General features: G+C 32.4%; 7 protein-coding genes across 11 annotated transcripts in view; 1 reads left to right on the top strand and 6 right to left on the bottom strand.

The window, feature by feature from the left end:
• Positions 1 to 5,059, bottom strand: part of LOC139489023 (uncharacterized) — an 8,297-nt gene extending 3,238 nt beyond the window's left edge. The window contains exons 1-5 of the mRNA XM_071275063.1: positions 4,901 to 5,059; positions 3,969 to 4,028; positions 1,984 to 2,167; positions 1,217 to 1,302; positions 481 to 570 (exon numbers count right to left, since the gene is read on the bottom strand). Of these exons, the coding sequence (XP_071131164.1) occupies positions 481 to 570; positions 1,217 to 1,302; positions 1,984 to 2,167; positions 3,969 to 4,028; positions 4,901 to 4,958 (478 nt within the window). The 5' untranslated portion in view covers positions 4,959 to 5,059. The remainder of the gene's footprint in view (positions 1 to 480; positions 571 to 1,216; positions 1,303 to 1,983; positions 2,168 to 3,968; positions 4,029 to 4,900) is intronic.
• Positions 5,060 to 23,331: 18,272 nt separating this feature from the next.
• On the bottom strand, positions 23,332 to 37,413 carry LOC139489018 (uncharacterized). Of its 3 annotated transcripts, none has more exons than XM_071275057.1 (4): positions 37,317 to 37,413; positions 25,782 to 30,237; positions 25,124 to 25,207; positions 23,332 to 24,253 (listed from the first exon to the last, which is right to left on the bottom strand). In XM_071275057.1, exons 2-4 carry the CDS (start codon positions 30,117 to 30,119, stop codon positions 24,077 to 24,079), a joined length of 4,599 nt encoding a protein of 1,532 aa, XP_071131158.1. In that variant the 5' UTR covers positions 30,120 to 30,237; positions 37,317 to 37,413; the 3' UTR covers positions 23,332 to 24,076. The 3 variants fall into 3 exon arrangements, with proteins under 3 accessions (XP_071131158.1, XP_071131159.1, XP_071131160.1); XM_071275058.1 differs by lacking the exon at positions 37,317 to 37,413 and adding an exon at positions 31,201 to 31,858 and having other exon boundaries at positions 25,782 to 30,379; XM_071275059.1 differs by lacking the exon at positions 25,124 to 25,207.
• A 20,938-nt stretch (positions 37,414 to 58,351) lies between these two features.
• Positions 58,352 to 63,587, bottom strand: LOC139489008 (tektin-4-like). The gene is made up of 6 exons (XM_071275032.1): positions 62,915 to 63,587; positions 62,391 to 62,461; positions 61,597 to 61,740; positions 60,327 to 60,549; positions 59,391 to 59,545; positions 58,352 to 58,955 (listed from the first exon to the last, which is right to left on the bottom strand). Exons 1-6 carry the CDS (start codon positions 63,452 to 63,454, stop codon positions 58,739 to 58,741), a joined length of 1,350 nt encoding a protein of 449 aa, XP_071131133.1. The 5' UTR covers positions 63,455 to 63,587; the 3' UTR covers positions 58,352 to 58,738.
• Positions 63,588 to 64,725: 1,138 nt separating this feature from the next.
• Positions 64,726 to 66,050, bottom strand: LOC139490181 (piggyBac transposable element-derived protein 4-like). Its single transcript, XM_071277029.1, has one exon. The coding sequence runs from the start codon at positions 65,956 to 65,958 to the stop codon at positions 64,726 to 64,728; it is 1,233 nt and encodes a 410-aa protein (XP_071133130.1). The 5' UTR covers positions 65,959 to 66,050.
• A 5,248-nt stretch (positions 66,051 to 71,298) lies between these two features.
• On the bottom strand, positions 71,299 to 85,286 carry LOC139489017 (forkhead box protein K2-like). 2 transcript variants are annotated; one of them, XM_071275055.1, is made up of 8 exons: positions 84,850 to 85,286; positions 83,045 to 83,254; positions 81,911 to 82,274; positions 80,247 to 80,440; positions 78,927 to 79,138; positions 76,928 to 77,155; positions 76,243 to 76,547; positions 71,299 to 75,406 (listed from the first exon to the last, which is right to left on the bottom strand). In XM_071275055.1, the coding sequence occupies exons 1-8, from the start codon at positions 85,209 to 85,211 to the stop codon at positions 75,269 to 75,271; spliced, it is 2,013 nt and encodes a 670-aa protein (XP_071131156.1). In that variant the 5' UTR covers positions 85,212 to 85,286; the 3' UTR covers positions 71,299 to 75,268. The 2 variants fall into 2 exon arrangements, with proteins under 2 accessions (XP_071131156.1, XP_071131157.1); XM_071275056.1 differs by having other exon boundaries at positions 76,928 to 77,128; positions 84,850 to 85,281.
• A 4,741-nt stretch (positions 85,287 to 90,027) lies between these two features.
• LOC139490180 (uncharacterized) lies at positions 90,028 to 92,130 on the top strand. The gene is made up of 2 exons (XM_071277028.1): positions 90,028 to 90,572; positions 91,822 to 92,130. Exons 1-2 carry the CDS (start codon positions 90,126 to 90,128, stop codon positions 92,116 to 92,118), a joined length of 744 nt encoding a protein of 247 aa, XP_071133129.1. The 5' UTR covers positions 90,028 to 90,125; the 3' UTR covers positions 92,119 to 92,130.
• Positions 92,131 to 98,797: 6,667 nt separating this feature from the next.
• On the bottom strand, positions 98,798 to 138,552 carry LOC139489016 (phosphatidylinositol 3,4,5-trisphosphate 3-phosphatase and dual-specificity protein phosphatase PTEN-like). Of its 2 annotated transcripts, XM_071275052.1 has the most exons (10): positions 138,085 to 138,402; positions 131,678 to 131,762; positions 131,048 to 131,092; positions 117,166 to 117,340; positions 116,291 to 116,398; positions 114,702 to 114,843; positions 111,232 to 111,398; positions 108,689 to 108,724; positions 104,860 to 105,051; positions 98,798 to 103,790 (listed from the first exon to the last, which is right to left on the bottom strand). In XM_071275052.1, exons 1-10 carry the CDS (start codon positions 138,158 to 138,160, stop codon positions 103,386 to 103,388), a joined length of 1,431 nt encoding a protein of 476 aa, XP_071131153.1. In that variant the 5' UTR covers positions 138,161 to 138,402; the 3' UTR covers positions 98,798 to 103,385. The 2 variants fall into 2 exon arrangements, with proteins under 2 accessions (XP_071131153.1, XP_071131155.1); XM_071275054.1 differs by lacking the exon at positions 108,689 to 108,724 and having other exon boundaries at positions 138,085 to 138,552.
• Between the last annotated feature and the right edge of the window lie 5,627 nt (positions 138,553 to 144,179).

Raw genomic sequence — 144,179 nt, 5'->3', positions numbered from 1 at the left:
GAACAGTCAATCTCATAAGGTTGCTTAAATTTTAACCTAAAAGAGGTGACAAGATTGTGGTGTATTGAAACAGAATATGAATTCGTTTGCAGTGTGTAAAACAAATAATTTGTCTTTTCTAAATTGAACATGCAAAATGCAGACTGAAAAAAAAGAAAACTAATATCTGATAGTAGAGAAAAGTTGAAAAATACCAAAGGGACAACCAAACTCATTAGTCGAAAATAAACTGACACATGTGACATCATTATGGCTAAAGCACAAACCAACAGATAAACAACAGTACAAAAAACTCAACATCGAAAACTAAGGACAGAGCAATCCTATCATGTGATGATCTCAGGTGCTCTAGAAGGGGAAGTAATCTTGATCCATATTTTTTTTATTGAATATTAACCTTTTTGATTTCATTTTAACATATACCCTTTGTCTGAGTGTTTATAAATCGAAGATAACTGTCCATATAAATGTAATACGTACCAACAAAAACTATATTCACAGGTTTTGGATTACTACAAACTTCACATATATCGGTGAATTTACCCATTTTATTCTCTACCACGAGATCATCTAAATATAAAATAAAGACGTCGATGATGTTTTAACACATTTACCTAGTAGTTATATCTATATGAACAATCGTTAATTTTTTTTTATCACATTTTACTTTTTTTTTAACCAGAAGGACTGTCTGTATAGTTTGCTTTCTATTTAGATACGGAGACATTTCTAGATAACAAGAAGATTCCTAGATGGATTACAAATACACCAGAAACAAATAATTATTTCAAAAAATAAACTGTTTGGAATTTACTGAACTTGTGTAACTGATCAAGTGTCACTTGGGTAGCAGGTACTACTGACACTTCCGGATTTCATGACATCACATTCTGTTTTTGACAGTTCTTGTTCTGTAGTTTTAATTTTTTAGGTCATTCGTGTCATATAGTCTGTCCTTGTCTTTTTCGTTTTTCGTATTTCGTTTATATCATTGGGTAAAATGTCGAATGATGATCATAGTTTTTGTCTTCGTTTTCTTTTCAATTTTTTGGCTCTTTTTTACTTTTTTATTTGGTTAGCAGTTATCTGTTTCTTTTGATTCATGAACTGTTCGTATATTTTGCTCAATACACTTTCAGTAATTGTAACCTACTAGTACTTTATTGTTAAACTTCTATTGTTGTATATATATAAGAATACTTTTGTGGAAACATACCACCATCGTTCATACTGAATATAACCGGATCTTTACTCCCATCATAGAAAACTGACGTACAAACAAACATATCAGTGCCAACTTGCCTGGTGTAAATGAAATAAACTTTATGCAACATGTTCAGTGTTGCAAAAAAATATTAACGCAGAAAATCAACGAATAACATGTGGCTACGCAGCCAAAACATGCATTCAAAGTCGAAACAAAATCATTCACATAAAACATATAAAAATTAAATTACGAATGTTTAACGAAAGTTTTAATTCATTATTCTCACTTTTAGAATTTTGTATATCATCAGTGCCTTAGAAAAAATCGGATTTAATAACTTTTTTTTTAAAGGAAGAGAGAGGAAAACGAGTTTTACTCGTTAAAGATTTTAACACAATTTTACCATTGTAAAATAAAAATACGACGAGCGCTAGATATTAAACACAAAGGCAAACACATAGAAAGTGAGTTATCAACAAAATCTTAAATAGTTTTTGCTTTTCATTTTGCGAGTATTTTCAATAGTAAGCTCCTCAATTTTTGTTCATGTTCTTTTTGAGTATCTTTTTGTTTATCTTCTAGGACATCCACAACCATAATGTGTCCATTTGCGTATTGATAGACACAACAGAAATGTTTTCTTTGTTTCTTTTCCCGTTTCTCGCGAGAAATATGAACAATTCGGTCAGGCGTTATGGTACGCTGTGGCCTATGTATATTATACAGTTATTGTCATAAAAATATGTAACATTCTAAACATTATTTTTTCAAACTACCTGAATATAAGAAATCTATCAGTTATTTGATAACATTCTATTACATTTCCATTTGAGAAGGCACCTGATTTTCCAGAAGCATCAACAGTCCAATTTAGTAGTGGCCTAAGACTATTAATGGCATAGAGGGTAAAAGTTTTATTTCTCCATGGACATGGAAATCTACAAGGAAATTCAGTATTTCCTGAAAAGTAAAGATCAAAACATGTTTTACACTTACATTTTTTAACCTCCAAATTTTAAAAAATTCGTATTATTAACTCATTTATGACAATAGTACTATCTTAATTTCATGTGTAATATTATGAATCAATTGTATCAGATTATAACGTTGCATTTTTCATATTTTTATATGTATTAGCATCCCAAGCATCAATATGCAGAAAAATAAAAGTTTGATATATTGATCCTTTCAAGTAGTTCTCAAGTAGATAAAGTTTGCGGACGTCGGACGCAAAATATCAAACATCCGATATGAAAGCTTTCTCAGCATATGCCTCAACAGAGGGATAAACATCAGTATAATATATTTTGATATAGACGATAAAAACACAAACAAAACGTTTGGTAAGGTCCACATGTGTACAGTTACGATATAAATTAAGGTGGAAACTGCATTTAATGTATGGATTTTAATATAACATTGAGGTGCATTTTCCAGAAATTGTCTTGTAGCTTCTGTAACGTCGGAATACCATGTAATAACGTTACGGAAAGGCATGTGATAATAGCTAGAAGCATGTGATAAATATTTCATATCAGCCCGCAAAGAACAAATTCGGAAAATGTGGAATTCACGTAAGTTTAATGCTATTATCATACTGTAAACAATTTAGGTTATTTAGATATTTAATAAAGTATGTGATTGGTCAATTGTCTTTAACATCCAGACAATCAGAAAATGGAAGAAAAATTGGCATATCAGTTATCAATAGTAGATATATATAAAAAAAATCAACATACTAAATAAGTAGAAAAGGAAAACAAAAACTAAAACAAACGAAAAAAAAAACCACAACGTAACTGACATTCAAAGGAAAAGTGATCATTCGAACTTATTTTTATATTAAAAGAGACGCCTATTAACTCTTACCTAAACATTACATATAACTTACATAAAATTCGAAGAAAAGAGAATATAATCACTATCACCTTCATATGAGGAAAGACATTATCACTAATTACTCTTTGATAGGGATTTACATTACAAAATATCATAATTGAAAAGTGATGACAGTTGATCTTAAAAACAACCTGGTGGATATTCGTGTTTGTCTCCGAAAATCTAAACATAAATCCCAAATAGCATGAATAGATCGTTATCTAATTGTAAGGTTTGCACAAATTAGTGTTACACGGAAAATATTTTGTTTTTAATCTAGTTGAATTAAACTGAATTATGAAAAATGTGTGACCCATGACCTCCAACGATGAGGCAGAGATAATCGTTTCTTACTGAAATTGGGTCTGTCTAAAACTATCTATTAGGAGTAAACCATTAATGCATGGTCCCATTGCTCTCTATGTTAAATTCCCCAATTTCAAGCAGACAAAGCTCTTTTGTTTTAAGTTCAAATAAAATTAGAGTCATTACTGTCTAATCAACACTTTATGGTGTCTTGTACTGAAAAAAAAACGTACCTCTAATGGCATATACGAAAAAACTGGTTACCGGAACTTCAGATGTATCAAAACGGGTACTTATGATCTGACAAACAGGCAAAATATATTCCATTTTTTTAATTTCATGCAATACTTTTATTTAAACAAAATTAGTCAAAATCTGTAGTACAATGATCACCAGTCACCAAGCTTTCATTTGATACAAACATTACATAAAATTGTACATACTAGAATTTTAAAGTTACACGTCGGAACTGCTTTGTGCTAAATATGTACTACTTTCTTGTATCTGCTTTTTACCGGTGCCTAATTAGCGGTTGAATACCTATAGTCTGTAGAATCAAAAATAAAAGATAACATACGGTAATTTTTGGATCCAGGATATTCTGACTTTGAGTATGAGGAATGTCTTGAAGTGTTAGCTGAAATCATAAAAATGAAATTGTTGAATATTATTTTTGTTTATGTTTTGCGCATGTTATCTTTAAAACTTCTTGGCAATCGGCCGTGGTGTAAGAAGGATATTTATAGATCGAAAACAAAACCCGAGATATGATCAGATTAATTCCAAAAGAAAGCTTGTTTTTAATGTTTTTACTTCCACTAGGTCGAAACCTCTGCGGTGAGCTGTTTATTCTCAAGGGTATCACCATTCTGAGAGTAATTAAGTACATGTACATGTACTTCAGTACTGGTATTAACATACTTGTATTTTTATATTAACAATATCAAAGTTATTTTAAATTAAGGAAAATGTCTCCCTAATGCATACCTTTGGTTTATTACGCGGGTTAACGTTTGTTCCTTTTTTGGTAACATCAGCTTTTCGGAGTTTGTACAAGTTTCGGACTTTAAATAATTTGTCCTGAATAGACAATACTATTACTAATTGTCAATATTTCATCTAGTACAGTAAAAGAGAGGCAAAAGATACAAAAGGGACAGTCAAACTCCTAGATTGAAAATAAACTGACAACGGCCATGATTAAAAAATAAAAAGACAAACAGACAAATAAAAGTACAGAAGACACAACATAGAAAACAAAAGACTAAACAACAGGAACCCCAATAAAAACTGGGGATGATCTTATGTGCTCCGGAAGGGTTAACATATCCTGCTCCACATGTGGCACCCGTCGTGTTGCTTATGTTATTATAAATCCGATAAATATTCTAATTCGGTAAGTCACATTCGTGAAAAGGGAAGGGTATTGTAGTTACGACATGAGGAATTTATTGTAAAATTGGTATTGTTGAATGTTTTAATTCTATAACAAATGTCTGTATTACTTACCAAATGCTCCGATCAGAACGAACAAAATTAATATCAATACAACTACGTTGCTACCCATTGCTTTGGTATTAGGAACTTCGAAAAGAGCTGTAGTAAATAAACATTCTTTCTTTTCTTTTACAACTTATTTTCAAATAAAAATCATTAAAAAGATCCAAGCACGACTTTTGCAAAAAAAATTAATTTTGTCATGAAACAGATGGTGAATAGGTAGGCGGAAGGTTCTGAAGTACTTTAAAAGGTAAATAACTTCTATTAAGTATTCATTAAATTGTATTGAATGACATATTTATTTGTGTTTTGGATTATTCTAACAATCACTTTGCTGTATCCATTTTTCAACGATTAAACGAAAATAATTGTTTTGATAAACAAATGTTTTCTTTCCTAAAGCTATAAGGACAATAATGAGACCTTCCCAATAAAAATCGAAATTAATAAATAATATCAGACGTGGGACACTTGGCGGCAATAGCAACACTAAACATGCTAAAAGTCATTAAAAAGTATTAAATCTAAACTTAATCGATTAAAGTATTGACAACATCTGAATGTATGAAAAAAGAAAATATTTGCAAACAGCATTTCAATCAAAAACAAAATGCATGCATTATTGCACTGACGAAATTCTTAGCCCTTAATAGGGATTGACAGTGTTTGGCTAGTATACAGGATACCGAGAATATTTCATTTACTGCGGATATATTTATATTCGTAAGTACCAAATTTCGTGTAGTGAGGAAAATTTGTATTTGCATGACTACTTGATTTCAAGTGTATTTACAAACCTAACGGGAATTTTTATTTCGTTAAACATTTCAATTCGTGGTTTACCATAACCCATATCATCGACAAAAATTGGTATTCAACGAATAACGAATCCACAGTTCAAACTATTTAATTTATTTGGTCCTACAAAGACGTACATAAACTTAAATGAATGTACGGAACATGTAATATATATGGCTACTTGAAATTAAAGAGTTATGTAAATATCAGACGCATTTGGAACGTTTTCCCGTAAATAATCAATCCAATGATGTGATATCAGAACATAATATGCAATGATGTCACACAACAATGCAGTAACGTCAAGTCTGTATGTCCATCCATGTTGTTCACGCATTTACTTATGTAGAAAATGGTAGATTAAACCTGGTTTTACAGTTTGCTAATTATCTCACTTTTAATGCAGTCGAATAACATTTCAAGAATAGAAACAGTACAACAACAGTATGCCGTGATTAAAAGGTGCCATGTAACACCAAACGGACACTACCAAAAAATAGACTAAACAGTAAACGTAATAATTTACAAAGACAAATAAAAAAAATACTATAAATAAAAGCAACAGTAGTATACCGCTGTTCAAAACTCATAAATCCATGGACAAAAAACAAAATCGGGGGAACAAACTAAAACTGAGGGAAACGCATAAAATATAAGAGGAGAACAACGACACAACATTAAAATGTAACACACACAGAAACGGACTAAGCATTAGACAAAATCCTATGAGAATAACAAATATAACATCAAAACCAAATACATGAATTTGGGATAGATAAGTACCGCGACACGTCTTATAGTAATGTGAATTCACACTCAAAAATAAGAGAAAACAAACTACCACGCTATGAAGATGATAAACAACGCCAGTACCTTGAATCTATACTTCAAACCTGATTATACTTTACATAGTCTGAGTAGCAGCTGTCAACTCTTGGATACCGAATTAGTTGGGGTATGTATCTCCCATAACCGACTGACTATCCAAGTCATTTAGCAATAAAATGCAACTACATGTTACCCTTATTACAACCGATTTACTAACCACGTCATTTATCAAGGATATATACCAACTTGTCACCATTATTACAACTGATTGACTATCCAGTTCAATTATCCATGAAATTTACCATCAAGTAACCATTAATACAACCAATTCACTATCGTTAGATGTATGATCCTAAAGAGGGTGTTTAAATATTTCATGTAATTTCATATTTTATGCCACTATAAACGTTTAGACGAATTGCCGATGATAAGCCATTCATTTATTCACGATCTTTTTTTTTATACAGACTTCTTCAATACGAAAACTAATCTATTTTTGGTTGATCTATTATTATTATTCAATTTCATGCTGGTGAACGTCCAGATATCCGTATTTGATTTATGTCAACTGTGTAAGCCATGGCATTAGGAAAAAAAGGAAGAAAAAGTCTTCTACAGTTTTATTTGTGATTGATCGAAGATTATTCAATATTAAACCATCAACCAGATTGAAAGCATGTATAAACTTGTTCACAAAAAATTCAATGACATTCAAGAATTTAACGAGAAACCACGACAAATGAACATATCAACTTTGACAATTCGATGTCGGAGGATAGACTTAGACGCACAACATAAATCCACGTATACCATGTGACTTTTAATCTGAACTGCATGATTTTTATATATGAATTTTTTTTTTTCTACAATAATTAATATTGATACATTCAAATATTTGCAAACATTGTAACCAAAGTGCATTCAGATATGTTCATGAGAAACATGTAAGATAAGCGACTTATTTTTACAAAATGTAATAAGGAATTTACATCAGTTTATGGTTGATTCAGATGTGTATGTTAACAAAAGTGCAACCATAGAATCAATTTGCTTTGAATAAATTCATGTCTCTAGAAAGTGTTGGTTTAATAATCTACAAATAGAAACTATTAACGTAATTTTGTAACTTCCTTGTCAAACACAAAAAAAATTCAAAAACAAAAATCAATATTAGAAATGTGTTGTAGTGTTAACAGAAAAACTAAATAACGATGATTAAATCAAATTGAACAACATGGAAAATAATATGCATACTGCTTTAATCTGATTGCGAAATACAGATAAAACTTTCTTATATCTAGTTTGTAGTTGAAATGATATATAATAGCATTTCAAAACCGTCATTGCCATTATAATTATTGAGATAGGTTTTGTGTAAAAAAAATCCTTGTGTGTGTTTGTGTTGGATTTCTGTCATGAAGTGTTAACATTTTAGTGATGCTTTTTTGTAACATTATCATATTAGTGGGAGGTTTGGCTAGCCATAAAACCAGGTTCAGACACACATATTTTTTTTCAAATGTCCTGAATCAAGTCATAAATATGGCAGTTTTTATCAAATAGTTCGTTTGTATACATGTATATTGGTATTTGTTTTTGTTACGCTTCAATGTTCTTATTGTTCCTTTGTTTTACTCTAATAGATGAAGTGTTTCTATTAGTTTTAGTTTGTTATCCGGATATCCTTTCTTTCGTTTGAGTTATGACTTTTGAATAACAGTTTACTACCGTTGTCCTTATGTATCTATCTACTACACACATATATATCATTAAACATATGATTTGTTTGAAATATTTCACCAGTTTTTTTGTTTTTATTATTTTTTAAGTTATTATGATTTCATTTCAATACTTCCGAAGCGTCCTCCTTCACAGTTTTTCTTCCTTTTTTCCATTTTGAATCCATACTTTAAGATCATCGTGTTTTATTTTTGAAGTTGATACGAAATATGTATCAACAAGGTCTTGTTATATTCGGACTAACATTCATAGGCGAAACGTTCTTTGCCATACCCCTGGTTCATCAAATTTCATCTTAGACACTGGTGATACTTTACAAAGTCTGAGTAGCAGCTGTTAACTCTTGGATACTGAATTAGTTGGGAAATGTATATCCCATAACCGATTGACTATCCAAGTCATTTAGCAATAAAATACACCTGCGAATCTGGTGCAAGAAAATTGGTACAGTTAATTTTACTACATTACCATTTTAAAAATCGATTTACTAACCCCGTCGTTTATCAAGGAAGTATACCAACTGGTCACATAATTACAACCGATTGTCTATCCAGTTCATTTATCCATGAAATTCACCTTCAGGTTTTCATCAATACGACCGATTCACTACCGTAAGATGTATGATCCTAAAGAGGGTGTTAAACTATTTCATGTAATTTCATATTTTACGCAACTACAAACTTTTAGATGAATTGCCGATAAAACATTCATTTATTCATGATCTATTTTTTGATACTGACTTCACCAATACGAATATTAATCTATTTTTGATTGATCTAGAATTATTCGATTTCATGCTGGTGAACGTCCAGATATCTGTATTTTTTTTTATGTCAATTGTGTTAGCCGTGGCATTAGGAAAAAGAAGAAGAAACAGTCATCTACACTTTTGTTCTTAACCGATCGAAGAGAACTCAATATTAAACCATCAACCAGATTTGTTCACACAAAATTCGATGACATTCAAGAATTTAACAAGAAATGACGACAATATGGATATATCAATCTTCACAATTCGATGTCAGATGAAAGATTTGGATGCATAAATTAAATACATGTATACCCTGTGACTTTTAATCAAAACTGCTTGCTTTTTATATGTGAAAAAATGATTTTTTTTATCTACAATAATGAATATCTATACATCCAAATATTTGCAGACATTGTAACTAAAGTGCATTCAGATATGTACGTAAGAAAAATGTACGATAAGCGAATTATTTTAACATAATGCAAAAGGAAATATACATTAGTTTTGGTACTTTACCAATGATTGACGTAGATGTGTATGTTACAAAAGTGCAAACATATAATCAATGTCCTTTGAATAAAGTTATGTTGCTAAAAAGTATTGGTTTAATGTTTAACTAATAGAAAGAAATGACATTTGTAACTTCCTTGTCAAAAACAAAAAAATGTAAATAAGTTGTATTTAAAAACAATTAACAAAAATCAATTCGGAAATGTGTTGCAGTGATAACAGTAGAACCATCTTATGATAAAATCAAGTTTAACAACATGGAAATTTTTTATCTTGTTTCGACCTACAGATAACACTTTCTTATCGTTTGTATTGCAAATATCATAAATTAGCCTTTCAAAACCGTCATTGTCATGCTAATTGTATGGACTCGTCTTTTGAAAATAACTGTATGAAGTTAAGGATTATATATTTTTCACATAAATTATATTGTTTTTGGTTGTCCTGTGCTCTCCGTTGATAATGAATGATGGTCGTGATGGTTCTGCGGTTTGCATGTTGTGTCGACTATTATATTATTATTTTTTTTACGTTAGTCTGTGATAAGGGTCCTTGCGTTTGTTTGTGTTGTATATCTGTCACGTAGTGTTGTCATTTCAGCGATGTGTTTTGTTTAACATTGTCATATAAGCGGAAGGTTTGGTTAGCCAGAAAACCATGTTCAACCCATATATTTTTCTACAAATTCCCTGTACCAAGTCAGGAATATGGCGTTTTTTTTATCAAAAAGTTAGTAAGTTTGTATGTATGTTGGCGTTTGTTTTTGCTACACTTCCTATTGCTGTTGTGTTTTTCCTCATATACTGTATATTCATTTATATTCGTTGGATATCAGGTTCCGTAAATTTCGTGGGAACAGGGGAACCATGAATTTAAATGTTCAACGAAATACATATTTTCTAATTGATTGAAGCAGACTTTGCCAAAACCACGAAATTAAATTTCCACGAATATACAAGTTTTTTCTCAATCCACGAAAATTGGTATCCACGAAATAAATGAATCCACAGTAGTTGATTTGTTTCCCTCTGTAATAGTTGGTAACCCGTGTTTCTTTTCTCTCATTCCAGTTCTGACTTTTGAATAGCGGTATACTACTGTTGTCCTTATGTATTTATTGCTTTGTTACTGTGTTCTGGTTTTATTTCTAAGTTAGAATTCCATTTTCAAAATTTCCGATCCGTCCTCCTTTACAGTTTTTTTTTTTTTGTGTTTACTTTTCCTTTTACTATATATATATATATTCATTCGTTATTTAATTACTTAAACACAAATAGTAATATTAAATCAATGTTGTAACTTTAATTGTTTGGCTGATTCCGTAATCGGTCCAAATTTTCTATTAAGGTGTAATACCACCAAATCATGGTACGTCATATCCAGTTGCATACGAAAGTAGGCCTAAAAAAATATTCCCTTGAATTTGACAGTTGTAGAAAATTAACCCTGCATTTCAATGCACTTAAATTTTTCTGAGTCGTAAATATGTATGTTGGGTGTCTGAAAGCATCATTCTTTTTTTATTTGATGGTCTTATAAAAATATTTTGGAACGTTAAGGTTACATAGTTACCAAAGCAGGTAACCAGTAAATAACAGTGTAAAAATTGGGTTGTCTACCCTCGGCGGTGGTTACTTTCTTATATGCAATGAAATGTGGTGTGAAATTTTCACTGTATCACTGGAAAGGATTGAACTTTACACATGCAAAGTATTTCTTTGGTTGAAATAAAGGTAAATACTGTACGATTTTTTTAAAAGTGCCAATTTAACAAAGACTAATAGGGAAAAATCAATGGTGGTATATTACACCTTAATGCATTTACAAATTGATGCTTGAATCAAAAAAGTTATAGGGTCAAATAAAATACTGTATTTTGAAGTTCAGACGATTCTATACCCGAGGATAACATCAGTCTTGTAACTTGAAAACATTTCATGACGCAGATAAACAATACTAGTAAACATTTGATTGCAAAATTAGGGACATAATAACTACGATGAATAAAAGACTTCCTTAGTCATGTTAGTATTATCAACATATCATGAATATGACCTGATTTGTTTTGTCTAGATTTCTATTGAAATAAAAACAAATTCAGACATTTTATATTCGACTTGACAATGTTCAATTTTCGTTTCTATTACATTTAACATGTTTAAAAGACATGTTTCAGGATTGTTCATTTCAACATTAACGTTTTAAAGACCATGAAAAGTATAAACTGAGTTGTACAGTCATAACTGATACTTGTTTTCAAAGTAAATTGACCAACACATCATAATGGACTTAACCTTAACGATCTGAATGTTGTATATCTACAACTGTGTATAGTAATACATGTACTAATTAGGGACTGTTCTACGTGAGTGAGACACGGACATTCGATCCTAACTATTACACGTGTTTAATGCATTTATCAATAGTAAATGCAATATTTCAATGGAACCAAACTCTTCTGCTTAAAATAATATTCAATTTGATATAAATTTTGCAAACTGCAAGCTAGACAACTATGTCAAAGAGGACGTAAAACGCTTTTATAAGTTAAGATGATTCCCGAGGGTTTGATTGCTATTATTATGAGCAATATTGTCCTTAAAATCTTTATTAAAAAAAATATCCGATTGCTTCAAAGGTAAAATTCATTTGATATTCTTATAAGAGCATACAATAACGAACCAGCCGCTTACGGTCAATAATGCTCTTCAACTTCGTACTTTGTTTGGCCTTTTTAACTTTTTTGGATTCGAGCGTCACTGATAAGTCTTTTGTAGACGAAACGCTCGTCTGGCGTATATACAAAATTTAGTCCTGGTATCTATGATGAGTTTATTCACATGCATATTAAAAACGGGAAAATGTCGAATTCCGCTGTTGAATTATATTAAACTTAGATTGTGCGATTTTTGGAACGTTTGATTCTCATACAGATTTTTAGTTTTTAGACATATCATCAAAATTGGTTGCATGAAAAAAAAGTGGATGCTTTCTTGATTGGCTGCTAAAAGTGGCTGACAGCTTGAGTCTAGTTTTATTACAGGGCATATATTATATCTGCATAATTCTGTATAATATATGCCCTGTAATAAAACTAGACTAGCGTGTGGCCTTCCATCTAACTAAAGTTCAAATTAAAGCTCGGGTTACTGTTTGTGTTAAACTTTGAGTTAGTTTTCGAATGCAAGTCATGCTTAGAATTAAAGTTCTAGTTAGCATTGAGTTTCGAGTTGGACTTCGAGTTTGAGTCACATTTAAGGTTACAAGAGCGCAATTATTTGTTTACATTTTACCGGCAAGTTTTTTACCCAAAGATGGTACTCACAATAGAATCCTATAATACGGCTTCTGATTGGATGATACAGGATTGGAATTACATTTAATCGAAAGCTTTTCCAATTAGGTTTATAAATTGCAGACAATCATATTCTCATTTTACGAAGTATAGAAAATATCTTCCATTTCTGCACGTCCGAGCCATAAAAAATATGCCTTTTTCATTAAGCGAAAAAAAATAGACGATCTTTTTCAACTGCATTTTAAGTCAATTTTTGCCACATGACCCTATATATTTTTTTGGTTGTAATGCAACACTGGCATTTCTGGTAACAGGACTGCTACCCGTTTTTCCCTAGTTTGAATAGTCTACGAGAGAAAAAAAAAACGCATCACCAGTGGTACCCTATGGAAAATGCATTACGAATAATTGCGCTCTTGTAACCTATAGAAAAATGATTTTTTTTTAATAAGGCTTTGAAAAATATCAAAAATAGTTATTTTGCTCGGAAAAAATTTGAAACAGTCAGAAAAGGGGTCAAATTGACTGTTCATCAACGTGAATTCCAGCTATAGTCTGTTTCCTATTTGTATTCATTTCTATATCTAAATCTAGGGTGGGCTCGAATGTCGACAAAGTATGAAGAGAATAAAACGTTTTTGTGATATCTACTGTTTTTATTGGGAAAAGCATGTATTTATCTTGAATCTGAAGATAAATTTTGGTTTTTAACCATAATGACCGTGACTCAGTTGCTGTTCTAGCAAAAAGCTAATTTAGTGAAAATTGGCCAAAAGGGTGCCTAAGCAAACACCAACGACTTAGCTAAATTGCAAAGTAGAAAAATTAATCTTGGCATTGAATATTGTAGTCGAAGAATAGTTTCTCTTGCCAAAGTAGTAATATTATCATATTTTCAAATTTGGAAAAACTATAGTCTGTTTCAAAAACGTGTTTTTTCAAGAGATTGTTTCATTTAAAGCCATTCTTCAAAATTCGATGTAGCTTTTCCGTATCAGAACGATTGTGCCGACAATATGATCATTGCTAGTTAGCATTGAGTTTCGAGTTGGACTTTGAGTTTGAGTCACATTTAAAGAGCAGAGTCACTTCTTGAAGTAGAGTTTTAGTAAGATTCGAATTTAAGTCTCATTTAGATTAATTAAGATTTCGAGTTAAAATTCGAGGTATTTTATATGTTAGTTCGTTATTAAATTTTCTATCGCGGAACAAGGGCTTTTGCTCGGGTTTCCGAAAAGAGGGCTCCGGGAAATAAACAATGTTCGGGTATACAAAACGCAACATAGGAGTTGAAATAAAGTTAGATGTGGTGTGATTGCCAATGAGACAACTATCCACCAGAGTTTAAATGCAGTGGGTGTAAGAGATCATATATAGGCAATCGTACAGCCTTCAACACTCCGTATAGTCAGCTACAAAAGGCCACCATGCACTATGTGAAAAAAAAAATCAAACGAAAAAACTAACGGTCTATTTTACAAAAAAACAAATATGACACATACGTATACAACGATAACAATTGAACATCATGCTCCTAACTTGGGGCAGGTACATAAAGAAAGTGCACGTGGCTGAGTTTAACATGTATGTGAGCGAACATCGGACTGTTACAGAAGTGTAACAGCACAACACGAGAAAAAAATATAAGCTAGACAAAGTGATGCCCCCGCAATCCACTCATTTAACCGCTTAGACCCCAATAAGGACAAAGTTCAATTTTTCTCCCAAAAGAGGAAAATAATAAATAGAAAAAACCCTGACCACATGCACACCTTCAATACATGTACAAACAGCTAGCAGAGTGATAAATTCCTAGCATTCAAACTGTAGGAGGAGTTATCTGGAAACGCCCTACTTATGCAAGTAAATTTCCCAAAAATGACAAAGTTCAACTTTCTCCCAAAAGATCACATATTAATAAGAATTAAACCCTGACCACATGCAGCACACCTTCAATATATGTACAAACAGACAGTAAAGAGAAAAACTTCCTAGGATTCAAACTGTTGGAGGAGTTATGCGGAATAACCATATTAATAAGTAAAGACAAAATATCCTTAAGTAATATCAGAGTTACGCATAGGACAGCTGTGGCGTTCCATATAAACCTATATCTTTTGCAATTGTTGAAAACATATTTCACTTGTTAATATGTTTTGTTTAAAACCTATAAATCATTTTGTTTTATGCTTTTTGTTGATATTTTAGTGCATTATTCCATACGGCGCAGATACAAAAACAATATTAAAATCAGCATTGGTCTGTCAGAACAAATCGCGGAAAGACTCCGTTAGCGCTCCGAATTTAAAACGCCGCTTCGTTTTAAAACGTTTATTTAAGTCCTTACCCAAACAAGTAAGGCAAATGGGTTTGTAACACAATAGCTTAGCATTAAAACTTAAACTGTCTTGCTCTTTCATATAAGAGTACTTAAAATGTATGGAACCGTTAATAACATCGTATAAATTATAAGTGTATAACTTTGCATTCTATCATATATGGTATTATTATCTTTATGCAATAATTCAATTTTTGATTGTAGTTAAATTTAAACGATTCATGTATCTTACAAAAAAATAAGGCGGATATACGTTCTGCAAACATAATGATGATGTAAAGGATTCAGTAACCTGTAAAATTACAGCATCAGGTTAATCGTCAGATAAATGATAAATAATTACATTTTGATCGCAAACGCACAGTGTCGCCACCCACATGAAAATCAATTTGACCCTTTATCTCTTTGACAAAGAAATGAATTTGACCAACTGCTCATGTTTGGCATAATCTAAATCATGAGTTCTATCCGAATGGAAGAATGGTTAAAAAAAAATTTACTGTACGTTTGTTCAAAATGTAAGCATAGAATAGCTTAAAAATAAAAGTATAGTTCGATTTTACCTGAAATAGCTAAAATGAAATCACTCCAGTCCAGAATTATCCATAAAACAAAAAACAAAATCACATATAATTTTGAACAAATTGTTTGATAAGAATCACAAGTTAACACATCATATGCTGATGATAGAAGGAATTAAGTGACCACAATACACTTACGTGAACTCGTATTGACCCGCAAGATCATTGACCAATAAGAAAGATGATATCCAATCATGCATTGGTCATAAGTGAAATTTCTCTGCACGTGAAACCATGTTATCTAATTTCAACAATTTATCGTTTAATTAAGTAGGACACTCTGACCCTTTGACCAGACTAGAGACATCATACATTTAGAGTATTAATAGCTCACTCTTTTATTTAAGTCGGTTAGTAATAACCAATTAAAACAGAATTATCTTCTCTGCTGTCTTAAATTATTTTATTCCGCTTAATTTTCAATTAGCAAATAAAATTGGTTATCTATAACAATATTCAAGATAATAACCAAAAACAGCAAAATTTCCTTAAAATTTCCATTTCAGGGGCAGCCACCCAACAACGGAATGTCCGATTCATCTGAAAATTTCAGGGCAGATAGATCTTGACCTGATGAACAATATTACCCCTGTCAGATTTGCTCTAAATGCTTTGGGTTTTGAGTTATAAGCAAAAAACTGCATTTTACCCCTATGTTATATTTTTAGCCATGGCGGCCATCTTGGTTGGTTGGCCGGGTCACCGGAAACATTTTTTAAACTAGATATCCCAATGATGATTATGGCCAAGTTTGGTTAAATTTGGCCCAGTAGTTTCAGAGGAGAAGATTTTCTAAAAGATTACTAAGATTTACGAAAAATGGTTGATTTTGATTGATTGATTGATTGTTGGTTGCTTAACGTCCAGTGGCAAATATTTCATGCATATTCAGGACGAGAACAAGTTCACAATAAATACAATAGGTAGGTTGTTGTAATAGAGGCCATCTAAGATGATGGTCGGGGAAATTTGGACTGCCACTGGAAAATGAGGGTATATTGGATAGGGACAGAAATTTTGCCTTGCAACAGGCCACCTACGGAACCCTCAAAGAGTTGTTGCAAGGGTTCTTAACGTGCAAAGAGCGTGGCACTCTCTTTACACGAGGCATCGGATTTAACGTCCCCTTCTGATGGACGTGACTGCGAACTTGATACATCCCGCACAGCCAAACGGACGCCCCACTTCGGCAAGCGTTTTACTGCCGGTCGGGAGAAGACCAAGTGACCATATTTCTATACCCCAGTCACCCTTGGGGATTTCGAAAAATGGTTAAAATTGACTATAAAGGGCAATAACTCCTAAAGTGGTCAACTGACCATTTTGGTCATGCTGACTTATTTGTAGATCTTACTTTGCTGAACATTATTGCTGTTTACAGTTTATCTCTATCTATAATTGTATTCAAGATAATAACCAAAAACAGCAAAATTTCCTTAAAATTACCATTTCAGGGGCAGCAACCCAACAACGGAATGTCCGATTCATCTGAAAATTTCAGGGCAGATAGAACTTGACCTGATGAACAATATAAATCTGTCAGATTTGCTCTAAATGCTCAAGTTTTTGAGTTATAAGCCAAAAACTGCATTTTACCCCTATGTTCTATTTTTAGCCATGGCGGCCATCTTGGTTGGTTGGCCGGGTCACCGGACACATTTTTTTAACTAGATACCCCAATGATGATTGTGGCCGAGTTTGTTTAAATTTGGCCCAGTAGTTTCAGAGGAGAAGATTTTTGTAAAAGTTAACGCAGGACGACGACGGCTACGGACGCCGGACGCCAAGAAATAAGAAAAGCTCACTTGGCCTTTCGGCCAGGTGAGCTAAAAAGGAAAACGAGGAACTATTATGAACCTCATAACCATGATATCAAACGACAACCACTAAACAACAGCTTCTTGATTTAGGACAGGTGCAAACAAATGAAGCGGATTAAAACGATTTAAAATGCGCCAATGTGTTTATTTTATTCGTATTGATCACATTTATTTATTCATATTCTTGAGATAACAGACATTGCTAATAGCAATGAAAAGCTTACAATTTAGATATATAGACTTAAAAGGAGAAAAGAAGTTGACCCAGTATATTTTATTTATTAGTATTATCTCCCTTACTCCATGGTTCACGTATATATTTGGAATTTCGGATCCTCAATGCTCTTCAACTTTGTACTTGTTTGGCTTCATAAATATTTATGAGCGTCACTGATGAGTCTTATGTAGACGAAACCCGCGTCTGGCGTACTAAATTATAATCCTGGTACCTTTGATAACTATATATGTATTGTTGCTGCATATTGAAGCTTTTCAAGACATAAAGATGCCATTGCCTAACACAAATTCTTGAAACAGATTCACTTCTTACAACACCTCTGTCTCGAATTTTTCGGTTTCCCCCATTTCAGTTATCCCTTAAAAAATAAATTCAAATGATGCTTCATTATTTGTCCTTTCCTTTACATAATTCGGTGAATGAATTATTTGACAAACACTGAATTTCGGTGATATACATTGTACTCCAGCAGAGACGACACAGGGACTATGATTTGGAAACACACGCTCCTTTATAAATGCAACATTATATTGACTTTCTACAATACTCCTTTTAAAATGCTTTCCGAATGTCGCTAGCATTCGTAGTAATAGAATCATTTTCCTCTTCTTTGCATTGGTTTGTTTAAGGAGGTAGACCTAGGTTAAGGGAAATAACTCTTAAAATCATCAGTACGTTTGTGTCAACCATTTTTTTAAATATATTCTAAGCTTCTATGTTACATAGATTATTTTCAATCTGTTTCAGGTAAATGCTTAAAATACATTGATGAACTTGACTTTTACAAACGTACTGATGATTTAAAGAGTTATCTCCCTGAACCAAGGTCTACCCCCTTAAACAAAGTCCAATAAGTATAGTATTTCACATTATTTTCACGACGTTTTGTTTGACGGAGAAGCCCACACCTCACAGTGTCATGAAACATTGGAGAGATGTCAGAAATCTTGTAAACTATACTGTAGGTGATCATAAAGTATAACAAAAGACAGACGAACATATTGAAGTTTTGATATTCCTAGGTATAGACTATTACACATGTACACTTAGTGCAAAAAACAGAATTCTATCAGAATTCTATCATACTGAAATAAATCAAAATACCGCTCTGTGTATCATAATTACTAAATTAGTATGTTCAATTGTGTATATCCAGGCTTGATTCGTTTGACGTCGATTCCCTCGCAATAACAGAAACTGTACCAATTTTCTGCACAAGATTTCGCATTTCGACAATCAATTCTCTTCAGTGATGCTCGAGGCCAAACTATTTTATAATTCACAGCTTATTTAAAGGATGCAAAGATATAAACCAAAAAGGACAAAAACGTATGCAAAGCCGGATAATAAATCAGAGCATTGCATGACAGAGATACATTCCTTAATTAAAAACGATTTCAAAAATTTATTAACGGTAAATTTGAATAACACAAAATCCGTATATTCATGCCAGTACCAAAGTACTCGATACTGGGTTGGTGATACCCGCGAGGGACTGTCACTCCACCAGCATATGCAGCGATACAGTGCCGTAACAGTGGTAGTAATAACGTCTGGCTTATATAAAAAATTTAGTCCTGGTATCTATGATGAGTTTATTTATTATTAACGGTACACATTTTTCTGCACCATTTTGCGCGTCATATAACAGAACCAGAGGTACATGAGATATAAAAGAAGACATGATATCCGATTTTTTACTGGCGAAATGCAACCGTTACGGTTTAACTGTAATTTCTGACAAGTTCTGAGCACCGTATTCTGATTTCAAATTGTTCAATGACCTTGCAAGTTGTATCGAAAACAGTTTTTGAGATTGATCTATAAACATAGGCGTGTCGGCCTTGCAAGTAGGTACTTTTAACTAGGTACTATAGCTAGAAGATTTAATTCACTTAGATTCAAGGCGTGGTTTCTATAATTATTAATCGTCCAATCCTCTGGTGAGGAAGTTTTTTGACATGCTTGGAATTTGCCATATTCAACCAAGCATATCCCAGGTCATTAGAATCCTCCAGCTGACACCCTTTCTCGTTAGTTGTGAGTTCCAGAAACGATGCATCACGACAATCAGACACGTTCATTTGTCCAATTCAACAACATTATTCTTACTCGTGCATGTGTCAAATAAACTGTTAAGATAATTGTAAGGCAATATCTTAACAAAATATCACTTTTATTCTCTACATCAAAAACGTTTGGGCTTTTGTAATATTTTCTTTTCCTTTTCTTTCCACTTTTCGAGAATAGGAAGAGCTACAGATATGGTAAAATATTGAGTTGAAGATAACATTATCGGTCAGTGCAGTCGATGGTCATCCGTTTCATTTTTACGTTTTATTCGTATTTAGACCTTTTGTCTATGATAGGTTACGAACACATGTTTTTCGTTTTATAAGATAATCCATATGACTCAATTTAAATTCAAGAGGAATTGGTTCTTCTGATTATCAATCGTTTACTAGGGTAAGATAAACGCAAAATAAAGATATGGTACCCATTCCGTGACCAGAGTATCCTACATCTGCTGGTTTTAAAAAGAGTTATTTATTGAATCACCCAAATATTCAACTGCTTGTTTCTACCCAGGTCATGAAAATCATTGAAGTGGGTTCCAACTACTTTGAGTAAAATGCAAACCATTGATTTAATTCAAAGCATTGATACGAATCCGATGTGTCCACAGTTATAATCTGACAAGATTCGCTCTTTTCCTGAGGTTTCAATATTAGTCATTACCTCCCAAACTTTGGGGTGTCTTTCTCATTGGTGTGTTAAGACTCACATGAGTGATTTGTCAAGATTAAAGGGTACACTCTTTTTCCTGTATTCTACGTCGGATCAAATTAGAATTCTCTTGTCTGCGTTCTCGCAGAAAGTTCTGTTGGTAGCTTCTTTTGTTTGTTTTATGAACTAGTATTTATTAATGTTCATTTTCTTGAACAACTTAATGTTGAGGTGATATGAATAATGTGAGTCGGTGCTTTTCCTATTTAGGAACTTGAGCTTCGGTTTTTCGACAATGGTGCACAGACTAGTCATTTAAATCAATTACGTTATTCTGCTTTAATCATGTCAGATCTTTTCTTTCCTCGTGAATTATGACTGCTATTCCCGACATAACTTTTTTGTTTGTTGCCTTCAACTTTATTTTTTTATTCATACGATCTACTAGTATCGTATTTGTTTTATATTTACAATTTTCTTCATAAAGAAATGTCTGTTCAAAGTCAGGAATAAAACGGTTGTTTCCATTAGTCTTTTGGGTTTGAGCTTTTGATTTTGCCATTTTGATAAAGAACATTCCCTTTTGAATTTTCCTTGGAGTTTTTTACTTATTTTTGTATGTACATGTATATATATATATATATATATATATATATAAGATGTACGAATTTGATAATATAGAGATGTGATACATTCTTAAATATTTTGTCCCGTGACACGTTACACATGCATTGATTTGACTACCCTTGTAGGTTAAGTGGATTTTTCAAAATTTCTCCCTCCCGTCCTGGCAACTCAGTATATTTCTTTTTCAGCTGCTCTTTATGTATTTTGTTAGGTCAATAAGGAAAGCTGGTATCAATATGACATTTGAAATCACTTATTGAAAGAACTAAGCCGATAAATTAACTTGCTCGAATTTTACTAATGAATATATAGGAATATATCACTCCTGAACATTTAACCATTTTTGTGATTTTACTTTTTTTTTTAACCATGGGGTGATACAAATATGAGTTGACGTATCAACAGATCGAAGCCCTCCAGATGCGGATTTAGGGGGCAGGGGAAAAAAATTTGGTTGCTTATATAGGGAATCACTGAAGCGTGACTGGAGCGGGGCCCCCTCTTAGGTCAGTCATTGGGCCCCCACTTATGAAAATTACTGGATCCGCCACTGCCCTCGTTCTCTCTATGATTAACTTCGAGGGATTTGAGCATACATTGTCACCAATGGTGCGCATACTTGTCCATTATATCAAATGACATTGCAGTCATCACCGGGTTTGTACTTAATGAGGAACATTCTTATCCTTATTGGGCACATGCAATTACCCCAGGTTTTGGTGAGGATCGTCTTACTTATTCTTAAATTTTCTTTGTTGTATTTAGTATACCTTTGTCTTATCGGTTTTTTTTCTTTATTTTTTCGACGGTGGCATTGTACTTTCGCCTTCGACCTTAAAGATCGCATGTCCATTTGAGATCTTTCGCCTTTTTACCATACACAATATTACAGGAATAGATTGCCATATAGGCTAGCTGTATTTGGAAAACATTCACAAGTTTGAGTCCTACATGCTCCTCAATTTTCGTACTCTTTTGGGTTTATAATTGTTTTTTATTTGCGCGTCACTGATTCGTCTTTTGTAAACCAAAAAACTCAACTAGCGTACAAAATGTTAATACTGGTATCTTTATTTGTTTAGAAGCAGCACGATTCAACTAATCAGTTTCTGACCGAATATAAACAAACGTGGTTAAATGTTTTAAAGTACAATGTCAGAGGAACAAACAATGACTTTGTAAGATACAAAATAATAAGTTTGCACGATCTGTATACAAACTCCACTTTGATACTATACAAAACATGAAAAAAAAAACGCTACGTGAAGTTTCGGGACTAATTGAATATAAAAGAGAAGTATAAAAAACGTTCTATTTACGGAATTGATATGTTTGCTCTCTATGACTCATTAGAATCAGTATGTATATTGAAACATGAAGAATTCATGAGAAGGTAAAAGAAAAACTTGTTTACTTATTTTCTGGTCTCTTACCTAAAGTAGCCAATCTTGATTCCGCTACGGAACCAGTCTCATTAGGACAGAAGTGTTTATTACGGGAGAACAATGATCTATTTCTATTCAGGAGAAATCGTAACATAAAGTTAATTTGATTTTCCTGGTAGATGTTGGTATTTATTCATGTATGAAGAAGTTGATATATATAGTCAGTACTGTGCATGCTTATTATAATACCACCTTATAGACTTGTGATATCTTTGGCAATAAATATGGTTGCAATATATGGGAATCATTTTATACATAAACTATAAACATGTAAAGATCTTATATGGAAATAAATGGCATTAAAAAGAATGGCAATAATGAGGGCGGGGCAAATAATAATAATTAGGGGAAGTATAGATTTACATTATGGGAGCAGAAATGTGATCCCTCATTTACATATTGATAAAAATCATCTTTTGGACCTACAGTATCTTTGGCAATATAGACAGTCATACATGATATAGCTGTTTGGGGACTTTGTATGAAATCAGTACATTGTATAATAAAATGGAGAATGTGTGACACAGTGTCAAAGAGACAACAACCTGACCGAAGCAGAAAACAGCCATACATGTAAATGGGGTATTGAAATTTATTTCATTTAAACCCATCTTGAACCTCATATAACCTAAGTTCAAGATGGTTGTGAACCCACATTTTTGTGATAACATGTTGCTATAACCTTTTGTTTGATTGTGGGATTATAAGTTCAATTTTGGTCGTGCCAAATGACATTTCATTATTAGTAATGTGACATTATCCTGTATAATCAGTTCAATGAAGTTTAATGAATAAAAGAAGTGCACACAAGTATATACATTTGTACAAATGGGACTTATAACTGCCAACTGCTAGTGTGCCCATTAACATAAAAAGAAAACAGCAATAATAACATTAATAATAATGAATAAATCAATAATTAAACAAGGTTAAAAACAATTAGGTCAAACAATCAAACTTATCAAAATTCTAATGAATTGACATAAATAGATTATATTATTCACCATACATTTGGCAGAAATAATTTTGAAGGTTTTTTTTGACCGGACCAGGGAAAAAACATGATACCGTTCTTGTACGTGACGCTATCAAATGCCTTAATATAATTGACACAATAAACTTCGTGTGTCCGATACGGTTTTCTTGATTTCATCAGAATGATCTTGGAGGTATTTTAGATTGTTGGCGGATGTTTTGCGTACAGTGGTCAAGAACAAATGTTATTCAAAATTACAAAATCTTAATATGAAAAGCTTACAGCAGAGAAGTAGCTCGATACCCTCAGCAAAATGCTCGGTGGTCTATAATTCCCAAGTAAAGTCTAACTAGAGCTTTCAAAATTTTCAATGCTATTCCATAAACATTGGTACCTCCCTGACTTTCAAAGTTTTGGGTTTGGACGTTCTGATAAAGGTTTATCCAGAAATGCCTTTGATTGGAATGTATGCAAGTTTTATGTTAATTTTGCATCTTTCTAATCAACTTCAATATACGTCAACGTTTATAGAATTCTCTAGGTCCCTACTGTTCAACAAACTGTTTAATATGTTATCAAAGTCTGGTGGACAACATTTCTGAGATGCCTCAGACAGTGGAGGAGCGGGTTCTTCTAATTGTTTTTTTAGTTTATCCTCTTCTTCCTGTGATGATGGTACATATGTCTGCAACAAGAAAATAAAGAAACATTATACATTCTGTTAATTGCCATCACTAAGAACAATGCATTTTGCTTAAAAAAAGATCATAGCTTTCACTAACATGAATGTACACATTTTCTTGGTCTGTAGACAGTAGTAAGTGGAAACGGAAAGTGAGAAAAGATAATGCATAATTTTAATCAATTTAATAGCAATTCATCCGTTTATTATCCATTCATACATATAAATTATTGTGATAACTTCAGATGTTACCTTTCTAATCTTTAAGACTTTATATTAGCTTTTTTTTTATCATTCCTTCTTATCATATGGTTACATTACCCATTACTATGAATTTGAGTCAAACGTGTTCCTGAAAATGTTTTTGCGTGATAATTTTCCGACCGACAGCTTTTGACCAAAGTGATTTTGAGTGTCTTTGTGAACTATCTTTATTACAACGAGAAATACATCTCAGACCTTTAATCTGCTGACATTATTCATAACTAGTTTTCATCAGTCAAGTAACGTTAAAGTGGAGAGATATTTCATGACAACGTTTTCGTTAGTGATTTGGCCAATTTAATTTCGAATATCAAAACTTGTTCAAAACTTGTTCAAATATTATCAGTTAATCTCGCTCGATAGTCTGCTTAATGTAAAACATTCTATTGATAAATCGCACTAAGTCTATTAAGTGTATAAATAAATTTCAAACAAAAACAATCAACGATCTGTTATAACTACTAAATACAACAAATAACATCACAATTTTATGAATGACACAAGAAATGGCTATCGAGCAATGATTGAATAATAACAATCGCGATTTGACACCTTTAACCCCCCCCCCTTTCCCCTCCCCCCCCCCCCGACTTAAAACTAAATACATACCTCAGATAAACTGCTGTTCATTTTTTGCTTCTTCGTTATTTCATGTTCTTCTCGATTAAACTTAGCCGTATTTAACTTTCTCTTCTAAAAAAAAGACAAGTTACTTATATGAGTCACTTAAAACATTTTGTGTTTGCCATACGTTATATTGCATAGCGTAATACAGTCAAACCTGCTTAAGAGACCACACACATGTAATAGGCAAAAGCCTGTGTTGAAAAAACACCAAATTTATATCCCTCTGTAATACATTGCATACAGATTGAACCGGTGTTAAAAGATCGATCTGTCTAAAGAGACCACTTTTTTGCTCTCCCTTAAGTGGTCTCTTAAAACAGGTTTGAATTTATATAAGTGTGCATAGTCATATGAATATTTTATTTAGAAAATTCCGGATTTTTGTATTGCTCTATGATTCATAATATATAAATAACATCATCGAATGCTTTATCAGACACTTCATTTTTCTTATAAGTTAAATCTATGCTTTTAGTCAAAATGAAAATACCACTGTAAAATTTATTTGAAATCTAAAATACTTTTTCTAAATATCATCAGACCAGCTAGATATCTTTTACAAGTTGATATTATTATTTCGTGAAACATTAATGAGACTTTATATTAAGTTTCGTATTGTTCATCATGTATCTAAATATACCTGACTATTAAATTCTTCTGATTCAGTAAGCTTGAGTGGTTTTTTTCTCGTGTAAGTTGACTCTGGACAAATTGAATCAGCATCAACAGATGTTTTGTCAGTAGTTGATAACAGTGTATTTCGGGAATCTTCTATTGTCTTTTTGGAAACATTTAGCTTCTGAAACTGTCTATTGCCTCTATCGCATGAACTCAATTTTTTGACTGCAGTGTCCACTGATGTTATTGGATTTACTAACAACTTATGGGATCGTTTTCTGCTTGCAATTTGATTTCCATCTGTCTTCACGTCATCCAGTCTCCATGTATCAGTATCCAAAGTTAATCCTGCTTTCTCAAGAAAATCTAAAATATCGGGTTTTGACAAAATTCCCTCAATCTGAAGTATCTTTAATGAATGTTCTAACTTTACAATATTTGCATAAATAGTATGAATGTTAATCAACTCATCCATATGCCTTTCCTTCCAAGCACTAACCATGTCCTGGTATTGTGGTGGTATCACTACTAAGTTTGATTTACAGTATTTGATTAGGTTATCCACAAGTTCTTTATCTTGACAGATTCCTTGTCTTTTCTTTTCATTGTGTGGACTGTAGAACGGTTCATCTGAAGGCCATTTTGATGGAGGTGTTTTCCAAATTCCATCACATTTGTCAGTAATAGTTAGCCCTTTTATAATCTTACATAACATAACTGCTAAATCACGTCTTGTACGGGTTATAATTTCTCCCTTTCTCTTGGTCACCATAAACTTCTGTGATGTTTGCGTTATTTCAAAGTTGAGAGTTAAGCCACAGTTCTTCGTTTCTTGGTTGATTTTTTCACGGTCTTTGCACATCAACAGATTTGATAGAGCCTCGCAAAGATTGTGTTTTTCTTTTCGAAATATATATGTTTCAAATAGAAGGGGTTTGTTATTATTTGAAAATAAGTTAATTTCATAACGGTATCCTTCCGGAATACAAATTTTCTTTTCGTCGCAACATCTCATTAGACATTTTAAAAGTCTTTCATCGGATAATAAATCATCATTCTGAACTTTTGATTTGTTGTACGGATCAAAAAAAGGTTCATCTGTAGGCCAATCGGTGGGTTTCTCTTTCCATAATGCTTTTGGTTTTGATGTTTCAGGTAATTCCTTTAGAAGCTTGACTAACACTGAACACACTTCACTTATCCATTTTCGCTCTTTCTCAGAAGCGTGCATTGGTCGTATTTTCGAAAAAGTGGGTCCAGGATTTATTTCAACGTCACCAGAACACCATAAAAGATAGAGTGCAAGATCGTCATATGCATACTTCAATGACAAGTACTTCTTCAGTTTTGCTGACTTGTGATGATCATCTGATGTTATGCTTGTATGCAAAAGTAACAAAACCAACAAAAGTATTGTCTGTCTAATGATCCTCTGTCGTTGTTCCTCTTGATCTATCATTTCTATAAAATCAAAGTAGCTCATATACTCTTCGAGATTTATCTCCTGAACTCGGTATGTTTTCTTTGTTTGTCTCACAATACAAAAACATTTGTAAATAACCATATTCTCTTCAGTAGTAATATTTTGAGGGGCTAATGTTTTCCACTTTAATATCTTACCTGCTTCAACCGTTACTTTCTTTACTAATTTTGAGTGACATTTGTGGTTTAAATGAAGTAAAAAGGTAGCCAACTTTGTTTGATCAACTTCATGTTTTAGAACCAGAAAGCTGTAAACCACGTCAAACATCAAAGATGACATTTCAGATTTTATGTAATCATAATATCTCTTTCCAATTGGTGCATCACCTACAAAGGCAATAAGTCCAATAAGTCCCTTCTCTTGGTGTGCCGTGGTTAAATTCTGCAGGTAATAAGTAAATATTTTAAATACATAATCTTTAATCTCACTATGATCACGATAATTGTCAATTACGGCTCGTACGTATTCATGTAATTCTAGATTACCATTTAGCACTTCGTCTATTGTGTATAATCTCGAAACATTTGATCTAAAAACTCTTCGTTCTTCCTCAGCTATTTCTTTAGGTTTTGATTTCAGAGAATCCCCAAACTCATTTAACATATTGCGTTTTTGATCGTTAATTGCGCTTAATGCCAGATTCATATCCCTATTGTTATTTGACATAATGCATTCACGAAGAAGGTGGAAAAGTAAAACACAGTATTCTGTCTTATATTTAAAACCATAGTCCAGTGCTGCATTTTTCATTGATAAAATAAAATTCTTGTTATCAACAATGAAATCTTTGAACTGATCTGTACAGCCTGATTCCAATATTTTCTTCCAGAATATAACTAAGCATTGAAGCTTTTCGTGTGAATAACGCATTCCTTTCCAAATGTACTGTAATGACAATGACGTACTGATGAACTGATCCTTACTGTGGGTGGACATATAATCGCTGAATATATATTCCATACTATGTTTACAGTAAAACAAAACCTTTGATCTCAATCTCTTCATTTTTGTACATTGATCGAAAATTGTATAATGCTGCAGAAGGTTTAAACAGGTCACAAAACAAATCTGATTTGAGTATATATTTGTCAACATAAAACGATTATATCGTTTAGGTAATTCAAATATCAATAAACTCTGATAACGTATTACCAGCCATTTGTACCTTTCAAAACAGTCCCTTTTGAAAAGCTCTGTTCCGTAAATTAGAATTGCATGGACAAGCAAAATTTTGTCAGACTCACATATGATTCCTACTTTTTCTATGGTATCTGGTACACATAGAATCTGGGTTTCATCACAAAGTGTTACATATTTTCTGAATGACGAAAGAAATTTTGTTTCATTCATTTTTATATTGAAGCTAGTCATTTCACTTAAATTCGAAATATAATGAATAACAAACAAAATATTCTCGTCCCACTCTAGATTTGAACCATATTGAGAAAGACCTAAACATGATGTAGATTTGCATTGAAAATGATATTGCACAAAATTTCCGTGCAATTCCAAACATTTTGATTTCCGCAAATATGCAATGTAAGCAAGCATCACTGCCAACTTCAAATCCATTCTTTTCTCCCATAGCTGTAATAAGACTTCTGTAAATATTAGTGAATGTTGATTATTTCTATCAGTTGAGTGTGTTATGAGCGAAAAGAAGAAATCTATAGATCCGGTCCTATAGTCTGTAACATGATTTGCTATGGCCAAGATTTCAGATAAAGCACATAATTCCTTTTCATGTTGGTTTGTTGTTATACAAAAATACAACAAATGCAGTAATAAGGTAGAATATGCATGTTTTGATTTTGGGTCAATTGAAGAAGGTAAAATTCTAATCATTCTGCAATTATCTGACAGAAAAAACTGTTGAAAATTAATAATTGTTGCCTTAAACCCTTCATAGTGTTTAAGCGCAAACAATTTACTTAAGTATGAAAACAATAACCATTGTTTCTGTTGAGGACAAGTCATTAAAATGTCATCTAGATTAAGTATCAACATTTGGAAGGATAGTAACTTCGCTGTATTACAGTTTAACTTGTAAATCGTCAATGCTTCAACTAGCTCTTTGCAGTCCATATGTGTCGCTATGATTGATTTGATAAACTTCACATCCTCTATCTGTTCAGACGTGACAGCATGATAAAGTAGTGACAATACTAGTAACGGGTCCTTTCTGTTGCCGTTATCTGTCTTCCACAGATACGCTAGATTCTTTATATTAGCACAAAGAAACCGCTCATTTCCAGGTCTTTCAGATTCTATTATTATTTTACATAAACTGTATTTCAAAGCATTTTCTATATCCAAATACAAATGCCAGATACGACTTATAAGGTCAAAACAACGTTCTGGATCTAAATTCCGAAAGAACAAATCGAGAAAGTTGGCATTCATAGCATCGGTAGTGTTCGGACCAATGTATTCTGGGAGATTGTTTAGTATATTGCTTATGTTCAGCTTTTCTGTGTATGAAAGAGATGACACATGGTGAAAACACATTGCGGCGAATAATTGAGGGGACGAAACTTCCTCTGCACCATTGTTGAATGCATTAAGAATGTCTTTGAAATCTTTTTCAACTATTGCAGCAAGAACAGTTTTACATTGGTGCACACTTTCCCTAATTGACCTTACTCTTACAGAGTGCGATTTTAATTTCGAAGAATATGTGTTTTTACTGTGCAATTCTAAGCCTTGGATATGCTCCTCTTTATTTTCTATATATGGTTTTATTAATTTCCTTTCCAATCCGTTAGCATACAAGTGGTAATAATCAGTAGCATGCTTTTCATCATATGAATCAGAATCGCTCAAATCAAAGAGATAAGAGTCTTCATCCAAATAATATGAACTGTATATATCCATCATTTAAATGTTAATGGAATATAAAGTTTTGAAGTGCTGTATTCCTACGTCCCAACAGCAATCATAAGACGTATTTATCTATGGTGGTTTAAATGAGATTAACGAAAGTTCCATTCTGGTTCTGAAATAAGAAAACAATTATAGTTTTCATATTTCTATTCAATAGTGCTATATTATCGTTACTTACGTTATCAATTTGGCAACAGCAGTTTACCAATATTTCAACATCGATTGAGAAAAAAATATCAAAGCTACAAAAAACTCTAAAGAGCCTGTGTCGCTCACCTTGGTCAACAAAGGACACAAATGGATTCATGACAAAATTGTGTTTTGGTGATGGTGATGTGTTTTTAGATCTTACTTTACTTAACATGCTTGCTGCTTACAATTATCTATATCTATAATGAACCAACCCAGTAGTTTCAGTGGAAAATGTTAGTGAAAATCTACAAATTTTATGAAAATTGTTAAAAATTGACTATGAAGGGCAATAACCCCTTAGGGGGTCAATTGACCATTTTGGTCGTGTTGACTTATTTTTAGGTCATACTTTGCTGTACATTATTGCTGTTTACAGTTTATCTCTATTCATTATAGTATTCAAGGAAATAACCAAAAACAGCAAAATTTCCTTAAAATTACCAATGCAGGAGCATCAACCTAACAATTGGTTATCCGATTCATCTGAAAATTCCAGGGCAGATAGATCTTTACCTAATAAACAATTTCACTCTCCGTCAGATTTGCTCTAAATGCTTTAGTTTTGGAGTTATAAGCCAAAAACTGCATTTTACCCCTATATTCTATTTTTAGCCATGGCAGCCATCTGGGTTGGTTGGCCGAGTTACCGGACACATTTTTTAAACAAGATACCCCAATGATGAGTGTGGCTAAGTTTGGTTAAATTTGGCCCAGTAGTTTTAGAGAAGATTTTTGTAAAAGTTAACGACGACGGACGCCGGACGACGACGACGGACGACGGACGACGACGGACGACGGATGACGACGGACGACGACGGACGACGACGGACGCTAAGTGATGAGAAAAGCTCACTTGGCCCTTTGGGACAGGTGAGCGAAAAACTGATTAAATAACATGACCTCTAAAGAAGCAATATCGAGTGCTTAAATGTTTCCCGCTATACATTCATAAGCCCGACATGCAAACCCACACTCAGTCAAATGTCACTATCAAGAATAGGATACATTAGGAAAAACTAATGAAAAAATACTGAAATTCATTATCACTGAACTAGTATACATATATTTTTAGGGGCCCGCTGAAGGATGCCTCCGGGTGGGGGAATGTCTTGATGCATTGAAGACCAATGGGAGACCTTCTGCTGTTGTCTGTTATAAGGTCGGGTTGTTTTCTCTTTGACACATTCCCCATTTCCATTCTCAATTTTTTTTAAATATCTAAACTTGCGCTAGTGATTTGAAACAAATTTATCGTATCAGTCAACCAAGTTGTGATGGTGGATCTTAAAACTTTTGTAGTGCTGTTTCTTTTTCTCTTTTATTTCCGAAAAAAAACCGATTTTGCTTAACGTCACTTTTCGACTTTTATAATTACACCAGAAACGATATGAATGTCGGATGAACATTGCCAGACAGATCTATAAAATGACAGTCATCAAATATAGTTTACTTTTTCATAAGGTATCTTTTAAACCATCCAGGAAAACTTAACATTGACCAATGAACCATGAAAATGAGAATGTCAAACACTTAATGTAGAAAAACGATTGGAAAAAAGGAAAATAAGCATGATTGGTAAAATCACTATCATCAAAACACTTGTTATACCCAACATAACATATATTGCAACACTAATAAATCTGTGCAAATAAACTATATTTAAGTTTGAGAAAATAATATATATTTTTTATGGGAGGGTTGTAGTAAGAAAGTTAAACGCTCAGTGCTAAGAAAAGATTATTTAGAAGGGGGGTTGAAATGACAGATCTTGATTCTTACATTGAAGCAATGAAAATAAAAAGACTAACAGATGAAACTTCAGCTAACTGGAAAATTATTCCAACCTATTATTTCCGTGAGTTTGGGGGTAATAGCTTAATATTTAAAATGAATCTGGGTTCTCATTAATCATTAGAAAACATAAAAAAAAAATACCCAGAATTCTTAAAATGCTCAATTAAAAATGATGGCGGGGAAGAAAAACAAAACCTAAAAATTATAGATATATAAGGAAACAAGTTATATGGAGTTATCAATAATTGTTTAAACATTGGGTAGAAGAAGATATCTTTTTTATTAACGACATAAATGACGATAAAGGAAAAAATTATCAAAAAAACATAGATAAACTAAAAAGCAAACATCATTGGATAGCAGAGACATGTACTTTACGGAGAATTTTACCCAAATCGCGGAAAGAAAAATTAAAGGGAAAAACGTCAATAAATACTAAAATTCATTTACAACAAGTATAAAGATGAACTAACATGGATTGTATTACAATCTAGACAAAATTTCATTTAAAGAAATATATAATATTATAAGTAAATCTAATAAAGAGCTCCCAGTAGGATTCTATGTATGGGAAAATCATTTCACTTTTGAAAACGTTATTTATTTTATAAAATAGAAACTTACTTTTACATACCATTTTTTAAAAGATGATAGAATGAAAATATTTGGATTGAAATTACTGCATAACAATTAATCATGTGTACCGTTGGAAAATATCTGCTAATCCATATTGTGTGATTTGTTCCAAATTTGATAAAAATATGATCATTTTTCCTTTAAATGTAAATGGGTAAAAAAATATTGGTCAATAATTTATGACATATTTATGTATTTGAATATTGATCAACATGTCTTCCGTCTTAAAAATCTTGTACTTGGATATAAAATGGAAGATATTGAATATAGATATAATCCACTTAATAGTGTTATAACAATAATTTGTTTTGTGATTTGTAACTGTTTTTATTTATCAGAAAAGAGAACTAAATTTGTGAATATGTTGTCAGTTCTAAACTAGAGACTCTAAAGAGCCTGTGTCGCTCACCTTGGTCTATGTGAATATTAAACAATGGACACAGATGGATTCATGACAAAATTGTGTTTTGGTGATGGTGATGTGTTTGTAGATCTTACTTTACTAAACATTCTTGCTGCTTACAATTATCTCTATCTATAACAGTACTTTCTGTGGAATATGTTATTGAAAATCTTCAAATTTTAAGAAAATTGTTAAAAATTGACTATGAAGGGCAATAACTCCTAAAGTGGTCAACTGACCATTTTGGTCATGTTGACTTATTTGTAGATCTTACTTTGCTGAACATTATTGCTGTTTACAGTTTATCTCTATCTGTAATAATATTCAAGATAATAACCAAAAACAGCAAAGTTTCCTTAAAATTACCATTTCAGGGGCAGCAACCCAACAATGGAATGTCCGATTCATCTGAAAATTTCAGGGCAGATAGATCTTGATCTGATGAACAATTTTACCTCTGTCAGATTTGCTCTAAATGCTTTGGTTTTTGAGTTATAAGCCAAAAACTGCATTTTACCCCTATGTTCTATTTTTAGCCATGGCGGCCATCTTGGTTGGTTGGGCCGGGCATCGGACACATTTTTTAAACTAGATACCCAATGATGATTATGGCCAAGATTGGTTAAATTTGGCCCAGTAGTTTTAGAGGAGAAGATTTTTGTAAAAGTTAACGCAGGACGACGACGGACGCCGGACGCCGGACGCCAAGTGATGAGAAAAGCTCACTTGGCCTTTCGGCCAGGTGAGCTAAAACTGAAATTGAAACAAATGTTTTATCATCCAGATAGTCTATTTTTGAGAAAATTTCAGAGAAAAATATCAGAACTTTGATTATATGTATTGTTTTATGAGAATTATACTTTAAAAATAAATACTAAAGTATTTCAATAACAAAGAATCAATCAATCAATAATTTAACAAATCAATCAAATTCTGGGGTCAATAGCCCCTTTCTTGATCTCTTTTATATACTTGATTTTTTACTTACCTGAAATATTCGATTATTCTAAGTTAAAAAAATTACACATTTGATGACTTGATCACTGTAGTAAACTACTCACCATTCCAGATTCAACTTTCAGTTTCGACTAGATATTTTTATATATATATCAAAACAAATGACGGACAAAATCCGGATTTTTTTAATTCTTTCTGATATGATTGTTTATCTAGGTTTAGAATAATGTATATGTATTGTGTGCTAGCATGAATATTTTGTAAAATGCCACTAACACAGAATATAAATATAAGATCTATTTTGATAATCAAACCCCCTGGTTTCATTCGCAATTAAAGTTGAAAAAAAATTAGTTCAACATCAGACAGACAAATACACCATTCAATCATTTCTTCAACCAAATTACTTGACCTATGGTTTAGAGTAAGGAAAAACGACCAAAAACGCCAAAAAACATAACCTTGAGCAATGAACTGTAAAAGTGAGGTCAAGGTCAATAAAGTCTGCCAGATGTAGCATCCAAGTCTTCTATTTTCTGAAGTATTAAATTTTAACGTAGTTAGTTAACGCCGACTCCGCCAAAGGATCACTATCCCTTTGTCTTACTTTCTGCAAAAGAAGTTGCAGTCTCGACAAAAATGAAAGGTATACACTCACTCTGGTGATGTTAACTGTGATAAGGTTGTTGTGAAAATGACGTGAAACACTTGGTAATAGCATTCGGCAAATCATGTTTTGCATATACATGAAACATGTAGAACTACTTGGGTTCTACGTATTGATTTCATTTAGGTTTAACCTAAATTTGTCAAGTTAAAATATGCGTTGTAATGGTAATCTTTTGTTTTATTTACATTTGAAATGAAGTTAATATACAATTTTAGTTATGTCGGCTAACGACGACAAACGACGGACGTCGGGCGACAGACATTAGACAACGGACAGTGTACAAATAAACTTATCATAGATACCAGGACTAAATTTGTATATACGCCAGACGCGCGTTTCGTCTACAAAAGACTCATCAGTGACGCTCGAATCCAAACAAGTTAAAAAGGCCAAATAAAGTACGAAGTTGAAGAGCATTGAGGACCAAAATTCCAAATAGTTTTGCCAAATACAGCTAAGGTAATCTATGCCTGAGGTAGAAAAGCCTTAGTATTTCAAAAATTTCAAACATTTTGTTAACAGTTAATTTATAAATATAACCATATCAATGATAATTCATGTCAGCACAAAAAGTGCTGACTACTGGGCTTGTGATACCCTCGTGGAAATAAATCTCCGCCAGCAGTGGTACGACCCAGTGGTTGTAAATAAACTCATCATAGATACCAAGACTAAATTTTGTATATACGCCAGACGCGCTTTTCGTCTACAAAAGACACATCAGTGACGCTCGAAGTTGAAGAGCAACGGACAGACAACAGATGACCGACAAAGGCTAGGTGACTTTTAAAGAAAAGATTTTGTTCATACTGATACATTTTTTGTCTTGTTAGTTATTTTTGCTGTTTGAAATTTCCTAGTGTATCTATCAAAGTAAGATGATAGGCAAATAAGCAACAATTGGGGAAAATAGTCGTAATGGGGCAATTTTTATGTCAGAAGGCATTATGTAGATCTCATTATTTCAAACATTTTCACGAATGTGACCTACCGAATTACACTTATTACCGGGTTTGTACTACATGTACCTACATGAACAACACAACGGGTGCCCCATTTGAAGCAAGATCTGCTTATTATTCCGGAGAACATGAGAAACCCATCCACCACTCCCATCCAGCTCTTGACGGGGTCAGTCTTTAGTTGCTTTTGTTATGTTTCGTGTAATATTGCTCGTCTGTTTGTCTTTTTCTTTTTTGATAATGGCGTTGTCAGTTCTTTTTCGACTTATGAGTTTGAATGTCTCTTTTGGTATCTTTCGCTTCTCTTTGAAACTAGAAACCGAATCAATGATTGTAGCCAGGTTTGGTTAATCAGGGTGGTGATCTTTTTAAATGTTAACGGACAACGATGAACGAGACGACGACGGAAGAGGACAGACGGCAACGACGAACGAGGACTTGGGATAACGACGGACGAGGAAGGACGACAACAACGGAGGATGGTCGGATGACAACGACTGATGATGACGAACGACAACGATGACCGATGACGGACGACAACGATGACGGACGTCAAATTGTTCAAAAGCTAACACTGGTTCAGAACTTTCAAATCAGCGTAATTTCCTAAAATGATTTATTTACATTTTACACATTATCTGTGAATTTTTTACGCACTATACTCATACATTAAATGAAGATCATAATTATAACCGACATTCAAAAAAATATTGTTTACTTCTATAATTGCTAGATGTATTATCGATTTCAATAGTTAAATTGATAATGGAAATGGGGAATGTGTCAAAGAGACAACAACCCGACCATAGAACAGACAACAGCGGAAGGTAACCAATAGGTCTTTAATGCAGCGAGAATCTCCCCCACCCGGATAGTGCTCTACTATAAAAATGGTGATATCAAAACAAACAGCTGTATTACTCTTTCGATGCACCCAGTCTCGCTGCCTTCTGAGTTCAAGTGATTCCCTCAACATGGTTGTTAAGCGTCTGAAGCTATGGTTTGTTTCTTTTTTGCACATTATAGACATTATACTACTAGATTTAAAACATCTAAATACTACCGTCGGGCTCACCTTCATGTCTTTTCAAGGAAAGATAGTTTAAACTATCATATCTTTCCTACTTAACGTATCCATAAGTGGACCATAACTGATTTTAATCTTTTATAACATAAACAATGAATTCACCATACAACATAAAACATGAGAAATGAGAGGCAGCGACTGAACTAGTGACTCGTCTCATCAAAGTAAATGTGTATAATGTAAAGGTAAAAAATCCATGGCAAATTTACAAAATTTTAATGCACCTTTAACATGTTTAAAAGTTGAACATGCTACTTTCAAATATCAATATTTAAAAACGATGGATAGTGATGGACAAGATGATTGCAAGAAATATGTAGAAATTTTCAAAAGCCTTCTATAATAATTTTTTATCCTTATTGGAGCTTAAAATATTGTACAATTGTCTTATTCGAACATGTCGAACTTAATACTTCGAATGTAAAATTGATTTTTTATTAAAACTGAAAATTATCAACTATTACATATGAAATTAAAACGAAAGACTCACTTTGTTGGTGTACACTCTTCAAAGTTTGTTGTTGAAATGGCGACAGATCTTATATATTATCAATTACGTCATATGGGGTAACACAAGGTTTGAAAAACTTCATACGGATATGAAATTAAAAAGAAAATATGACAATGATTAGAAAATAAATATAGTTACATTTGACAGACAAAATAAGGATTTTGTACAAATATGTTATTTGAAATTGGTTATGGTTTATGATTTTAATCTTAAAGAAAGTATATGATTGATTACCCGTATGATCAAATTTGTGTTAACCAACGATTGTATTTCAGATCTGTCCTAGTTGTGTTAACCAACCTGCTAAAAATAAATCTTATTTGTTCAAGGAACAGTTATCGTCCTTTGGCTTTCGTTGTATAAGACTATTGTCCCTGCTGTGGAAAGTATTTAATTTGCAAATATTTGCATTTACCTTCCAAAATATTCTTTTATTATTATGAACAAAATTAAATAAAATAGGTCACGAATTTTAAGGTGAAATGGCGTAACGGTTATGTGGTAATGTTGAAAAGGGTAAATATAAACATGATCCAATAATCGCTTAAAATTTTAACGTCGGACGCACGTTTCGTCTCTACACATTTGCTAATGATCAGTGACGGCTCCAATAAAAAATGTTTTATAAAAGCCATATAAAGTTAAGTTGAAGAGCATTTTAAAATCAAAATTAAGAGTAATAGCTGTAACATTTTTATATAATTTAGATACAATGTACCTCACGAGTAGAAGACGATCCAAACTTGTGTACACTAAGAAGCCTGACACAAGTTAATCAAGAGACACAATTGCTACAGCTGATTGTGTCGATCATAACAATGCTTGATTTTTTTATTAACAACATTTCTGTCATATGTTATATAATTTCCAGTCATTCAACATGCATATGTCCTACCAAAAGAGACAACAACGATCAAAAATAGAAGTAATGTAGATTTATAATCATTCGTGGGGTAGCATTTTTTTTTGGGGGGGGGGGGTTTTCGTGGATATAATTATGCAGACTTTGACACAACTACGAAATCATGCATCAATGGATATGAATCTTTTTAATCCATGAAAATTGGTACCCACGATATTAATAAATCTAATAGAAAACAACAGTACACAACAGTACATATACCATATACAGAATAAGAAAAAAATAAAGGTATGTTTTTTTCCTTTTTCGTCGTATTGCACTTGGCAACAACATTGTAAGTGACAGTTTGTGTGATGTTTGTGTTAAGTCGCATGCGTTGATTAAACAATTTTAGATATACAGGACAGGATCGCTGGTTAATGTGTAACATAAAAGAGATCATCTGCTATACATATATTTCAAAGACCTACCAATTCACAATAACTTTCGTAAATTTTTTGCAGGGATTACCTTTATCTATGCAGTTAGGAATCATTGGTAAAATCACGTCATTGATTGCTCAACTTCGTACAGTTTTGAACAGATTAAATAAATCGTCAACATTCCATTTGCACTCTTCCTAATTCATTGATTAACACAGCAAGGATTTAGCATCCTGCTTGTTTGTTGGTCCTTACCTTACCTATGTACGTAAGACGGTGTATCATGACAGGTGCAACTGGTAGCAGAGTAGCTGATCATCCCCCTGTAGCACCAAATTTCACCTACATTCATCATGATGACGTTCGTTCTTCTTTGGTGTTGGTGATCTGGTAGTTCCATAGGGTTTCATCAGCTCTGAAGCCAATGCTTTGGTATTGGTATGATTTTAAACATATACTAGCACTGATTTAAAAGTCCCCGTTCATATTTATGTAATAGTAAGAAAATAAAATGCCATTTACCCCAGTCAAAGAGTAAGTCATGTTTATCTTACGGAACCTAAGGATCCGTCGTTTTTAAGCATTCTTGACTGATTTTAATAACCCATCCCCTATTAGAGGGAAACGTGTTTTGTTTGTTCTGTAATGTTGCTCATTTTTACAAATTCTGTATCTGCCACTGAAATTAGGCTAAAACTTATGGTAGAACGGTGTGATATAATGAACTAGTCATCCTTCACCATTAAAATTATTGTCAAAACACAATTTCCATCCCCCAACGGAATATTTCAATATATATTTTTATCATATACTTTTTTCATGTAATTAAGCAACTTATGGGTGTTGAGGAGCAGGGATGGGGTAATTGAAAATGTAATGGTAATTAAGTGTAATGCATTACAATTTTCCATGTAATTGAATGTAATGTGTAATTGAGCATTTTTTTAATTACTTGTAATGGTAATTTAATTAATTACAATGAAAAAAGCATGTAATGCTCAATTACTTTTGAATTACATTTCAATTACATGTACTTTTATGGTGTTAATGATAAGGATTTATGTTTAATAATATAAATTGTAAAAGTATATTTATTTTTCAAATATTGATATCACATACTTTCTGTAATTTATTCTATAGTTTTTATATTACTTATTTGACCAACAAATTTTTTTTCTGAATAGTCTTATGATCTGAAAAAAAAACATATGTTTTTAAGAAAAATCTTTAACTAAATAGATTGAAAAGTAATAAATCACCATGTTAAACAAAAACAAAAAAATGTGTGAAAAATCTTTATGTGAGTTCATTTAGAATTTAAATTTACTGCACACAATCATTTTGTCAAATCAGTATACACAAAAGGATTATAGAGATAAAAATTAACAGCTGTAAAAACAAACAGCAATTAATCAGATTAAAATGTCCAGGGGCAATGCCACTATTGCATGTATTTTATCTAATTAGCAAAATATTGGTAAGATATAGACATTATATACATTGTTTGTACTAAAAATTATTTTCAATGTTGTGACAAGCATACCTTTTAATAATTATTAAGTGATTTTTTTTTAGTTTATTTATAATTTCTTTATGCATGCTATGTTTTATTTAAATAACTTCATTTCTGAGATGTCAAAATACCCCTTAATGTATTGGTAAGTTAATAGGAACTAATTTCCTCTTCTATCAACATATCTACTGATTATGGAAGTATATATACCTCCATGTTCTAATCAAGCGATATATGCCACATTAGCTCCTATAGAAATACTTTTGAGAATGGCTGCCAAAGTGTACAGACCAGAGAGATGCAGACTGAATGACAAAACATTAAAATTACTCATGATTATCAAATGCAACGCTTATACTATGTTTACATGAATATTTTACACATACATTATACATACATGTAAAATATTGGTTAACAAATATTATGATGAAATGTAATGTGTAATTTAATTAATTACTTTAGTAAAGTAATTGTAATTTAATTAATTACATTTCAAAAACTGTGTAATGTGTAATTAGTGTAATTGACCATTTTTGCAATGTAATGTGTAATTTAATTAATTACATTCCAATGTAATTGACCCCAAGTCTGTTGAGGAGGACGATTGTTAATCTTTTTGCAAAAGCGTGATTAATTCTCAAAAATGAATTAAAAAAAATCGGAAGATCAAAATTCAATTTGAATTAAATCAGTTATTTCAATTCGAGTCTAGAAGTTCAGTATCAACATTATTGTATGAAGCAAAATGTAGGGCGAAATAACATTTTGAAGTTATTGAGTGTGTTGAGGACAGTTATTAATCGTTCTGGTAATCCGAATACAATATATACTCCTAGGTCATTAATTTCAATAAATTTTAGTCGGCTTTCCATTTTAACCATTTTAGTGCTTGTCATACTAGTATAGAAAATGGACCTTTTTATATTCTTTTTTTTCAACCCAATATTCCCTGTTCTTCATATATCTGCACATAATTATTCACATTCATTTTTGTTTGTCAATTTTCACCATTCAGACCCTCGTATTACAAAATGATAGCTGAAAACAGACCATGATAAATTCAGAAATAACATAAAATTGAAACCCCATTTAGATATGTTTATGTGACATTTTGAACGGCATCAATAACGATTCGTATAATTTGTGTTAAGGGCATACGATACAGTTTTGATCCTGTATTTACAGTTTAATGAAAATTTCCATATAGGCTATTGTTTGCCTGCTTAAATCAAATATGTAATAAAAAGTATACCTTCATGTGCTACTTTTTAAGTTAAATGAGGTCGAAATTTTGTATATTTGCTTAAAATTCGGATTTGTGGCCGTATTTTCTCTTTCGAAAGAAAGCCATAACTTTTTTGTTTTAAAAGATAAACACAAATTGTTTTTTGTTAGATAATTTGTATTTTTTGTATTTTATAAGTATCCTAAAAAAATATGCATTTTTTATTCAGAAATAACTCATATTTATCAAATGGTCATGAATTAAGAAAAAATAGTATTTTTTTGCTGTATATTTATCAAAATTAAAAAAATTCCTCTATTTACAGTTTAATCAAATTTGGTCCACATAATCTCCCTGCAAAATGAAACAAAATGTCGTTTTAAAAAATAGGGGTCCATGCACTCGTTTTCAAATTAAATCAGTTTGAATGATAAAAAATAGTCGAAAAATGCATCTTTTCCCGATACGTCATAGTTTGACGTCGCGAAAATAACATTTTACGTTAGCACCTGTAACTGTATCGTATGCCCTTAACCACCCATTTAAACCTAAGTACTATTTATAACATTTACCTATGTTTTGTTGTGTTAACCAACTGTGTCCTTGAAGATATCATATTATTGAATTATATCGAAATGTTTGGGCAGAATATATAAATCAACTCACCAATACCAGAATTAATAATATATGACAGGACTACAATACAAATAAATGGAAGAATATATAGGACAGAAAAAGACACGAATAATAGCTTACAAAAAGGTACCAGGTTTAAAATTTAATAGGCCAGACGCGCGTTTCTTCCACACAAGACTGACCAGTGACGCTCAGATGAAAAAGTTCGAAAGCCAAAACAAGTACAAAGCTGACGAGCATTGAGGACCAAAAGTTCCAAAAAGTTGTGCCTAATACGACTAGGGTTTTCCGACTGAGATAAGAACATCCTTATCATTAAGAATAATTCATACTTTTGCAAACAGTAAATGTTTATAAAATGCCTATCCAATAGATAAAACCAACGACAGAATAAAAACGGATACACAAAACAACCTAAACCGGCACATAACAATTCACAGCCGAGTTAGCCAAAGCGATAAAGGCACAAAGTGGCGTCCCATTTGAATTATTCAAATTTCCCAAAAATAGGATAGAATTAAAGATTAGGTTCGTAATCCTGATATAACATTTATTAATAACAATGAAAATAACAATACTAATTAATATCAAATTGTAGTATTAATAAGTAAATTAATTGTATTATCTAGCTATGTTGTTGTGTTTCTTCTGAATCAAACTGTAAACCAAATATATCGTATAAATTTAGTTCACCCAAACTAAAATCTAATAAATGAACAGGGTGATTAATAATCTTCACCAAAACACACGAATACAACAGCAAAAAATAAGATTTACAACTACAAACGATAATACATTTGACAAATCCGATGAGAACAACAAATATAACATCGAAACTAAGTACATAAATTTAGGATAGAAAAGTACCGTGACACGTCTTATAGCAATGCGAATTCACACTCAGTAAAACAGTAACAATTGGGAATAAGTCACGTGCGGTAATTGAGAGATCATACTACGTAATAAAAAAACACAATCTAACATGTGGTTAAAATGTCCTTAGTCAGTTTAGACAAATACACATCGTATGGATCAACATATTCGTGATGGTGTGAAAGTGTCATTTTTAATGTGTCCTCCTCACAACTTTGTTGATATTTGTCAATATTGAGGAAAATTTCAAGGTATGAAGTCCTTCTAGTATCAGTAGTATCCAGAATTTCAAGTTCACTGGGACATATGAGATGTAAGTATGGGCTGAAATATGGGTTATTCAATGATAGGACATCATCAATATATCGCAAAGTAAAATTAAAGAATTTCGCAATGTGCTTTTTCTTTTTTGTCTTTTAGAAGGTTCTGAATAAATTCTGCTTCATACGAGTACAAAAACAAATCGGCCAGGAGGGGTGCACAATTAGTACCCATTGGAATATCGACTGTCTGTTGAAATAAAGATCCTCCAGACTCAACAGATAAATTGTCGATCAAAAAGTACATCATTTCATTTCAGTATTTTTTCTGGTAGATTCAGTGTGGTCAAAATATGAATTATTGTAACCCAAAACAAGACATTTGTATCTACGATTCCCATTTTTATAGAAAAAGCTGTTTAATGAGATGGTGATGTCAATCTTTCAACTGAGCATATGGACTAGTATAATGACGGTAAATTTTATTCGTTTTCTTTGATGTTGATACCAAAAGAAAGAAGGACAGATTTGTGATTTTTCGTTCTTGGTAAATGATGTTAAAGAATATTTAGGATTACCAGTAGTTCTATTTATTGCAAGCTCTGATATGAGACATAGCAAATAATGATTTTTACATATGAAGACAATACCATTGGAGGCTTTATCTGCTGGAACAACGACATATTTGTCATGCAAAGAGAATGTAGCATCCACAACATCCGGATTCTTGAAAGGGTTAGTAACTCTTGTGCTCATAATACATCAATGTTTGTGAATGCGCTTCTGAATGCATAATAGAATAGCCGTGATCCGTTCAGACAAAGTGTCCAGTTCTGGTTCGTCTGGTTCGCGCTTTACCCATTGTTTTGCATAGTCCTCAACTGCATCCATCAGTTACCTGAAATTCTTTTTCCAGTTGATGGGATGGGGAATTCTATGTTTTGGTCCTTTGGGTAATAACTCTCTCAGTTGTTCATAGGTAACGATGCCAAGGTCACTAATCATAACATGACCAGCTGGACTAAAATTGTATTGCGACGATCAACTTGAGCAATCCGGAGGAAGGATTTCACATCTTTGAACAGGTTCAAGGCCTCTAAATAAAATTGAGACAGGAAATGGGGAATGTGTCAAAGCGACAACAACCCGACCATAGAGCAGACAACAGCAGAAGTCCTCTAAAACCCTCTTTTTGTTAAAAATCGTGGATGCAATAGACTTGGTGTAGGTATAAGAAATAACAGGTGTAGCTTTATTTGTGAAGTAATCAGGTATAGTTTTTTGAACAGATTTCTTATGGAAATAATATTTACAGCATCTACACCTTTATTTGCGAATGACATTGTATTAATATGGATAAGCGTTAACAAAAATTGTAAAGTAACATATATCATCATTGATCTTTATAATCCTGGTATCTTTGTTGTGGTTTATTTTGGGACGTGAACTGTTGTTGTGAACATCATGAATTATTCATAATGCACGGGGTGCGTTCAAATCCAGTGACAAATCTAGCGACAAAATATCAACTTCCGCGTAAACACTGAAAACTTGATCTGTTCAATGTATGTCCTTTTTTAGCAAGGACGTTATGATTAAAATTAAAAATAAAACAAAATTTTCATTAAAATGTTAGCATTCCACTCCTTAAATAGCTAACGTCGAGTACAGTATAAAAACAAAATAATATGTCAAACCAGGTGAGTCGACATGGTACGCCTAGAGCATGCATCACCCACTTAACGAGTCCCCAGTCAATCAAAATTTACCATCGGGAATAGAACACAATCAGTAAAATTACAGATTAAATATAATACATAGATCTTGTTCTGGTATCACCTGATCTAAGACAGCAACATACGTTGCTAGTGAGTTGAGACACAATTTTTGATGGTGACAGTAACTCATGTTATGAAGTGTTGATTTCTGTTGTACTTCCTTTCAACTGTTTTTAGCAATTTTTGTCACAGAAGCACACCCTTGCCTGTACTTACGGAAAAGCAAAGGGTATTGGGCATTCATCTATGACACAAAATCAGTACAGACACACCAAAAAAAGACACACAAAGCAAAAAAAGAGCGCTTTCTGTTTATGCCCCACCTACGATAGTAGGGGGGCATTATGTTTTCTGGTCTGTGCGTCCGTTCGTCCGTCCGTTCGTTCGTTCGTTCGTCCGTCTGTCCCGCTTCAGGTTAAAGTTTTTGGTCAAGGTAGTTTTTGATGAAGTTGAAGTCCAATCAACTTAAAACTTAGTATACATGTTCCTTATGATATGATTTTTCTAATTTTAAAGCCAAATTAAACTTTTGACCCCAATTTCACGGTCCACTGAACATAGAAAATGAAAGTGCATGTTTCAGGTTAAAGTTTTTGGTCAAGGTAGTTTTTGATGAAGTTGAAGTCCAATGAACTTGAAACTTAGTACACATGTTCCCCATGATATTATCTTTCTAATTTTTTAGTACAGCTCTTTATAAGAACCAGGCAGAGTGCCATATACATGTGATATATGGGGGGTTCCAGATTTTATCTATAATTGGACTAATAGAAGCAATAAATGAATACTGCTCAAAAAATAATTTTGAGTGGGAAAATAGGAGTGGTTGCCATGGTAACAGACACACAATTTTTTGGTTGTTAAGCGTAGTAAAATCTTTCAAAAATTAGCTAAATCACCACATTTCAGAGCCTGATTATGAATAGAATCTTGCATTTTTCATTAATTTTCATATGTAACATTGATAGAACTTGGTTTAAGTTTCATTTTAGTGAAGATTGCATGTCAACCAAATTTGTAAATTGTATGGAAAATTTTGCGGAAAAATGCATATTTTCAACTTTTCTGAAATTGGGATTTTTGCTGAATTATCAAATTTTTTCTGGTGTTTTTAAGAAAAGTGCAAATGTGTACAGAATAGTTAGCACTGTAGTTATGAAGTTTGGATACTACTTTACCAAATTTAATAGAAAAATGTGTGGGATTTTTTTTAGTTTTATCACCATAGCAACCGATTTTTTCCTTGGAAACGGAGTTTTCATTTGCAGAATATTGCAGTTTAAGAGCTTAAATGTCCTGAATTGTTTTATAACCGATAAGAAAATACATAAAAGCTAACGCAAACTTTAAATTATTATCGTCAAGTGTTGTTGACTTCAATTGTTACCACAGAAAGACATATTATCCATAGCAACATCCACTAAAAAACTGCATAAATAGAAATTTATGTAAAAATATGTATAAACAGAGGGTGTTTATTTTCAAATTGGAATATGACTTCATTCTTTGCTTCACTCACAGTCTTGTCTGGGGTTTTTTCTTCAGATTGTTCAATAAATGTAATATGTAATGAAACATTGGGGTTGGGGGGCTTGGAAAAAGGGGGGGGGGGGGTATGTTGATTTTTTTAAATGTTGCATACAAGTAGATACTTGAAAAGATAATTGCGTTTCATCGTCCCGCTCCGAAGACACATTGGTTTTCGCACTTTAGTTTAAGTTAATAGAAATCTATGAAATTTTAACACAAGATTAATTACTATATAAAGAAGGTTGGGATTCATTTTGAGAGTTTTGTTCCGAACAGTTTAGAAATAAGGGGCCAAAAAAGGGCCGATTTAGGCATCTTGGTTTTCACACAATAACTTTTGCATAAGTCAATAGAAATCTATGAAATTCAAACAGAATTTTTATGAACACAAAAGAATGGTTGGGATTGATTTTGAAAGCTTTGATTCCAACAGTTTAGGAAATAAGGGCCAAAAAGGGGCCCAATTAAACATTTTTCTTGGTTTTCGCACCATAACTTTAGTATAAGTAAATAGAAATCTATGAAATTTAAACACAAGGTTTATGACCATAAAAGGAAGGTTGGGATTGATTTTGGGAGTTTGGGTCCCAACAGTTTAGTAATTAGGGACCCAAAGGGTCAAAATTAAACTTTGTTTGATTTCATCAAAAATTGAATAATTGGGTTCTTTGAAATGCCGCATCTAATGTAGATTCTTAATTTTTGGTCCCGTTTTCAAATTGGTCTACATTAAGTTCCAAAGGGTCCAAAATTAAACTTAGTTTGATTTTAACAAAAAATGAATTCTTGGGGTTCTTTGATATGCTGAATCTAACCATGTATCTAGATTTTGGATATTGGACCATAATAGGTAAATGTCCAATTTTTAAGTTTTTTTAGTTTAAGTTCTTAGACCACATTCATTCTGTGTCAGAAAACTATGTTGTGTCAACTATTTAATCGCAATCCAAATTCAGAGCTGTATAAAGCTTGAATGTTGTGTCCATACTTGCCCCAACTGTTCAGGGTTCGAACTCTGCGGTTGTATAAAGCTGTGCCCTGTGGAGCATCTGGTTTAAATGAACAGAAAAGATAAAAAAAAATCTACATGAAAGTCGAAAAATATAATATTGAATGTATGACAAAAAGAGGGCTCCAGAAAGGTTCTCCTAAGATCAAATGATCACTTTTAGAAATTTCTTTAGTTAAACAGGCCATATAAGGCAAATTATACAGTTAACAGTGACAAATTCAGCATATCAAAGAACCCCAAGAATTCAATTTTTGATGAAATCAAATAAAGTTCAATTTTGGACCCTTTAGACCTCAATGTGGACCAATTTGATAACCGGGCCCAAACATCAAAAATCCAATTTATACAATTTTTGTTGAAATCAAACAAAGTTTAATTTTGGACACCAATTTGGACCAACTTGAAAACTGGGCCTATAATCAAAAATTTAAATACATGTTTAGATTCAGCATATCAAAGAACCCCAAGGATTCATTTTTTGTTGATATCAAACAAAGTTTAATTTTGGACCACGACTTGTACCACTTTGAAAACTGGGCCCATAATAAAAATTCTATGTTCATGTTTAGATTCAGCATATCAAAGAACCCCAAGAATTCGTTTTTGGTGAAATCAAACAAAGTTGAATTTTGGACCACGTTTTGGAACAACTTGAAAACTGGGCCCATAATAAAGAATCTAAGTACATGTTTAGATTCAGAATATTAAATAACCCAAAGAATTCAATTTTTGTTAAAATCAAGCTAAGTTTAATTTTGGACCCTTTGGATCTTAATGTAGACCAATTTGAAAACAGGACCAAAAATTAAGAATGTGAATACACGGTTAGATTTGGCATATCAAAGAACGTTAATAATTATTTTTTTGATGAAATCAAACAAAGTTTAATTTTGGACCCTTTTGGCGCCTTATTCGTGGGGACCAAAACTCCCAAAATCAATCCCAACTTTCCGTTTGTGGTCATAGACATTATGTTAAAATTTCATAGATTTATGTTTACTTATACTAAAGTTATTGTGCTAAAACCAAGAAAAATGTTTATTTGGGCCCTTTTTGGCCCCTAATTCCTAAACTGTTGGGACGGACCAAAACACCCAAAATCAATCCCAACCCTTCTTTTATGGTCACTAACTCTGTGTTTAAATTTCATAGATTTCTATTTACTTTTACTAAAGTTAGAGTGCGAAAACCAAATGTCTTTGGATGACGACGCAAATGTGATACCAATATACGACCAAAATTTTTTCAATTTTTGCGGTTGTATAAAAAGGAGATGTGGTATAATTGTTAATGAGACGGTTCAAGCCATTATTCCGACAGCCTATTAGTCCGACAGCCCATTAGTCTGACAGCCCATTAGTCCGACAGCCCAATGGTCCGACAGCCCATTAGTCCGACAGCCCATTGGTCTGACAGCCCATTGGTCCGACAGCCCATTAGTCCGACAGCCCAATGGTCCGACAGCCCATTAGTCCGACAGCCCATTGGTCTGACAGCCCATTGGTCCGACAGCCCATTAGTCTGACAGCCCATTGGTCTGACAACCCATTAGTCCAACAACCCAATAGTCTGACAATCCATTGCTCCGACAGTAATATGAATACTTCCTATATACTCAATTCGAAATCTGTATATAGAATAAAACAGAACAGAATATTTCATTTTTCAAGATTAAAGGGTCTATAAAGAGCATATAAACAATCAGTGATGGTGCGAACTACTGATGATAACACGCCCAAATATTTCGTTGTTGAGTTGCGAATCTGAAAAAGCATCACACAGTATAGCTGACTAATATAAACCCTGAAACCAAATTTCAGAAATCATTGTATTGTAGTTCCTCAAAAAATATGACGATTTTTTTTTTAACTTGGCTGTCATGTGAAAAGTGTTCCGTAAACAAGAAGTGGTTGAGTAATGAATCTGAAAACTTATCACACGATATAGCCGACATCAATAAACCTTTCAGAAATCCTTGTAATGTAGTTCATGAAAAAAATGCAACGAAATTATTCATGGGATGGAGGGATGAACTGGACGGTTGGAAGGACGGACAGACAGAGGTAAAACAGTATACCCCACTTTAACCAATTATTATTTTAGCATGAAGATATAAAAATAAAATTACATATAAATTTTATGAAGCGGCGGTATAATGATTGGATCAACATAAAGACTTTACAACAATAATAATATGATATAATTATCTTTATAGCACCATAAGCCTCAGTCACAATCGGAGCCAAAACAAAATAGAAAAAAAAACCAACTATATATATCAAATAACAGTCAGTATCAAGACATGTACTACATTATCATGATAATTCAAAAGAACTATTGTTTAACAATACAATCGTCAGTATCCCCCATAATAGTCAAGTTTTCTTGTGTTAACATCGAGATGTGTTAGAAATGTGCTGAAAGAGTTCCTCCCTCAAATTATTGTAAAGTGAGCATTCGATTGAAAAATGACGCTCATCCTCAACTCTATCAGCTGTATCTGGCATTTTTAAATTCTTAATGTAATGGGTGAGCACCAATTCTTAACTAACATATGCACTACCTTTCTTAAAATCTACGGAAGCGTATTAGCGCCACACATTTTTAAAAATTTTTCTTCCAATGTTTGCGTTACAACGCACACCTTTGCGAAATAATGCCAACCTTTGTTTTATCTTATTTCTTATTTAAGATTCAAAGGAAACAGTAGTTATTAATAGAGGAGGCTGTATATATCAAAATTTATCACCATTGTAGTCATTGCAAAGTAAAATCCTTGAATGATTAGATCATATCATTGACTTCAATAATGAGCAGAATAATATAAGAAAATGTGGTATGAATGCCAGTAACAAAACTCTCTATCTAAGTCACTATTCCTAAAAGTAAACCATCATAGGCCAAAGTACGGTCTTCAACACGGAGCATTGGTTTACACTGAACAACAAACTACAAAGGCCCCAGAAACGATATCCTTGTTACTACTAGTATATATATTACATAGAAAATTTGAGTAAATTGAGCTTATAAGGAAGAACAAAAATCAACCCTGCTAATATAGCTATAACCGAATATAAATATACTTCCAAAGTAACCTCTCGTTTGAGAACTGTGTAAAGTAGGTTGGCAATAAATATATAGAATGAAGATCATGAAGATGTTTTATATATAACATTATGTTCTCTCTATTCAAATTGCTACCCAAGCATCTTAAAAGTACTTCATTATATTGAAATGAAAATTCAATGACTTCAATGACTTTCTATCAAAGAATCTTGATCATATTCTGAGATTTAAAAAAAATGTTTCCTTATTAAAAATTCATTTTAAAGCAGAAAGATAAATTTGTCCATTTGACTTGGAGTTTCACAATTGTATGACATTATTTTGGATCTTTCAATTTAAATATAAGTGGATATCGATAGGGGATTAATAAAGGAATCAAAAGAGTAAAAAAATATTCAGATCAATGTGCTTGTTTTCCAGATATGAGCCATTGAAATTTTGGCGGGAAAATATTCTCTTTTGACTTTTCATAGCTTTATTATTGACAAGTTTACATTCTCAAAAACTATCAAAGAATAATTTAAATTTTATAAGACTTTTACAGATGGCTTATCATTATACATGTAAAAGATTTATAAAAAGATAAATGGGGGTCAATGCCATTTTTTTAAGGCATTCAAATGAATAAAACCTGAGGTTTCAGAAAATCTGACAAAAATTCCAAAACATGACAAGCGAACTTCAATGTACATGTACCTTAACTAAGCTCTGAAGCTAAAACCAAATTAGGGATTATCGATCTTATATATGAAATTTTTGAGAGAAAAAAATGACTCTATTTATAACCAGGCTCTCCGACCAAACATAATCTTTTCAAGAATCTACACATGTATGATATCTTTAAAAATTAAACCTACCCCCCTTTTTTTAACCTTTCAACCCCAATATTACATTATATATTACATTTGTTGAACCTTATGAAAAGAACAGAAAAGACTGTAAGTGAAGCAAAGCATGCAGTCATATTCCAATTTGAAAATAAGCACCCTCTACTTATGTATTTTTTTACATAAATTTCTATTTATGCAATTTCAGAGTGGGTGTTGCTATGGATAATATGTGTTTCCGTGGTAACAATTGAAGTCAACAACACATGACGATTGTAATTTAAAGTTTGCGTTAGCTTTTATGTATTTTCTTATCGGTTATGAAAAATTCAGAACATTTAAGCTCTTAAAACTGCAATATTCTGCAAATAAAAACTCCGTTTCCAAGGAAAAAAACGGTTGCTATGGTGATAAAACTTGAGAAAATCCCACGCATTTCACTATTTAATTTGATAAAGAAGTATCCAAACTTCATAACTACAGTGCTAGCTATTCTGTACACATTTGCACTTTTCTGAAAAACACTAGAGAAAATTTGATAATTCAGCAAAAATCCCAATTTCAGAAAAGTTGAAAATATGCATTTTTTCACAAAATTTTACAAAAAATTTACAAATTTGGTTGACATGCAATCTTCACTAAAACGAAGCTTAAACCAAGTTCTATCAATGTTACATATGAAAATTAATGAAAAATGCACGATTTTATTCATAAGCAGGCTCTGAATTGTGGTGATTTAGCTGATTTTTGAAAGATTTTACCACCTTTAACAACCAAAAAATAGAGTGTTCGTTACCATGACAACCACTCATATTTTCCCACTCAAAATTATTTTTTGAGCAGTATTCATTGATTGCTTCTACTAGGTCAATTATAGAGAAAATCTGAAACCATCATGTATCGCACTCTGCCTGGTTCTTACAAAGAGCTGTACTTAATGCCTAATTATATTTTTTATCCAATTTCACGGTCCATTGAACATGGAAAATGATAGTGGGAGTGGGGCATCCGTGTACTTTGGACACATTCTTGTTTTATTGCTGTGCTTCATCTCATAGTCCAAGTGAGGTCTTCAAAACGGATCCTCTCACCTCTTTTTTGAAGCAATGTGTTTCTTTACAAAGTAACATTTTTCATGACCTAAAAGAGAAAATTTGTATTTTCGAACCCCTTTTTGTGTAAAGACAGCTCTGATTTATGAGGCTATTTATTCCATCTTTCAATGGATATTGGTACTAGTAGGATGAATAAAAGGAAATGTTTTGAAATACAGGTTATCAAAATTCAAAAGATATCAAAATTTACAATTTATTGGGTGTTATCATTTTATTCATAATGTTTGAACTATATAAACGATTCTCTTGGTGAATAGAAATATTATTTGGGGAAAAGTTTATTATTCAGAATACTGTTTTTTGTAAGGTGGGTAATTTAAACCGTACACGCTAGTTTCACAGTATATGTAATATATTCTCAATTTGTGATTTGATCGTTTAAAACAAAACAAGTTTACCTGTAAAATCCCATAAAAACGCTTTTTAAAAACTGTTAGCCACCCTTTCCAAATTCAAGTTCTATTTTTAACTATTACCTTTGCTTTGTTGTGTTAACCAACGGTGACCTCGATATATTATTTTTGTATTTAGTTTAACAAAATATAGGTTATATGAGTAGATTTACACATCATACGTCACATTACTATGTTGTTAACATTTGACTTAAACAATTTGTTAAATATTCGAAAATATTGATCTTTAGTTTATTGAGGAAAATGATTTTCTTTGATTGCTAAAAAAAACCAATTCAATTCGATATTTCGAATTGTAAACGGCAACTCGAAATCCTTAAAACCAGGGCAAATTGTCTGGGACAATACAGTCAGCCGTAGCTGTCTTACTAGCTTACAGAATAAGGGCGTCTAGCTTTCAATAAAAACGTGATTTCTTGTCCCAGCCACTTTAAACAAAATTTAGAATGTGTTTGATCTTTCCACGTATTTTTTTGTGCTGTCAGTACATTAAATTTGAATCAGATTTAAAACATTTTTAAGCAAAGAAACATACTATTTTTAGAGGGATTAATAAGATATTAATTCCTAAATGGTTCAACATAACCAAAATGGCATGTCCCTAGATCTCCTGTTCAACAATCATATTCTAAAATATTGTGAAAAAAGGAAGAAATAAATGTTATTTTCACTTAATATAAGTTCTTTAAATATTCAATAGTATGTTTAGAGCAAACATATTTTAATAAACAGTTTTAGACCAAGGATTTTTAATTTTAGAAGGTGTGTCTCTGACAAAATTGACCACATCAAATGGACCAGAGTGATATTGTATTTTTCTTAATGTCCACTACGAAACGGTTCAAATCTCCTTCAGTATCTGGTTTAAAAATTATGAAAAAATATCAGTGTGCAGCTTAGTACGTGCTTTGATGAATAAAATCATTCTTGTTACTATTGCAATATAGGGATTGTGGGGCGGGGGTGATAAAACATATGAATATGTCCACTACGAAACGGTTACCTACTAAACAAGTATGGGAGAAAAATGTTTCGTACTGGACACTATCACTACCATGCATTCGTTGTTTTACTATTGTCAATTATATTCACGCAAAACAAATTACAAGGCTAAGTTTCACGTAATTTTCAGTATGTTTTTATCAACATAGAATAGGTTTGGTGTCAACTACGAAACGGTTTTATCAACTACGAAACTCATCAATATGTCCACTACGTAGCATGAGTTGTACCCGTTCATATGTGAAGAACTGTCTTATCTTTATCGATAAAAAGTGGTTCTTCAATTAAGAAAAAAATGAGATCGTTCTATGTGGTCAGTTTTATAAAAGAGGGACGAAAGATACCAAAGGGACAGTCAAACTCATAAATCTAAAACAAACTGACAACGCCATGGCTAAAAATGAAAAAGACAACAGAAAAACAATAGTACACATGACACAACATAGAAAACTAAAGAATAAACAACACGAACCCCACCAAAAACTAGGGGTGATCTCAGGTGTTCCGGAAGGGTAAGCAGATCTGCTCCACATGTGGCACCCGTCGTGTTGCTTATGTGATTACAAATCCGGTAAATAGTCTAATTCGGTAGGTCACATTCATGAAAGGGAAGGGGATTGTAGTTACGACGTAAGGAACATATCCGATATCATTTGTGAAACGGTTATTCCATAACGGTCAACCAACTCGTGATGGCGTCCGTAAAATTTACGAAGGGATGATTTCAACTTCACCGTTTTAAAAGGAAAAAAAGGAGTCTCATTTTGGTTTTGACAGTCTACACAAGTAAAACATTTCATAAACAAATATATTGTTAAACAAATATCGAGTTTTTGTGTTTGAGGTTTTGACATTATAAATGAATGATAATGTATTTTTATAAAGTAATGTCACCGAATATTATATAGATTTTAAAATTCAATTAATTTAAATTGATTTTATTTGATTGTAACGCAGTAAAATAATGTTGAGGCCCTCGACACCAGAGAGCTTAAAAAAATTGGAAACCGTCCTAAAAAAAAATCAAGTATAAGGGAGATAAATCATGTTTGAATAACGGTAAAAACAGTTTATGGAAATTTACTGTGGCAAAGACATGGAGATATATAATATTTGTGACTAGTAATTAAGCTTGCATATTTTTCTGATAAAACTAATTACAATTTTTTTCTAAAACGTATGTATCTTAGATAGCTTATTATAAAAGATCAAGCGGCATATAAGGGCCAGTATTGCTCACTCAGAAAAAAATCGCCAGTATTTTAATTCGCACTATTTTGTGCAATACAATAGTTACGGTTTGTGTTCCTACTGATTTACTTGTTTAACATAGCTCATAGGTTTTTAGATAACAGCTTAAACTGCCATAACACTTCTAGGACAATAATTCCTTTTAAAAAGGGTTGTCAACAATATAAGTGTAAAGTGTCATGCTAATAAGGTTTGTAGTTTTCACTTTTAACCTTGCTCCAATAATGCAGAAGGTAACAGCACAAAATGTGAAATATAAACATTTTCGAGCCAAAAAAAAAATAAGATCTTACTTAAATGATGATTGTTGTATATACATTTAACCTAGCTACTATATTATTCAAAATAACAGACCAAAAACTGCAAAAAAAGATTATTTCACAGACAAAAGCTCCAAATCAGGAGGACAGTTTTTTCTCTCTCAAATGTTCTAGATATTAACTTGGGTACTGTGCTTATAATGTAATACGCCAGACACTTGTTACGTCTACATAAGACTCGATCATTAGTGACGCTAACATCAAAATAGTTATAAAACCTAACAAGTACAAAGTTGAAGGTCAATCGATGACCAAAAAATTGTGCCAAATACGGGTTAGGGTATCTATGCCTGGGATAAGAAAATCGTAAGTATTTCGAATAATTCAAATACTTTTGCATACAGTAAATTTATGAAATTGACCATATAATTGATAGTCATGTCAACACCGAACTGATGACTGCTAGCTGGGCTGAGGGTATCAGGATTGAAATTGTGAGTTTTGCGTCAAACGCGGTTTTCGCCAACAAAAGACTCATTAATCCCACCCTAATAAAACAGTTAAAAAGTCAAATTTAAGTACAAAGTTATAGAGCATTCTTCGGGATCTTGTCATGCTGAAACTGTTGGGAATTTGAACTTTTATATATTTTAATATTCTACATATAGCTTAAACTGGATGAAATATATTGATTGTCAGGGGCTATAACTCTAAAACATGTTAACAGTCCCTTTACTGTGGATTCATTAAAAAAATTGTTAAGGAGAGCAACCATTTTAAAACTTTTTTAAAACTTTTTAAAAAAGGGGGTTAATTTATGTTTTTGTTAGGGTAAGAAAAAAAACCGCATTTTTTTTAGCGTTTTTCTGTGCTATTAATATTTTTTCTCAAAATTTACCACAATAGGATTCATAATCCTTTTTTTATCATCAGAATATTTTGTTAGGTAAAAACATAACTCCCACCCACTCCCACTTTTTTAAGTGGAATGGTCGTTCCGCCACCTTACTCCCAACCTGAACACTTAATAACGTCTAAGTAATTTGGTCTTTCACAGAGAGTGGTCTTATTCACAATCTGACCTCATCTTCGTTTTATATTTAATGGGTAGATACGTTTATAAAGTACTGAACCATTTTGCAATTTCATTTTTTACCTTGCTCTTATTGTTTTCATGATAACAGCAAACATCTATTAGAATTAACTGTTGATACAGAGATATGTCTTGCCTGTCAGCATATAATTCAGAACAAGACAATATGATGGACAGCAACGTTGCTTCTTGTTTCATTGCTAGACTCTGGACCATGATCTAAATTGCAGGGTCTGAACGAAGTCCACAAAATGTACAAACAGTAATGTAACTTCATAGAAAGTGTTATTGACTAGTAGAAAACTTAATATTGAACATTTCTTATCTTTTTTGTTACTGGACCATGTCCTAGGGGGCAGGGCCTCAATAAGTTGTCAAACTGATATTTACTGATCCAACTTTATAAAAAAAAATACAATTGATCTATTACAAGTAGATCATATCAAACTAACTGATGCAAAAACCTGAACATTGAAGCAAAAACCTTAACATTGAAGCAAAAACCTTAACATTAAAAATTGCTAAGTTATTCAGTCATGGAACCTTGACCTTGTTGGCAGGGCCTCAAAATAGCCATCAAACTGAGATGTACTGATATCAATGCATCTTTATACAAAATATCAATAAACATAAAAGCAATTCTTGTCTCCTTTCTGTGACTTTCATCACAAGAGAGAAAAATACAATATTTAAGAGGCAACAACTCATAAGCAAGTAGTTTTCTCAAGATGAATATAACTTGTCATAACAATAGTTTTTGCAGATTATACTTTTGACCAAGATCCTATTGTTTTTACAGTGGTTAAGGAAATACAAGAGTAAATCAACATTTCACAGGCAATAACTTAAAAACAGGTGGACAGTAAAATCACAAAATTACTCATAACAGAAAGTTCCAAATCAAATGGCAAAATAAAAAAAAAAGCTGCAACACATTAAACGAATGGATAGCATCTGTCTTATCCATGACTTAATACAGGATTATTCTTATGTAGATAGTGATGGATCAAACCTGATCTTGCAGCTAGCTAAACCTATCTCTCACTTGTATGACAGTAGCATAAAATTTCATTATTTTGACAAGATTTTTCAAAATTCTCAGGGTAAAACTTGGTAGGCTAAATGTATTTACCCTTGTTACCCGTAGTTTTATCGAATTGCTAAAATGTATTGATATAAGCCAGACCACATCCTATAATCTAGTTTAAAAACAGTGGCCATTTTGATTGATCAACCTGCAGAAGAATCACAGACTTAATAGTTAACATGGCTATTGTTTCAGAAGAGGTAGATTTTAAAAAGAAAGTTCACAGACAACGCATTTACAAAGGACACCAAATCAATTAGTGCCAACAGCTCATATGTCCATTAGATCCTGGTTCATTATTTTGTTCATAAATCAGGCTATTACTTTTTTTTTTGAATTGTTTTAAATTTGACACTTCTAAAAATAGTATAGCAATGCTGTATACAGGTTTGAACCATTGTTGAAATAAGGCTGTATGATGGCCTATAATTATTAATTTCTGTGCCTTTTGGTCTCTTTTATTTTTGAGTGTAAATTCACATTGCGATAAGACGTGTCACGGTACTTGTCTATCCCAAATTCATGTATTTGGTTTTGATGTTATATATATATGTTATATTTGTTATTCTCGTGGGATTTTGTCTATGTGTGTTACATTTTAGTGTTATGTCGTTGTTCTCCTCTTATATTTTATGCGTTTCCCTCGGTTTTAGTTTGTTATCCCGATTTTGTTTTTTGTCCATGGATTTATGAGTTTTGAACAGCGGTATACTACTGTTGCCTTTATTTGAAGGGTTGTCTATTTGGCAATCATACCACATCTTCATATATTTATATTTGACACAAATGTAGGTTTTTGAATGATTTATTACTTATTTACATAACATTAAATATATCTGAATAAAACTCAACAATTGAACTGTTGATTTAAATTTTAAGCATCAACGATCTTCTCCGCCACATAAATAATACTTTCATTTTAGAGTTAATATAATATATAAAAAATTATCACATTTGATGTTTGGAAAAATGAATGAGCAAACAAAGATACATAGAGGCAGTCGACAAAGTACATGTGCAGTGCAAATCTATTGCCATATTTGGTCAACATGCCTATATAAGGTCATGATGACCAAATATGGTGAGAATGTTCTATGATTGCAGACGACAAAACATGGAGAAAAAAAGAAAAAAATCATCAATACTGCATCATTCTAAATCCATAAGCATAGTGTTTTATTGATGTCCCTGCAATTTCAGTGTGGTGGGATATCGTGTGCGTGTGGTGACACACTTTTCTCTATCAATAAACAAGCTATTTTTCTTTACAGAGATTTCTTTTTCAAGAGCCATTCGGTTATCCTGGAGGTCTTTTCGGGCATTCTCTGCATTGTTCAGCTGTTCTGTAAGAGCATCTATTGATTGTGCAATTTCATTTACTTCTCCCACCAATCTGAAAAGTAAATTTTTTTTGTAATGTTAAATAATTAAAAAGTACATCCAAATGACTTTTATATCATAAAGCTATAAAACAATTGCACATTTATTCAAAATGAGCTATGATTGTAAGTCGCTCTGTTTAATTGAACTCATTGTAAACTTTAAAATTATTACAGACATTATATTGGTACATGTTCTTAATCTGCCAATCAGTGTTTCATAAGAAATCCACAATAAACTTTTAAAATTTAAACATTTCGGTTACATGTATTAACCTTACACTAATGCATGTAACTAGCTAAAAAAAAAAACAGAAACAGAGTATTTATGGACTGTTGAAATCAAAAGCATGTATATGAACTTTGTTTCATTATTTCAAACACCATATTTTTATTAGAGAAGACTAATTTGTTTACAATCAACACTTTGGTAAGTATTGAATACTTACTTGTATTGCACTGGATCTCTACATAGTTCTACACCTGGTCTGTATGTTCTGTTGTTGAGACGAGTCTGAGATACTTTCATTGGGTTCTCCTTATCACGAATGGCTTTTCTCAGATTATCAATGTTACTCTCCATCTGGGTAATTTCTCTGCAGATCTGTAAAAAAATATGAAAATAAAATTATGTTTAATATATTTTGTCCACTTTTCACACTTTAATGTGTTAAGAATAAACATCTACAAAAATTAATTAAGACACTTAGCATTCAAATTTAAACTATTAATTTAGGGAGTCAGTTTGTTCAGTTGTAATTTTTACAAATGAGGGGAGACAACTCAAATATCAAATTAAACAATTTACTTATTATTGCCTTAATACATATTTTATTTTTCTCTAACAAATAACCTCAAAACTAATAACAAACAAAATAACATTTTTTTAATAAATAATGAGATATTTCAAATGGAAATTTAAATTTCAAAATTTTTATCAATTCTTTTTTAAATGTTTCCAATACATGTATATCAAAAATAAAAATTTCACTGGGTTTTTAATTCTTATTTAAAATGGGAAAACACTTCCACAGGGATTTTGGTTAATTACACACCAAAGTAATGTACATTTTAAGAAAAATACTATTTGTTTACTAAACTTAAACATTTACAACAACAAATTTTTAAGAAGAAAAAAATTAATAGTGTGATCAAAATCTGTGAAAGTTGTATCAACAATTTGTAAAAGAGGAAACTCTTTAAATAATATTTTTAACAAACCAATAGGCATAATGTTTCCGAGACTTATTATGTAAGGTCATTGCTCTCTGACTTTTATATAGTCAAACTTCAATTTGAATCTCAGCAACTTTAATAAATTATTTTTTTAATATTTTTAGCTTTCAGTTTGGATGGTAAAGTGTGTTTATTTAACTTCAACTTACTTTGTTAAGGTTCTCCTCCAGCTTTGTTTTAGCATCTTCCATTTCTTCAATTCTCTTTGTAAAGTTAACATCTACTGTGTCACACTGTTCTCTCATATCTCGTGATGAGTCCTCAAGGATGTTGTCAATCAATTGACGTAATTGAATGGAAGCCATTCTCTCATGCTCTGCACGCACGACATTATCGTGTGAGAACTGTGCCCAAGATTCTGGTGTTGACTGGCTGTAATATATGAATAAAGATAGTTAATAAAAATAATAATATTGAGGATCATATTATTAAAATCTTGAAACATGCAATTAATTCTATCAAAGTTTTCCATTTTTGTTTATTTGTTTCTTTAGAGACAAAAAAGCCCTAATGTTGGAAGAGATGGAAAACAACATGACCAAAAGAAATATGACGAACATCATTCCGCAAAAAAAAGTACAAAGGCAACTTTACATTGATCAACAAAAACTAACCCACAAAAAAGTCATTTATTCAGAGTTTTGCTTCATAAAATTAAGACTAAATATCAATTCAGAGTGGGTTTTTTTCTTTTTATGCTTGAAAATTTAGAAAGCTTTTGAAAAATTTAATGCATCAATGAAAATGGACTACTTGTCTACTTCTAAGTCTTTATGACATGTAAGAAACATATCTCAAAGTGTTACTTCAGGTTTGAATAATTTATCTGAATCAATTGATTCCTTAAATTTTAAAAATGATTAAATACAGTAACATGTCTGTACTTGCAACATTTAATTGTTAAATCTATTATTTCATTACTTATTTTACAGTTTGTCTTCACTTTATTTTTTGTTCATTGTACATTGTACAATGTTTTTTTTCACATAACACTTAATAATTTGGTTTAATGACAATAAAGATTTGAAGTGTATAAAGGGTAATAACTCAGGGTGTGTAATATAATTATCTTCTCTTACTTTCAAAACTAAAATTAAGATAATTCCAATATATTGCTTTCTTTGTTGATATTTCAGAACAAATGAGATGCATTTACTAAATATTTATATGAATAATAAATTATAAAAAAAACATTGAAATAACTATTGTTTATTTAGGATTTTTTACAAAAAAATGAAATTTCAACAGTTTAATCATTAATTATAGTTAACGCAAGTCAAAAGTTAAAATCTTGTTTGTCTTTTGTTATTCTTTTAGATTGAATATTCAGGTAAAAAACAGTAAAACTCCCAAAAGGTAACTTAAATTATATTTCCTTTAATTTAGCAACTCCTTAAAAAAACAGTAAAAAAAACTTACATTTCTTCAAATTTAGCAGCTCCACTATAAAATTGTTTATCTGTGTGGTGGTTCCTAAGGGATCCTGACTTGGTATCTATTTCTAATGCCTCTTTCTTATCACTCCAATCCATCTCCAAATTCTGTTTAGCTTCTCTGTTTAATCTAAAATTGAAGATCAAAATGGTAAATTAACAAGGCTGAAATTCTCATTATTTGAAGATTGTCTCAGACATCTGTGAATTTTGTTTTACAGATTATATTGTTAATAGCTTACTTGGAATGTTTAAACTCATCTGTCTTAATATGGTATGAGTGTGTGTATCATTAATGCTCAATTAAATATAAAACTGTGATTTTTATCAGATTGCAATGGCATGCATTTAACCAATGTTTTTTATGTTTTTGTTTTTACATTTATACCTTTTCAACTGCCAATGGGCACCCTGTTTGTATGTACAGAGTTTATTGGGCGTAAGAGGGAAAAATTATCAAATTTTGTTTCAAGAAGTCTAATTGGGTACAAAAGCATGTATTTTCAAACCATGCCAAAGTTCAATATGATCACCAATATAACTCCATCTTTTGATGTCAATAGATCAAGAGGTGCAGATTCAAGAATCAAGGGTCAACCAGTGCAGATTTCCAAATAGTGATACATTGTAAGTTGTATGGAATCATGATCAATCATGGCTTACATTTCTTACCCTGATTGCTTATTGGTGACAATTTAGTTAATTAAAAACTATATTCTGATAAGATTGCAACATCAGACAATTTATGACACATGGAAGTACAATATGAAATTTACTTACTTAATTTGTTTCTCAGATTGATCTATAGTTTTCTTGAGCAAATCTTGAACATTATTAATTATTTCTACTTCCTGAAAGAAAATAGCAAAACATAAGATAATTCAACCCTACAATTTCAATAAGCAATGAACATAATTATCATTTATAAATTCAATGGTACATGTAGTTAATTTTTATCTAATGTTTTATTTAATTAACTTGTGTATGCGTGTGAATTTTTTCAATTTATCTTGTGTTTAATTTGCAAGCATCACAGACCTGTATGTACAATAAAAATTAAATGTTAGAAATGTATATCTTCCTCTAACCTATTTTTATTATAATTATAACCATAAGAATACCAGCTAAAAATTATTTTCAATGTTGTTATATAAACATGGCATTTAAATGGTTATACATTTTTCTACTTTGAACTCAGAAAAATATATATATATACATGTACATTGTATATATTATAATATTAAAGATAACATGTACTTGTATAATAAACAAGTCATAAATGCAAGTGCTGTAAAATTACTTACCTTTAATAAAGATAATTCTACATCATCTTGAACTAAATCGACACCTTGTCTTTTCTGTCTACAATTTAAATTATCTGTGGAAATATGTAGTGGGATTTCAGTAGCTCTCAAACCATTCTCTAGACGTTTCTTCTGTGCCAAGAGCAAGTCAGTTTCTGAAATAACATCCTGAATTTCTCTTTCCAACTCAGATTTCCAGAAGTTAATGTCCTGGAGTCGCTCACCAAGTTTCTTGGTTACTTCAGCCTGTGTTTTGTTTGTAGTTGACTCAGTTTCATTCATGGTTCTTTTGGATTCGTGTCTGATTCTCTCGGCATTGTCTCGGTCAGAAAAGGACTGATAATATTTGGAATAATTGGTCTCGTGCCACTCTGCTGGGTTGTATTTCTGAGACCGGAATCCCATTGTAGAAATTCCCATATCAGGTCCAGTGTTTCCCTGGTATGTTGTTTCCATCCCATTTACCGTCATATTTCTTGTAGTTTCTGGCATAGTAGGAGGAATTTCAGTGCTCCTCAGTGTTGCCGTAGCTGCTGCCATCTTGTTCGAATGTTGTCCGACTGTACTACTTACATGAAAAAAGATCTCTAACGATATTTGTCAAGTATCGCTAAGTGCTGTGCAATGTGTTGGTGCGACAGCCCTTATCGTTGTTATGGTCGCTATGGATGTGGTTGTTTCCGGTTTGTACCACGTGGTCTTTAGTTATTCCCCTTTGTCAAGTAAAAAGTCCGGGAAAATTTATTTTTTCCACGATTTAAAAAAACGGAAAGAAAATTACATTTCAAAAATCTTTTTATGACGCCTCTTTTTCAAAATACAAAATACACACACATTTTTGATAATTATTGTAATATCAGTATGTGTATTGCTTTTATATTTCCTTTTTTTTTTTGGGGGGGGGGGGATTATATTTTTTTATTACGGTGATAATGTCAAGGCAAATCCAGACCCTTCCATAATTAAGCTTGCTTTATATTATGACTGTCACACTAAATAATATTTCTGTTCTTTTACATTATTGATAATTTCAAACACATTTATTAATTTATTTTGTTGATAGTTTTCTATTTTTTGTTTAAGGGGGGTATATTTTGTAAAGTATCATTTACTTAACGTTTTCTGTGCCATGGGCCGATTTTAGGCCGATTTGTATATACTACGTTGACTGCCACGGGCCGATTTTCGGCCGATGTTTTTTCCTTGACGTCGAACAATAGGTTTCAGTGACGTCGCTTCTTTTGTGTACTGTGGGAGGGGCTACAGCACGTTGCTTAGATGCATGCAAAGTGCTTTAAATTTTTCATTTAAGCCGCGTTGGCCATACTTTTATGCAATTTTTAATTTGTTTTAATTTGTGTGGATTTTCTGCTGATTTTCTTTTTTGTATTGTATAAAAAAAATAATATCAAAGAAATATTACAGTTTCACTAAATTATGATAGCAGTCGAAAAGTTTAATTACTGAAACCAATTTTAATGCACTGCATGTGCACCTTTTATGGAATAATGATTCTTCAGAAGTACGCTGAATCGAAATCAAACAATACAACAGGCATAAAACATTCAATGAGCGAATTCCAATTCAAATAGAATGACCGATTAAAATCAATTAAAAAAAACCAAATACCATCAAGAAATAAGTCAAATAGGGTAATTTCAAAAGTGCTTGTCATGCTCCTGGTACAGAGACATCTTTATGTGAGGGGTGAGGATTCGTACATTATAAATGACTATTTCATGTAATTGTAGTGGGTTGTCTGAACACCTGTTAAAAAATAAAAACATTTGATTAGAAACAAAAAATATACTTTAATCATGATCCAACACATAAATGATTGTCTTTACAATCCGGTGAACACCTTTTCCGCAAACTCGACATACAGTCCTACTCCTCCTTCGACCCCCGTAACCATTTCTGTCTGAACATACATCGCAATCTTTTTCTCTGTGACCGGGCAACTTTCTGATCCCGTGTTTGTTCTTATTTTGTCTATTGTCGTCTTGGTTTTCGTTTCTTAGCACAATGTGATCTTTAGCGAGATCCTCTATCAGCCTTTGTGTGAAGGATAGTCTTGACAATTTCGGATTATCGGAAGTGTTTTCTTTATAAATAATGTATGCATTTATTACCATACGGTGCATAAGATTAAAAACAACCTTTTTCCAAACCTTTAACGTTTTTCGTCCATCATTGTAACTCTCTGTCATCATGTCAGCCAAATCTACGCCCCCCATAAATTTATTATACGAGCAAATCATAGCCGGTTTGTCATTTTCTTGTGCTGCTTTAGAAAAAGAGGATATGATTCTAACTGGTTTTCGACCATTCCGTTCTTTATATGCACATAACAGAATTCTTCCTTGTCTAATATAAATGCTCTCCTTTTCCTGCAAAACAGGATTCTTGATTGTGTTTGGCATTTTCCGATTAGCGCGTAATGTTCCAGTGAACAATGTTCCTTTTGCTAAAAGCTCTTTAGCCAGATTAATTGAGGAGAAAAAACTGTCAGTAAATAAATGATAAGCTTTGTTAAACAATCCTGCGGCATCTAACAGTTTGTTGACTACGTAAGCACCCTGTAACATTCCTTGTGGTGTTGGGTCATATTGTTTGCCTTTGTAAACACTGATTTGACAAATATAGCCACTGACGGCCTCGGCTAATACCCAAAGTTTGACTCCAAATTTCGCCGCTTTTGAAGGAATGTATTGTATAATGGATGACCGGCCTTTAGATGCGATTAAGCTTTCGTCAATACTTAGGTTCTGTTTTGGAATGTAATGTTGTTTCGACTGTCGATTAAAAAGATCAACGAAGCACTGAAATTTTGATGTGGGTGAATAATTATCGTCGTTCCGATTCGGTATTGTAGTATTATCTACGATATGAAAATTTTTTAAAATGCTCTGTAATCGATTTCTAGAAAACATGTTACGAAACCAAACAGTATCCTGGCTTTGAAATTTGGTGTTCCAATATTCTGTAATGGATGGTTTACGTATAAGGCCCATGTTAAGTATTACTGATATAAATCCTTTCATCTCATCTAAAGTTACAGCACCAACTTTAAACCAGGAATGGAGACGCGAAAATCTTCTTATCCTCTGCTGACTAGTGATGAAGTCTTGTGCATACCTGTAAAAAAAATGACAGTATTATAATTGATATGAAATATACAAATGGTAAAAATCATCTTAGAATTAAAACATGTTTAAAACATTCTCAACGCGTGACCTAATAAATTATTAATTCACGAATGCTCGTAGCCCATTAGGTAATTTTTAGTGCTTTTTTGTTTAACGCCCAGCGTCAAACAAATGTGTAGAACGAGAACATACTCATACTAACGTTAAAAAAATTTCTCTGCGTTGTACTAGTTCAGAAGTTTACATTGCGCAGGAAGACATGTCACCTTACTCTGACCTTTTATTCTGACTCCCAGCCGACCATTCATTGTTCTTATAATTTATTCCTTTTGCTTAGTGTATAGAATCAGCAAAATCATATACTAATTTTATATCTATAGTTTATATTATATTATGTGTTGAAACGACCGGGCAAAGGTAAGAAAAAACAAAGGCAAATGTCTTCATAATCGCAACGTGTGCATTAATATATCGTACTGAGTAAACTTATGACTATTTTCATATGTGAAATGTAACATATAACGCAACAGTTAGTTGTAAATTTTACCTGTTTGTCTCTCTGACAATGTGTCGTAGAAAATCAAGTGTCAGAAACAGCAAGAAATAGTCAATAGGTTTAGCGTCGGCAGCAGGGACATTCTGAGGGCCACTGTTCTCTACAAATCTTTGGTCGTGTAAATAGTCAATCTCAGGAGGTCTAACTCGAAACCAAGGATTGGCATTCATTGGAACATCATTCATCTCATCTTCAGATTCCGAGCTACCGCTTATAACTTCAAAATCTCCATCACTCTCCCCGTCTGAAAACTGCTCTGAATCACTGGAGTCGGCCATATTTGATTCACGAGGAATATGACGTCAACCGATATATTTTTACATGACGTCAAACATTAAATCGGTTACGTCTTCTATGCCTCTTTACCCTGACATCTTTTCTGAAGATTCAAAAATAACTGATGAAATAAAATATGACATTCTTAAGAGACCATGGACATCAATTCATTCTTATGAACTTCCTGTGAGGTATGTATAAGTCTTAAACAGTCTAGTCCAACTTAAGTTTAACGGGGGTGGTAAAGGGTAATTTTCTTGCAACATGTTTTCACTTTTTAAATTTTAGTGCAAGACGGGTGCCTTTTTCGTTCAACAAGTAACATGTTCCCAAATTTAAATGAAAGTGCGTATTTTCCATGCTTTCAGTTTTAAAGTTTTGGTTTTCCGTAATCCTGATTTGAATTAAAAAAAACTTTTTTTCGCGAAGTCCCAACCCCACCCTTTACTACCATTTTTAACCTTTACTAACTAGCAAATTTTTAGAATTTTATTTAATATTGTTGAAGAAGAAAAAATGATTTTATTTTGTTATGCATTACCTACGATAATAGATGGGCATTGTGCTTTCTTGTCTGTGCATCTGTCTGTCCGTTCGATGTATGCCGGTCTCGATGGCAACGGCAGAACAGTCTTTCAGTACCATGAGAAGAGTGAAGACCTACTTGAGAAATACATGTACAATGAAAACGAATCGTTTATCTGGACTCGGTCTTTTGAACATATACCGAGAGAAAAAATTAAAGCAGACACGGTTTTGGACATCTTTAGTAGAAAAAAAGAAAGGAAATGGGCATTGATTTTTCAGAATTAACTTTGAGAGAAAAAAAGAAAAGCTAAAAAAACACTGCTTGATCACTCATAAAATAAAACATAAAGATATATGTGATTCGAATTTTTTTTTATGTATTTTCTCAATAAAAAAAAATACCATTTAAGTTGCACAGTGTTGGCTTAGAAATTAGTTTGTTTTCTAATGTAAAGTGGGTTCAGCATGATTTGGTAACAAATAAAATATCATAATACCTAATCAAGCCATTTTAACCAACTACACATAAGGGGAAAAAAACCAAATTGTTAAGCCGACAGTACGGGTTTCTTTGTTTTTCTCTGATTATTTATTTCAAAGGTTGACCTGTTTTTTCTAAAAGTAAGATTTCTATGAGGTCATTTTAAGTCCTCGGAAATTGCGAAAATGCAGGATTTTGCACCATTTACCCCAGAGCTTCTTGAGAGGCCCCCAGACCCCCTGTCGTAAGACTTCCTTCTCCGGCATTGCGTACACATCAAAATTGCCTAGCTACGCCCCTGATTCGTGTTGGCCCAAGGTGACTTTGAAAATGTTTATATCATGAAAAAAGCTCCAAATTCTCTCCCTTTGTTGCAAAAATGCTATTTTTTGTCATTAAAATTGAAATATCTTTTTTTACTCATTGGTGACCTATATTTTTTATTATTGTTTTCAAATAAGCTATACATTAACTAAATAATTGTAAAATTTAAGCGATTTCTGTAATTAAGTTCTTTTTTTATTTCGATATTACCTCTTTTTCTCCTATTAGTTCAACAGAAAAAAAGTACCTTTACAAAGACGTATGCTTCTTTCGAAGGCAGATTGTGAGCGTAAATGATCGGTGACCACCCTTTTTTATTTTATTTTTCTATTAGGTATAAGATAAAGTTCATTTATAGAAAAAAATAGCGAAATCTTATATTAAATAAAAAATTTGATTTAGACCCGCGAACCCCCTTAAGCTGCAATAAACAAACTGGCTGTATAGGTTTGCACTATGAGTTTGTTTTATTCATCTTATGTTTATCATGAATTCATCCATATATCAGTTCCTTCCAGTTTTTATTCATATAATATCAGCTTTATTTAGGCAGCAACCATTTGATTTTCTGGGGGGGGGCTATGGTTTTTTTTGGAAAAAAAAGTTTGTTTCCAGTTTTTGGAGAAAAAAAAAATTGTTTGTTTCACCCTCAGCTGCCACTATATGTAATGCTAAAATTGAAAGAAAAAAATTGTTTTCGACTTGTCGCGAAAAAAATAGATTGTTTTTCACCGCAGGCAAAAAAAAAAGTTTGTACAGAAAAAAAACCCATAGCCCCCCCCCCAGAAAATCAAATGGTTGCTGCCTTAAAAAAACAAATTCTTATCTTTGCACAAAAGGTGAATTTTCTAAGTACACGAATGTGTAAAAATTCATGGTTAAAAAATGTAACAGAAACCCAATTGTAATCGAACAACAAACTTGGTCAGGTAACACTCTACCTGATTTGACATATATGGTAATTGTCTAAGCTGTAAAATAAACTAGTTATAAACATAATTAGGTACTAATTTAATCTATAGGTGGCACAATTATTAGTCTAGCCATGTTAAGTTCTATTATAGATTAATCATGGTATGAATTTTATCTGTAAAATTAGTTACAATTTTCCATTTCCCTACCAAAATTTCTCTTTTAAATGGCAGTCTTAATTTTCCAATGATATTATAAAACAGAGCTTATTTAAATGATTTATTAGGGGGTCCTAAATTTCTGTTCTATTAAACTTACAAGGCATTTTTCATTATCTTTAAAAATAAAGCTTTTGTGCAAACTTCTCATGAATAACTTATTTTGTAATTAGATGAACTCTGTACAGTAAATCATTTATTTCAGCAATCAATATTCATTACCTGATTCTTTTTTTCTCACAATTATTCTTTATTCTTTTTTTTTATGCTAGTTATTCTCTATTCATGTAACCAGACTATCAGTTGATAGTTGCTGTCTGTTATATTTGTTTTTTTTCTTTTCATTTTTTTTGTTTTAAGCATACATGTATATCAGATTGTCTGTTATTTCTATATTTCAATTTTTGATGAAACAAGTCTTCTGATTGGCTGACGTTGTTTTGTTTATCAGCCCATAGATATGATTTTGTCATGAGATCGTGACGTAATTAACGTTTTTTTCATGGTTTACTTAGAATTAATAAGAAATAACTAATATTTTTTCTGTCTATTCGAAATAACATAAAAAATGTGGTGCACACTTTAAAATAACCCGCTACTCAGGTTATTCAGTGTGCACCACATTTTTTATGTTATTTCTTCATAGACAGAAAAAATATTACAGTAATTCCTTAAATAGTTTTAAAGCTGACTAAACAGTATATTTAATAATCACATTCTCATCATTTTGTGTCTGATTAGCAATCACACCTCATATCTTTATTTTAAATTGTCTAGGCTTATGGAGAATTAATTGCCTGGAATATGGACTAGATACTTGTCTATTGCTGAAGATCATATTTTTCTCTAATTTTGTTTATTTGCACTGGAAGATTTTGGGTTAGTTCTTGTTACGCCCACCACACACCTAAAACCCCCTTCTCCTTTTTTTTTCATGCAGCTTTCCATATTGATCACCTAAATCATTGGCTGGTGCAACTGTTGTAGTTCCTAGGAAGTCTTGCGGCTTCATTGTGTCCATCCCAATTAGTAATTCACAACTAACCAGGTGCTCTGCAGGGTGCAGCTTTATACGACCACAGAAGTTGAACCCTGAACAGTTGGGGCAAGTATGGACACAAAAACTTGTTTTAGCCCCTTTTTGGCCCTTAATTCCTAGACTATTTTCCAAATAATCCCTTAAAATAAATCCCAACCTTCTACTTATGGTATTAAACACTGTGGTACAATTTCAGAACAATTGAAATACTAATACACAACTTTTTGTCCTGAAACTAGATAAATGCTGTTTTTAGCCCCTATTTCCTAAACCTTTGGGACCATAACCCCCAAAATCAATCCCAAGCTTTCTTTTGTGTTAAAATTTAATTGATTTTTTTTTAATTATTCAAAAGTTATCCGGAAACAATCCGTCTTCGAACGAAGACGATGCAGACGACGTGATACCAATATACGACCAATTTTTTTTTAAATTTTTGCGGTCATATAAAAACATGTTTGAATTTTGGTTTTGTTGTCTACCAATGATATATAGATCAATAAATAAGCAATGTTAAAATACCTTTAGGTATATTCAAATAGAACTGACCATTTGTAGGTTAATTATTTAACACTCAAATTTATGTGTTTGAAGTAAAATCATCTACAACTATGTGTCATTTTTTAGGTTGATGCACAAACAAAGGAAGATAATTCCTATTTTAATACTTCCTGAAAGGCTAGTGTAATTTTAAAAAAAAAACTATTTTCTACACGCAGATCTATTTCATGTATGAATTGCTTGAAATTCATTTATAAAATGTGGATGGAATGTCCATCTCAATATCTTTGTTCTCTAAAAAGTAGTAGCCTGGTTTGAAAAAATAGCTTTTGATATAAGTATGAATGCAATCATTAACCCCAAAATGTACTATTGATGGCACAATAACAAAACAATAAAGTGTCAGTAAAACAATATTTTTATTGATCAGAGTGGTACAACCCACTGATGGGACATACCATTTTTACTATCCAGTTATTAAATACCAATGATACAAAATATAATTGTTCACCAGTGGTGTTGAACAACAAAATGGTTGTTCACCAGTGGCGTTGAACAACAAAATGGTTGTTCACCATTAATGAAAACAACAATATAGATGTTCACCAGTGAAGAGAACAACAATATGATTGTTCACCAGTGGCGTAGAACAACAATATAGTTTTTTCACCAGTGGCGTAGAACAACAATATAGTTTTTTCACCAGAGGTGTTGAACAACAATATGGTTGATCACCATTAATGAAAACAACAATAAAATTGTTCACTAATGATGTGGAACAACAAAATAGTTGTTCACCAGTGGTGTTGAACAACCATATAATTGTTCACCAGTGAAGAGAACAACAATGCTACATTTCTATTTACAATGTCCACAAAAATGTTAATGAAGACAATACAAAATAATAAATTACAATGAACATTTTCAATCCATAATCATCAGTATTTATTGTTAGCTTGAAAAATTATGGGTAAAAATCATAACATATGCTTTTGTAATGTTTGAAGACAAATAATTTGATCAAACATTTTATGAAATTGGTTGAAATCTGAATTTATGTATGATGTACAATAAATTGAAATTAATGATTTTTTTTTCTAAATTTGATTTTTATTAAATCTAAAATGAACTTTCATTTCTTTATATCTTATTCTTGAGTAACAATGATATTTGGAGGTTAAACAACTGTCATAAGTATGAAGAATCATTTCTTAATCAAGGGAAAATCTAAGCAGGTTATGGAGTTTGCAGTAAAATTCAGGGCATCAAGTTAAACTATTGTTTGAAATTGGAAAGAAATAACTGAGAATTAGCAGTTCAAACTGTAGATTATTAATTCATATTATAATTTATGTATCAATTTGTAATAAAGTATTAGTCATCATAACTTGCCAATAAAACATGGCTATCTTTAAATAATTCAAATAAATCTAATAAATATGTATTAAACAACAAAAAGCTGGGCATTTCACTTATTCCACAAGGGAAGGTTGAATTTTACTAAAAGAAATTCACCATAATTCGACTGACTAAATTTCTTCCGTCACAATGAGGCTGCCATAAATATTCAGTCAAAAAGAGGCTGTTTTAAACCTGCAATCACAATGAGGCTTGAATTGTTCCATAAAAACATACAGTGTATCCAAGAAAGGCAATTTGAATCTCCACAGTGGGTAGGTTAAAATACAACAAAAATGTAAATGATATACCAAATTTGTTTAAACGGGTTATAACTCAGTTTGAAAGTGCCTTCCTTGGGTACAATGTATAGTTAGTGTAACAGCTCTTATCATTAACCTTAATTACCCAGAATGCAAATGATTTTGATAAATAAACGGACTGAGCTTTAATGTTTTATCACAACAAAGTTAGATACTATATTTGCATTTTTCAACAAAGAAAAACAATTAATTTTTACATACAAGCAATTAAACAATCATGAGAATCTATCAAAACGTAGATCCATAATTGCAATTTAACACAGTAAATTATCAGCACTATTATTAATTCATAAAATCACATCTCCAACAACAAATTCTCTAAAGTTCAACACAAATCATCCTTGTATTTTCTTGTACAAAGTTTTCTTTTTATACCAGTTCATTAATATGATAATCCTAACATATAAAGGATTGTATTCTTTTGAATGATCTTGGATTATGTCCACTCAAATACCTTATTATTTTGCAACTTATCATGTTACAAAAATATCCATATATATCTTTACTTTACATGTAAGCTTTTGCTACATTGCGTCACCAAGGACTGCAGTTTATTTTTAGATGCAATATGTCCTTTTGATACTCATTTCAGTAAAATGATAAAATTTGTTATTGTTTGTCTATATCAAATATGCAGACAAAACATCCAGAGTTATGTATCTTTCTTGAACTCTTTTAACTTGCATATTCTCACATCTACAGATCATGTCCAAAAAATATTTTCTATTTTTTTCGTTCCTATCTTTTATGCAAATTATGGTCATATATTCAATTTTTGTTAATACATTCACTTTATTTTTTTTTTAAATTAAAGCATTGTTCTTTAAACTAAACTCCCTACCTCCCTTCAAAACATTAAAAGATGCTCCCTAACGTTTTCATAGATAAACAATATCATTAGAAAATTCTTACAATGTGTAAAGAACAACAAAAAATATTTGTGCAGACAATAAATTAATTTCTATCATTTTTTTCTACTTCATTCAAATTTTATCATCAGTAGATAAACATGTATGTTATGTAAAATATGAGCAAAATGCTGCCTTCTTAATAAACTTGTTCCATTTACCGGGTTATGTTTTTAAGAGTGAGTAATTTTTTAAGTTTTTTAATAAAACAAAATAACTTTCTCATTTTATTAAATACGAGGTCCACCATCGGAAAAACTTTCTTTTCCAACATGGTATGTGAAAGAAACATGATGTTTGCATTATTTTATTCCCTTACATGTAGAAAATCAACATGAAATCATATATCGAAGAAGTAGACCTAAGGGACATAACTCCCTAAAAATCATTTGCAAGATAAGCAAATATTAAGTTAAATTTCTAACAAGAAAACTATCAATGAATAGTGTCAAAAAGGATATAATGAAAATTTCAGGACTTTATTCTATTAACATGATATATATCTCAGACTATGGGCTTTTTTCATTATCCTTTTATATTTCTGAAAAGAGGACTTTTTTTACAAAATAAAAAAACTTCCAATAAAGTTTGTGAAAATTTTGCTGTCAAATTTTTTGTTGGCCAATTTTCACACCTTTTATTTGTGTGATTAAAACATGTTAACAGTAATGCAATTTGAAGACCAGTTATTTATATTCCAAAACCCTATCTAATTATTTAAATATTGCCCCTGTGACACCCAGAAAACATGTGCTTTAAGGGCAGATTTTTTTTTTAAATAACTACAAAATGTTAATGTTTAAAAACTTAAATTTGTACATGGCAATAATTACTACTTTACAGGATTAAAAATAAAGATGTTTAGAGAGTCTCTTGCTCTATAACAAATTACATTTACACATCAGCTCTAAGCAATTTCCCTTTTTCAACCCATGCCCTCTGAACTTCATAATCCAACTGGGGGTGGGTTGAAAAAGAAAAAAACTTCTTTAGTTGAAGTGTATATATATTACTTCATTAAGTCATGTCATAAATTCAGAAATTGACTATAAAATAATACAGAAAAAAGTTACTCTGCTTTCCAGGGATAAGTTCTTGTTCTCAGCAATGTTACAAGATATATTGAAAAGCAAAAGACAAAGACAAAGAAAAATATCTATTTTTTTGCTTTATCTACAATTTTTTGTAAAAAGATTTATACTTCAGTTTGACTACAAAGACTATAATTTTTTACAAAGCAAATACAACATACAATAAAAATAATAATAATGCACTGCAAGAAATAAGAAGTTAAGAATAGCTTATTGTTAAGACATCAAAGCTGAGAACTATTGCAAATCCCAAGAAAGGGGAATAACTCATAATCCATTGTATTTTTTGGGGGTCCATTCGGAAGTGGATAAATGACTTATTCAATCAAGACTGTAACAACCTCCCTCAAAACCATTAAAACACAATTTACAGTGAATTTCTGTATAAAAAATACTGACAACATAAACTTATGAGAAGTATTGCTATGTATTAATACAAAGTGGAAATATATATCCACACACAGTCAATTTCAATCGTCTTTAACAATCAGGTCGTGAATAACAAACAATCAAGTCATCATCTCTAAATAACCAATCAAAAACAGCCTTTCATGTGTTTTATCACCCACCCGAGCTAAAAAGTGTAAAAATATCTCTCCAATAACAACTAACAGACAAAAGAGTAAAAATTTCTGTAAAAATATATTGTTTTATTCTGCCTTTGGCTCTTCTTTTCCAACTTGTTCCTCTAGTTTGATCTGTTTGTTTTCAATAGCACTATCACCGTCTCCTGCCGGACGTTTTGACGTAACAGGAAGTGTCAACGGAACACCACCTACAGTTGTCACCTGTAATGGGAAATAATATTTTATTTTAAAATATTTACGAGAAAAAAGTATTTATACACAATAAAGTTCCGCGAACTTTTAAATTAATGCAATGAAAATATAACATTGATTCTTTGATTATTATAAACCAAACATAAAGATTTATGGCTTTATATTTTCAGTAGGCATTTGGTTGTTACAAACTTTTTTATGGTATGAACTAGTTTAAAGCATGTGCAACAATTAAATCTATCATATTAAAAATATAAATTTACTTAATTATTTATTAACCCTTTTGGAAATAGGGATGTATTGATAATTTTTTGTCAAGTTACTTTTTTTCAAATGAATTCTTTCCCTCTTTTCAAAATATTGCACACAATACATTTTTTTTTTAAATTTCTGATAAATTGACACAGACACCTAAGTTAACTACAACATTTATCAGTCAACATTTTTTGTCTATTACATCAGTATCCCAAGGACAAGCCTGAAGGTATACAGAACAAAGTGAAACAATCAGGTATATGATGTCATATCTATGCATTGTCTATTGCTTGTTAGGTCATCCTGAATTTTCTACTATAGAAATGTCTGTACTATGTCAGGAATTTGAAAGTTGTTATCCATTTGTTTGATGTGTTTGAGCTTTTAATTTTGCCATTTGATTACAAACTTTCCGTTTTGAAATTTCCTCAGAGTTCGATGTTTCTGGTTTTTTTTTTAACTTTTTGTTAGTGTTGTCATATGATAAATACACAAATAAATAAAATTACAAAAAATAACATTATCAAAATTTGTGACAATAAAATCATTCCAATTTAGATGTTAGCACTCGTTTTAAGTACCAGACTTACCAAAAACTGAGTCTGTGATTGTTGCCCATCAGAGTGCCGCGAAGCTGCCCCTGCGGCATTAACATACTGTAAGCCTCCTTGCTGAGATAACAAGGTCAAGCCCTGTGACCCTGCCAATGTACTACTAATAGACTGTTGCAGGATAGCCGTCGGTTGACTCGACTGACTCGAGTTGGTCGGCAACACAGTAAATGGCTGGCCAGTTGCTGACATTCCGCCTTGTTGGGCTAAACTTGTTATTAAATTTCTTACTAATGTAACAGGCTTAACAGTCTGACCACCAACTGTAACTCCTTGAAACTTATCTGAAAAGTAATAAGAATTTATATTCCATATTTTTAACAAACTGATATATATATGTTAGCCATGGTAGCATAACTTCTGAATTAACACCCAGGATCATACGCAATGACAATAACAATAAACAATAGACTTTTAATAAACTGACAGGATGGCCGTCGGTTGACTCTAAACAAATTCAAATCGTGTTCAAATTAAATATCAAATAGTCTCACAAAAGTCTGAGTTCATATTTGATTGGAATTGAGTGGGTTGCATATGGTATGCCAGTGAAAATTAAAAAAATTCAAGCAAGCTTGTTTGTTGACAAAAGTCATACTTGACTTATAAATACAAACTAGAACCTTTTGTTCTGAAAAGACAAACTGACTTAGTGAATACTTACCAAATGATAGAGCTGACAAACTGTTTTCTTTTTTAATTTCTGTATGGGCCCCATTAGTTAAAGATGAATTAGAAACTGTGTGGGATGGTCCATTCAACACCATCTGGGCAGCATTTGTTACCATAATTTTGGGCTTAGTGATGACTGTGGGAAGTTGATGAAGAGCCGATACTGTCGACACCGATGGCTGCATTGATGTAACTGAAATAGGGGACATAACTCTTGATGCTGAAAGATACAACAAGTTGCTCAATCAATAAATAGTTCATTTTAAAATTACTGATCCTAGTTCAGTTTTAGAAAATTTTGTCTTGCAAGCAAGTGACTGTTATGGAAGACTTTATCAATCAAGTGGAATAAAAATGATAACAAAAAATTCAATGAAAAAAAAAATAGGTGATTTTGCAATGAAAATTCATTGAAATAAAAAACTGCTTATATTTATCACACAATACTAATTGTGAAATGGAAAATAGTTGATAATAAGAAAATGGACAGTTTATAGATTCAAATCCTTCTGTAAAAACCTTATTTATCAGATGGAAATTTTTCTTGAAACAAATGAAAATGAAGTTCAAAGGCAAGCAAAAATTTGATATTAAAATGAATCCAAGTTTGGATGATTTCTTGAAATAGATCATACAGTCGATTCCACTTAATTGCATACCGCTTAATAGCATAATTCGGTTAATTGCATAGTTTTCTCCTGCACAAAACCATTTCCCATTCATCTAATGTTAAATTGTCCGTTTATATGCATAGCTCTACAAGTGGCCTTTCGGTTTATTGCATAGAAAATTATTGCCGTCTAGATATGCTTAGTTAAAACTAACGAGATTTTTGACCGGAAACGGTCATTTGGTAAGTATATTTTTCTTGAATGCATCCTTATTTTCTTTATTATTTCATATTTACTTTTGTGTTATTGAAATAAAGTTTTAAAACAGTTTCTTTCCTATTTATATTATGGAATTTGATTTAAAAATAAACCTTGATGTCTACACAGGTAAAGTTTCCCATGTTCTATTTTAAGCCTCGAGGTCATAAAAATGTCAAACAGATAATTGTTGTAAAAACACTGACCATTCTACTTCAAAGGGTGTTAATAATTGATTGGATTTAAACAATTGTCCATAGATTACATTTGGGGTTAATTTTTAAAACATAAACTCCTGCTAATTATCGATCATAACCAATGTGAACTCTATTGGGCTTGGGGTGATCTGTATTAATGTTAATATTATAGGGCATTTACATATGGTTAAAGAATTTTATACATCAATCATTTGTTTTTAATATTTTATGAAAAGAGCATTTACTTTTAATTATTATATTTTCTCACTTTCAACACTTGTGTCCAGCAATTAACCCGTACAGGGCCCCACCATTACTGCTTTGCATATACGAAACTAACAAGTTGTTACTTCAGTGCCTAACTGCATATCAACAGCAATTCATTACACATCTATTGTTAAAATTGTTATTAACTGTGAAGTATTGTTTAAAAGTTTATTTTAATCAAAGCCTAACAATGTACATATGGGTCATAGAAACAAATCTATTTTTAGAACAGTTTATTTTCGTATCCCAGGTAAAGGAAAGTCTGAATGCAAATGTAAAACTAAATGTGTTTATAATCTTTATTTAAAGAAACAAAATAAAATAACTCATATGACACTAGAGTAGACATAAAATTTTTATTAGAATAAATCAACATTCAGTATATTGTATGTGGATTTATACAGACGTTCATCTTTCTTCAGGGATTTCTTTTTTTACTGATCTGTTCTATCGATGTTATTTGACTCTGTCATTTGGCATTTCGGATATAAGCATACTCCGCTTTATTGCATAATTTTGGCTGACAAATAGGCTATGCAAATAACCGGAATCTACTGTAGTACTGAAAAACTTATCAATTAAAGCTTTGTTAAAGAATTACAGGTAGCAGATTAATCAGGTAAATGAAGATAGACAGTTAGTGGGCGTGACTATTTACCTGCAGGAGATCCAGGCGCTGACTGACTTATTCTACAAAACTCTGCAATAGAACTTGCAGGTATAATCTGTGGATGTTGATGATGGATGTAGTTTTGGGTTGGGGCTGGAGGCATGCTTTCCTCAGAATGTTCCGGGATAGGACTTCCTTCCCGTGACATACTGTCAGGTGTAAATGAACCTCCCATCTGACTAGGAGATGTAGGTGCAGATCTGAAAATATATTAAATTACATTTGATTTTATCAAAGACTGTGCATTCATTTTTTGTGAGTACCAACTTAAATTGATTGAAGATTATTATTTATGTACCAGGATCTTTGTTTTTGTGGTTTAGCAATAGTTTGTACACAAGTTTATAGACAATATTTACATCATTGAACATTTAAATTAATTTTTTTCCCTAAAGCAACAAAAGTTATACCACAAATATCCATACAATCAGTCTGAACTTTTAAGGAATTTAGTCACTCTTAGTGTTATTGTTGAGAAACACACATTTTAACATGACATTGTGTGGCTGTTTTAGGAGAAACACACATTTTAACATGATATTGTGTGGCTGTTTTAGGAGAAACACACATTTTAACATGACATTGTGTGGCTGTTTTAGGAAAAACACACATTTTAACATGACATTGTGTGGCTGTTTTAGGAGAAACACACATTTTAACATGACATTGTGTGGCTGTTTTAGAAAAAACACACATTTTAACATGACATTGTGTGGCTGTTTTTGGAGAAACACACATTTTAACATGACATTGTGTGGCTGTTTTAGAGAACTTCTATTGTAACTTTGTTCTGCTTGCAGTTGTTACTCTGTACTTGTATGTTGCTAGTGTAATAAAAATATTCATGGTTCCACTTTTGTTTCAGTTACAGTACTATGGTGCTGTGACCATATGTTTCTCAGTAGATATATTACATTTTCTGTGTTTCTAAACAGATATATTATTTTGACTGTTCCCTTAATATTTTGGCGAGCCTAAAATAAATTCCACTTTCCAACACTGTCAAAATTCTACATACACAGCTAACTGAAGTAATTACATTATAATATTCAGAAATGGATTTGAATATGTGGTGTTGTCCTCTTTTTCTTTACAAATAATCTTTTTGCTGATTTTGTTCCTGTTCAATTTTTTCAACTTACCTAATTTTCACCACTTTCCAACACTATTCAAAATTCTACATACACAGCTAACTGAAGTAATTACATTATAATATTCAGAAATGGATTTGAATATGTATCGTTGTCCTCTTTGTCTTTACAAAAAGTCCTTTTGCTAATTTTGTTTCTGTTCAATTTTTCAACTTACCTAGTGGAAAGGCCCCCAAATGGTGCTCTAAAACACGGCACACCTCTCTGGCGACGTCTTCTGAATGCTTGTGCTGTTAATTTGGCCTCTGAGGCAGGATCTATTCTCCAGAATGATCCTTTACCAGGTTCATCTTGTGATCGAGGTACTTTGACAAAATAACGATTCAATGATAAATTATGTCGTATTGAATTCTGAAAGTAAAGGAAATAGATTTTTTATTTGATGTTTTTTTATAACTTAAAGGAAGAAGCTTGACATATTCATGTTCACATCAAACCAAACAGGAAGTGTAAATATTTATAAATATACCGGTACAACATTTTTTCTTTCTAAATCTTCTTCCTATTTATAGCACACCACCTAAAACTATTTTTTTTACATTTTGAGCTTTAAATTTAAAGTATTTACACATGTTTAACAAGAATGTGTCCCCAGTACACGGATGCCCCACTCGCACTATCATTTTCTATGTTCAGTGGACCGTGAAATTGGGGTCAGAACTCTAATTTGACATTAAAATTAGAAAGATCATATAATAAGGAACATATATACTAAGTTTCAAGTTGATTGGACTTCAACTTCATCAAAAACTACCTCGACCAAAAACTTTAACCTGAAGCGGGATGAACGAACGAACGGACGGACGAACGAACGAACCCACAGACCAGAAAACATAATGCCCCTCTACTATCGTAGGTGGGGCATAAAAATATAGACTTTGAATATATATAGAACAAAGGAAAGGCTTATTTAACGTTTAGAACTGTGACAGCCTTTTTCACTGAACTACAGTAGTACACATTTTTGTTTAAGGGGTCTGCTGAAGCCAGCCTCTTTGAACAGGATTTTCTCGCTGTGTTGAAGACCCTTTGGTGGCTGTTTTCTGCTCTTTGGTGTACATGTGGTTGTTGTCTGTTTGACACAATTATCATTTCCTTCCTCAATTTTGTTAAAAAGGTAAAAAAAATATATGTTGCCATTACATTTGTAGTTGAATCTGTGTTCCTTTGACAGTAAAACTATAGATAGAGTTACAAGAGTTACTTGATTTTGTGCACCCTTTAAAATAATTTAGTGAATTTATAAAGTACACCTGTGAATATTTTCAAGGTATTGGCATATGTTGGTTTTTTATACAAAAACAATGCAACTTAATATTCAAATTCAGACATTTTTTTGTAATCCCTTGACCTGATATTTTCCTTTTCAATGCAGGTCCAACCCTGTGGAGTTAACATATTGTATTTTTTTTAAAACTTACCTCAGCTGGAAAACTAATTATCATAAATGTTTTTGAACCTATACACTGCATTACCCAAGAAATATGTAAAAAATACTGCCAAACATATAGTAATAAATCCCTAGATTTCAACATAGTGTGGATTCATGAATATTCATTGGATACTAATTTATGCCGATTTTGTGGGTACAGAGGAACCACTAATTTAATGTTAAACAAAATACAGATTTTCTAAAGGAGTTTATGCAGAATTTGCCAAAACACAAATTTAAATATCCATGAATATGCAAGCTTTCATCAATCCACAAAAATAAATGAATCCACAATACTGTTATCCAATAGATTTGCCACCTTTGCTATGGCAAATCCAGTGTGTCAGACAGTGTGCTAATTAGGGTGACTCAAATTTGCTAATACCTACCTGCCAACCTTTGTCAGCTGTTCTGTAATAAGGATAATTTTTTGTTATGTAAGCATAGATGCCACTCAGTGTCAATTGTTTATCAGGCGCTGATGATATAGCTTGAACTATTAACTGTGCGTAAGAATAAGGAGGCTTTGAATCATCTTTGGGACTTCCCCCAGCTCCGTTAGATGTTTCACTATTTTGTAACATAGGGGTATTGTCTTTTTCCTCGTGTTTAATGCTATTATTGTTAGTAAGACTGTTAGCACTACTGTTTGAAGTTACAGCAGCATTCAGGGCAGCTATCTGTGCCTCAGATATGAAGTTAGGACGGTATGATGTGCCTCCTCTTGGAGATGTTGGACAAGAATTTGCTGCACTGAAAAACAAAAAACAGAACAGTTTTATCAGAAATACATTGCTTTATATAGAGATGGACATTAATTCTTTAAAACAACTTGCCTTTTGGCAGTGATTCTGATACCTTACTTGTCAGAAAGAGAAAATCACTTGTCCAAATTGTTTACTTGCCTCGGAAATTTTTAACTGCCATGTATCGACATTAAATAATGTAGTGTTTTATCTTAAGCAATAAGCATGCCCTTTTTACAGACGCCATGCCCTTTTCTAACAGAAAATTTGACACAATGTGCCCTTTGGCCTTATCTGCATTGATATCGGTTTGCTGAATTTAATTTTTTTTTGCTGATAGAAAGGCAACAAGCATTGATTGGTTTAACTTGGTTGCACGTTATTTCATGAAGACCCAAACATGAAGCTATGGTTAAAATCATAGCATAATATATATTTGTGTTATTTTCATTGTTTAATGTTTGTTGACTAATTGCCATGACTGATTTGTTTAATTAATTCTTTAGTTTTTCAATTATGAATTAATAAAAACCATCTGATATCTTCCAGGATTCATTTATTCTCATATTAATTTTCTTTCATGGGGGGGGGGGGGGGGCATTTTTTTTTGGGATACATGTGTACTTGTCATCTTTGTCTTTGAATAATTAGTGTAGTACAAACAACTGCTTGATGTTTAAAATGGCTGAAAAATATCATGAATTTGTAACTGTCTTATGTTTCATTTGTATTTTTACATTATTGGTTGCTTATCTTTGTGTTAATTACTGAACAAACCTGATGGTCCCTGTTGGAGATGGACAAGGACTTTCAAACCGTGGCGGCTGAACAGGTTCTGGGATGTTGATCTTTAATGGAGGTAATGGTGCCTTCTTCTTTGGTGGGGTTTCCAGCTGTGGAGGGGGTGGGGCTGTTGTTGGGGGATTGTCTTCTACTAAAGACTGGAACACAATCTTAATATTTGTACTAGGAAATCTTAGGACACATCTACAAATATAAAACAGAAAAGCGTAATAAATAAGTAAATGGTACAGTATGATAGTGTATTTGTTTACTGCGCTAAAGGCACCATAATTCAGGAAATTTTTAGCTTTGAATTGTAAGTACTGACAAAACAAAATTCCATTTTATCCAGGGGTCACTCTAGGCATCATCAATATTTGCTGATTGGAACTGCTGTTTTGTAGTTTATGTCGCAATACATTTCATGAGTTAAAATTTAATTTGTATATAGGCAGAAATTTATTCGTTCATTGTTTAATCATACGTTTTTTGATTGAGTTAAGTCTGCCAATTGATATTTTATCGTATGTTTTTCTTTGTTGTGATGTTATGCTATTGTTTCAGAAAAAGGGAGAAGGTTTGGATCCATTAAAACGTTTAATCCCGCTGCAAATGTTTGCACCTGTCCTAAGTCAGGAATCTGATGTACAGTAGTTGTCGTTTGTTTATGTAATATATACGTGTTTCTCGTTTCTCGTTTTGTTTATATAGATTAGACCGTTGGTTTTCCCGTTTGAATGGTTTTACACTAGTAATTTTGGGGCCCTTTATAGCTTGTTGTTCGGTGTGAGCCAAGGCTCCGTGTTGAAGGCCGTACTTTAACCTATAATGGTTTACTTTTTAAATTGTTATTTGTATGGAGAGTTGTCTCATTGGCACTCACACCACATCTTCCTATACATGTATCTAGAAATATTTATTTTGTATACATGTTTATAAATCATGTAAATGATGTTCCGTACTATGAATCTAGTAATTATTAACAATTGATTTCTTTCTTGCAATGCAGATGAGAAAATATTGTCACTTCATAAAACAGAAATAATGAAATAGAACTATAAATAAGTGGTATTTAACAATAAAATATGTCTGTTTAGATACTTTTTTTCTTTGAAATATTTTCCAAAATCCAAATTAAATAAATTGTGAGCTTATCTTATTATAAATATAATCTATTTCCATGTATATACTCATGTATTTAATGAATATGAATGTTTTTAGTACGACTGAAATTTGTTGAAGAATGCATTCATTAAAAATTTCTTGAATTTATTGAAATGAAAGCTGTACTTAAAATACATCTTTAGTATACCAATGTTTACTTCACATAAGAAAGGACATGTCCTCACACCTATGGCAATAAGTCATGCTTGATAGCTTTCAAGATTTGTTTACAAACAAAACACCCTTTTTCGCCAAATTTAAAACAAAAACAGATTTGAACAAAACATTCAAATTTTAGAAATGATGTTTCTATTAAATAGTATGAGAGTCAAAATGTCCCTTTTTATTCTTCATTTCAAATGCAAAAGATAAAACGATTAGGTTCAGGTTAAAACGTAAACAAACATGCAGCCATTTTGTTTACATAGCGGCCATTATTTGACGAGCACATGGTTACCCTTTATTTACAAAATAAAGACTTAAGACGTGTTTTGATATTTTAAATTTGTGAATTTTGATAGCTTGGAAGCCGATTCGTCGATAGAAAACGGTGTCGTCGTGTATTTTCAAGTAATTGATTGTAAACAATGCCGACAAGTTCGAGGGGCCAACTTATGGGGGAAATGCGTGCTTACGTCCTTGGAAGCTGTAAAGGCGGTGCGCCTTTTCTCTGAAAGATGCCGTCAATGAATATGCCATTCTTCCCACCACATTTCATGAAGAAGTTAGGTTGATCGTAGAAAATTTCAAGATGAACACGAGATATAAAACTAGAATGTCCCATGTTTACGTCGACATCACCCTTGCTACTATTTCTCCCTATTGTGATCCGATTTTTTCGCATAGAATATTCGAAGTCTCTTCCTTCTAATCTGGCAATAGACTGGTTCTGTGGATCCGGCTGCCATTGTATGCCTTTAGGACTTGCTGGTGCAGACTTCATTAGAGATAACAATGCCCATGCATCGTTATCTGACGATTGTGGGACAGCAGACATCACGAGGCGATAGCACACAAAAATGGCAGCAAATCAAGGGAAAACAACATACCCTATTCCAAGTGTTTACATCACAATATCCCGACATGCTTTGCGGTTTACCCTAAACTTTAAAACGCGGTAAATTTAAAATTATTGTTGTTGTTTTAAAACGCAATCTCATTAAAATCCGATGTTCTGATGGGTAGCGTATCAGAACATCGGATTTTAATGAGATTGTTTAAAACGCAAAAATAATTATTCTAATGATTTTTTGCAAGTAATACATACGAAAATCAATCAATCATAATTGTTTTTTTTTTCATTTGGCTGCTCTATGCTAAATCAGCAATCATTTAATTACTCTTATTTTTTTCTGAAGTGGATGTTTAAAGACCCTTCTCTGATTTGAAACCATTATTCCGGTCTATTCATATTCAAGACACCATTCTTTTCTTTATCTTTATTTAATGAATGGCTATTATCTATTTTGAATTTATTGAACCATAAAACTAGCTTTTGACTCTTCACATTGTACATAATCCGCGAAGCGGCATATGATTATGTAAAATGTGGAGAATCAAAAATTAGTTTTATGGTCCCCTCCACAGGGGCGGATCCAGCCATTTTAAAAAGGGGGGTTCCAACTATATGTCCCCATTCAAATGCATTGATCGGCCGAAAAAAGGGGGATTCCAACCCCCGGATCTCCCTCTGGATCCGCCACTGGTACACTAAATTACAGAACAAAACTGAGCAATGATTCTGCAAAAACTGCGTTGCACCATGCGGAATTTGTTCGGGCAACATACATAACTGTGACCCAAGAATCGAATGTGACCGATCATGTAAAACATGGATTCATAACTCCTGTGCAATAGTGTCAAATGATGAATATAAAAACATACAAGCAACAAATTGTACATGGATTTGTCCATTATGTGATGAAACAAACTTATCAACATCGGATTCAAGTACTTCATCGGGCATAGAAATCAACAATATCTTTGATACACTCAAAACCAACAAAGACAAACATAGGTAGTACTTCAGATAAAAACAGACACATGTATACCAGTAAGATCAGAATGGTTTCCATCAACATAAACAGTTTAAGAAGAAAAAAAACTACAGGCATATTTACAAACTGAGATCCCCGACATAGTAGCACTACAAGAGACCAAAATCAACAATAGCATTGCAACCAATGAATTGATTCCAGACACATTGGGCTGTGATATATACCGCAACGACAGAACAGACAATGGGGGAGGCACAATGTTACTCGTCAAAACACACCTTGACGGCGGACAAAGCTAAATAATGATACCAGGGCAAGCATTAATAGACATACTAAATGAAGCTAGTGCTGAACAACTCATCCTATTTACAACCAGGGAAAGTAATACACTAGACCTTTTAATTACAACATTACCAGGGCAGTTCCCAGATATCCACTCACCTGATCGGTTGTGAAACCACGACATTGTCATGGGTACTCTGCGATGCATAATGCCAACAAAAATAAGACAAAAAAGGACCTCCTGCCAATACTCGAATGGAAACTATAATCAGATGAGAGATGACTCAAGGGACTTCACCAGAGACAGCAGTGGCGGATCCAGAACTTTTCCTAAGGGGGGGGGGCCCGCTGACTGACCTAAGAGGGGGCCCGCTCCAGTCATGCTTCAATGATTCCCTATACAATCAACCAAATTTTTCCCACGAAAGGGGGGGGGGCGGGGGGGGCAGGGGCCCCCAGACCCCCCCTGGATCCGCCTATGGACAGATACTTCAATGGCCATCAAAACAACAGGAATGTGGAAGAAAACTGGAACATGATAAAAAAATTCATTCTAGGAACCAACAAAACAAACGTACCAACTAAAATATTAAAAGGAAAACAGTCAATACCATGAATTAACAATCAAGACCATGATAACACGAAAGAACAGAACACATGTCAACTATAAAAGAAACAACAGCATGAGAATAAATAGAAAATGGCAAGAATAAGGACGCAAATTTACAAAGAAATTGAATCAGCCCACAACAACTATATGTTAACAACTTAATAGGCGATATAAAAGAAGACTCTTAACCCTTTTGGAAATATATCAACAACCAGAAAGCAGACAAACAGGGAATACCACCACTTAAAACTAAAGATAATAAGACCGCCGAAACAGACCATAAAAAAACTGAGGCATTGAGTACCCAGTTTAAAAGCGTTTATACTGAAACAGAATATGAATCTATCCCATACCAAACTCCTCCTGTAGATAAAATGAGAAACATCATAGTGACACCCAAAGGAGTAGAGAAGATACTAAAAAATGTTAATGCATCAAAAGCGATGGGCCTTGGTGGTATACACCAAAGAGTACGTAAAGAATTGGCACCTAACATATCAGAGGTTATGGCTCACTTTTTCCAACAATCCATCAACCTAGGAACCTTCCCAGATGAATGAAAAAGTGCAAACATATGCCCACTATTCATAAAGAACGAAAGAACCATCCCAAGTAATCACAGACCAGTTGCCCTAACATGTATCACTTGCAAATTACTAGAACATGTCATTAATTTTGCTCAAACCTAATGCAGAACTTTGAAAAACACAACATCCTAAATAGCCGACAACATGCATTTAGAAGAAGACACAGCTGTGAAACCCAACTTATTAACGTTATACATGACTGGGCAACTGCCATTGACAACAGGAAACAAACGGATATATTTATTTTGGATTTTGAAAAAGCATTTTACACCGTACCGCATGAGCTTTTAAAAAGTAAACTTCACAAATATGGCGTGCCCAAAAACATCCTGAATTGGATTGACGCCTTTCTATCTACTAGATCTCAGTGTATGGTAGTGAATGGGGTTAAATCCGAAACATCATCAGTATTATCAGGAGTACCTTAAGGAACGGTTCTCGGTCCAATCCTCTTTCTGGTCCATATCAACGACATAGCAGAAAACGTAACATCCGAAATTAGGCTGTTTGCAGACGACTGTATATGCTATAGAGAAATTAAAAATGAAGAAGACTGTGCAGAATTACAGAAAGATATACATGTAGATACCCTTGGTAACTGGGCGACTAATTGGGATATTAGTTTCAACCAGTCAAATGCATCATGATGACTTTGAGTCGCAAGAAGAAAATAACATCATTTAAATACACATTAAAAAATGCGGAACTCCAATTTTCAACATCCATAAAATATCTAGTATTAAACATCACCAATGATCTACACTGGGGAAAGCACATAGAGGCGATATGCAATAAATCTTATAGGACATTAGGTTTACTAAAAAGAAATATATCCGCATGTCCACTTGAAGTTAAACTCCAGGCCTATTAAGGACTCATACGACCTGTCCTAGAATACGCAAGCACTGCCTGGGACCCACATCAACTATATCTCCAAGACCAACTTGAAAATGTACAGAAAAGAGCGGCTAGGATTATAACATCAAACTACAACTACGACCAAGGAAGTAAGACAGCAATTTTAGGTCAACCACAATTACCATCACTTAAAGACCGCCGAACACAAAACAGACTGATCCTTTTCTGTAAAAGTATACACGGCCAAGCAAAATTACCATCGGACCAACTGAAAAAAACCCATCCCGGACAACCAAGAATATGCACAGCCAACATTTCCTCAGACTTCAAACGAAAACAGAAACTTTGAAATACAGTTTCATTCCAAATACCATAAAAGACTGGAACCTACTAGTGTCACGGAATAGAAGTTCCTTCATAATATAACTTCCAAAAGGAAAAAATATTCTGGAATAACAGAATAAATGGTATAGAATATTTGTTTCAATAGGAATAGGTATTATGACATTGTTTATAACAAAGTTTCCAGTGGAACTTCTGTTAGGCGGAACAAATATACGTTGACACTACCACCAGATTTCTTCATCAAACTTCAGACAGCAGAAGAACCAGCCAAAACCTTAAGTGAAATTGTAAGGGGGCCCAACTTAAGTAAATTACTTGACGCACGCGCGGTGTATTAACATCCTTGGATGTATCACCGTAAACCTATCAAGATCAAGATCAAGATTACAGTAGTAACTACTTAAACCATTCGTCCATCAATTTCAGTGAATGATATATTAAAATGGGTACATCTTTTAGAAGCAAAATTGTCGGACCCCTACAAAAGTTCAAAATATCGAAGTAACCACAGTTGACTTGTACATGTCAGTATGACATTTATAGATTCTTAATTCTCTTCTCGTCAGTTCTGCTTTTTACAAACTTGTTATCACCAGACCACAACGGCCATGGGGATCAACAGATTGAAAGAATTTGAAAAAGAATGGCCAATGTATAGTTACCAATCATTTGTTTTAAGAAGGTACACGACATGCATTGTAAAACAACAACTCCGATTCAAACAAAAAGTGCTCAAGCTCAAATTGAGTACACCATCAACATACTTGGGTTTTTTTTCATGAATTGGCATCATAATTGTTGCGTTTGATGTACGTATTTTCAGATTTATATTGGGACCACTACACACCTTCGTCTCGACTTGTTTTTTTCCTTCATATTAGACAGACTTCACACTTGAAATGTGCTTTAAATAGCTAGCTATAAAACCAGGTGTAATCTACTATACTGAGACAAAAAAGTTTAGTAACACTTTTTTTTTTCATTTTTTTTTTTTTTCGTTTCAACAATTTTTTTTTAAATATCATTGATATAATCTTCAGTTTTACCTGTAATTTTAAACAATCGTGCTTTTTTCCAGTTGATTGATTTCGCGCCATTTAAGCTTTGCACGTGAAATCGATGTTGTATCTTTTTTACCTGTACCTTTAAAACGAAATTTAAAATTTATTTTTCAATGACGTTCAGAAACACAACAATTTTCAGAAAAACACACGTAAGTTTAAAAAAATTGCATGGGGCGTCGACCAGGCCTCCCCGAAAATGACCGCCACAGAGCTATTGGGATGGTTGATGCCGGAATGAGTGTTGCCGACGTAGCAGCTGAATTTCACGTGCATAGGGCAACATTTTGGCGACTAATAAACAGATTTCGACAAACTGGAACTTCAAAGGATAGACCGCGATCTGGTAGACCCAAAAAACTAACACCAAGGGAGGAGCGCTACGTTAGGTTAACGTCAACGCGTGACAAGTTTATTCCCGCCACACGAGTTGTCCATAGACTCAGCGCAGCTACTGGAGTATGTGTTTCGGCTCAGACTGTTAGAAATCGCCTTCACAGACTAGGGATACATGCACGAAGACCACATCAAGGAATGAAGCTAACACCTAACCATCAACACCAAAGGCTAGTCTGGACAAACCGCCATTTACGCTGGCTTAACAGGGACTGGATAACAGTGATGTTTAGGCAGCAACCATTTGAATTTCTCGGGGGGCTATGGTTTTTTTGGAAAAAAAAGTTTGTTTCCAGTTTTTGGAGAAAAAAATAATTTGTTTTTGATTCTGAGAAAAAAAAATTGTTTGTTTCACCCTCAGTTGCCACTATATGTAATGCTAAAATTGAAAGAAAAAAATTGTTTTCGACTTGTCGCGAAAAAAATAGATTGTTTTTCGCCGCAGGCGAAAAAAAAAGTTTGCACAGAAAAAAAAACATAGCCCCCCCCCCCCCCCCCCCAGAAAATCAAATGGTTGCTGCCTTACAGATGAATCCCGGTTTACATTTAAGGTAGCAATAAACAGTTAGGAAAAAATTCTAAAATTTGCCCTCATGAATTTTACCCTCCCCTTTTCTTTGCTTTCTTGCAATATCAAGCTTACTGTTTGTGTCATATATGGGCATATGTATGTAATCAGAATCTTCCATAGATTTTATATCCAGTATATAAAATGGTAAAATATAATTTCTTTTTGGTGTATCCATGGCAACAATCTGCATTTATTTGTTATAAAATATTGCAAAAAGGGGGGGAAAGATGTCACATATTTCCCCAAAATTTGGCTAAAAGTAGAATTTCAATCGCTTGAAGTAATACCTTTTCTGAAACTGTGTACATATATCATTCAGCAAATCCAATGAAAATCATATGTCTTTCATCTCATTTTTTTGTAAAATTGCGTCAAAAACTTCGTGTAGAAAAAGTGTGTTTGTAAACAGTACATTAATTTCTGGACCGATGGCCGGTCTAGCTATGAAAATACGGATTGTCAAACAGAAAACAGCCCATAAAACAGGTAAAAAATAGTCTTGATGCACTTATAAACCACCTTTGAAGGCTAAATTAGCACTCATCTGTCTAAAAATGAATTTTATTACACAATAACTTTCCTATTTGAAAAATCCACAGGGGCCAAAATGCGAAACTAAACTCCTAACTGTGTATTGCTACCGAAGTTCGCCGATGGTCGCATACGGGTATGGCGTCGTAACAATGAACGATACCATGCAAGCACTGTGATGCAGAAGGATCGGTTCGGTGGTGGCAGTTTGATGGTTTGGGGAGGAATTCATTATGGTGGTAAAACAAATTTAGTGATCGTTCGTGGGACATTGAATGCCAGGAGATATTGTGATAACATCTTGACACCTGTTGTTCTCCCCTTCTTTGCCCAGCGTAATCATAATGGATTCCATTTTCAACATGACAATGCAAGACCACATACTGCTCGCCTGACGATGAATCTGTTCCAAACGAACAACAAGTTAACGTTCTTGATTGGCCAAGTCGATCCCCAGACCTCAATCCAATCGAACATGTTTGGGATCTGTTGAACCGACGCATTCGCGAAAATCACGGTGATTTCCAAAATTTACAAGAACTTGAAAATGCACTGATTAGAGAATGGAATGCGATTCCACAACGACAAATTCGAAAGATACTCAATGGAATGCGAAAACGCTGCCAATCCGTCATCGATGCACGTGGAGCATGGACCAGATATTGACTTTTGATAACTTTTTACACGCTTTGCAGGGGCGGATGCAGAAATTTTCGAAAGGGGGGGTGCTAACCCAGGGCAAAGGGGGTGCAGGGGGGGGTGCAAAACATATGTCCCGATACAAATGCATTGATCGGCAAAAATAAAGGGGGGTGCGCACCCCCGGAACCCCCCCCCCCCCCCTGGATCCGCCACTGCTTTGAACCTTCTGCGCTCCACCCCGAGAAATTCTTAGTGAATTTGAGTGAAAAACATTCATAGTGCTTCTGGAGTCCGGGTCCGTTCGCGCCCATTCACGTTCGCACCCACTCATGTTCGCCCCCTTTCACTTTCGCACTCTACATGTTCGCACCCAAAGTCCGTTCGCACCCTACATGTTCACGCCCAATTTAAACTTTGTAATCAAGTAGTATTCTTATAAGTATTATTGTTTTCATTGTCTCAAAATAAAGTGATACAGCATTTTTTTGTGTTGAATAAATCTTAATCATGTTTTGGATAGTGTAATTTGTTAAAAAAAATAATATTCCTTTCTAAATAAAGTGGAATTCTGTCAACGTTTTATTTTTATTATGTTTTGGTTAGTGTATTACTATAACTTTGTTTCATTGACTTGTTTCAAAATGAAGTGAGATTCTGACTACATTTTGTTTTAGTCTTGAATAAATTTTATCATGTTTTGGTTATAATAGTGTATTGCTATATTTTATTGTTTCATTGTTTCAGATCAAAGGGACCAAGCTGTTAAAAACAATTATCTTTTGTGTTTTTCATTTATAATCTTCAATCTTTTACTCATACCAAGCTATAAATACATTCAGTATTTTCACGAAAGCAATTAAAAACATCAATGATGATTTTCCAATTATTCAACTGGAATTTGAATTAAAATTGGGCGCGAACGTGTAGAGTGCGAACGGACCTTGGGTGCGAACGTGTAGGGTGCGAAAGTATATTGGGCGCGAACGGACCTGATACCGTGCTTCTGACTTCATAAAATTTTATTTTATTTTCATTAAAATCATATTTTGTTAAGTTTTTGTTATCAAATAAAATTTCATAATTTTGTTGCTAAACTTTTTTGGCTCAGTATATTTGCTTCACAAGAAAATGCCAGTACCAAGTCAGGAATATGAAAATTGTTCCATATATCGTTTGATGTGTTTGCGCTTTTGATTTTGACATTGGATAAGGCACTTTCTGTTTAGAATTTTCCTCTGTGTTTATTATTTATGTGATTTAACTTTTTACCACTCCAGAGCACCCGATTTCTTCCCACGCTTTGGTTGCTTTAGTGTTACTATATATTTAGATTTCTGATAAGTGTTTTGAAGTTATGCTGGTTTGTTCTTGCCATGATGTTGTCGGTATTTCTTCAATTGATAGTCTAGATTGGACTATTGGATATAAAAAAGAAGATGTGGTATTATTGTCAATGAGACAACTCTCCACAACAGACCAAATGACACAGAAATTAACAACTACTAGTATAGGTCACAATACGGCCTTCAACAATGAGCAAATCTCATACCGCTATAAAAGGCCACGAAATGACAAATGTAAAACAAGATAAATGAGAAAACGAACTGTCTAAGTTATGTACACACAAGAATGTGTCCCCAGTACACAGATGCCCCATCCGCACTATCATTTTCTATGTTCAATGGACAGGAATGGGAGGAAATCTCTAATTTAGTATTAAAATTAGAAAGATCGTATCATAGGGAACATGTGTACTAAGTTTCAAGTTGATTAAACATCAACTTCATCAAAAACTACCTCGACCAAAAACTTTAACATGAAGCGGGACAGACGGACGGACAGACGAACGAACGAACGGACACACGCACAGACCAGAGAACATAATGCCCATAAATGGGGCATTAAATGAACGAAAAACAAACATGTGACACATCAATAAATGACAACCACTAAACTGCAGGCTCCCAACTTGGGACACGTCACAGGCATTTGCATGTAGAATGTGGCGAGGTCAAACATATTAGCAGGATCCCAACCCTCCTACTAACCTTAGACAGTGGTGTAACAGTACAACATAAGAACGAATTATAATAATTGCTTCGCTGAGCGCAGCTGGATACGACAGCAGATGTCCAACCCTGATAAGTTTGGCGAAAATGGACACAATATTCACGCTTGATACAGGTTTGAATTTGGATTGGAATTAAATATTTGACACATAATAGGTTTCTGCCACAGCATAACTGTAGTAAAAAACTTACAAATGGGTTATATGATTTGAATTTATATTCAATTTTTTGCTTTTGTGCAATACACTATGCTGTTGCGAATTGATCCCCACCTGTTGTGAACATTATTTCTAAACAACGTTGTACAGTTTCCCGGATTTTGCAAGCTGATGACGTTGATGAGTACTTTTGTTTTGGAGACGTTAGACACGGGGTGTGGTGAAGTAAGGACACGAAAAGAAAGGATTTTATAGTATGCTGTATTGAAGTGGTTTATAGAATATAGAGCTCCAGTGATTTAATACATCGGTCTGGCTTGTTATTATTCGTATATATTCAAATGAGCAATCCTTGGACATACTCTTAACTTTTCCGTCAGAAGAACTGTTCCATAGCATAGCATATATTTACGGACTTTATTCAGATTACTATTAAGTATTCAGGAACTGTGACATTTTATACCGATTTGTGATCATAATTTTATATGTGTTAATTAAATCATCATTTTCTACAACTTTCTCCGTTATCTCAAATATTTGTAGCTGAACATTATAATTCTATTTTTGATATTTGTTTATGAAAAGAATCCACCGCTCGGACATTCCTCTTTTCATAACACTGGTGGCAGCGAACTTACCTACGTTTTGTGACAAGTAAATTGTGTTTTTAAATAAGATAAGAATAACGTTGGATTGAAGTATTTGAATACTGTATAGAAAGTTACCGTGTGCAGTATGAAGTGTGGATTTTACTGAAGCAAAAGACAACCGATTTTTTCAAAAAGAGGAGGAAATTGATATAAAAACAATGACAGATTCATATTCTCTTCAATTTGATGGAACAGGTTCATTTGAGGGATTTTGGATGCAGTTTTCAATTTATGCAGAACGTAATTGCTGGGACAATTATGACAAGGTTTGTTATTTTTTAATTGCATTGAGGAACCAAGCGTTAGAATACTCAGCACACTTGCCTATTGATATTCGTACTAATATTGAGAAACTGTATTCTTCTATGAAATGGCGATTTGGGGATAATGAAACACCCGGGATGTGCCGACTTAGACTGAGAAATGTGTCAAAATCGGAAGATGAATCTATTCAGGAATATGTTTGTAGAGTTGAGATTATGGTAAGGAAATCGTTTCCTGGAATAGACAATAATTTGTTGGTAAAGCTCACTACAGAATATGCTTTATCGGGATATACTGATTCCAGCGTAGCGTTGAATGTAATGATTAAGCAACCTGTCAACATTGGCGAGATTATAGAGGAAATGTATTGGCAGGAACTTTGTAAAGAGACTTTTCGTAAAGATACAGGGAATTCAAAACAACATGAAAATTTAAACAGTGACTTTTGTAAAAGAACGTGTGAAACCACGGATTTGCATTGTGTTTCGTCCATTAAGAAAGTGAGGACTTCTGTGAAGAAAATAAAGTGTTCAAAATGCAAAGAGAGAGGACATGTTAGACGGACATGCCCTAAAATAAAATTAATAGACCTGGTGACTGTTGGAAATCGTTTGAGGAAATGTATAAACAAACCAGAGATGAGAGACAAAGAACTGACATCTGGCAATATATTTAGTAAGGAATTGTGTTGTGCTAATGTAAAACGTTTGAAAGCATGTACTAAGAAATTCAAAATTCTTGATTCTAAACAGTCAGCCAATAGAATTAGGAGACATGGAGTTTGTTGTTTGTAGTATTACGATTATTATACATACGTGGTCTGATGAACTGTTATTTATTTCGAGGACGAAATTGTTTTAAAAAGGAGGGCAGTGTTGTGAACATTATTTCTAAACAACGTTGTACAGTTTCCCGGATTTTGCAAGCTGATGACGTTGATGAGTACTTTTGTTTTGGAGACGTTAGACACGGGGTGTGGTGAAGTAAGGACACGAAAAGAAAGGATTTTATAGTATGCTGTATTGAAGTGGTTTATAGAATATAGAGCTCCAGTGATTTAATACATCGGTCTGGCTTGTTATTATTCGTATATATTCAAATGAGCAATCCTTGGACATACTCTTAACTTTTCCGTCAGAAGAACTGTTCCATAGCATAGCATATATTTACGGACTTTATTCAGATTACTATTAAGTATTCAGGAACTGTGACATTTTATACCGATTTGTGATCATAATTTTATATGTGTTAATTAAATCATCATTTTCTACAACTTTCTCCGTTATCTCAAATATTTGTAGCTGAACATTATAATTCTATTTTTGATATTTGTTTATGAAAAGAATCCACCGCTCGGACATTCCTCTTTTCATAACACCACCCCTTCTTAATAAAATTGACCCCTTTTTTTTTGCAATATACTATCCTGTTGAATATTAACCCCCCAAAATGAAGTAATTAGTCCCCCCCTAACAAATTTTTATTTACCCCCCCCCCCCCCCCCATTTTTTTCAACTCCCCCTTATTCCCCAAAAAAAATCATTCCCTCATGATATTGTCATAATCTCAATTCAAATTTCGAATAAAGTTTGCAACCATAATTACCCTTGGCTAAAATTAATTAATATAAATTAATAGTAACTTTTAAAAATAAATTGACAGCTAATAAGCTCAAGACAATCATCATTTCTAAATACATTATTTACAAGCAGTGTAAGGGAGGTAATCAAACATCGTTTTAAATTGGGTTTGGATTGCCTCCCTTAGACTACTTTTAAATTCTCTGAATTGTCCTATAACCAGAAAAAAAATGTTCCCCCCCCTTTTTGCCTCTAATTCCTAAATGGTTTGAGCCATAACTCCCCCCCCCCCCCCCCTTTCTAAGTGAATCCTAACCATCCCTTTGCCCTTTGTTCTATGGAAACTTGTGGTATAATTTCAGAGAGATTCATACTCTGAAACACAAGTTATTGTCTGGAAACTACAAAAAAATGCTTATTTGTGCCCTTTTTTTGGCCCCCAATTCCTAAACAGTTGAGACCATAACCCCAAAAATCAATCCCAACCTTCCTTTAGTGGTTATAACCCTTGTATTAAAATTTTATTAATTTCTATTTGCTCATACTAAAGTTATTATCCAGAAACCATTCATCTTTGGACAATGATGACAAAGAAAAAAGATATGATACCAATATACGACCAAAATTTTTCAAATAAAAATCAGTTGCAAAAAGTCTTAACTCATCAGATGTTCTTTATGCAAATCTCTCCAGCGTTGGACCACACTTAAATAATAGAGGATTGACAAAAAATGAAAGTGATACACACTTAGTTGAACAGGCTTTTGTTATCTATAAACTAGAAATAGTATACTTTATCGCTATTTTGTGCATTTTTCTTTTGATCTTTTTTTTGTGATAATTTTCATATCATGCTTCTCGCTTGAGATGGAAAAATTATCGCTAGAAACTAAGGACACGCGGCGTTGCTAACGAAATTGACATGAAATTGACAACGTCGTCATAGGTAAATTAGCGATAAACAGATTATCATTGGTCATCTCAACTCGATTGCTTTTCTCACTTTCGCTGTACCAGCTCAAGCGAGAAAATCAATCTCGTTGAGATGATCAACGATAATCTATAAATATATATAATTAACAAGGCCCAGCTATGAGCAAAACAATAATTAAAGAACCTAAGTGAGCAAGCTCACAAAACTCAAACCCTAATGTCTTTCTAGCCGAAGCGGGTCACACGGACGAACTGATCGAAACATTATGCTCATAAGTGGGGCATACAAAGTTTTCCTAATCGTACAGGATAGACTTCTAAAAAGCTGAATGTTCTATGGTATCTTACTCATATGAAAAAAAAACCTAACAATATTTGGCATATACATGCATTAGAATTTTGTGCCTGTTCATACTCAAGCCTTCTGCAATAATTTTAATCTTCTTCAATATCAATAACCCTGACATTTTACTCTTACTCAATAAGGATCTCCATGACAACAAATTCTGGTTTGGTTCCATACCAAATTTGAGTTTAAAGATTAATCATCCAGAACCCCTGTTTTGGCATTCATTCATTTAGTTTTTTGTTATATTACCTGAGACCTTGAGTTTCCTCTCAGTTTATTCAACCATATATCCAAGTGGTTTTAAAGATACCCCTTTTCTGGAATAATATTGGTTTATTTTTGTATCTACAAAGTTAACCTTATTAATCAATGACAAGCTAATTTCAAAATAGAAAAGGAATTTTCTTCTCCTTATATATTTGTGTCATTCGGTTGTTGTTTCATTGACATTTGCTTAAAAATTTGAGATTTTGATTTTGTCATTTAGTTAGGAACTTTCTGCTTTGAATTTTCCTTTAGTTCAGTATTTTTGAAGTTTTGGAGTTTCATCACTTATTTTCCCATTTTTGAGAAACGTTGTATAGTATTTTTTTATCTTTGTTTGCCCTGATTTTACCGATCTCTCTATAACTTTTGAGTTTCAATTTACTACCTCCATTAGGCAGAAAAAAATAATATAAACAACACAACAAAACTTTCATTTTTCTTTTAAACAGCATTTTATGAGGCAATAATAACAAACAGTCATACAAAATTCTTCCATAAAAATATCTCTACCATTCAAAGGCTAAACTTTGTAACATCTATATACACAACCATACAATATAGTACAAAGTGTTACTATAGAAACCATATAGGGCTGTTCCATTTAAGTATACAGGAAACACAGGTCAGAGGATATTCCTTATTGCTGTGTAAATTGTAATGGGACTGCAATTATATTTAAGTATTTAAGGAGGATACCAAACACTGACTAAAATATATATTGCTTGTTTAATTTTCATAACATTTTGACAAAATATTCACTTTAACTTTTTGACATAAATATTAATAGTTTTAGAAGTTGAACAGCTTAATTTGCAGGAATAATTTAATGAGATTTAAACACTAATTTTGATCATTTAGAAGCATGATTTCTCTTAACTTTAAGAATGTGATTAAAACGTTCAGCTGACTTTTGAAGAGTAACCTCCCCTTAAGTGTTCTGTTACCCCTCTATATGTTGTGTTTGAATCTAATTAGTTGTGAGTAATATTTTAAAATGCTTGCATCATGATTTGATTGGATGATAATTTATTGAACAACGAATATATAAAGAATGATACAGTGATATTTTTTTTGGTGAATATGAAATTAATTTCCCCACAATTCTTAAGATTTCTACAGGGAGATATCTCAATCATGCGAAATGGTAAATTAAAAAGAAGGATTTTTTAACTTAATGAATTCTTTCAAACATGCAATGCAACTTTGACAAAGCTCAAAATGTTTAATAATAGAATGGTCCCAAATTTAGCTGTTAAAACGGTGCTCAAGCCCAATGTGAAACAACTGAATGAAGGATATGTCAAAAAGATTTCGTTCTATCTATGTAAACATGTTAGCTTCCCTTTGCCACTATATCATATGATCTAACATATAAAATATATATTTGATGAGTGAACAGTATTCCATTACTTTGATAGCATATCTAAGGGGAGATAACTTACCTACCCTGAGATTTCATTGTAAAAAACATAAAACAGAGATTTAACAATGTTAATAACAATCAATGTTAACAATGGCCCTATGATCTCTTTAAATGAGGTTTAAACAAATAGGCAAAACTTTTGGCAGACTGTTCCTGAAATAAAAATATTGGATTATGCAACTTTCAAAATTTGCGAAAGAAAAAGTGTTTAAATTCTTGGGTCAAAAAACAATTATGTGTGGGTTTCTTTTTAGTGTTATTTTTTGTCACAATCAGTTCAGATATCATACATACCACTTTTGGTAATGTTTTGGATCAATTCAGTAACAATTTTGATGAAATAAGTTAGTGGAAAAAAAATTCATATGCTGGTAAAAGTTTTTAAAAGAAATCCCTATAAAAGCTTATGGATTAGTACTAAAAAATTGGGTTGGTCTAGAAACCCTGTACATGCACTACCATTTCTTTAATTTTGTCCTAATTGAAATCTTGAATCTCATGTTATACATAAAAATAATTAGTTTTGAAACACTTCTTGTATCATTTTCCCTTTCAAATTGAAATAAATCGTACTAGTACAAATACTGGTACCCTAACATAAGTTTTTATGATTGTTGAATATGATTAAAATTTTGATGTTTACAAAAATAACAAAATTAGTTAACAATATGAAAGAATCATAAAAAAATATACTTATCTATTTCTACCATAACATTAAGCCATTTTCTTATAATTAAATAGATGCAAAATAATCTCTTTCATATGAATTAAACAAAAAATCGTTATATTTTTTTTTTTTTTATTACCCTGATTAAATAAATAAAATGGGCTGAGAGTTGAGCTCATAATTTTGTATTCTATCTACTAACTGGAACTGATCCTGTAACATAGTTCTGAATTATCAAAAGAAACAAACACCATACACAATATTCTAATTAAAACTAAAATAAGAGGAACAATAGAGAGACATAAAATATTATGTCCGAGTTCAATTAGTAATATCTGCTTCTATTTAATTTAGAAAATATGAAGATAAAATAAGGATAAATATTAATAAATTGGTCAGTCAATGTTTTGCTATAAATAGAAACCTTAAAATTCAGTTTGTTAAACAAAACAGTAATGAATACATAATTTGAACCATGAAATAGAGGTCAAGGTCAGGTGTCATCTTTCAGACAGACAAGTATACATTAACAATGATTTAAAAGACAAATTGGCCTATTATAAAGTTATTGACTTAATAACATGAGTTGATCAATGTAAAATGAAAATAATTTTTTGTTATATTGACCTAATTATAAAAACTTCACTGTTATTCTAAAAAGTTAACAAACCAGTTACATGTTTGTAATTTGCAATTTCTAAATGCCTATGTATCCTTCAACAGAATTCATTCAATCTGTGTAACTTAGATAAGAATGCACCTATAAAATTTGTTGACACAAATGTTCAGTGATTTGTAAGAGTTATCTCCCATTACCTATATGATGAAGATGGCAGATTTAACATTGACTGTATATCTCTATTTCATTAAGTAGGAATATAACATCTATTCAAACTTTTGGCAATTATGATCTCATACTGGAGTTTAAGGAAAACATGAATAAAAAAAAAACACATTTGTGACTTGTACAAATAATCATATTGAAACTTTTACACTTTTGTATAAACTAATCCCAACGTGTAGATTTTCACAAATTTTTTTTTTATCAGAAATTCACTCCTATGGGGTACTTTTTTAGGCAGTTCCAACTTATGATATGAAAATCTTTAATAACAAAAACATGCAATATTGCATATAAACTATATTTTGATTTAATATGACCCTTGCTCTTTTTTTTAAGTACAGGTCTGGCTGAGAATCAGTCAAATTTGAACAGATAAGAAATCCCCCTTCCCCCAAAAAAATAACCCCCAAATAATGAAGCAAATATTTGATCTTACACTGTAATTGTTGGTCTTTTAATTTTAATAACAGAACCTAGGAATGTGAGATAAGTTTGATATGATATAAAATGTATTTTTTCTCAGTCATCTCCTTAATTAAATAACAATGCACTCTACTTTTATTAATTATCAAATCAACAAATATCATAAATTTTTACTTATTTGCTGTGAATTCAAATCAATGCAAATTATCGCCAAAATTTTACAATGTCCTAATTCTTCAACAAACAAGTACTTAAAATAATTTCAAATAAAAATTCAACACAAGAAAACAGATTGTGAACACATAAAAATATTGCATGCACAAAAGCTGGAAAAAAAGCAAATTTCACAAAGAAGCAAAAATATATACAATGTACAGATAGTCCTATCTTATGAAATTCCTCTTTTATCTTAAAAGTGCTGTTCCAAAAGGAGATCCTCAGTGCTTTAGATGTACATGCAAATATATTTCTATGGGTGGTTGAGAGTAGGACATACTTCAGCCGTTTGAAAAATGTACCCTGAAAGACCCCCCCCCCCCCTTTTCCCCCTTCAAATGAAAAATCTTGAAGGTCTTCAATATCAAGTTATATTTTGAACTTCTTTATATTTTTTTATTTGAAGCGTTGAAAATAATGATCACAACTAAAAGAGGTGATTTCAACATTTTCAAGAAACATTATATAAACCAAAGTATAAAATATTCAAATTTAATCTAAAAACAGTAGTCAGTAGTTTGATTTTCAAGATATCTCTAAAAATGACAGAACATGCATTCAATAAATTAGGTTTCAAATTTCTCAACTTTATAAAAAAATAATACACAGGAAAAGCATACAAATTTGAAAACTGTACTCTTTCAAAGATAAAAAAAAATTACACTACACAGCAATTTTGTATCCTATTGTTCTACAGGAAGGATTCGCCTTTCACTTTCCATGTAGTCAAGTGACATACAACACTGTTTAAAAAAAGTATACAAAAAACAATTTTTTTTTTAGTGTCTCCAAAACATTTCTTAAATTTGTCAAAAAAGACAATGAAAATTAAGGATTCAACTCAAGTCTTTCATAAAGGAAAATTTTTCCCGTCTCTATTTTTTTTCTCAGCCTGATCGATTAACAAAGGTTTGATTTTCTTCATTATTGGTTCATAAAAATCAATCTGAGATAACAAATGAATGAAAATTGACAAACAAATTATAAGCACTAATTATTTTATAATCTGTAAAATTTTATACTTACACATTCATATTACAAATAAATTCTTAAGATTTTAAAAATTGTTTTTTGAGATCAGAAATTTAGAGATGATAGATAAAAATAAATTAATTAAGGCTAGTCTATGTTACGGTAAATTTAGTAAACAAGAGAAATCTATTAAGCCTATTTCATACTGCAACATAACAGGTAGAATTTATTGTTAAATTGAAAAAGCCTTGAAAGATATACAAAACTATACAGAAAGACTTCAAGTAAAGAATTTCTGTTTGGCTATTCATTATAATGACCTTACTGATGAAAAACAAAATGCTGAGCATAAATGTAACAATTAATGGCTATGTAACAATGGGAGAAAATATGACAAAAAACTCAACAACAACATAATGTGGGATTTTATAATGTTTTGACGAAAAATGATAAATTTTATAAAAATAGATAATTTATCAAACAGCAGTCGTTTCTAGATCATTCCATTCTTCTTCATCGTCCGTGTCTGACAAATCCTCCTCGGGAAAGTCTGTGTCACTATTTGCCTCACTACTTAATTGGTCACTACTGCCCTCCCCGTTAGACGGCAACATGAATTTTGGTCGTTCATGAGTCATGTGACTAGGTGATCGCGTCCGTGTTATCACAGGCGACTGATTTTCTCGTCGAGAGTTAAGTGTCAGTGCCGTTATAGAATGTGGCATCCCGTCCACACTATGGTCCGAGTGATTTGTAGTGGAGTTTTTATCACATATTTGTTCTAATGTTTTTGATCGGTGTCGTAATCCTTGCTGATCGGGGACTTTTAATGAGGAGTTATATAATCCACAATTTTCAGGATTGGTGAAATGAAGTTTGACCTACAAAATATATAAATCATTTAGACATGTAATTATATTAATTCTCCTTGAATTCTGGGGTAAAAATCCAGGATAGTTTATGAATCTAATAAATGTTTTAAAAACATTAACTGCAGACTGTATGTAAGTTAACTGGAAGAAAAAACTAAGTCCATTTATAAGTAAAATACAGATACACAGGTACAAAACACATTAGCAAAATTTCCTTCTAGATTCTAGCTTTTGATCATAAACAAGCTTCTGTCAAAGTTTGGTACAAATCCAAAATAGAATAAGAAAGTTATTAAAATTTTTAAAAATTCAACCACAGAGTGAATGTGTTGTTTCCTGGCAGAAAATCTAAGTCCATTTAAAAGTAAAATACGTAAAAAATGGATTTATCTTTTTACAAAAATTTACTTCTGGATACTATCTGATGATCATAAACAAGCTCCTAGCTGTCCAAGTTTAGTACAAACCCTGGATAATTTAAGAAAGTTATTAAAATTTTAAAAACTTTAACTGCGGAGTGAATGTAAAGTTTCTGGGCAGAAAAACTAAGTCCATTTATAAATAAGTAAAATACGGAAAAAATGGAATTTTATTTTTACAAAATTTACTGCTGGATACTATCATGACTATCTTATGATCATAAACAAATTTCTGTCCAAGTTTGGTAGAAATCCAGTATACTTTAAAAAAAGTTATTAAAATTTCAAAAACTTAACCACAGAGTGAATATTTGTGGACGACACCATCGACAGAATGTAGAATCGCTATATCTTGCTTTTTCGACTAAAGTCGAAGGCTCTACACTAAATCAGTCTCCTGGTAAATTTCTTGGTTTGATGTTATAATAGCATGAATTTCATATTCAAACTTGGAGCACAGCAAGATCAGTTTTAAATTAGAATTTTTCTATACAAGAAATATATCTACCTAATTCAAGCTATTATTGTATGGATTTGTAAGAAATAGACCTACATAGAAATTAGGACTAAAATAATATGATTCTTTTTAATGTACTGATTCATTCTATGTATAAAATGACACCTTTTGGTCTTTCCATCTTCACAACATTAGGACCTACCTGGAAATTAGGACTAAATAACTTGTGAGCCTTATCTTTATTAGCTTTGTCAAGTTCACACTTAGGAATAGTCACTGTGTAATAATTACTGGATCCTGGCACCTCTCCAGCCCAAGATTTCCGACCATTTTCTTTTGGCTTGTCGTCTGCTTCCACAAAAAATGTGTTTAACCAAAATTGAAACATTTTATCCTGGAAAAAAAAGGTTAGGAATTTACTCTGTTATAATCTTAAATAAATGTTCTTAAATTTGTTGATATGTTTACTTCAAAGTCACCATGGCAACTTAGCTGATCTTTGCAGGGCATTTGTTGAAAGTGGTGGCCATCTTGAATTTTCTATCAATATTGAAATGTTGTCTAATGATTTTTCTCCATAGCAAAACTGTGCAAATAAAATCAGCCTTTGTCTTTGGAATGAGTTAAAACTACTTTTTCTATGTTGTTTTTTCGTGTGTTCTGTTTTCAACTTATTCATGCAAACTATACTTTGAACTGGTTGTACAAAAAATACCCATTAAATAATTTCGCAGTGTCTTAACATATTCAAATTCATTGAACAAACATACCAAGCCAGAAATTATAGCCATTAAGGTCTGTTTTAAGTAAGACATAGCTTGCTATGGTATATACATGAGATAGGTTTTGCTCATTGTTGATACCCCAAGAATATAACTGAATAAATCAACAGTACATTTTCTACTAGGACTACCAGGTACTCTAATATGGCTTCTTTTAAAAGAAAAGTCTCCATCTAGCTTCATCACATAAAACATATCATAATATACTTGACAAAAATGACAATTTTAATGGAATAAAATATTTCTGAGCGAAAATCTAAATTTCAATTACATACTGCAGAAACATTACCACTAAGCTTTTAATTCATGTTGAACAACGGTAAGCAAAAACCAGGATCTTAGCATAAACATTAAACTCAAAATGAAGCCATGCATTTGATTGGACACATTCATATTTCAAAAGCCTATAAAGAGGAACACACTTTCATTCTAATCCTTCAAATTTCAACCTTAAAATCAACTTATTGACACAATGTACTAATATTCGCAAGAAACACAACAGTTTTCATATCTTAATAATATACGGAATAATTAACAAATAAATGGAAAACAAACAACAACCTATAAACTATATAAAATTTACTAGCTGTATTTATACTATAATACTATATTGAAAGTTTCATATAAACATTTAAATTCTGAATTTAAACTCTTCATAGAAACATGTACATTTGTACCAAGCTTAAAATTTTGTACGGCAGACATGTTTCATCTTCAAAAGACTCATCGGTGACGCTCAAATAAAATAGTATAAAAGGCCAAATAAAGTAAAAATGTGAAGAGTAATATTTAAATTCTATGAAAGGATAATTTTACGGAAGTGTTGTGTTCCTTTAATGAGCAGTATATGATTGCCAATATCAGTTCATACACATATTGACAAAATTACTTATATCAAAGATATCATTCTATTTTTTTGATTAGTGTAAAGCTGTCATTGTCCTCAATCTAAACTTTATAGTTTTATGTCTGTGAGTGTCACGATAGAAGGTATGACCAGCTACTTTCAAGTTTTAGTAAATAAACTCATCATAGATACCACGACTAAATTTTGTATATACACCAGACGCACGTTTCGTCTACAAAAGACTCATCAGTGACGCTCCAAAGTTTTAAAAGCAACCATTATCTTTGTCAGAAGAAGCTGAAAAGCTTTGGGGAACAAATTAATTTAGGTCCTTAGTTAAAGACAAGCAGTTTGATGTCCAACAGCTACCCTGAACTTTAACCCCTCAACTATAAGTCCCAAAGAATTTGCATTTCTAAAAGTAAACATTACCATAATTAAGAGTTCAAGAAATATCCATCTGATTTTTTTTTGAAAAATTTCACAGTAAATATACTGTACAACAGTTTTAATAGATATATAGAAAATCAGTACCACATCATGGAATCTCAGAAAAGAAACTGAAGATTTAGGTACAAGGAAAATAAGCTAAACTCATCTAGAGATGATTTTTTTGTTTTGTATCAAGCTTATATGCTTTTCTATCTTAATAATCCTTTCAAATTTGGATGATCTTAGATTGGTTGTAAACTTATTTGGTCCAATAGGAATGTCTAACAGTTCATAGTTCATATAACTAAATTAATTTATGTTACACTATTGGTTGAAAATCCATTTTTTTAGATGTTGTCAACCAATTAAAAGTTCAGGTATGAGCTTCTGCAAAAAAGTACCAAAATTATGAAATGATATATTCCTATCACTTTTACAACCAGGTGCTCGCAGGGCGCAGCTTTATACGACCGCAGAGGTCGAACCCTGAACAGTTGGGGCAAGTATGGACAAAACATTCAAGCTTGATTTAGCTCTGAATTTGGATTGTGATCAAATTTTTGACATTATATAGGTTTTTTACACAAAAGAAATGTCAAGATCTTACAAATCAATTACAGATTTCTTCTTCAAACTTATTTAAATTTAAAATTAAATAGTTGACACAGCATAGGTTTCTGACACAGAATGAATGTGGTCTAATGAACTTAAAAACTGGGCCAATAATCAAAAATCTAAGTACATTTTTAGATTTCAGCATTTTAAAGAACCCCATGAATTCATTTTTTGTTAAAATCAAACTAAGTTTAATTTTGGACCCTTTGGACCTTAATGTAGACCAATTTGAAAAGGGGACCAAAAATTAAGAATCTACATACACAGTTAAAATCGGCATATTAAAAAACCCCAAATATTCAATTTTTGATGAAATCAAACAAAGTTCAATTTTGGACCCTTTGGGCCCCTTATTCCTAAACTGTTGGGACCAAAACTCCCAAAATCAGACCCAACCTTCTTTTTATGGTCATAAACCTTGTGTTTAAATTTCATAGATTTCTATTTACTTATACTAAAGTTATGGTGCGAAAACCAAGAATAATGCTTATTTGGGCCCCTTTTTGGCCCCTAATTCCTAAACAGTTGGGACCTCAACTCCCAAAAACAATCCCAACCTTCTTTTTGTATTGATAAACCTTGTGTTTAAATTCCAATGATTTCTATTTACTTATACTAAAGTAATTGTGCAAAAACCAAGAATAATGCTTATTTGGGCCCTTTTTTGGCCCCTAATTCCTAAACAGTAAAAACCAAAACACCCAAAATCAATCCCAACCTTCCTTTTGTGGTCATAAACTTTGTGTCAAAATATCATTGATTTCTATTTACTTAAACTAAAGTTATAGTGTGAAAACCAAGAAAATGCTTATTTGGGCCCTTTTTGGTCCCCAATTCCTAAAATGTTGGGACCAAAACTCCCAAAATCAATCCCAACCTTCCTTTTGTGGTCATAAACCTTGTGTTAAAATTTCTTAGATTTCTATTCACTTTTACTAAAGTTAGAGTGCGAATACAAAAAGTATTCGGACGACGACGACGCAGACGACGACGCCAACGTGATACCAATATACGACCAAAAATTTTTTTTTTTTGCGGTCGTACAAAGATTGTAAAATTCTGAAGTTTACATATGTGAACTAACATTCTGGAATTATATATTCCCATCTCTTGTTAAATTCTGAAATTTTCTGTAGGAATTTCAGGAAGAAATTATATGAGAAATTCTAGCAGTATTTACATTTTTATCTATATAATATCTCAATCTAAAATTTATATAGACCTAAGTTTTGACTGAGGACAAGGTCAGCCAATTAGTAGTGCCAGTTGAAAATCAAAACCGGTGATGTTTTGCCGATTTATTTAAGATTACACATGTACATATATATAAACTAAATATAGCACACAATATTCACCCCAATAGAATCCATATTAAATATAGTGAAACTGAACTGAAAATTAAAATATAAACAGTCTTTATGTAATACATGCTTGTAAAGATAACACACTATGCTTGAAAATACCATTGAATTTTTTTTTTTTAATTTTTAGTTTAATGTAGAGCTCTTCAACACTCAAACTAACCATTAAAATGAACAAGGGAGGGTTAGGAGGTATTTTTATTTGATTTGTGGATCATTTATTTTTGTATGTTTATTACATGACAAATTTACTCAAAGAATTTATGTTGGTGGTTTGATCAATGCTAAACAAAAGCAAAAAAAAATTTGGTGGAAGACTTTAGAAAGGTGTTTTTAACTAAAAATATGACTAAAGAATGTTTCCTGTGAAGGCACATTTCAACTAAATTTGCAAGGGATCAAGCATGTTATCTTGTTAAAACATCCCCTGCTCCTCTGGTAAATATACTTAACCATTAACAGTTGGATAATCTTGTCCATAGATAATTTGGGCGAATAGTCCATTTGCCAATTACCAATTTGATTCTGTTATTCATGTTATTACACACTTATGAAACAAATAACTTCCCTTTGCCAATCTTAGACTGGTTCCATACCGAACAAAATTGGTTTTTGCCAATCTAAAGCATGATGAATTTAAAGTGATGTATGGGTGGTTTAAATAATTTTTCATGAAAAATAATTTCGGATGTCAAAAGTATTTACCTTAACAACAAATTAATGTAATTAAAAGATTTGAAAACCTTAAAGATTACTCACATTGAGCACAGGTCATTTTGATCTTTCTGCTAGCTCTCCATTGTAAATAATAATTAATGTCCCTCATAAGGGAGACAACTAAAAAAGAGATCTCTAATTACAGGGTCAAAAACGGGAATTGGCAAATAGCCTATTGACCATAGAGACTGAGGTTTAACATAAAAGATTCAAATACTTGACCTCTTAACCTTTTGGTATAGTGCATACTGGATGAAAATAAACATAAACAAAGATTCTTAATTAAAAAGTTTGTCTTTCAAAATTACTGGTACCTGCCTGATTCTAAAATATACAAAGTCTTGGGAAATCATTATATTTTAAATGTGACCAATTTCTATCTCATTCAATAGCCTTCAGATCTACATGTTGTTAAGACAATCATTCATATATTTACTAGACATGTTTCAAATATTGTTTCTAATACTAAGAGATAAATTTAATTATTTTCGTCAAGAGCATTAGTTCATTCTACATTGTAAGAAAACAACATATATATATTATATCAGAACTAACAAAAGAAATTTAGTAAAATTTATGTTCATTAAAAGCAGTAGGCATAGGTCAACAAAAGAAAAATAAACTAAAAACAGTGTGGGCCCTTCAAATAAATATCTTCATACTATATACGGAAAAAGAACAAACGGTATTCAAGACCCTTGAATATGATTTGTGTGTATATATATTTCACAATGCAATTCCGTACCTTTGCAAAGGTGACCTGTCAAAAACAGCAGAAAATGTAAAAATGTGACCAATTTCTATCGCATTCAATAGCCTTCAGATCTTCATGTAGTTAAGACAATCATTCATATATTTATTAGACATGTTTCAATTATTGCTTCTAATACTAAGAGATAAATTTAATTATTTTCGCCAAGAGCATCAATTTTTGAATATAAATATACAGAAAGTTACATCAGTAAATCAATCTCATGAATGTCATGTTTGTTCACACATTTGAATTTGTTTTTTTCTGACATTCACATTCTTGGTCAGGTTCTTAATATAAAACATTGGCTTTTAATGTAATTAAAATAGAAAATATGTGCTTATGTGCTATATCTTTTTCTATACATTCTTGACTTATATTTATGCAGCTGCATTGACAATTGTTGTATGACGTCAAAACTATGAAAATAAAGAAATTATTTCTCACCTGAAATAGCCTTTCATTTATAAATTGGGTAATAATTGTATTTCGTTGTCGCCACTGTTCTATTTTATAATATCTTAAACATCAAAGTAATTACAGCTTTTTCTATAATTCAGTTTTATTTTCCTGTTTTGGGAATATAAATTTAATAATTTTACAGAAAAAAATGACAAATTATTCCCATCTTTTTCGGGACTTGGAGAGATCAGAAGATTGAAATATTGCAAACAAACTTGTCGATTGTTAAAGATGGCTGTTGACATCTGGAAGTCATTTGATTTTTTTAGTGTCATTAAATCACTATCCAAATGAGATCGACCTCACATCTCCTTTCATTTAAATCTTGCTGTAAGAGCTATACCAGAGGCTTATTATTGCAAAAGGAAGAAGATTGAGGTTGGAAGGATCTTGTTTCTTTCACAAACTATTCATAAAAATTTAACAAGAAAACTGGGATTTTATTTAAATACCATCAATTATATTGATCATATTGCTATTTAACTGTTAGAAATTATTTAGGTCATTTCTTCTACCGACACCTACCACTTCATTTGCAATTTGATACACTGTGACAGCTGTTCCAACTATTCTAAAAGCATGTAAAACTACAACCATTTTAACCTACCTTCTTTTTCATTCTTGGTTTATTATAAAATACAACTTTGATATCTCCACACAGCGGTACAGACTGTTCTATGGGCATGTAAAACGATGTTTGGCCCTTTTTGATGTCTTCGTAAACTTTTGATGTGTATACTCGCACCTTAAGTTGATATACTTCAAAAAATGGAGCTGAAAATAGATTTAGAAATTTCTGGCAATGATTATAATGAGCTTATTGGATATGCATTTGCTAAAAGATAAGTATGAAAACTACAATCTCATATTAAAATTTTGGGGTTGGGGCTGGCCCTATTAAAGGAGTAGGCCCAGTAAAGACCCCATTTTGGCCCCAAAATATAGCAGTTTTACAAAATCATTAACATGTAAAATTTTAGCTATTTATTGGAAAGTAGAATGCTTCTGCAACATGAATATTGGCTGTTTTTGACAATACAATGTATCATGTACTAGCATCATAAAGTCATGCTAAATTACTGAAATCTTCGAAATTATAACATTCTGATTAATTTTGAAACAGTTTCCGTCTGAAATGGAAGTGGCAGCATTTGTGTTCATTGTTAATATTGAAATGTAAGTTGTATTTGATGATAATACATAAAATATATAAAGGTTGAGGATGAACATGGATGCGGCCACTTTCATTTTTGACAAAAAAACATCTGAAAAAAATACATATTATGGCATATTTGATCGGAGCATCTTTAATGACAAAATCAGGTTCAAATCTTTCACATAAACTAATTGATAAGACTGCAGTAGTCACTTTAAGTGTCTAAAAAGTGTCCAAAATCTTTCATCAGATGAACCTGAACTTTGAGACCAAAATCGGCACTTACTAGACCTACTCCTTTGTGATTATGAGTACAATTATGTTTTTATCTCAAAGAAATTAAGAGTAAGTAACTGTGTAGTCTTTGCTATGTTTTTTAAAGGGTAGCAAAATAAAGAATGTGAGGTTCACTTTTAATCAATTTATATAATTATTTTTTTATCAGTTTTGAAAAGGTTACAATCATGAATAGTAATTGCAAAAAAAGTTTTTCAAAATGGTCTTCATTTGAGAAAATAAAATGTCAAAATCAGGCAGGTGCTTTTATTTATTGGCATTTTGACCCATTAAACTAATTGAGGCTAAGCATGTGTCTGTATTTTGTGTCAAGAACTAATACATCATCTTGATCATAATCTTTCCTTTCCAAGAAATAACCACATCAACAAAACATGTGTAAAATATACACAAATAAACTTACTTGCTATATAAAGTATCTTTAGTTTATAGTGTTAATATAGAAAGTATCCATAGGTCACAATACAAGATTCAACAATAAGCTTAACCCATATCGTAAAGTAAGTTACAAAAGGCTTTGGCATAACAAAATGTACAATGAGCCTAACCCATATCGTAAAGTAAGTTACAAAAGACTTTGGCATAACAAAATGTACAAATGAGCCTAACCCATATCGTAAAGTAAGTCACAAAAGGCTTTGGCATAACAAAATGTACAATGAGCCTGACCCATATCGTAAAGTAAGTCACAAAAGGCTTTGGCATAACAAAATGTACAATGAGCCTGACCCATATCGTAAAGTAAGTCACAAAAGGCTTTGGCATAACAAAATGTACAAATGAGCCTAACCCATATTGTAAAGTAAGTCACAAAAGGCTTTGGCATAACAAAATGTACAAATGAGCCGAACCCATATCGTAAAGTAAGTCACAAAAGGCTTTGGCATAACAAAATGTACAAATGAGCCTAACCCATATCGTAAAGTAAGTCACAAAAGGCTTTGGCATAACAAAATGTACAACGAGCCTGACCCATATTGTAAAGTAAGTCACAAAAGGCTTTGGCATAACAAAATGTACAATGAGCCTTACCCATATCCTAAAGTAAGTCACAAAAGGCTTTGGCATAACAAAATGTACAATGAGCCTGACCCATATCGTAAAGTAAGTCACAAAAGGCTTTGGCATAACAAAATGTACAATGAGCCTGACCCATATCGTAAAGTAAGTCACAAAAGGCTTTAACATAACAAAACATAAAACAATTTAGAAAACTCCTAGTCTTAAGGGAGTTCGCTTCTCAGTTTCAAAGTAATTAACTTTTTGAAACACTAGTTTATATTTTATAGGTGAATAATAAAGGAATCCAAAGAGCAAAAAAAATATATAGGTCACCGTGCTTGTTTTCAAGATATTAGCCATTGAAATTTTGGCGGGAAAATATTCTCTCTTGACTTTTCATAGCTTTATCATTGACAAGTTGAAGTTTTCAAAAACTGTTAAAAAGTAATTAAAATTTTATAAGACTTTTAAAGATGGCTTATTATTATGCATGTAAAAGATTTACAAAAAAAGAAATGGGGGTCACGGGGCAAATTTTTTAAGGGCATTCAAACAGATAAAACCAGAGGATTCCGAAAATCTGACAAAAAATCCAAAACATGACAAGCCAGCTTCCTCAGTTGCTCGGTTTAAATTATACAGAATACTATAACTGTGAGTGATCTCATGATCATTATTCGCGGGATACCACATATTTAAATGTTCAACGACGTACACATTTGCTATAGTACACATCTGCTATAGGCATGTATAACAATCTTTTATAACTAAGAAATCAAATATCAACAAAAGTTGGTACCCATCATGCAGAGTTCGTGAAATCTTTTTTCCCTAGTGGTCCTTGGAAGAAAATCTACTGGTCCTCACTATTAGTGCTATTGAAAAATACTAAAATTGCGTCAGTTCTATACCAAATTTTGGTGGTAAAATCCTGAGAACCACCACTTTTCACGAACTCACCACTTTTCGTGAACTCCGCTTATGAAAATTACTAAATCCACGGTAGTTCTGAAATTGGGGAATATGGGAACGGCAGATGTTTGTACATTGGAATGTAACATTATATATTTTATTGATTAAAATGGTATTAAAGATTTAATATTTTATGAGTATTTCTGATAGACAAGAACAAAGTGGGTTTAATCATTGTTAATTGTTACTGTGCATTTCCTCTATACATTTTGGAAATTGAATAAATTGCGTTTTTTTTTCCTGGTTTAATTATGAACATTAATTCAAAAAAACATTTCCCTAAGAAATCATGTATTTAATATGTTTTGCACCTTGATCACTTTAAGTCATTACAGGTACAAAAAAAGTTTTCTATTTTAATGTTTAGAACTTACACGAACACAAACAGTGTCACATGTAGAGCATGAATTGATTACTCTTCCAGAGAAATTGATATCACTCTTAGTGTTTTATTCTAAATACCTCATTTTCAGTTTTTAAGTTGTGTTTGTTGACCTACAGTTGTTTGTTTTCTTGTCCTTTTGGTCTGAGGCAGGGAGTTTTCAAAGGCAATAATACCACACCTCCTCATTTACATATTTATATATCCTATATCATACCATGCCTCCTCATTTACATATTCATGTATCCTATATTTATGCTTTACTTACAACATCCACTCCCATTGTGCATGGGAACTGTTATAAATTCTATGCCTTTTAACAACAATGCTACTGGCTTGTAGTTTAACTTGTTTCTAATTAAATATTCATAATATTCTACATATCGTCTCTGGCTAGGAATGGTTACCCCCTGAAATGTATGAATTTACAATAAAAAGTGAGTGAAGGGAGTTTTTAATGACCTTGTCTGTCTTTACAGTCCTTGCACGGTCGGCTATAATTAAAAGCTTATTTGTACAAATTGCAATTGGAAAATGGCAATTGTTATCTAATAGTTCGTTTCTATGTATGTGGCATTACTGGTTTTTTTGTTGTTGTTGCACTTAAGTGCTTCTGTTGATTCCTTATTTAACTCTTGTAGTTGATGTGTTTCCCTTGGTTTAAGTTAGTAACCTGGATTTGTTTTCTCTCAATCGATTTACGACTTTTGTACTGTTGCCTTTATTTACAACATCAAAATACAAATTAAAATTTGTAATTTTTTTCAAAAAAATTATAATTTGTTCAAAATGATAACTTGTACACACAACATATATAAAACAAGAATGTGTCCACAGTACACGGATGCCCCACTCGCACTATCATTTTCTATGTTTAGTGGACCGTGAAATTGGAATAAATTCTCTAATTTGGCATTAAAATTAGAAAGATCATATCATAGGGCACATGTATACTAAGTTTCAAGTTGATTGGACTTCAACTTCATCAAAAACTACCTTGACCAAAAACTTTAACCTGAAGCAGGACAGACGGACGAACGGACGAACGAACGGACAGACATATGGACGAACGGACGCACAGACCAGAAAACATAATGCCCCTCTACTATCGTAGGTGGGGCATAATAAGAGTTTATCAACTCATTTTGATACCAAACATTCACTAACACGTGAGAGGGTTAGCACTATAAAACCAGGTTCAATCCACCATATTCTACATTTGAAAATGCCTGTACCAAGTCGGGAATATGACAGTTGTTGTCCATTTGTTTGATGTGTTTTTTCATTGATTTTGCCATATGATTAGGGACTTTCCGTTTTGAATTTTCCTCAGAGTTCAGTATTTTTGTGATTTTTACTTTACATGACCTTATAAATAAATAGGTCATCTGATTAGATATGGCTGCTTATACACAATGCAAGGATGTTCTCTTTAGATTGGATAACTGATGGGCTACTTTCCAATTCATGAGATTTTTTTATTTTCTGAATCCAATAAGTATAGTCATCCTGTCGGTAGCTTCCCTGTAAAAGTTTATTTTGAATCGTGTGATCACCGTGTAAAGCGGGCGTTAACGATTTTGATCTTACACGGTAACGAAAATCTTTGTTTTATTCACATAATATCTATGTATACTTCAATCTAAACATAATTGTTGTTTTAAGAAATGACTTGGTTGTAGGTTGATGATTAGAGATGTCTCATTATTTTCCCAAAACAATTATACACGGTGGTGATTAAAGTTCACAATATTTGATCCGCATAAAAAGTATAAACTCAAAAAGTATAAATTTTCCAGAGAAATATTTTGAGAAAACTGATCATGGTTTTTTGTCACATAATTTTCTACAGCCAACCTTTTCATCCTGTGTCCGTGCCTGGCCATAGAACCGCAGTGCTTCTTTAGTGTTATCAAATTTGTTCCTGTGTAACATATAGGCACATATCATAACACCAGTTCTTCCCTGCAATTATAAATAGAATTCAAATGTATATACTTAAACAAGAATGTGTCCATAGTACATGGATGCCCCACTCGCACTATAATTTTCTATGTTCAGTGGAACATGAAATTGGGGTCAAAACTTTAATTTAAAATTAAAATTAGAAAGATCATATCACAGGGAACATGTGTGCTAAGTTTCAAGTTGCTGTGACTTCAACTACATCAAAAACCACCTTGACCAAAAACTTGAACCTGAACGGACACACGGACGAACGGATACACGAACGGAGGCACAGACCAGAAAACATAATGCCCCTCTATTATTGTAGGTGGGGCATAAAAATACGGCAGGTTTTTCAAAGTTGACATTGTGTTTGAGTAAGATGGGATTAATTGTTTGATGAACAGACAAACAAAAAGAGGACAAGATGCATGTTACATGGGACTGGAGAATAATATGATGAATCAATGATGGATGGCTGTTTATTTCCTGGCAACAAATTAAAAGCATATTCAGGGCAATACCCTTGCCAGATTTTTAACATGTTGGTTTGCAAGGCAATAGTCTACATTTCGACAAGTTACCATACCTGGTCACATTATTCTGACTCTGAGCCTACCAGTCTTTGCTCTTACTTTTTAATGCTGCATGCTAAGAGGGCAAGTAGCTTATAAATTTTGTACCAATCTTAAAGTTTTGATTTTGATCCAGCCAGAGGTCAAACCCATGACCTCCCCCATGAGGCTAACAAGGGGGTTGATTGGAGTATAAAAACAGCTGTTTACCTTTCCTGCCTTACAATGAATGGCTGCTATGTTTTCATCGCTTTTCTTCAACCACTCATCCAGGTCCTCACAGAATGGTTTTATTAACTCTAATCTCGGTGGATTGTGGTCCTCAAATGGATAGGCTACAACTCTCCCATGGAATCTGTCAGGGTCGTAGGACCTTTCTGTACATCTGAAAAAGTAAATAATACTTTAAATATTGTTATGGAAACCCATACATGACTTACATCAATGAATCTACTATTTAACGAATAAAACAACAATCACATTAAAAAATTGAGAATGGAAATGGGGAATGTGTAAAAGAGATTACAACCCGACAAAAGAGCAGAAAACAGTCTGAAGCCACCAATTTGTCTGCAACACAGATAAAAAATTCTGCAGTCAGAGGCAGTCTTTAGCTGGCTCCTAAACGCTCATTTTAAGGTCAATATAAGGACTTTATAAAAATGTATTTATTTGATGTCCAGAGGTAATATTTAAGTCAGACATTTTACATTAAGTAAAGGAAATATACACTAGATAACACATCTATTACCAGTAGGTATGTAATATTTAACACAAAACTATAATTTACTAAATGGTCAAGGACCTATTTAAATATTTGTGGTATTTTTCATAATTCTTTTAAATCCCATGGTCGCCACTGGGTATTATGACAACAGGTCTGAAACGTGCCAAATTACTTCACATGTATACACGAAAAAAGTTAATTTATAATTTGTCTTCAGATTTTACAGTAAAAAAAATTATTGATTAAAACACAGATATTATATAAATGCTTTTGTTCAGTAAAACATGCCATGTTTAGAAAAAATTGTTAAAGGGTTGCAACAGGTAATAACCTATTACCAACAATCATGTCCCTGGTCTAGATGTACAACCCTTTGTTTATTTATTTGTTGTGGTATAGATCTTAATATGATCTATGTTAAATCTTTCTATAGTTTGTCTAGACTTCTTCTATCTATGTTTAGTTAGTCCAATGATCAAGATAAAAACAAGAATGTGTCCAAAGTACACGGATGCCCCACTCCCACTATCATTTTCCATGTTCAATGGACCGTGAAATTGGATAAAAAATATAATTAGGCATTAAAATTAGAAAGATAATATCATAGGGAACATTTGTACTAAGTTTCAAGTTGATTGGACTTCAACTTCATCAAAAACTACCTTGACCAAAAACTTTAACCTGAAACATGCACTTTCATTTTCTATGTTCAGTGGACCGTGAAATTCGGGTCAAAAGTTTAATTTGGCTTTAAAATTAGAAAGATAATATCATAAGGAACATGTGTACTAAGTTTCAAGTTGATTGGACTTCAACTTCATCAAAAACTACCTTGACCAAAAACTTTAACCTGAAGCGGGACAGACGGACGAACGAACAGACAAACGAACGAACGAACGAACAGACGGACGGACGAACGAACGAACGGACGCACAGACCAGAAAACATAATGCCCCTCTACTATCGTAGGTGGGGCATAAAAAAGGGGGAGGGTTGATATCTCAAATAACTAGTTTGAACTATTACATATATTCAAACAAGTAAAGAATCCTGGCTGTCAATTGGCTGTTAGAGCTTGTTTTATGTCATATCTAGATGTCATTTGTTACCTCAGGGGATCTTTGATTGTTTCTGTCAATTTAGTCCTTACTTTTAGGGAACAACCAACTTCATCTGAAGTCACATTTATTGAGTGAACAGTTTAAAATTCAATTTCTAAAATCTTCATCTTTTCTTTTTTTTCTATTTTTTTAAATAATCAAAGATACCAGGATTATAATTTTTGTACCCAAGATGCTTGTTTAGTTTACAATTTTTTTTGTAGGTAAACAGCTTCTTTGATATGGTCATGGCCCATGTCAATAATAATTCATGTCAACACAGAATTTAAGTGCTGACTTCTGGGCTGGTGACTTTTCTCTTTAAATCAATATCATTTGGGTCACAAATCTTCTATGAAAAAAAATCATCATTAAAAAATCATAAAATGCATCTCTTTTGTACACAGTCTGCAATTTTAAATTTTATTTCCATTAAGGAGATTGAAGATGGAAGTGATTGACATAGATTTGAAAGCCGTCTGCTCATAAACATAGTATTACTGAAACACATCCCACTTATATAGATTAGTATACCTAAGTACTAACAGTTCACTGACCTAGATAAATCTTTTATGGTATTATAATATTTACTGTTTATGGCTGTTGCAGGGATTTCCGCTTGTTTTGAAGAGGATAAACATGAATTTAAAAGAGACCGAAATGAATGAGGTCAGGTATCTAATCATGCAGAAATAAACGGAGCAATCTGGGGGATTATATTTCTCTCATTAAGCAGAAGAAAGAAAAACAGAACAATCTTACAGATTAAATTAATGGCATGCTAATGACAGTATTATTAAATTAAGGTCTTTCAAATTGGTACAGAAAGACCTTATTGTTTTTCTAATTTGTGTTTGATATTACATTATGTAATCATTTAAAGCAATGCAATATTGAATTTTATCATATATGCCTTGAATGTTGCATCAGATTGTTATATAAATTTATAAACAAACTAGATTGAACTTTTTGTACTTATATTTAATCTAATAATGATAGTGTATGGAGTATAATTATCACATGTGTGGTATTTATCTTTTCTTAAGCACGTTTTGTGTCTAACTGTATTTTGTCAATGACGACTGTTCTTTAGTAAATTTAACACTATCAGAAATAAAAGCATTTATAGACTGAGAAACAAATGCCTCATTGATTTCTTCAGTTCTTGTTTTTTTTTTTACCTCATTTGTATATTTAATGGATTTTGGAGATTTAAACAGGGCCAGATCTAGCTATTTTTAAAATTTCCAACCCAGGATAAAAGGGTGTTACAAGCATATGTCCCCCCCCCCCCCGCCCCCCCATAAGCAATGATCGTCAAAAAAGGGGGGTTTCAACCTATATAACCAACTGTTTGAACATAGGTATTTAAATAATTTAAACATCAGTTTACCCCTGTTTCATCATTAACATACAAAATCAAAAGGTTTTGTGAACTAACTACCAGGGTTTTTGCAATGTTCAATGGAGTTGGCTGTTGAATGTTGTATGGCATATTGTATTATCTAATATTTTGTGAAAAGTCTTTTTCTGTATTATCAAATTAAGAGAAAAACATATGTATTTCTCATCAGTACATACATGTCCTATGCCAACGTGCCAGCAACCAAGAAATCTGTGTAAATTATTTGCTGTTCAAATCTATTGTTTATTTAGTTCCCTCATAAAAAAACCTTATTGTAATTCATTGATTGCATAATGTCAATATTGCTTGTTGTCCTATACATAGGTAAACAATATTGTTACTTATATATCCATTTTAGATGACCATTCATCCTTGGTTGTTTTACGTGACTTGGACCATCTTTCCATAATCCTTGACTCATATTGTACATATCAATTAACAGTGTGTACAATGATCATTGATTACTATTTACGTCTTGTCTTTCCGTTTTGCCTTATAAATCAATCATGTACGTAACAATGTGGGTAATTTCTGTGTATACAAAATGGGATTATTGTATAAAAGGTCAGAGACTGAATATAAAATGTAAACCACAACAAAACATAAGAAGTTTCATTCACATTTGTTAACTTTTCTGAAACAGTACATTGAAAAAGAAATAACAATTGTAACTGTTTAAGCAAAGAGTATTGTGTTTGATGAAATAAAACATTTATCAAGTCCATTGACACTTATTCCTAAACGAATCATCGCTGTATGAGACAGCAATCCAACATCAAACCCAAAATACAGCTAGTTGTACCCCCACATTTCTATATTCTGTATTTTGTTTGTTGCCACCCAGAGATTACAGAGGATACTCAGGTAAGAATTCAGAAATCAAATAGTTATCAAAGGTACCAGGATTATAATTTTTTACGCCAGATGCGCGTTTTGTCTACATAAGACTCATCAGTGATGCCCAGATCAAAAAAGTTGTGAAGCCAAACAAGTACAAAGCCGAAAAGCATTGAGGACCCGAAATTCCAAAAAGTTGTGCAAAATACGGCTAAGGTAATCTATTCCTGGGATAAGAAAATCCTTAGTTTTTCAAAAAGTTCAAAGTTTTGTTACAGAAAATTTATAAAAAATGATCACATAATTGATAATCATGTCAAACTGTAAAACACTTGTCTGATCAATAAAGAAAATATTTATAAAAGGCCAATTTGTCTTGTAAATTTTTTTAAATAAATTTTTAAGTTTATTATTTTGACTAGTTTTTTTTAGCAGATCGGTAAATAATAATTGTCCAACTGGAACATATGTCCATTATACTATACATCCCCTTTCCTAGCAGTACAACTCCACAAAAGGGGCAAAACTCAAAACTTCACAAAATATTCCATATTTTCTTCATAAAAATATACTATCATTTCCCAAATTGCTCTACAAGTAGAACTTGAAACATATGAACAATTTTTCAAAAGGACTAGACCTCACTATTTTCTTTTGAAATATGTCACAAGTAATTCTTGGAATTTAAGACTAAATTTACTTTTACATAAAAGTGATATAAAATAATTTGTGACTAATATATATATTCTATTCTATTAAAATAGTACTTTGCGTTATATATATAGCAGTCAATTATGACCATATAAGGTGTTTACACCTGAATGTTTATTACAGTTTATAGGTAACACGTCCATTTCTATCAGGTGATGATACCACAACAAAAACATGTTTTTGTTTACACTTTTTAATAATATACACAAATTATACATAATATATATTCTTTTCAGCCAAAAATATCGTATTTCAATATGAAATAAATAAATTATATAATATAGATTTCAATATCGTAAAAACCATAAAATATTTTATACTTAACGCAATATTGATTAACAAACTGAAAAGTTAAAAGTATACTGTGGATTCATTATTATTCGTTGGATACCAATTTTCGTGGTTTTCGTGGGTAAAGGTGAACCCAGGGCTCACACTCCTTCAGAATTATAGGGAGAAGTGACTTCTCTTTTTGAAACTGAAAGGGAGAAGTGGTGAGATTTGAAAGAGAAGTGCTCATTCGCGCGGGTGCGCTACAATGTTTGGATTTTACAATAGTATAAAGGGCCATATGTAAATAATGTTCTTTTTATGTTGTTCAATTCATATGAGTAAAAAATTACAATTAACATAACATTTGAAATTAAAAGTTGTTTAAGTTTTACTAAGGTTCTTGTGAGAAACTACCAACTAAATATCTAGCACTAAAAAAAAAATATTTTAAAAAATGTAAAGAAATTATATCAATTACAATTTAATTAAAAATTATCTTGTGTATGAAATTCAGTGTTTCTCATAAAAAAAAATATAAAAGTTATTAAGCTGGGCCATAATATATTGATATTGGTATAATAGTCTCAGAGTTAAGCAACTTTAATCAATAGTTTGAAACATTCATAAAAATATAGGGAATTATATACACCAATCAATTAGATGTAACCAAAAGTCTCTTAATGCGTGTGGGATGCGTAATTTTCCCCTTTGGGATCAATATTCTTCTGTCAGCTGTTCCATCCGTGCGTCCGTAGTAATTATTGTAAAAGTACGGATTTCGGTCATGGCTGGTCCGGTTCAGATCCGTAGTTTAGAAATCGGTCAATGGCGGACGAATGCAAGAAAATTTACAAAAAATAAACGATTATTTGGAAAGGAACATGACGGTTTTAATGCAATAAATGGATTAAACATTTACTGGAGGCAACTTTTATCACGTTTAAATGAAGTAACAAACTTATTTTGCCGCCGAAATTTAGGTTGATGTACGTTTTCGAGTAACAAGCACCGGAATTTGCGAAAATTCACGAAGTGATAAAAAGTTGTATTTTTATCAAATAACCTGATACACACTGCGCAGACAATGCTTCAACCTCTTTTCTAAAGATAATGAATAGTTTATGTCTGAATTTCTTTAATTATCAGTAAAAAATTAATGTTTCATCAACTTGGTAAAAATTGAAAATGTCCGATGACGGAACTTCGGAAGCGACTGAAAGCGACTTTCGTCAAGAACAGGGCGACTTGTTTTCGCTTTTGGGGGTCGGGGAAAGCGAAGTGACGGTCGGTAGGGCGACTTCTTCGCCCAAGTCGCCTGGTAGCGTGAGCCCTGGTCAACCACGATTTCATATTTTCAACGAATTATACTTTTTCTATAGGCTTTGTATGCAGACTTCGGCAAAACCACGAAATTAAATAGCCAAAAAAATGCAAGTTTTTCTACAATACATGAAAATTGATATCCACGAAAATAAACGAATTCACAGTAGTCATGAAAGTACATGTAATATGATTTTAAGGATTTCAGGAAACAGTCTGCATACACAAATATAAATGAAGTAACCTGGAAATACTTTATTTTTACTTTTAATTAATAATTAGTATTATCGTCCTTCCCTACGCCTATATCACCTTACTCTGTCGCTCATTAATTCTCGTATTAAGACTTCAAAACGAGACCAGGCATTATCAGCAACGTTACAATGTGAGAGGAGAAGTTGTCACAATGCGAGAGGAGACGTTATCAAGCTTCCTTTCGCCAAGCGTTAAACTGTCTTAGGAAGAGGGAAAAGACCAGTAATAGAATGATAAACAGATAATTGGGTTTTCTTCGTAAAAATATCATTAAATATCAGCCGCTCGACACAATGTGAAACTTTTTAGCTAGTTCGCTGTGCTCACTCACTATAAAGGTTCACATTGTGGCTCGCGGCTGATATTTTACGATATCAATATGTAGAAAACTTGATAATCTATACTTAAACTGTGCAGCTGGTAATCAAAGAGGAGGCAATGTTGGTTTATACAGTGGTGGATCCAGGGGGGAGGGGGGGGGGGGGTTCCGGGGGTGCGCACCCCCCTTTATTTTTGCCGATCAATGCATTTGTATCAGGACATATGTTTTGCACCCCCCCCCTTTGCCCTGGGTGCCCTGGGTTAGCACCCCCCCTTTCGAAAATTCCTGCATCCGCCCCTGTTTATATTAGTCTTTGTTTTGACCCTGCTCATTCCAACCCCTTATTCAAACTATATTTGTACCACTAAACCCTTAAAAAAGAACAAAGAAAAACACGACAATCACTATAAGGAAACTTAATAATTATGTAACATGCATATTCTAAGAAATATACATTTTAATGATTAGGTCAAGGTCAATCAAATTGTTTACACCTACATATGATTGATATAGTTATTAAACACAAATATTTTAACACAGATTGGTGAAAAAATGAAATGAAATTTTCTGTGTGATGCCTTTTTTTTATTATTTATTTATGAATCATATTTAAATGTTTCATTATCTGATATCATCTAAAAAGTAAAATCACAAAAAAAACTGAACTGTGAGGAAAATTCAAAATAGAAAGTCCCTAATCAAAATGCAAAATCAAATGATAAAACACATCAATCGAATGAAAAACAACTGTCATATTCCTGACTTGGTACATGCATTTTCAAATGTAGAAAATGAAGCATACAACATTTAATGTCTGATCCTAATCTATTCTAACTTTTACAATTAATATAACTCCCAACATTAAGTGAGCTAATTTCTTAGCATTGTTTTCTTAACTAACAGCATAGTGTTCCATTGTAACTTAACAAAAAATCTTTTTTATATAACAAGTTACCATGGTTATCACTAGCAACGTCTGGTTCTTTACTTCAGCTGCTGAACCGTTGGTCATCAAAAATAGTCCCTGCATCGTTTCCAATTTATTTTGTACTTTTATCAGATAAATTTAGTACAATTTACATTTTTAGTGCTTTATATGGCTCTGTACATTACAAAAAAAAATATTTGAAAAGACGTATAACCCTATTTTCTTTAATTTGTCCAATATCAACAAGAAAATTTGTCTACTTTTACAAAACATTAAGAAACCAGACCTATTGCTGAACCATTTCAAAATCTGTTCTAGTAATGCAAACCGTGCATACATTATAATTTCAACACGAAATTCCCACAGAAATTCACTAGTGAAACTATTAAGAATCTTTTTAATAAAATGTAAGATGTCATACGAGGACTAGCAATTTTCTCTTCATCATAATCAAAATTTGATCGATAGTCGAAAGAATGTTTAAGTATTAAATGCCTCCAAATATAAATTATTATCTTATCAAAAATCATATGTCGATTGGTGAAATTTACCCAATTTCCATTTCACATGATGTTTAATAGTTATGAAATATATTTTGTATTCATCAAGTTTTCAAAAGACCATGTGGATTTGTAGTTATCTATTGAGATCTATTGAAAAATAGTTCCCACCTGTCAAAGAACAGCTGTTTAAGCCATGTCTTTATATATCAAGACTTTTAATTCAATCTTTAAGAGCCTCTAACATGTCTAAAAACATCATCAACTTTTTTTTTAATTCATTCTTATAACAAATTATAATAGCCTGTTAATTACATTTTTTTCAATTTTTGTGCGAGACAAGCAAGACAAACAATAACTGAATTAGGTAAATCTCATTATTCATTATGGAAAAGTGCTCTTCCTATTAAAAAAAACTTGTAATGTGTCAAATTTATCATGTGAAAAACATAATTAAGATTTTTCAATCTTCTGTCTCCTTCTTGGATCTCTTCATTTCTTCCTGCTCAGCTCTCATGTGAAAGTCACTATTCCTCAAAATTATAAAGTAGGGTGACCATTGAAATGCCTTTCTAATTTACTGCATGTGTACTGAGAGATAAAAGGAAAAAGTCATCCTTTTTCCAAGAAAAAGGTTTGACGCAAATTATGTAATTCATAGTTCAAAGATAAAGCTGTTTAATAACACATGAATAATGCAGTTCTACATAGTATATCCTTAACTCCTAATTAGATAAATATAAGGCCAAATAAAAAATATGTGTGTGGTTCCAGTAACCCTACCTTCCCTACTTTTTCGTCTTAAAAATAGCCTACCCTAAAGATTTTATTGTCATTTTTCATTATGCACTGTTAAAGTCAGAATGATGCTTCCATAGACTCAATGTAAAACAAGAATGTGTCCTCAGTACACGAATGCCCCACTCGCACTATCATTTTCTATGTTCAGTGGACCGTGAAATTGGGGTAAAATCTCTAATTTGGCATTAAAATTAGAAAGATCATATCATAGGGAACATGTGTACCAAGTTTGAAGTCGATTGGACTTCAACTTCATCAAAAACTACCTCGACCAAAAACTTTAACCTGTAGCGGGACAGACGGACGGACGGACGGACGAACGAACGGACGGACGCACAGACCAGAAAACATAATGCCCCTCTACTATCGTAGGTGGGGCATAACAAAATAAAAAATAAAAAAAAATCCCTACCTACCTACCCTAACTTTTGTTCAGATGTAACTGGAACCACACATTCTTTATTATTTGGCCTAAGTATAACACTTTAAAATGTTATTGTTTATAGAAATGCTGCATTAAATTTAAAGTGGACCCTTGGAATAACTGTTTCACAGATGATATCAGATATGTTCCTTATGTCATAACTACAATCCCCTTCCCTTTTTACAAATGTGACCTACCAAATTAAATGTGTTGCTTAGTCTTTAGTTTTCCATTTTGTGTCTTGTGTACTATTATTTGTCTGTTTCTTTTTTTCTTTTTAAGTCATGGTGTCGTCAGTTTATTTTCGATCTATGCGTTTGACTGTTCCTCTGGAATCTTTCCCCCCTATTTTGCGATCTATGCGTTTGACTGTCCCTCTGGTATCTTTCCCCCCTATTTTCGATCTATGCGTTTGACTGTCCCTCTGGAATCTTTCCCCCCTATTTTCGATCTAAGCGTTTGACTGTCCCTCTGGAATTTCCCCCCCCTATTTTTCGATCTATGTGTTTGACTGTCACTCTGGTATCTTCCCCCCTATTTTCGATCTATGCGTTTGACTCTCCCTCTGGAATCTTTCCCCCTATTTTCGATCTATGCGTTTCACTGTCCCTCTGGAATCTTTCCCCCCTATTTTCAATTTATGCGTTTCACTGTCCCTCTGGAATCTTTCCCCCCGTATTTTCGATCTATGCGTTTGACTGTCCCTCTGGTATCTTTCCCCCCTCTTTTCGATCTATGCGTTTGACTGTCCCTCTGGTATCTTTCCCCCCTCTTTCAATCTATGCGTTTGACTGTCCCTCCCGTATCTTCCCCCTCTCTTTTGGACTAGTTGTTTGATGGTATGTAAGGCCTCTTTCAGCACTGTTAGCTATATTGTATCTTATTGGTGGAGGAAGTAAGATTGTCCTCATGAGAAAACCAAAACCTTTGGCTAGAAAAACTGACAATCCAAGTGAATTAGATCGGAGTCAAAAACACATGCCACTTGTGTGCCAGCTAGTCCTTCTCCCCAAAGGACATAAACAATTAGAAATAGAGGCAACCATTGTAGAGATTCCTGACTGGAAACATGCTTATGAAGATGTAACAACGTTATAGTCACTTTAGCATATTGTTATGCGTTTACTTTTCTGCATTGGCTAGAGGTATAGGAGGAGGGTTGAGATCTCACAAACATGTTTTACCCCGCCGCATTTTTGTGCCTGTCCCAAGTCAGGAGCCTCTGGCCTTTGTATGTCTTGTACTATTTTAACTTTTAGTTTCTTGTGTACAACTTGGAGTTTAGTATGGTGTTCATTATCACTAAACCAGTATATATTTGTTTAGGGGCCAGCTGAAAGATGCCTCCGGGTGCGAGAATTTCTCGTTGCATTGAAGACCTGTTGGTGACCTTCTGCTGTTGTCTGCTCTATGGTCGGGTTGTTGTCTCTTTGGCACATTCCCCATTTCCATTCTCAATTTAATTAGTGCTCTGCAACTTCCCTTTTAATTTGAACAGATAAAATAACACAAAGTTCCTAGAGAAAAGAACTTATAAATTTAAAATATGGTTATACAAAGTACTTAAACCTTGAATAACATTGATGTGGCTTATGAAACTTTTGTTAGATGAAACAAAACAGGGAAATAACTTCTATAAAATTCTATAACTACTAAAACAATAAGTGCTTGGCACTATACATGTATAATTCTATTGATGAGTTCATGACCCAGTTATTTCTGAGGTCAGTCAGAACATTAACATATCTGGAACTTGACCAAAGTATATTGAAATGAAGTGCAACAACTACCATTGACTACAATTACATATATGTACAAATATGTCATTATCCAAGACTTAAATCAGGTGGTTATTTAAACTAATTATAGGAAAACAAATTGACAAAATCTACATTTAACAGAAATGTACAAATATGTCATTATCCATGATTTAAATTGGGTAATTTAAACATACCATAGGAAGACTGATTGGCGAAATCTACATTTAAATAGAAATGTATAAATACGAAATCTACATTAGAATAGAAATGCACAAATACGAAATCTACATTTGAGTGGAAATGTACAAATATGTCATTATCCAATACTTAAATCAGATGGTTCGTTTACATAATCAAAGGATATCCTGTGCTAATTTTCATGTTGATTTCAGCACATCACTCGTCTATTTCCTCTCAATTAACAAGAAAAATTATATCGATTTCGGTGAACTTAAAATATTTCCCTAAAGTTGTCTTACACTCTAATCTTGATCCGGGGACTAAATCAAACATTTTAACTTTAGTCCTTTTACAAGGGACTTTCTCAAAAGTTACAATTTATAATGTATGCCATGTGGGTGGGCCAATACTTCATCATAGTAACACCATACAATTAAAGTGTTCTGAGGTCTATATGTTTGTAATTGAAGTTGATGGTATGAATTTTGTGGACAAAGATTATTTTATTTCTGCAGTGTTAAGGTTAAGTTTTAACCTACAAAAATTATTTACATTGAATGTATTTTTTTTTTATAATTTGTTAATATTTTTATAATTCTAAAAGTGAATATAATTTTTGAATTAGGATTTTTTTTATACATAGCTACTTTTGCATAGGTACTATTTCTGTACTAAAAATTTGAAGTACTGGAAATCTACTTTTAATAGTCAGTACTATTTTGTTACTCTAAAATTATTGTAATATTTAGGTACCTGTATTTTACAGTACTTTATTTGTACTTGAAATTTAGGTACTACAGATTTTTGGTTACTACCTTTACATTTTCAGCATTTTGAAAGTTTTTCTATTTCAAATCTCTTAAAGTTTTGATTTTCAAACATGGACTATTGTATTATTTCTGTACCAAAATATTTAGTATAAATCAAGTACTGTAAAATACAAGTACCTAAATATTAAAAGTAAATTTCCAGTACTGCATTTTTTTAGTACAGAAATAGTACCTATACAAAAGTAGCTGTGTATAAAACATTTCCAGTCCCCAACACTTGTCAAAAGTACATGTATGAAACCTTCTGAGTTAAGACCATCCAGCTCACCTAACCATGAATATATGGACCTGTAGTATGTATATATATGTATCCAAGCACTAATTTCTGTCTTTAGGACTTTGATGATTTAAAGTGTGAGAAATGTTTCACTGACTTTAAACCAGGAAGTAAAAAACAACCCAAATCCCCAAAAAATTATTCATATTCCTAATTAAATAAAAATCTTTAAATCTAATTCGACCTCAATTGAAAAGGTGTGTAATAGTAACATGTGGTTACTTTAGGAAGTAATCCTTCCTCTTGTATTTCCTATAAAAGTACTTCAAAATATAAAAGATCTTCCTTGTTCTACTTTAATTATATATTTACTGTTTCAATATCTGTTTGACAACTTCTTTTGAAATGCTATACCCATTATAGAAGCTTTCAAGTTTTATCATGTTTATCTGAAGTCCAAACAAAGTTATTTTTAACTTTTTTTTTCCATACATATTTCCTTATAAAATATAAGCCTTTGTGAGGTAAATTAATACATGACATTAAAGAGTACATTATACTGGTAATGCATTGATTTATTGATTGATGTTTAACACCACTTTCAACACTACTGACACCGTACTATTTTTTTTGGTGGTCAGTTTGTATAGGTGGAGGAAGCCAGAGTCCAGAGATAACCACTGACCTTTGGTATACTGGCAATACAGTATTGTAAAAATTATAAATTGAATAAAGAGTAAAATAGATATAATACAATGTTTTTTTAAGAAACATCACTTTGATTGATTGATTGATCATCATGATGGTGTTTAACACCAATTTCAGCACTCTTGGGCTAAATCATAGAGGCTATAAGTTTTTATTGATTGAGGAAGCTGGGGCCAACCTTTGGCAGGAAAACTGTCTCTCAAGATTGGAGTTATCCGAGTATAACCACACTTTTTCCAAAAGGCACTTGACTGAAAAGGACCCCATTATTACTTTGTACCTGAGAGGGAAGTAGGACGATGGGTAATTACAAGATATACTTAAGAGTCAATAACACTTATATATTTAAGTTCATGTAACAGTGAAGCAATGCACTTTGGATGCTTCTTAAAGTAAATGCATTGAACTTCTAACATATTTTTTTTAAATTATGCATTTTGACCTAAAATGACAAGTGGTCTTTAAGTCAAAAATAAAATATGTACATGTTTATCAGTTTACACATGCACAACAGAAGTTTTCAATGGACAATGTCTCACTAGATTTTGGTGAATAAATCACAAAGTTCATAGAATAGAATTCACAGGTAGTTACATAATTGACATAATTTTGTTCTGCAAGGCAATTATTAAAAAAAACCTTTGTGGAGGAGGCTATAATGTCATATGATAGGGAAGGCAATAATGTCACAGGGGAGACAATCATGTCACATGGGAGACAATCATGTCACAGGGGAGGTAATAATGTCACAAGGGAGAAAATTAAAGTCATACATATTTTCTTGGCATACTTACAGATTATATACTTTGTAGTGGTCTTTATGCTTAGTGTCTAGAAATCTGAAACAGAAATCAAAACACTGTATACATATTTATCAAAACATAACTGCAATTCCATAATATCAACTTACAAAAAAAACAAAAATATATGCCTGTAGGACACCATGGCCCACTCACACTTTCATACTTTCATGTTTGGTGAACTGATCGAGAAATCAGGATCAAAATCATAATCATAATTTTGGCCATATAATTTTAAATTTCGAAATTGGTGTGACCATAGCTTAATGGTAAATTACATAAAACTAAATCCATATAAATAATACATGTAATAATGACGTCTTGAAAGGCTATTTTAATTTTTTGCTGTGATGCCCTTACCTGTTTACTTCCTTCAACAGTAAAATATGAAGATGTTGATTTAATAAATAATGAACCACAGACTGAACCTAAATGTTGACTCCATTGCAGCGGACAACAGAGGGTATAAACATTACAATATCTTTTTTAAAAAACAAATATATATAAACATGTACAGCAATACATTGTAAGATAGCTGTTTCAAATATATGCCACATAAAATTTGAAGGCTAGACAATTAAAGACCCCCCACCCTAAAAAAGTCTTAATTTTGCATGTACTCACTCAATAACATCGTCAATATGGTTTCTGTAAACTCCCTCCAGCTTTTCTGCAGGAAAGCCCATGGCTATAATGTTGGGATATATGTCTGAATCACATGTTAAGGAATAACATCTCTACAATATATCTATTTAGTAGCTCTTGGATACAATAACATCAACAAAATCATACTGTAAACATGTAATCATGATATGCATCTTTCAAATGCCAATAAAAAAGCTACATATGAGCTGTGTCGGATAGAAATCGACCTTATGCAAGTGCATGTACGCACATACATATCTAAGACTTTGATCGATTTTGGAATAACTAAGATATAAAAGCTGCATTTTGGTCCGTTTAAAAGGGTTGTCTTCTTATGAAAACCTACTTTTGGAACAATTACAGACTTTCCGTAGAAATTATTTTAATCCAAAATAGGTTAATAGAGGTATTGATTTTCGTTTGCATCAGGTCGATTTATATCCGACGCAGATCATATATTAAAACACTTATATTTTATATGGGGTGGGCAGGGGGAATTGTTTAAAGCCAATCTTGATTCACCTTTACTCATCACAAATCACATATACCTGTATATTGGATTAATTTATCATTGTTTATTGTTTGTTGGAATATTACAAATTTTCAGTACATTCACCTTTAACATGCATTAGCAGCCATTTATATATAAATATATAAAAAGAAGCCTATAGTGCTGAGGATAATCTCCCTTGGGGAAGTCTATAGTGCTGAGGATAATCTCCCTTGTTTCTTATAAATATAACAAAATATGATTGATTGATTGTTTGTGTTTCAACGCCACTTTTAAACACCACTTTTGGGCTATTTTGTGGCGGCCAGTTTTTACTGATGGTGAAACTGGAGTGCCCGGAGAAAACCATGACCTCCGATAGGAAAACTGACAATTCTAGTCAATTAAGATTGGAGTCAAGTGCACCCACACAGGCGGGTTTGAACGCAAAACCTCGGTGTTAAATGGCTAGTGATTACAGTAGTAGAACTACTTAGACCACTTATCCACAAAAACCCCAATATAACAAAATATATTTTTCCCCCAAATTGACCTATCACTAAATCCTCTTCAATCATTTGTCAATGATGAACTTGCAAAAGTATATCTTATATTTTGTACATCATTGTACATGTATGCATAAGACTTTCCTCATAATAATTTACAATTTATTTTTTTGACAGTGTTCTCTTCTTTTTGAACTCTAAAAACTTTATTTTTAAATTGCCTTTGTAAATTAAATTTCTTAACTTATACATTTATATGAGTACATCTTCTGAGAGATCTAATTAAGCAGTGTTCACATAAACCTTTTATTTTCATTCATCAAGTTCATTATTTTTACGCTAACCACATTTTCTCATCTTTGAAGATAATATGAATGAAATCTTTATTGCATGTGCCTGCAGAAGCCATTCAGAACAAACATTATGAAAAAAGATTAATAATTTTACAGACAGAAAATTATATCTCTTCACTGCTGTACTAGAAAATAACTTTTATTTCAAGTATAGTATAATCATCAACAGTCAAGAATGGTCAAACATAGACCAAAGACAGCATGGCTATAATCATTATCAAACCACTATGAACAAGAAATAAACCTCAACTCAATATGATATAACTTTTATGCATCTTTTTCATTATTTTGACATCTTTTATAAATATTTTTGGTTTTACACTTATTTCTCTGAAGTAATCACCATTAAAGACAACCTATGTACACACTATACCTTGTTTAATATTGAAAGTTAAACTCAGAGAGTTAGTGCTAAGACCATGAAGACCAAAATCTAAATTATATTTGTATCTTGCAAACTTAAAAACTTTTAGCAGTCATTCCTCTTCATCATTAACTTTTGCTCTAACTACTAGCAGAGATACAGCAAAACACAATGGCAAGTTGAGTATACCCTGTAAACTGTACATGTTATGTATATATGTCAGGGATTAAAACCACAGCACTTGAGGCAAGCATGCTACATTGTACATGTACTATAAGGCCAAGTTATGATTTTAAAGAGATGTGAGCTGTACATGTCAACCTGTGTATGATAGCAACCCACAGATACAAATCAAAACACATCTGCAGCGCAATACCAAACAAGAATGTGTCCATAGTACACGAATGCCCCACTCGCACTATCATTTTCTATGTTCAGTGGACCGTGAAATTGGGGTCAAAACTTTAATTTGGAATTAAAATTAGAAAGATCATATCATAGGGAACATGTGTACTAAGTTTCAAGTTGATGTAACTTTAACTTCATCAAAAACTACCTTGACCGAAAACTTTAACCTGAACTTCGCACTATCATTTTCTATGTTCAGTGGACCATGAAATTGGGGTCAAAACTATAATTTGGCATTAAAATTAGAAAGATCATATCATGGGGAACAAGTGTACTAAATTTCAAGTTGATTGGACTTCAACTTCTTCAAAAACTACCTTGACCAAAAACTTTAACCTCAAGCGGACGAACGAACGGAGGCACAGACCAGAAAACATAATGCCCCTCTACTATCGTAGGTGGGGCATAAAAATTCCGACAGGTGGATACAAATTATTATTGTGAGTAATTATAATAAATATAAACACAAATGAAGAAATTAATGGATATGCCATCAATATCATATATTCTTAAAATACATGTAACAAAAACATTAACGTAAATTGTACTAGCTTTGTGACATAATCATTATACATTTGAATTCACTTTGGTACAAAGTATTGCACTCAATCTGATTTGTTTAATCGCATCAATAACATTCATGAATAATTGAATATTTCTGTTTTATCATAAAGTGATAACTTCAATCAGGTACTTGGGTACAGCCCATATTACAAATGTATTACTCATAATACACATCCTCCGCTTGAGTAAATCATGTACCGATTCATGTACATTTACAAATGTACATACCATAGGCCAACCCAGCCTTTGGTGGAGAAAATTTTGTTGATTATATAAGGAATCACTGAAGCATGACTGGAGTAGGCACCCCCTTATGAAAAGTTCTCGATCCGCCACTGCATGCCTAATCCCTACCACCTCCAGAAAAAAAAAGCTCATATTTTTATGATTTGTCTAAACATGCTAAACATTCTGTCCAAAAACCTTACTCTATACAAGCATGTACTCCAGACTACAAAAATTACGCTATCTGAAATCTGAGTATAATTATCATACTTTAAAGTTTTATGATGGCAAGACCTGGACTTCAAGTGAAAAGGTCTCTAATAAGAAGTCTACTTTTGGTTTTTGAAGAAAAACACAGTACATGCCTAAGCATCTTCCTAGCAGACATTTGCCAGAGGCAGGTCATGAAATTCTGATAGCTAATCATAAGATGTTGAATCAATCAGATAAACTACAAAGGTCAATGAAATACTCCTTTGATTAAGCTATTTATACCAACAACAATAGAACATCAAGCTGATCAATAGTCAGGTTACTTAAGTGTATTGGGCATACATATATATAAAACTTCATTCTAGACTAAACAATTTTAGAAAAATATTTTTCTTGCAATTACATTGCAAGTACTGCCAAGTTTGATCTAGTTTATCTAAATAAAAAAAATCAAATGATTGCCTAATCGCGAAAATTAATGAAACTATTAAGTTTGACATATATATTTTAGTGGTTCCTTACAATATTAATGTATAAGAATATTTAATGCTCAATAAGATTATTTTTTTTTATGTTTTTTCAAATCACATTTTTTCTGAAAAAGACAATTCAAAGAAGCTACATGTAGATGCAGATGCTAATAATGTTGGAAGTTTTGATAGGAAAATTTTCAGTTACCGGTAATAAAAATGATAAATGGTAAGGAGTTACCTTCTTGTCCAACAGTCCTTGATAATTTGATGATTTCTTTGGAGCATACACCATACTTCAGGGTTTCATTATCAGGGAAGATAATTTGTATAGATTCAGTTCATTTTGATAGCTAACTGTATTGGCCTAGGCCTCTTTTAATAAAGGTGGAAGGCTGCATATGCTTATTATCCAGCCGCAAATTTAGGACCAGAATATGCTAGTCCTGGATAATATAACATAAATATTAACCCTGCTTCGTACTTGACCATGCTTTAATCTGCCACACTGCTTACATGGCTTAGCGGAATAGCAGCAAATGCCAATTTAAAGTCTTTGGAGTTTGGTTTGACCCAGCTGTGGTTTGAACCTGTGACTTCCTAAACTCATTACCATTATTACTGTCAATCAGTACCGAATTGGGTATTATATTGTTAAATAGGGGTTGGGGTACATGTATCGCCCAAGATTGTGCTAAAGGAGTTGAACTAAAATTAAGGATTTTTTACTTATGAAAAATAGTTAAAAGGTAAAATCACAAAAATACTGAACTCAGAGGAAAATCAATTAGGAAAGTCCATAATCACATGGCAAAATCAAATAACAAAACGCATCAAAAACGAATGGACAAGAACTGTCATATTCCTGACTTGGTACAGACATTTTCAAATGTAGAAAATGGTGGATTTTAAATGTAAATAAGAAGATACAGAATGACTGCCAAATAATGTTGGTTTGGAAACCTGATGACCTGTTAATCATGCTACTTCTGGTCTTTTCACCCTCCTTTTGATCATTATAAAACAAGATAGTAATATGGGTGCCTTCATAACGTATAACAATAAAAATTCTTGAAAATTGATGTTAACAGTAATTTTTTGCGCATGATGATAAAATATACAATTTCTTTTTCAACAATAAAATAAAAATTGACTGATTTTAAGGCATCACATTCTTTTTTTTCAAAAAATGATGCTACTTGTGATAATTATTTCAGAACTCTGACAAATCACAATCCAGATATATTGATGAATCACAATAAAATTTTAACCTATTTGATTGTTTAAACCGTAGCCGAAAATGACCGTTTGAAGCCTGATGTAAAAAGGTTCTATTACCCTCATATGATAAAAGTGTGTTGATCATAACATTTTTTCGGAGGGTGGTAAACATGGTAAAGGTGGGTTTTGAATACAGAAAAACATGGAATAAAAATCACAAAAAAGTTGAAAAGAAATTAAAAATCGGGGAAAAACAAAGCACAAGAAATAAAATTGTAAGTATTAATGAAAAAAGTATTGAAAATTATTACTCAGCCTTTCTAGGAGATTATGCAGTCATTGTTTATAGAAATAAAGACCCTGCAGTCACCTTGTAGCGTAAACTGGACCCCTGTTGTGTTCACTTATCGCTACACTGACAACAGGTATGGCCTAAATCCCGTGGTCAGAATTCTGACCACGGGATTTAATAATTTGACAAGACTAGTACATCATGTGCTATGTTTGATTATGTATTATACTGATAGCAAATCAAAGAGAAATTAGCACATTTATAACCCTACTGAGTTCTTTAGGGAATGAAAGATACCGGCTCAGTTTGTCAAGAACATGTTAACACGCTCGTTGGTCATTTATCTGCCAGTACCACCATGGGGTTAATTAACAGATACTTGTGTATACTGCGGCATCGCAGTAGTAACATTTGAGGTCAATTCCTATCACTTTAATTGGCCAATTTTATTAGCGAATCGTTGAATTTGTACGACTCGTCCAATTAATGCCAATGTGACAATAGCTCCAACCTGTTCCTTCGGTGCGAAGCTATAGATAGAACGGCGGACCAGTTTACTTGTAGCGTCTGTTAGTTGCAACTGATTTGAAAAAAAGATTATTCATAGTAATTTCATAGACTTTTATACCATATATTTACAATATCCAGGCCAACTTTGAAGTACATGTAGTTTGATGTACCTGTCAACTTTGAATAGACAAAAACACGGAAAATAAATAAGTGGAAAAATGAAGCACGCACATTGAATCAAACACAAGAAAACGAGAAATAAAATGCCTAAACACATGAAATTGAAAGGCCGAAAGCGTTCCACCAAAAAGATTCCTTATAAACCCTCTTCTCAGATTGTAAAGTCATGGATAACTTCTCCAACATTGTGATGTCACTGATAAGTTATACACATGTATCATAGCTGTAAAACTACAATAACAGAGCGATTGCACATGTTGATAATTTAAGGTAAAGGGAAGCACTATAAAGGACAATTATAAGGATCGCCATCAACCTGGTCAAGTTAGTTTCTCTCAGAATCCAAAATAACGATATGTAGGATCTTCATATTGTTCTGTTGATCGATACTAAAAATCTGTGTAAATAACTCTCAGTTGGCCCCTTTAGATATCATTAACAATAAAAGCATATGTTTGTTGTCCCTCTTCGTTCGTTTTTTCATACATTAAAAAAAAATGGGGGCAGCATACATGTACATGTATTTAGCTGCACAACTTTATGTGATACACTTCATACCTATTACAAACTCTTTACTGTAAAAAGGATACATGTTAGATCTAGATCGAATCCGTCGACTTTGTGCCGTCTCTTGTTTTTACTGACAAGACCTTTTAAAAAATCCATTTTCACAAAAACAGTTGAAACTTGAAATCAAGAAAAATTGTCAACAGGTCTTTCGACTCAATCAGCGAATGTTAATATCCTTGTCACTGCATTTTCTGAACAAAAATAAATTCATTGATGATAACAATACATTATTACATGTAAACAAAACGACAAAATTCAATAAATGACACAAATTTCAGTTTACATTTTGTATGTCGCTATTTCGCTATGGCGGCTTCCTGATTTGATATCCTTCCGCTGACCAATCAATGTGGGGAGATATCTAAAATCTCCAGCCTTTCACACTTAAAAATATTTATTTAACACTTATGGCTAAATCATGATATTTATACAATATTAAACTGTAAGAATGTTTCCATTTTTACGAAGATACGAAAATATTCTAACCTGATAAAGCTATGTCAAAGGTCAACCTTGTGTGTAGAAAACCTACTGACCCACTAATCATTGACATACTTTGCAATACACAATGTTTTGTTTGATCTATCGATTAGGGTAAATACCCAAGGCACCATTTATTAACAAATGTGTAACAAAGGAGTGTTTCATAAATTACGACTGGAAAATATATAAAAATATGCATTCAAACTATAACATTGTAAAAAATAATTATACATAAGAAAAGGGAGATAAATGGAGTATACAATTTATCTGCAATAAAACCAATCAACTTGCTTATTATTTTTTGGTTACATGTAACATTAGCATGATTAGCAGAAACAACTAATTGACTTGTAAGCACAGTAATATAACTGGAATTTATTGATATTTTCTTTGTTGATGCCGTAATATTTTTACAACTATTTGAAAGACTGATATTATTATGGGAAAACAAAACTGTACGTAGAATTAGGTTGTTAGTCTGAGGGTCTTGATGGACAAGGGATTTTGTTCATTTCTGGATTCATTTTTAGGATATTTTTCTCAATTAATTGTTTTTTTTTCCATTTTAACTATTCTTCTTTATTGCATGCCAATCCTTTTTTCATATTTTTATGAGCAAAAAAAGAGGGGGGGGGGGCATTCTCTTTATTATTTTGAATTTGCCCTCTATATTTTCATTTTTCACACCTCATTCAAATACTTTTGCACGAACAATTGTTGTATATATATATAGGATATTATATAAACAATTCCTTGGTACGAAGAAGAATTTTATATCACAAACTGCAAGAGTCAAACGGTTAGCAGGACAAACAAATTATATCCCCGTGATAACCATTATCGATAAAAAAAAAGGATGATCTTCATTATTTATATTCTTTTATTTTCATTAGCCATGTTTCTCTGTAATTTTTGTTTGCCCATTTTTCGCTTCTTTATTTTATAGTCCTGATAACCAATCCATCCCTTTGATAAATAGCATGACTGTCAATACGAAAACGTATACATTTATTTAGTTATACAACAGGGTTTTTTTTTCAAATGATGTGCGGCTCTTTTGTACTGGAAATTGATAACACTTCGATCTTTCTTTATAATTTATTAAGTCAATGATTTTAAAAGCAGTAATATGAAAATCCTTTGTTATGCAGAAGTATATAATTTATATAATACATTTTTAATTCCGAATTCGTGAATACCCATTAACAACAGGTAACAGGTAGACTACACAGCATATTTATGGAATCAAAATGTTATTCAGCACTACATGTAGCTGTTGAATGCATTTTCATGATACGAAAGAGAAACGAAAGATATTGATATCCAAACTCTTCAGTTACAAATAAAATGACAACACCATGGCTTTAACAAAAAAGGAAAACAGACAAGCAATAGTACAAAAACACAGAAAACTAGACCGAGCAGCACAAACCTTACAAAAAATTGATGTTGCTCCGGAAGGTAAGTAAATCTGCTCCACATGTGACACCCGTCGTGTTGTTCCAGTTAGTATATCCAAACCCGGTAATTAGTCTAGTTCTCTTGGAATTATTAGCGGAAAGGGAGACTGGTTAATAACGACAATTGGAAAATTACCATCAATTTTCATGATTTAGAAAATGTTTGCATTGTAGGAAGGCGTTCAATGTATGAGTCCCAGGCCGAACCAAAAGAAAACAATTTTTATCTGAAAGATGATAGACATGATTGTTTATGACTTCTTTTCACTAAATCCATTGTATGTTGGATGTGTACTGATTGATAATTTAGTTTTAGATGCATGATTTTTTTAATTGGTGGTTAGGGGGTTTTGAACTAGCTGACAGTAACTGTGTGTACTCTTAGATCTGTACTTATTGTCTCTTTGTTGTTAAGATGTACAAGTACCTGGCCACATCCACTCTGTGTTTTTGTTAGATGTATTAATGTTTGCATCAGTTGTATCCATTTTGTTAGATAAGTCTTTTTGAACTGATTTGTATAGTTCGTTCTTATGTTGTACTGTTACACCACTGTCCCAGGTTAACAGGAAGGTTCAAAATCCCGCTAACACGTTTAACCTCCGCCACATTCTGTGTGTATGTGCTTACCCAAAGTCATGAGCCTGTAATTCAGTGGTTTTCGTTTGTTGCTGTGTTACATATTTGTTTTTCGATCATTTTTGTACATAAATTACGCTGTAAGTTTTCTTGTTAGAATTGTTTTACATTTGTTATTTCAGGGTCTATTATAACTGACTATGCGGTATTGGATTTGCTCATTGTTGACTGAAGCCGTACAGTGACCTATAGTTGTTAATTTCTGTGTCATTTGGTCTTTTGTGAAAATATGTCTTATTGGCAATTTTACTTGAATTTTTGTTCATCTGATGAGTTAAGCCTTTTTTAACTGATTCTTATAGTTCGTTCTTATGTTGTACTGTTATACCACTGGCTTAGGTTAGGGGGAGGGTTGGGATCCCGCTAACATGTTTAACCCCGCCACATTATGTATGTATATGCCTGTCCCAAGTCAGGTGCCTGTAATTCAGTGGTTGTCGTTTGTTTATGTGTTACATATTTGTTTTTCGTTCATTTTTTATATAAATAAGGCCGATAGTTTTTTCGTTTGATTTTTTTTACATTGTCAATTCGGGGCCTTTTATAGCTGACTATTCGGTATGGGATTTGTTCATTGTTGAAGACCGTACTGGTGAATTATAGTAGTTATTTTTTGTGTCATTTTTTTCTTTTGTGGAGAGTTGTCTTATTGGCAATCAAACCACATCTTATTTTAAATATTATGACTGAATTTCGAATGGAATATGTCTAAGAGACAACAACCCGACCGAAAAGCGGGTAACAGTCGTTAGCCATCAATTGCTCTTAAACGCAGGGGGGAAATCCTGCACATAGAGGTGGGCCTCATCTGGTCTCTAAAATGTGTACTAGTGTTCAGTATCATACTAAACTCCAAACATATTGATTAACTAAAATTAAAAAACCATACAAGACTAACAATGGCCAGAGGATCCTGACTTGAGACAGGTGCTAAAATGCGCTGGGATTCAACATGTTTTGTGAAATTTCATCTCTCCCCTATACCTTCAGCCAATTTAGAATAAAGAAACACACAGCAATGCGCACAGTAAAACTCGTTCAAAAGAAGTCCGAGTCCGATGTCAGAATAGGTAACAAAAGAAAATTAGCAAAATGACAATGATACATAAAATAACAAAAGACTACTATAGCAGTTACGGACCTGAATTAAACTGTCTTCATCATATGAAAATCAAGCACAGTCCCTTCCGTTAAGGGTTCAGTATCATACTATCATAAAATATATGAGAAGAACATAACCCGTATCATGACAACAGCTGGTTTTAGAATAAATGTGTTTATTTCCAGTGAAAAGACCCTATGTGTGAATCAATATAATACCAAAAAATACTTTTTTACCTGGAAGGGGGCTGGTCATTTTGAAATCAAACATATACAATTTTCTTGATTCCCCCATAATAGTTTACTATTTTCATTTGATCCCCCCCGATAAAAACGTTTATAAAATGTGATTTCCCCATAAAAACGTTTAAAAAATGAGATGTAATTCTATTTAAAATGCCAAAATTTTAACACGCAAAACATTTATCATGAAATATTCTCATTGGATGGAGGAAAATTGCCTTGAAATAGGGCTCTTCAATGAATATTAGTAGGTTGAGCAAGCCAGTGCTTTGGGAAGCTTTTTCTTCGTTTAGTATGTCCCTCTCTTGAACGAAGCGTAAACTAAGTTTTACGTTAGGCCATATGGAAACCTCCATTAAGTCGGTGAACTTTTATATGGTTAGTTCATGCTTTCAGCTCGATTAGTTATTTATTGTCACATTTCATTCATAACTGTGTGATATCATAGTTACCCTCATTTTTTTTTATTTACTCAAAAGCACAAATTTAGATGGAATAAGAGGTATAATGGACCTAAAGGGATCTTATAATGAAAACAAAAAGGTACATTAGTGGTGGGTGCTCTTCATCTCAGAATCATATTTTGATGTGAAATAATTGAACGTATAAGATATGTCTACATGTTGATTTATACTTATGAATGATGTCCTTGTACCGATGATAACATTTTGTAAATGTTTTGACTAGTTGGTGATATCGAAAACCCTGGTGTAATAATGTTTCAGTATTACCGAGATTTCTTTCGTTAAAAGCAAAATACGTTGTTTCATACAAGAGCGAATCTAACAAGTTAAGATATATAGACACCATAAGATGTTGACAAAAGAACTTCACCATCTAAATATGAATAATTATAGCAATTCAAAAATGAAAAATCATCTCTTTTATCATACATTTTGGTATTAAGCTTCCTGTTGAAGATATAGATATCTAGTAAACCGCAGTTTTCATTGATAGTATCAGCGTTATTTACAGTAATTTCGGCAGGATAATTCAAGTTAGTTTACATACTATCATCTAAATATCTATAAGTGTTATTAATGTTTTGAATTAGACGTTGTTTTGGTGGTTCTTAGCTGATTTTAGTCATAAATTGTAAATCATAACAATACAGAAACAAGTTGTCAATAAGTGGTGCACAGTTTGTCCCCATTGGAATTGATGATATACAGAATCTCCATAGCCGGAACAAAAATGTTATCTAGTAAAAAATCAAGGGCTGTTATAGTATCAAAGCAGGTGCAATTGACATAGTTCTTTTGTTTGGACCTAAAAGAGTTTGAACATATATATTCGCATTCTGACTTGTGTGAATTTTTCTTAAATAGATTGTGAGGCAAAGTGGTATATAGGGTAGACAAATCAAAACTTCGAACAGACTCGAATTTACCAATATAAGCATGCATTTTATCAAGTACTTCCAACGAATTTTTGACACTCCAAAAGTGATGAATTCCACTTTTTTCAAAGGCCCTTTTTGAACAATTTATTATCCGGTTTTTGATTTTACCAAGTATACTAGTAAGTAAAATAGATAGTAGTGGAACAATGGCTTGTTGACGAAATAAGTCCATATTTGTGAGGAGTTTTTTGGCAGCTTCGGAAGACAGTGAGTGCAAAGTTCATAGTTGGAACTTTCATTGTATTTGGTTTACTGTACAAGAAAAAATAGAGTTATCCCTCTTTGTACAGGAAATTTGGAAGATGTGGTATGAATTCTAATGAGACAACTCTTTATCTCCATGTGATAAATCATTTTCAATCAGTATGATAGATGTGTGAAAGGATGAATGAATACACATGTAGTTGTTATAATTCACATGCCTGTCTTTGGTTCCTCTGATTACATTTTTTAGTTTTAAATGAAAGCATCTGATCTTAAATTTGAATTTAAAATGTTGTCATTATATGAAAAATTGGAATTCGGACAGGATTCATTTCATCGAGTGTATGGATGTCGTATATTAATAAATAATGGACATCCCCTTCAAATAGCTGGGTTGCAACATTTGTGACTAATCAAGATTCAGATTCAGATTCAGATTCAACAGTTTATTGTTTAAGTCTCATATGTACACCATAATTAAAACAAGATACAATTATATAATTAAATATACAGTAAACATAATTTTATTAAAACAATTAGATATATGTATGTGCCAAATTCTTAAAAGAGTTATGAGAGACTA

The sequence above is a fragment of the Mytilus edulis genome, chromosome 9 (genome assembly GCF_963676685.1).
Source record: "Mytilus edulis chromosome 9, xbMytEdul2.2, whole genome shotgun sequence".
NCBI lineage: Eukaryota > Metazoa > Mollusca > Bivalvia > Mytilida > Mytilidae > Mytilus > Mytilus edulis.
Note: the sequence above shows the minus strand (reverse complement) of the source record. Positions and strands in the feature narration are given on the sequence as shown.

Excerpts from the sequence above, each read along its gene's own strand:
- LOC139489018 (XM_071275057.1), bottom strand. The coding sequence starts at position 30,119 with ATGATGGATATATACAGTTCATATTATTTGGATGAAGACTCTTATCTC. Across the intron at positions 25,208-25,781 it reads CAGAAGAATTTAATAGTCAG|AAGAGAAAGTTAAATACGGC; the intron begins GTATATTTAGAT and ends TCTTTTTTTTAG. Across the intron at positions 24,254-25,123 it reads TGAACAGCAGTTTATCTGAG|ACATATGTACCATCATCACA; the intron begins GTATGTATTTAG and ends TTCTTGTTGCAG.
- LOC139489008 (XM_071275032.1), bottom strand. The coding sequence starts at position 63,454 with ATGGCAGCAGCTACGGCAACACTGAGGAGCACTGAAATTCCTCCTACT. Across the intron at positions 62,462-62,914 it reads TAGAATTATCTTTATTAAAG|GAAGTAGAAATAATTAATAA; the intron begins GTAAGTAATTTT and ends ATTTTCTTTCAG. Across the intron at positions 59,546-60,326 it reads TGGAGGAGAACCTTAACAAA|ATCTGCAGAGAAATTACCCA; the intron begins GTAAGTTGAAGT and ends ATTTTTTTACAG.
- LOC139490181 (XM_071277029.1), bottom strand. The coding sequence starts at position 65,958 with ATGAAAGGATTTATATCAGTAATACTTAACATGGGCCTTATACGTAAA.
- LOC139489017 (XM_071275055.1), bottom strand. The coding sequence starts at position 85,211 with ATGTCTGCTGTCCCACAATCGTCAGATAACGATGCATGGGCATTGTTA. Across the intron at positions 83,255-84,849 it reads CCTTTACAGCTTCCAAGGAC|ATGTGTCCTAAGATTTCCTA; the intron begins GTAAGCACGCAT and ends TTATATTTGTAG. Across the intron at positions 80,441-81,910 it reads CAGCTGACAAAGGTTGGCAG|AATTCAATACGACATAATTT; the intron begins GTAGGTATTAGC and ends CTTTACTTTCAG.
- LOC139490180 (XM_071277028.1), top strand. The coding sequence starts at position 90,126 with ATGGGGCGTCGACCAGGCCTCCCCGAAAATGACCGCCACAGAGCTATT. Across the intron at positions 90,573-91,821 it reads TTAACAGGGACTGGATAACA|TGCAAGACCACATACTGCTC; the intron begins GTGATGTTTAGG and ends TCAACATGACAA.
- LOC139489016 (XM_071275052.1), bottom strand. The coding sequence starts at position 138,160 with ATGGATTTTTTAAAAGGTCTTGTCAGTAAAAACAAGAGACGGCACAAA. Across the intron at positions 108,725-111,231 it reads AACCAAGAATGAAAAAGAAG|TTCAGTTTCACTATATTTAA; the intron begins GTAGGTTAAAAT and ends TTTAATTTTCAG. Across the intron at positions 105,052-108,688 it reads TTAATATGGATTCTATTGGG|GATAAAATGTTTCAATTTTG; the intron begins GTGAATATTGTG and ends TTTTTTTTCCAG.